The 129,746-nt window shown below is 31.3% G+C and overlaps 17 protein-coding genes and 3 long non-coding RNA genes across 22 annotated transcripts; 9 read left to right on the top strand and 11 right to left on the bottom strand.

The window, feature by feature from the left end:
• The first annotated feature begins 3,430 nt into the window (after positions 1-3,430).
• LOC128034142 (uncharacterized) lies at positions 3,431-3,673 on the top strand. Its single transcript, XR_008190250.1, has 2 exons — positions 3,431-3,489; positions 3,563-3,673. It is a non-coding gene; the product is annotated as an uncharacterized LOC128034142 (long non-coding RNA).
• A 13,428-nt stretch (positions 3,674-17,101) lies between these two features.
• LOC105776047 (uncharacterized) lies at positions 17,102-17,646 on the top strand. The gene is made up of 2 exons (XM_012598514.2): positions 17,102-17,516; positions 17,594-17,646. The coding sequence occupies exons 1-2, from the start codon at positions 17,102-17,104 to the stop codon at positions 17,644-17,646; spliced, it is 468 nt and encodes a 155-aa protein (XP_012453968.1).
• Positions 17,647-18,773: 1,127 nt separating this feature from the next.
• LOC105777995 (transcription factor DYT1) lies at positions 18,774-20,144 on the bottom strand. The gene is made up of 4 exons (XM_012601538.2): positions 19,926-20,144; positions 19,658-19,834; positions 19,410-19,586; positions 18,774-18,887 (listed from the first exon to the last, which is right to left on the bottom strand). Exons 1-4 carry the CDS (start codon positions 20,142-20,144, stop codon positions 18,774-18,776), a joined length of 687 nt encoding a protein of 228 aa, XP_012456992.1.
• A 1,390-nt stretch (positions 20,145-21,534) lies between these two features.
• LOC105777994 (pentatricopeptide repeat-containing protein At3g13150) lies at positions 21,535-23,056 on the top strand. The gene has a single exon (XM_012601537.2). It carries the CDS (start codon positions 21,616-21,618, stop codon positions 22,759-22,761), a length of 1,146 nt encoding a protein of 381 aa, XP_012456991.1. The 5' UTR covers positions 21,535-21,615; the 3' UTR covers positions 22,762-23,056.
• Positions 23,057-30,709: 7,653 nt separating this feature from the next.
• On the bottom strand, positions 30,710-34,198 carry LOC105777993 ((3S,6E)-nerolidol synthase 1). Its single transcript, XM_012601536.2, has 7 exons — positions 33,944-34,198; positions 33,597-33,864; positions 32,806-33,184; positions 32,253-32,471; positions 31,546-31,684; positions 31,203-31,451; positions 30,710-31,124 (listed from the first exon to the last, which is right to left on the bottom strand). Exons 1-7 carry the CDS (start codon positions 34,133-34,135, stop codon positions 30,810-30,812), a joined length of 1,761 nt encoding a protein of 586 aa, XP_012456990.2. The 5' UTR covers positions 34,136-34,198; the 3' UTR covers positions 30,710-30,809.
• Positions 34,199-42,327: 8,129 nt separating this feature from the next.
• Positions 42,328-45,836, top strand: LOC105775120 ((R)-limonene synthase 1, chloroplastic). Its single transcript, XM_052621993.1, has 9 exons — positions 42,328-42,498; positions 42,563-42,691; positions 43,890-44,046; positions 44,132-44,180; positions 44,258-44,476; positions 44,553-44,771; positions 44,854-44,992; positions 45,073-45,321; positions 45,394-45,836. Exons 1-9 carry the CDS (start codon positions 42,328-42,330, stop codon positions 45,685-45,687), a joined length of 1,626 nt encoding a protein of 541 aa, XP_052477953.1. The 3' UTR covers positions 45,688-45,836.
• LOC105776194 (uncharacterized) lies at positions 43,969-53,509 on the bottom strand. The gene is given in 9 exon segments (XM_052621992.1): positions 43,969-44,444; positions 44,545-48,542; positions 48,545-48,889; positions 49,056-49,271; positions 49,449-49,617; positions 49,935-50,035; positions 51,052-51,493; positions 51,587-52,525; positions 52,959-53,509. Coding segments are annotated over 8 exon segments (4,794 nt in total). The 5' UTR covers positions 52,971-53,509; the 3' UTR covers positions 43,969-44,444; positions 44,545-45,972.
• A 145-nt stretch (positions 53,510-53,654) lies between these two features.
• Positions 53,655-57,025, bottom strand: LOC105776192 (uncharacterized). Its single transcript, XM_052622128.1, has 6 exons — positions 56,584-57,025; positions 55,396-56,386; positions 55,125-55,318; positions 54,662-54,698; positions 54,428-54,486; positions 53,655-54,332 (listed from the first exon to the last, which is right to left on the bottom strand). The coding sequence occupies exons 1-6, from the start codon at positions 56,682-56,684 to the stop codon at positions 53,864-53,866; spliced, it is 1,851 nt and encodes a 616-aa protein (XP_052478088.1). The 5' UTR covers positions 56,685-57,025; the 3' UTR covers positions 53,655-53,863.
• Positions 57,026-67,243: 10,218 nt separating this feature from the next.
• Positions 67,244-72,038, top strand: LOC128034152 (uncharacterized). 2 transcript variants are annotated; one of them, XR_008190284.1, is made up of 2 exons: positions 67,244-67,700; positions 71,556-72,038. It is a non-coding gene; the product is annotated as an uncharacterized LOC128034152 (long non-coding RNA). The 2 variants fall into 2 exon arrangements; XR_008190283.1 differs by lacking the exon at positions 71,556-72,038 and adding an exon at positions 68,168-68,350.
• LOC105775103 (alpha-farnesene synthase) lies at positions 71,168-74,727 on the bottom strand. The gene is made up of 7 exons (XM_012597638.2): positions 74,541-74,727; positions 74,134-74,401; positions 73,706-74,060; positions 73,381-73,599; positions 72,269-72,413; positions 71,942-72,187; positions 71,168-71,862 (listed from the first exon to the last, which is right to left on the bottom strand). The coding sequence occupies exons 1-7, from the start codon at positions 74,703-74,705 to the stop codon at positions 71,542-71,544; spliced, it is 1,719 nt and encodes a 572-aa protein (XP_012453092.1). The 5' UTR covers positions 74,706-74,727; the 3' UTR covers positions 71,168-71,541.
• A 1,693-nt stretch (positions 74,728-76,420) lies between these two features.
• On the bottom strand, positions 76,421-78,114 carry LOC128033623 (uncharacterized). Its single transcript, XR_008189604.1, has 3 exons — positions 78,043-78,114; positions 77,487-77,573; positions 76,421-76,742 (listed from the first exon to the last, which is right to left on the bottom strand). It is a non-coding gene; the product is annotated as an uncharacterized LOC128033623 (long non-coding RNA).
• Positions 78,115-85,641: 7,527 nt separating this feature from the next.
• Positions 85,642-87,799, top strand: LOC105777946 (calcium/calmodulin-regulated receptor-like kinase 1). The gene is made up of 7 exons (XM_012601478.2): positions 85,642-85,964; positions 86,047-86,200; positions 86,306-86,432; positions 86,925-87,010; positions 87,081-87,152; positions 87,225-87,431; positions 87,521-87,799. The coding sequence occupies exons 1-7, from the start codon at positions 85,642-85,644 to the stop codon at positions 87,797-87,799; spliced, it is 1,248 nt and encodes a 415-aa protein (XP_012456932.1).
• Positions 87,800-87,848: 49 nt separating this feature from the next.
• On the bottom strand, positions 87,849-90,162 carry LOC105777947 (hypothetical protein). Its single transcript, XM_012601479.2, has 5 exons — positions 89,867-90,162; positions 89,595-89,786; positions 89,296-89,506; positions 88,200-88,423; positions 87,849-88,111 (listed from the first exon to the last, which is right to left on the bottom strand). The coding sequence occupies exons 1-5, from the start codon at positions 89,990-89,992 to the stop codon at positions 88,001-88,003; spliced, it is 864 nt and encodes a 287-aa protein (XP_012456933.1). The 5' UTR covers positions 89,993-90,162; the 3' UTR covers positions 87,849-88,000.
• Positions 90,163-91,832: 1,670 nt separating this feature from the next.
• LOC105775858 (protein DESIGUAL 2) lies at positions 91,833-93,368 on the top strand. Its single transcript, XM_012598364.2, has 3 exons — positions 91,833-91,961; positions 92,044-92,249; positions 93,034-93,368. The coding sequence occupies exons 1-3, from the start codon at positions 91,863-91,865 to the stop codon at positions 93,245-93,247; spliced, it is 519 nt and encodes a 172-aa protein (XP_012453818.1). The 5' UTR covers positions 91,833-91,862; the 3' UTR covers positions 93,248-93,368.
• Positions 93,369-95,210: 1,842 nt separating this feature from the next.
• LOC105775831 (protein DESIGUAL 2) lies at positions 95,211-96,685 on the top strand. Its single transcript, XM_012598342.2, has 3 exons — positions 95,211-95,410; positions 95,500-95,705; positions 96,371-96,685. The coding sequence occupies exons 1-3, from the start codon at positions 95,312-95,314 to the stop codon at positions 96,570-96,572; spliced, it is 507 nt and encodes a 168-aa protein (XP_012453796.1). The 5' UTR covers positions 95,211-95,311; the 3' UTR covers positions 96,573-96,685.
• Positions 96,686-97,633: 948 nt separating this feature from the next.
• On the bottom strand, positions 97,634-99,257 carry LOC105778097 (oxygen-evolving enhancer protein 3, chloroplastic). Its single transcript, XM_012601687.2, has 3 exons — positions 98,904-99,257; positions 97,973-98,268; positions 97,634-97,885 (listed from the first exon to the last, which is right to left on the bottom strand). The coding sequence occupies exons 1-3, from the start codon at positions 99,202-99,204 to the stop codon at positions 97,787-97,789; spliced, it is 696 nt and encodes a 231-aa protein (XP_012457141.1). The 5' UTR covers positions 99,205-99,257; the 3' UTR covers positions 97,634-97,786.
• A 1,050-nt stretch (positions 99,258-100,307) lies between these two features.
• LOC105776347 (kinesin-like protein KIN-14C) lies at positions 100,308-105,330 on the top strand. Its single transcript, XM_012598945.2, has 17 exons — positions 100,308-100,574; positions 100,675-100,917; positions 101,008-101,152; positions 101,224-101,333; positions 101,422-101,541; positions 101,646-101,849; positions 102,244-102,453; positions 102,532-102,606; positions 102,717-102,863; positions 102,952-103,090; positions 103,173-103,282; positions 103,581-103,742; positions 103,823-104,043; positions 104,343-104,424; positions 104,507-104,611; positions 104,694-104,798; positions 104,881-105,330. Exons 1-17 carry the CDS (start codon positions 100,530-100,532, stop codon positions 105,064-105,066), a joined length of 2,409 nt encoding a protein of 802 aa, XP_012454399.1. The 5' UTR covers positions 100,308-100,529; the 3' UTR covers positions 105,067-105,330.
• A 7-nt stretch (positions 105,331-105,337) lies between these two features.
• Positions 105,338-107,855, bottom strand: LOC105776353 (sulfite exporter TauE/SafE family protein 5). The gene is made up of 4 exons (XM_012598956.2): positions 107,007-107,855; positions 106,046-106,180; positions 105,836-105,958; positions 105,338-105,755 (listed from the first exon to the last, which is right to left on the bottom strand). Exons 1-4 carry the CDS (start codon positions 107,826-107,828, stop codon positions 105,447-105,449), a joined length of 1,389 nt encoding a protein of 462 aa, XP_012454410.1. The 5' UTR covers positions 107,829-107,855; the 3' UTR covers positions 105,338-105,446.
• An 8,285-nt stretch (positions 107,856-116,140) lies between these two features.
• Positions 116,141-118,978, bottom strand: LOC105776351 (cysteine-rich receptor-like protein kinase 10). Of its 2 annotated transcripts, XM_052622000.1 has the most exons (7): positions 118,189-118,349; positions 117,930-118,091; positions 117,701-117,822; positions 117,294-117,504; positions 116,979-117,216; positions 116,743-116,893; positions 116,141-116,663 (listed from the first exon to the last, which is right to left on the bottom strand). In XM_052622000.1, exons 1-7 carry the CDS (start codon positions 118,199-118,201, stop codon positions 116,331-116,333), a joined length of 1,230 nt encoding a protein of 409 aa, XP_052477960.1. In that variant the 5' UTR covers positions 118,202-118,349; the 3' UTR covers positions 116,141-116,330. The 2 variants fall into 2 exon arrangements, with proteins under 2 accessions (XP_052477960.1, XP_012454407.2); XM_012598953.2 differs by having other exon boundaries at positions 117,930-118,978.
• Positions 118,979-121,524: 2,546 nt separating this feature from the next.
• LOC105775118 (sulfite exporter TauE/SafE family protein 5) lies at positions 121,525-122,559 on the bottom strand. The gene has a single exon (XM_012597649.2). It carries the CDS (start codon positions 122,557-122,559, stop codon positions 121,525-121,527), a length of 1,035 nt encoding a protein of 344 aa, XP_012453103.1.
• Positions 122,560-129,746: the final 7,187 nt, after the last annotated feature.

The following is a 129,746-nucleotide window of genomic DNA, read 5'->3' as shown; positions in this document are numbered from 1 at the left end:
ACTTATATTATGATCCAATGCTACATATTACTTGTTAACTTTGGACAGTCAAAACAAAAAGAAAATGTAAAAAATAATCCAATCAAGCCATCGGCTTAATATAAATTTCATCATCAAGTATATTCTATGGACTGCGGCCTAATATTGACTTATAGTTGAGTATAAGTCCATTTTTAATTTTAGGCAAGTCAAAGGGTTACTAAAAATTAAGCCAATCAAGACATTATGGGAGGCTAAAATCGGATCAGTCTCGTATGATAATTAGCTTTAATCCACTATACTATCTACTATGTTCTACACTATTTTATTTATCATGTAAATGTCAATGGATTAATGTAATGTGTCTTGAAATTAAGTAAAAGGGGCGTTAATTCTAAATCAAAGTTTTGGTTTAACCACATCTTTTATCCCCCATTTTATTTGATTAGATAAATTTCTGGTAAAATATTATCATTAAATTCATATGTCCATCCTTCACATCCTCGTACACATGCAAATTGTTTGTCATGATTCAACTTTTAGAGTTTCAAGAACGGGCACCTGATTACAAATATATAGATAGTGTCTTTTTACATCAAAATCCCTATGGGCTACCACAAGTCTCCAATCCTTATCATCGTGTCAATAAATAAGATTGAAGTTTTAGAAATTTTACGATTTTAGATTAAAATATTATCATATATGAGTTTTCAATCCACGGATATATTCATAAATTATAATAAATTATTCTAATCGGAATGTATATATTGAAACTGTAATACGAATGGGAATGGGAAATGTAAGGAGGCGTTTGGTTCAGTGTATTACCTAATACAATACAGGTCGAATACGCGTGTATTACATGACGCCTCTAATCCGGCGTTTGGTTCGCTGTAATAGGCATTACGGGCATAAACCAATCCCGACCTAATCCCCTTTTTCACTGCTTTTGTAATCCCTTCCCAAATCCCTGTAATACCTATTACGTCCGCCTTCCGTCCCCTGCTCTCTGTTTTACCCTCCTCCCTACCCGACCCTCTCCTATTCGTCCTCAAAATTTCTCCTTCCATCTCCCACCGTTTTGTTTATTATTCGTCCTCATCGTTTCTTCATCTCTGTCTCCTCCCATTTCCTCCCAACCCTATCGCAACTCTCTCTGCTCTTCAATATTTTCACAAAATTGGAAATACGATAGTGAATCCATTGAAAAAAGAGTGAAGCGTTTTTGGTCATCACCTCTAATCCAATATCGGGTGAGTTTTATTTGGACCCAAATTAATCGCCAATTCTTTTGTTCGACAATCTTTTATCAAATATTTTTGCATGGTTATGAATCTTTAGTCTTGATGAGTTTCGTTGAAATTGCTATTTTATTTTATGAAATTGTTGTTGATTTCATTGGAATTATTGTATAATTGCACTTGTGGCTTTTTATTCTTCAAGAGTTTAATGCTGATTTCATGGTTATGAATCTTTTACTCTTCGTAGTTTTAGTTAACGAAAGTTTTCTAGGTTTAATATCCCTTGCTTTCGATGGTGATTTCATATAAATTATGTGCGATGTAATTTATAAATCCTGATTTTCAAAGAGCAACATCAAAAGTTTAAAGCATATACTTCTTTCAATAAATCATATTTCCATTTTCGTATGACAAATTTTGCATTCATGAGTTGAGTTTCTATTTTCCTCATTGCGACCAAAGATGGCACATTATTCCGTGCAATATTTTTATGTTTTGTTAAAGTTCCAGAATTCAGAATATGATTTAGAGAGTAGATATCTTGTTTATATTTGTCAAATTCACAAACACTCGCAAGCGATATGTGAAAACGGTGAAGTCCATGAAAATCAAAGAGAAGCTTTTGTTGTATTAGTGAAAATTCGTGTGGTTTTCTTTGTTGTTTAATTGTTTATGGTGCGTTGTTTTTTTTAATTTCTTGTATATCAGTTTAATATTATGGTTAATAGTTTCGGTTGTGGTAAGGTTGTAAAATAGTAATTAATTTACTCGTAAGTGATTATACATTTTAGTGTCACCTTTGTCATTTACTTGGTTTTGAACCGCTCTTTTGATTTTGTTCTTAAATTTTTGGAAGCTTACTTTGTTCGATGCTAAGCTTTGTCTTAACTATGAACCTCTAGAATCTAGATAATTGCATGCTATTGCTCATGCTATGAACTAGAAATTTTGGTCATGTTTGATGATTGCATATCTAAAGCAAATGATGTTTCTCCTACATTCTTCACCAAATCATTGGCTAAATTAGCTTATCAATTGTTGTTGTCTCCTTTTGAAATTAGGTTTGATGGACAAATTATGAGCATCAAATCACTTTTGAAGTTAGTTTGAATCTTTTGCTCGGTTGATGATACATATGCGCATTGTGTTGTTTGCTAATAGGGATGAATGTGGGGGAATTAGAGGCCCGTGGTTTGTTATGTATTAACTGAGTGCAACTTACTACATGTAGGATGTTAGGCACTGAATTTACTTAATATGGTTGGTTTTATGGTTGTGCCATGACTGCTTCCAGCATTCTTGAAAAACAAAAGAAAAATTATTATCTAGTCTTCTCATATTGTAATGAAAAGAGGACACTTCTGGTTCGGGCTTTTATTAGGAAGAAAAGGAGGTGAGAACTAATTACAAATAATGAGGGAAATGAGGAGGCGATTCAGTGTAGGTTATTGAACTTGGAATTGGGTTTAATGGTTTGTCGCTTTGGTTTCATACAGAACAAAGAAAATCCAGTGAATCCTTTGAAAGCTATGCAATTGGATTTAATAGTTTCATAGTTCCCTCTTTTTATGTTCTTAATTGCTGCTTTGCTTTTAAATTATACTGCTACAATTAAATTTGGAAGTTATTATTAGAAGCATGTTTCCGATCATCCAACTGTGACATGTAAGATGTTTCTCTTCATTCTCCTTGTTTTCTCTTTTGAACCACAACAGTTTTCCTTATGGACGCAAAAGCTCCTATCCTAACAGCCATTCCCTTTTTTAATGTTTAACAATGTTGCTTCTTTCTCTTTTAATTATCTCTTCGATACTGGCCAAGGAACATTATCTGTCTAGAAAGGATGGATGTCTGTGAATGGAGTTTATGTGTCTGTCCATGAGTTTCCGGGCCTGATGTATGCTGGCATGATGACTATTTGCTAGAGATGGTTGGACTTTTAATTAGGAATTTGGTTGAGGTGTGGGTGGGGTCATCAAGTACTCTGTAGTTGGCGCTGAATTTTGTGGTTTGTAATTGATGGATTGCTTGTTGACTACGTGTGTTTTACTCTTGGGATTTGGTGTTTATGTTTTTGAGGAATAGTGAGAGGTTTGATATGGCTCATGGATGATGATTGGTGTATGGTCGTTACGTGCTTTGATATACTATATTTAGCTATAGCATAAATATTTTCCCCAAAAAAAGGTTGATCCGAGCACTTTTCTCATTCTGGTAGCATTTTTCCAACACTTCCACATCGCAGTCGTCCCAGATTTGAGCATTACAGGTTAGTTTTCCATTGGTATTCATGGTTTTGTTTGTATGTTTTCCCTGATTCCATGTTTGTATTGATGTAGCAGGTTCTGTTGTTTCCCAAATAAATATGGTTTTGTTTGTATGTTTGTAATGCTCATTAAAGCTTTTGTTTGTATGGTTATGGTTATTGCTGCATGACCATTGTTCTTTTTGAATTTATCAGCCAAGTTATATGTTTTTACTATTAGGTAACATTTTTTTTAAAGAGCATTATGCCTACAAATAATGGGCTTCAAATCACAATTATTTGTACATGTAAATACAATACTGTTAATAATAAATTTGTACATGTAAATGAGATAAAAGTTATATATTTTTTATGAAATTATATTACCATTTAAAATGTTATTATCTAGTTTTAAAACTTCAATTTCATTATTAAACTAAATCTTTATTCTTCATTTTATTTATTTTGAAATTAGAAAACCTTAACTAAACTAATCATCAATAAAAAAATTTCAATGATCAAACTTTGAACATGCTTTAAGTAACTAATCAATATATTTATACGATATCATTTTAGGTCAATTAATTTGGGTGATTTTAATTAACTAATCAATATATTTAAATGTCCAAATTATAATGAGTTTAGTTATAATCTAACAAATACCAACCTTCAAATTTTACCTCAATTAATTTTACCTCAATTGTACATAATATATTAAATTTTAATATAAGTTTTGAAGAAATAAAATGCTCATGGATTATAATTAACCTTTTATGCACGCAATACATGTTATTTAAAACAAATGTTAATTGATTCAAACATTATTTTTCCCTATAATGGAAATAATGTTATCTTAATTATAAAAATGGATAAATGGACTGAAATTTATTATTGTCTAATTCTATCTTAGATTTTAAGTCAATTACATTATACATAAAATATTCCTCATTCATAATATGATTTCCTATAATACATAAATTATAATTGTGAAAGTGTAAGGAAGTTTTTAAAATTAACATATATATAATATGATAAATAAAATTATACAAATTTTACTTAAAAGTCAAATTTGGTCATTAAATTAATAAATTCTATAGAATTCGAAATTTTAATAATAATAATTTTTGATGAAAAATGCTAAACATGTATTTTAAACTTGATACTAGAAAGATAAGTAACAATTCTTGTAAAAATAAGTCCTCTTCAAAGTTATATATATTTTTACAAAATGAAATTATCATTTAAAATGTTATAAAAGTTATAAAACTTCAATTTCATTATTAAACCAAATCCTCATTCTTCATTTTATTTATTTTGAAATAAGAAAACCTTAATTAAACTAATCATCAGTAATTAAATATACTTTTCATTATTATTTGGGTGATTGATAAAGAAATGAAATTAAAGTTGCAACGATATCATTTAGTAGATAATTTTTTGCTTCGTGTGTTCTAAATTTGTGCTTTGTTTATTTTATTTGATAATGTGTAATTGCAACTTCAATTCTTTGATAGTGTGTTCTAATTTTAAAATGTTGCAGTAATGGCTCGTCTGCCTTTAATTGCACAAAGTGTGAGGCGTAAAAGAATTAGTATTGCTGTGACAATATGGTTGGAAATCTGTAGAATCGCGATTTGGTTCTTATTTAGAATGGGTGCCAGCCTTAGCCTACATAGACCAATGATTAGGTCCTATACCGTAGATTTTTATGCAAAACGGGATTATGTGAATAGGCTTGTATATGCTAGTGACGAGACTGTATTGAACAAGTTAGGATGAATAGAGTGCCTTTTAAAATTATGTGAGATGTTAGAATCGATAGGGGATTGAAGTCGACAAGGTTCATGCTTGTTGACGAGCAAGTAACAATGTTTTTACATATCATCTCCCATCACTGAAAAATCGAGTTATCAAGCATCACTTTAGAAGGTCCGGAAAAGCTGTTAGCGAGCATTTCATAGTGTTTTAAATCTTGTCATACGCTTGCAAGATGTGTTATTTAAAAAGGCGGAGCCAATTACAGCCGATTCTTCTGACACAAGGTGGAAATGGTTTAAGGTATAGGACTAAGTTTTATATATAGCTTCAACAACATTTACTTGATTTAGATTTAAATTAGTATTCTAACTCAAGGTTTTATATCATGTGATATAGAATTGCTTAGGTGCTCTTGATGGAACCCACATCAAGATTAGGGTTCCAACAGTTGATAAACCTAGATATCGGACGCGAAAAGGTGACATAGCAACAAATATGCTAGGTGTTTGTACACCGAGATGCAATTTGTTTATGTTCTTCTGGTTGGGAAGGTTCGATTCTTGATGGACGGGTTCTTGAGATGCCATTAGTAGAAGACATGGATTAAAAGTTCCTCATGGTAAAATGTATAGTTAGAGGACTTTGATTTATTCATTAAGATCAAACTTTGTGTCTGAATTAATCATTTTTAATATGAAACTTATTTTATAGGTTGTTATTATCTAGTTGATCTTGGATACACAAATTGTGAGGATTTCTTGCACCATTTAGAGGACAATGATATCATTTGAACGAGTGGCGTCGGGGTTATCACCAAGTTCTCCGCAAGAGTTTTTAATATGAAACATGCCTCAAGACGTAATGTCATTGAAAGATGCTTTGGCTTATTAAAACTTAGATGGGGAATACTTAGGAGTCCATCGTTCTATCCTGTAAGGGTGCACAATAGAATTATTATTGCATGTTGTTTGCTCCATAATTTTATTGAACCCATATGAGTAGTGATCCCATTGAAGCGGAGGTGGGAGAAGGATTACCTACAATTAATGTGGTGGATGACGATGAACCGAATATCACAAATATTCATCCATCGGATGCTTGGGCTACGTGGAGGATGGAACTAGCCAACCAAATGTTCGATGAATGGCAAGCATCTAGAAATTAGTTTGTGAAACTTTTGTGAAACTTTTGTATTGATTTTTGTATTGTACTAAACTACGAAATTATAATATAATTTCTTCTAATTCACATGTGTTATAATTTTAAATTTTTGTGCTATGGAACTTTTGATTCATGATATTCAACTTAATTACTTAGATTTTATAAAGTGTTGACCTTTTGAATCATGATATTAAAATAGTAATTAATATAATTTGTTTTTTTGTTCTTAAGATCATTATGTCGTGTTCCGAATCAAATGCTCAAGCTTCTCGAGGAAGCAAAAGAAAATGGGTTCGAGGAAGATGCGCATTAGTTTCAACATGGTGGACTGCACAATGTTGGAACATTTAATCTCGATACGGGTTCAAAGCGGTTATTTGAACGAGTTGGAAAGAATGCTACAAACGGTTTTACCAAATGCAATGTTGAAGGCGAAACCTAATATTGAATCAAGGATTAGGTTACTTAAAAGGAGTGGTCAATCGTCTCGACATGCTTAATGGCCAAAACAATAGCGGTTTTGGTTGGGACGAGCATAGGCGACTTCGTTGTTCTTTGAAGATGCGGATTGGGAGTCCTATTTAAAGGTAAGATTATTTCAAGTCTTTATTATATTATTTTTACCAAACTTACGACTAATATGATTTCCTCATTTTTAGAGTCACAAAAAGCCGCCTAATTCAGATTTCGTACTTTCCCTTACTATGACCACTTACTACCATATCGCAAGAGATCGAGCAACTGGGAGAGATGCTCAAACAGCTGCTGATGTTCTTGAAGAAATACATGCTGATGATGTACGTACTACAGATATGAATGAAGAGAGAAACACATTCTATGACTGCGAAGCTGACGTCTCTTTAGACGACATGGATGTTTCTGATACGGATCCGCGAGGAGATCGAGACCAAGGGGGTTCCTCATCTTCAAACAAGAGAAAGAAGAAATCTGATGCTCGTGATAATGTGTTTTCTTCATTTAATGAGGCTGCCACTTTGTTCGGGGAGAAAATCCAGGCCGTTGGCGATCAAATCAGTAGGAGTTTTGCCTCCGAGGTGGTAGTTCAGCAGAAGTCAGAACAACATATGGAAGAGAGAGCTTCAAATTTATATTCAGCCTTATGGTCAATTGAAGGTTTAACCGACGATCAGCGGTATGATGCATTGAGTAAAATTCCCGACCATCCAACTCAAATGATCGTTTTCTTTAGTTTACCTTCAGTTGCCCGATTGGAATGGGTTAGGAGATTTCTTTCTTACCATTAAATATCAATGTTCAAACTTTTTGATGTTGTAAAACTATATAACATATGGATTATAATGTACAATTTCATTTTCATCTAACATTTTCTTAATATAAGTTAATTATGTTTATGCATAATATAATTCTCAAGTTATATATTGATTTTAGTAAATTCATATAAGAACATTTTATTATTAAGAATTTTATGAAATTATATATCACTATATAATTATATTTAATATTAATTATTTTAAATTGTATAAATTCATATAAGAAAATTTTTATTATCAAGAATTTTATGAAATTATATATTATTATTAAATTATATGTAATAATTATTATTTTAAATTATACAAATTCATAAACTATAATCATATTAGTTATAATAATTTTAAATTTTATTAAATCATATATTTAATTAAATCATATTTAATATTAATTATTTCAAATTTTCTTTTATAGTATCATATATTATGATTTGAGTAAATTCATAGAAGAATATTATTTATTAAGAATTTTATTAAATTATATATTTTAATTATAATATATTTAATAATAATTATGTTAATTTATATTTTACAAGTATCATATATTATGATTTGAGTAAATTCATATAAGAATATTAATTTTTAAGAATTTTATTAAATTATATATTTTAATTATAATATATTTAATAATAATTATGTTTAAATATGATTAAATTATTTATTATTGATATTAATCTTATTAATATTTAAATAACAATAATAATTTACCAAAATAAATTTATGCTAATTATTAAGAATTTTATTAAATTATATATTTTAATTAAAATATATTTAATAATAATTATGTTTAAATATGATTAAATTATTTATTATTGATAATAATAATCTTATTAAAATTTAAATAAAAATAACAATAATCATTTACCAAAACAAATTTCTGCTAAGGGTATTCTAGTCATTTTAGTTTTTTCATTATGCTATTACACCTCTATTACACTCAACCAAACACAGGATTACTATTACGCCTCTATTCCATTACATTCAACCAAACAGTTGATTTGCTATTACACAGCTTTTCCATTACACCTCTAATCCAATACACCTCTAATCCAATACAACGAATCAAACGTGGTGTAATTATAACTTTGAGAGAGAAAAGAGAAAGAGTAATTAAAAAAGTATTAAAAAGAAAGTATTTCCATCAATTAACTTTTTATTATTGAATTATTAGAGGGATAAAGCCTTAACAGTAACGCGATTAGCACAATTCAAACTCAGATACACATAAAGCAATGAACGCCTTAATTATGAGGTTAACACACGAGTTATTCATCAACTAACTTGAGTCTTTTTTTGGTTATATGCTTAGCCTTCACAATAAAGAAAACATTAAAACAGGATTAAAATGACTAAAAAGACAAAAGGGAAAATGAGATCATGCTTATATAAGAGAAAATGAGGAAAGACAGGAGCAGAATAAAAAGTAAAAAAATAAAAACAAAAAGAAAAGAGTCAACGTAGGACCCACGCGGCACGAGCGCGTGCGAGGAGACAGGCGGGACCCGTGTTTGGCGCGTACCTGAGTCAAAGTACGAAGCTGAGAGGTTGCTACGGCCAATATCTTTGCCCCCCTTCTTCAAATTTAAGCCCTAAATGTCTTTGTCCTTCGTTTCATTCCTCCATTTTTAATGATTGAGCATAGTTAACTAAATTTTCATATAGAGTCTCATCTTATATAAATTAGATTTATTTAGTTTAGTTTTGAATATTGTTAATTTATCTTGATTTTGATTTTAACCCTAACGTTGTTAATTCTCTGAATCACCTCCTTTGCTAAACTTTTAGTTTCCATGTTATTGTATATATATATATATATATATATTTATCTATTATTGATGTAAACCATTCTATGCCATTTATGAGTCTGAAATTGATTGAATCAAAACCAATGAATAACATCAATGGAGCTATCATTTTCAATTTATATATATATTGGTAGTTATCTAATTATTAGAATTTTTGTCACTCAACTATAAAAAGTTACAAATTGATCATCCAATTATTCAATTTTTTCTCTTTTTGACCACCAGTCATTTAAAGGCTAATAGAAAGATGACATGACAACTTTTACAATTGGCATATATAATAACAACTTTAATCTTCAACATTCATAAACTATGTCAATTTAGTCTTATTTTCGTGTAAAAAACAGGATAAGATTAGGTAATTGTAAACATTGAGGGTTAAATTTTTAAAAATAAGACTAAATTAATATAATATGTAAACACTGTGACTAAATTCGTTATCATGCCAGTTTTAAAAGATGTCATGTTATCTTCCCATTAGTTGTTTAACATCTGGTGACCAAAAAAACACTCGAATAATTGAGTGATTATTTTATAACTTTTTATAATTAGGTGATTTAAAAAGAAACTTACTAATAATCAGGTGACTACCAGTATAGTTTACTCAAAATCAAATAACCTTCCAAATCTATAGCCATATGTGGTTAAGACACAGCATGCAGGTCACTTTCCATTTGATACAAAATTGGATATATACCATATAGTAGCTGTTTATACCCATCAATCCCTTGGATTTATCTCACTTGTCTTCTTCTCCTTGTGGGAACATTCTCTCTAGTTCTCACAAAGTGACCAGACCCATTCGCCCATATGGGACCCTATTGCTCTTGTCGTGTTTTATGACTTCTCTTACCAGTTAACCATATTCAAAACGTACCGATTGAGTTGTTGCAGCTTATTTGTTGACTTATATATATATATATATATATATATACACACAAAATTATATGTAATCTTGGATGATAATAGTTCATAAATGGTCAACTTTTTTCCCTTTTAAGACCATTAATTATATTTACAAATTACTCTTAACTAGGAATTAGTTTAATAATAAGAAAGACATTATAAATTCAAGTTTCGTAATGAAGAGGTTTGATATACCTATTTTGATTTGTTAGTTTGATAGTTTAATTAGTAATTCGATAGTATCAATATATATGTTGATAACTTTTAATTAAAATTAGGTTAAAATATGTCATCAAACTCTTTACTGTTTTTCAAATTTAGAATTCAATCTATATTTATTTTCAAGAAATTGGTCTCTTCACTTTTCGATTTTAAAATTTAAGTCTAATTGTTAACACCAATTTTCGTTAAATTCAATTAATAGTTAAACCTGAATTCGAAATTTGAAAAGTGGAGGAATTAAATTACTAGAAAGAGACTAAATTCTAAATTTATGAAAAGTACAAGAATTAATAACATATTTTAACTTTAAAATATATATTAATCAATAAGATATTCATGGAGGCTATATCTCTATTCTCAAAATGAACAACATAATGTACTTAAACGCGTTTAAATTCATGTTTTTAAAATTGATACGATAACAATGATTTGATATTTATTAATCGAATACATGTATGTATACGCAGAAATATACTATATATAGTGACGTAATAATGAGAGAATCATGAGGTGTAAAAGATGACAAGGAAGCAGGACGAATCAATACCTAGACACACATATATTCGAGAAAGAATTGTGGCCTTGGTAAAGTAACCCTAAGGGATGATCACGTTGGGCAACCAGAAGAGGGCACAAAACACGTGCCAAAGAGCCCACAAATAAAAGCAATTAAAAGGAGAGGTGAAGGCAAAAACACTATATATAAACAAAATGTGAACAACAACAACGAATAATAGAGAGATGAGGCCATGGGGTTGACCAACAAAACTTATAAAAAGGGTCCATATGTTTTTAGATTTCAACGTGTGGCGGTGTCGTTTTTTGGGTGTTTGGTCTAACCCCGAAGTCGGTGAAACAAGCACCATAGCAACAATGGCCACCCTTCGTTTCCTTATTGAACGATAATGCATTGTTAATGTCGATTAATCCTTGGGGTAATTTACAATAATATATAAAGATGATTGTGGGGTTAGTCACTTAACAAATTATTAAAAGCATGCCTGCTCGTGTTTTAACTAATAGTATTATAGTATTTAGTACATCTATATTGTGAATGAACAGATTGTATATGCATTATCAATAAGAAAGTTTCTATTTGTGAAAATGAGTTTCATGTTGAAACCAAATGTGATGTTAAAACAAAATGGGACTTTAGGGAAATAAAATTGGTGCTGAAATCTTTTTTGGGTTAATTATATTTGACATCCTAAATTATGTATTAAACGTTAAATTGGTCCCAAAACTTTGAAACGATTTAATTGAATTTTTAAACTAAAATGTCGTTTTATTACGTTCTTTTGTTAATTTTGACATTAAATGTCAGTTTGGATATGTCATGACTCGTTTTTAAACACGTATGAATTAATAAATATTTTACATATTAGATCCAAACAACCATTTAACGCCAAAGATGATAAATAGGTTGACAAAATGACCTAATTGTAATAATAATTTAATTTAAAGATTAAACTGAGACATATAAAATTTTAGGGACCGATTTAAAGTTTTTAATGCAATTAACCCTTTTCTATTATTTTATGTAGTGGATGTTGCACTACTTAAAATTTTATTTTTTTCTATTCAATTCCCATTCGGTGCAAATCAGCCCCAAGTTTCAGGAAACTCCTATGGAATAGATCATTGGTATAAGTTCAGAAATAGTTGAACCAAATGGTAAGATTAAATATTTAAATATATCAAGTGTGGCAATTGCATGTTCAATGAGAAAATTATTAAAAGATAAAAATAAGGAAATAAGGTCCCAATTTTCTTGTCTTGCCGTCCTATCTCAAAACTCTATCATTTAGGGGTCATTATTTAATGTCTAGGGTTCTTTGTTCAAATACTTGTGATTCACTAATTCTCACCTACTTCTCTCTCCATATATTTCTTTTTTAGCTTTATGTAAGACTATATAATCCTTCCCTTTAAAATTAGGTGCATGTTCCTTCCATGCCCGTCTCTCTCCAAAATATTGACTTCCCTATCATCAAATACAAATCTTTAGATTAAATTTTGAGAAAATTTTTAAATATTTAACTTTCAATATTTATATATTGTGTATTGCTTTTATTTGTAACATTAAGAGTTAATTTTAAAAGAATGAGAAATGATAAAAAATTATTATCTTGAATTTTTGGGTGTTTACATTTTTTATATTGTTTCAATCAAATTTAGTTGATAAATTTGTTATTTTTTAGCTTTAGGTGAAAGGGTCATAAAGAAAAGCTGCCACCGTTAGCGAACTGGTGACCAAAAAAGATAAAATTAAATAGTTAGATAATTATTTTGTAAATTTTTATAATTAGGTGACCAAAAAATTACTAATAACTGAGTGACTACTAATGCAATTTACCCATTTTATTGAAAATGCATTTTGTACTAAAAGGAAAAAATTCCTCCTAAATTCTAAAGCCACTTGAGTTTATTAATCATTGTTTTTTGTGCACTTGTTTGAATAATTTTAAAACCATTCTAATACTCATTTGGGGTCCCCAAATTATACCCCTCTTTGATCTTCTTTAAGATAGATTTTAAGGACATTAGGTGAAATAAAGGGTCATTTCTTGTCATCTTAGATGCTCACACCATAGTCCTTGAGATTGTAAGTGATATTCATTAGATTTTTTTTTGCAAGGTGTGTGGATTGGGTTTTTTTTTTCCATTGATATTTTAAGTTTCTTTTCTCAATTTTGGTATAATTGGTTGAATTTAATTTGAAATAACATCTTTAAAAATACCAATTCTTTTGAAACAAAAGGCATTTTTCTCATATGATAAACCATATATTTTCAGTTTTCCCATTATATCATAGACCCCACCATTTTATATATATATATATATATATATATATATATATTTGGTTTAGACACCCTTTTCCTTTTGGGTGGGGTGGGGGGAAGGGCTTAAATTTTGACATTCTCTAAATTTACGAAACTTGGTATGATAAGTCCCCACAACTTGACATAATCATTGCACTTTAGAGAAACAATTGGCAGGTGAGTCAATTTCAATCTAATTCATACAAGGACTTTCAAAAGCAATGGACTCTTATTGAAAATAATCCCTCTATATATTAATTTTACATAATTTTATCTCTCGATTTTTATAATGTTATTAGTAATTTCAAATTGATAGTATTGTTAATCAGGGATGTTAAAGTTATGAGCAAAATTTATTATTATTTAATTAAATAATTAGAATCATGTAAAAATTCATTCAATCATATTCAAATAAATTTACACGTCAATTGTATATTTAAAATTATTTTATTTCAATTCACGTTATTATTTTACGAAAGCAATTAATTATATTATCAATTAGGACGTACCCATTAATGTTGTTTAATATTGATTTGTGGTTGTAAAATGGAGTAGGGGAATGGGTTGGACCTATTTTTTTTTATTTTTTTCTTCTTCTCATGCTTTTCTTCAATGATCATAATTATTGGTAGATAAAAGAATTGCATCTCATATGAATTTACTTGGTCACATTTTGATTTTCTTACCCCTACTAAACATTGTAGTTTGTATAGCTAGTCAAAATTCTACTCTAGTATTAATAGACGTTGCTCAATCTTTGATTATGTGACATTAGTGACAACTAAGAAAAGGGAAACAAGATTAGACAGCAGTTTAATTTTAAGTTAACCAATACCTGACATAACTGCTTATCTTTTCATTGGTCAATATATAGCTTTCCTCCAAAAACAACATTCCAAAATGACCCACAAAGGAGAAGGTTAAACTGCTCCCTGTAAAATTTGGTATATCTCATCTATTGGACTTTATTGCAAGATTACAAAAGATTAGAGACCCCGATGTTTCTTTGGATGTATCACCAAAAGTCAAATAATATTGTATTAAGTCCATAGATTAAACCATAAAATAACTCACTTCAGTTAGCCTAAGCCAAATTTAAGATAAACAATCACTATCTTTCATGACACAATGATTTTTTTGGGGGTTAATTTCACTAGACATCTCCAAATTATGCTCAGATTTTAAAATATTCTAAGTGGATCCTCAAATTATCAATAATTTGATGTGGTGTATGTTTAAAATGCGTTGATCAAATTTTAAACACGTCTATACTTACTTGATGGATAATTTAGATATGATGTGTTCAAAGGAAAAAAACAACTCTGTTAAATGTTAACTATAGTATTTATGGTGATTATCCTCTAATTAAAATGAAATGCTAATATAATATAATGTATAAGATATGGTGAAATGATTAACATTGAAGACCGTATACATTGTTATCATTGACGTATCTAATTAGGCCTTTTCTTTGATTTGCTTCAACAGTGTATTTGTTATCATGTAAATAAACCTAATCTTGTTATAAAATAATACTACTAATATAATTTGTCAATGCAAATTGCAAATTTAATCCTCATTCTTTATATTAATTATATACATTGGGTTGCTCACTCTTGGATGTGAAAACTTAGGCAGCTGATGAGAGACTGATTGACTCTAATTGACTATTAAGTAGCAGCAAAGTGCTACAAATTGATATGCTCAACTTAAAACTTAAAAGTCAATTTAATCGGTCCACACACTGACAAAGTTTTGTAGTCCACTAAGAACGGGCTTTGGAACACAATTAGACCCTTTACATTCAAAAACAAAAACTTAATTCCAAATCATATATGAATATATAAAATTTTCATTTCATTCCATTTTTATAAATTATTAACACAATTATCATTACTTAACTGATTTATGCTTACATATTGTATCCATAATAAAAATTGATGTATTTATTTTTTAAACGTGTATAATTGAATCAAAATTAAAGTTTTATATATCCATTTGAATTACAAGCAAAGTTTCATGTATATGATTGCACCAAATCAAAGTTCATATATTAAATTGCACATAGTTTTGAGATTTATCCATTAAAAATGTGATGGTCATTAATTTCTATGATCAATAGTTATAGTGGTTAAATTTGTTATTAAAAGTTAAATGATATGAGTTCAAAAAATTCAAGTTCAAATTCATAGAAATATATTGCAGTACTACATAGATGAATTTGTGGATTAAATTATGATATCGAACATAAATGAATTTACTTCAACAAATGAGCTTATTGTTCAAAGTTTCAATTATAATTAAATTAATTGTACGTTAACTAAATTGACATTGTTATTATTACAACATATGAATTCAATTAATATGAGAGGTATTCGTGTAGTCTATGTGAGTTGGGATAGCATTTTGACATCTGAGGTTGATGATTTGGGCCTCAAGGATTTGCTCGTGTCTAAAGCAATTTAAGGTGAAAAATAAAATTGCTTAAAATGATAGAGGATGAGACAATGGACGACTTGTTCTTAGGGTGTGATTGGCTTGGATGAATACGACATTGATTAAAAAGAAAAAGAAAAAAATAGCAACAGTGACCCGATACTTTAATGGGCTATAAATTAGATGCCAGACCAAGGATTTGATACTCCACAATTCATCCCTTTTCTCGTTGTGGTTGCTAGCAATTCCAAAGGTCTTCATATATCGGGTAGTCTTACTTATTTCCTTGAATTAGATTGAGCAGTTTCGGATCGGGTTTAAGTTTAGATTTTAGATGAGATCAAAATTCGGTTTAAGCCTGAAAATTATTTTTGGAATTGGGTCTAGACTTAATTTGATTTATGAATACTTTTATCTCATAATAGTTGTGGAGATGTACATTTTAATAAAAGATGGTGAAGTCACTAAAAATAATTTGATCTATATTATTTAAACATAGACAAAGACTTTAATCATCATTCCAAATAAATTTTAATAACTAAAATAATCATTATAGGACAATTATCTCTTTGGGAGTAAGAAAATTATAATTAGAATTATTATGTACACTATATTAAAAATTGATTAAAAATATGCATTGTAACATCCAAACTTGGTTTATCAAATTTTTTCACTTAAGTGCCAGTGTACTTGGAAATGATTTTAATATATTTATAATTTTGAAATCAGAGAGTTTACCATCTCAAGTATGGCCTGAATTCTAATCGTGTTGTTAGAGCTTTGCATTTCTATTGTAATATATGAGCATTATATAAAATTTAACTATTTTCATCTTTATCTAACAACATTGAAACTCAATTAAGTTACCTCTATGTTCCTTTAATTAAGCATGATTTCTTTCCTTACAAATCATTTCGTTTACTGACGTGTCAACCAAATAATCCTATCTTGATTGGATAATTTAATTTTTACTGTAATTTTCACCATATTTTAAGGGAGTCAAGCTTACATGCATCGTCATCAGTGATTCACTCAAAACTAGTATTAGTAAATTGACGTAGTACTTTTGGATAGATCTTTTGAATACCATAATTATAGGCAAAACTAGTATACCAATCTTTATAATCATCCTCCAAATATATAGCTAAATTAGTTAACTCCAACCCAATATAATTACTCAGTTCTCCACCACCTCCATTATACAATTTCACTCACTACATTTTCCTAATCTCCAACAATGTCTCTGCACATCTTAACCCCCATTACTCTCTTTCTTCTCTTCCCTTTGATGGCCACTTCTTCCATACAGGATTTGCTACGGAGCCGAGGGTTGCCTGCCGGTATTTTCCCGGACAATGTTAAATCTTATAAGCTTAACCTTGATGGTCGATTGGAAGTCGAGTTGGAAAAGTCATGCATGGCTGAATTTGATGGGAGGGTGCATTTTGATCGTGTGGTGAGAGCTAACCTTAGTTATGGTGGGTTAGTGGGGCTTGAAGGATTATCCCAAGAAGAGCTATTTTTATGGTTGCCTGTAAAATGTATTATTGCTAATGATCCTTCACCTGGTGTTATGTTGTTTGATATCGGTGTTGCTCATAAACAACTCTCTATTTCTCTCTTTGAAGTCCCTCCTCCTTGCATGACTCAAGGTAACGTATAATTTTATGCTTCGTCAGTATTGTTTCGATAGTAATAATATTTTTTTATTTGTGGTTGTTCAATGCAGAAGATATGGAAGGGAAGGGTGATTGGAAGAAGGGATTTGAATTTCAGAAGTGAAGATAATTTTAATTGATTTTATTATTCAAAGGAGATTTTGTTTCATGGAATAGGATTTTTCTAGATGGGTATTTTTGTAAATAGGATTGTATAAATCAAATAAGGATAACAAAATCTCTATGAAAAAGATTTTTGGAAAGAAAGTTACAGCTTCCTAGTTTAGTGTTTTTTTATTTATTTATGAATTAAAGTATAGTTACAACCGATTAAATTAAGCCAACAAAAGGAGTGGACTTTTTGCAAACAACTGTAATCATTCTTTTATGTCCAAATTCATTTTCGCCAGTTTCTTTGTTTCTTTCTCTAGAAATATGTTCTGTTAATCTTCAATTCTTCACTCTGTCCAATAGTTGACGATACGTCTAACTAAAGCCAAACAAGACTCTTTCACATTGTTTTCCATGCAACAGATACCACGGAGTTCAACATCAAAAATAGGACATTTACCCAAGCATCTCTTGAAACCAAGAAGCCATTCCCCTCTCTCATCTTTGAGGACACCCCTGCAACAACGTCTTCACCGCTCCGTCGGTCTGTAGTCTTAATTACCCAATTACCACCCCGTTCAAAACTCATCTCTCCTGACTTGCCTCGCGACGGATTTGCCTTTACCATCGGATGTGCATTGCTTACCCCAGCAAAAAAGCATTTTTGATAATTTCTTGAGAGCTCCTAGATAACTATTCTTCCATATTTTCCAAATAGCTAGCCCATAGAAAGTCGTCCAATTGATCTCCCCAAAAATGTACTTTCTACCACTTTATAAATCGGAAGATAACCACTCTTGCAGATTACTAGAGAAGCAATGAGAGTATCTTTCTCTCTTAATTATCGTATTAATTTATTAGTTTCTAGTTTATTGATAAAATGTTCACTAAATCCGTTACGAATGAAATTTTTGAGATCTCAAATTTAAATATATATAATAAAATCGAATCATAAAATTATAATATCTTCCAACTCATAAGATTTGCTTATAATTTATTGATAAAATGTTCATTAAATCCTTTAAAAAAAATTCAAACCATAAAACTATAAGTCAATGAAGATTCTTCAAATCATATTAGTGCTGCTATGATTCAGTATATTTATTGGATATATAAAGCTATATAAAACTATTATATTCTTCAATTTGTGTTCCCTAATTCAATGGCAGATTGAGAACTTGTTTTCATGCTCCTCATCATCTCTGACAACAATTCCTCAATGTGTTCAACCATGAGAGTATCCCCATATTTTCCCTGCAAATTAATAACAATGGTAACATATTTTACTAATGAGAAGAAAAAATGGAAAAATGATTTTTCAAGTCTCTCAATTTTTATATTGAGTAAATTGGTTCTTTTAAAAAATTCGAAATAATTTAATTCTGGTCAATTTTGAAAATCAGAATCTTAGACCATTTACTCACAGCTTTAATATTTTCCATCAATTGGTACAATAACAAATTCAGTCTTCAAAATTTACACATCTTGTCTATATATATATATATATATATTGAAGCTAAAGGTGTTTTTTTTAATTTTTAAATATTTAAAATTTATAATTTTTAGATAATTTTTTAGGATCAGGATTAAATTGGTAAAATGACGTATAATTGACCAAAAACATCAAATTTGTGATCCTTTCAAAATTGAAAAGAATTAAATTACTCCGACTTTTTTAGAGGAGCCAATTTGCTTAATATTAAAATGAAGAGGACTAAAGATGTGTTTTTACCCAAGAAAAAAACTGCAATTATGTTGGTAAGGCTTTTAACTTACATGTACACAGGATGAAAAAAGCATTGCACCACTGAAAGTGGTGACATTGGTTTCACTAAGCTCAAACCCAAGATAATTCATGGCTTCTATCAATTGAGTAAAGCAACCCCTTTTCTTCTCAACTATAATCTTTATCAAAAACTTGTTCCCATCAATGTTGCTCACCTTAACTTCTTCCTGTAATAATAATAAAAGAATCATTTGCAAAATGAAGATGTGACCATGTGGATTCATATAAAAAAACAAACCTTTATCCCACATTTCTTCATATCATGTTGTGCAACAGCGATTTCGAGTTTCATCGGCATTACACTTTCTTCAGACGACCCTTCCATTTCGAGCAGTTGTTCACTGAGAACTTGTGATGTCTTTTGTAATTCTTGAATGTAAGTGATTGCATCATCGATTATCGTTGCTTTGTTCATCTAAAAAAGAAGGGAAAGAAACGAAATTATAAACAATGTGATTGATATTAAGATAATAATGTACATATAAGAATGTGTGTTGGGTAATTGCATTTGTAATGATTGGGACAAGTGAGCGCAGTGTAAGGAGCCTGTCACTAAGTTTCTGTCTCCTACGTCTCTCGGCTTGAAGGTTTTTGGATTTGAATTCCTTGCTGTTGTTGTTGTCGTCGTCGTCTTCGAGTTTTCTTCGGCCCATTCTTCCGCCGGTAAGTCTTTGGTGATCGGTTATGGCTAGTTCGTTTAGCTCGGTTAGGAATTCCATGTCCATGGAGTGTTTTTGGATATTTTGGAAGGTTGAAAACAATGGAGAGTAGCACCAGGAAAGGTATATAACTTGGAAGTATTATATTTATAGATAAGCATGGTTAGCACAAGGGTCACAAGGACAACGTTTGAGAGAGAGAATCTTGGCAGTTATGTTTCTTGTTGGAGGCAGGCACCAATGAAAAAAAATTTGAGCCTTCTAATCATTTATTTATCTCGGGTGTTGATGTAAATTTACCATTATATTAATTTATAATCCACATCTTTTAAATACGTTCCAACTCAAATTTTATTTATGAGCCATGCCCGTCTATATGGGACAAATGTGCAAATCCAAATGTATTGTATTAATATTTAAAAAAACAAAAAACCCTATTATTACAATTTCTTTTGTTCATTGTACCTCTTATTACATTCATGATAATTAATTAATTTTATTAGACAAATTTACCCATCAAACTAAAAAGCTCAATAACTGTAAAAATAGAAGGTTGGTGAGTGTTACTTTCATGTCTATAGGCAGTTAGCAGTTAGTATTGTTTGACTGTAAAAGTACAAAATGTGTGAGTCTTTTGGTTGGGCAGAGATATGAAATCCCTTCCACTTTCCAATTTGAAAGTATAAACTGTTATGGTCTAAGCTCAAAACCCTAAAGGACAAAGATGAGCAATGCCATGCCATGCCATGCTAAACTCAAGTCCGGACAGATATTGCTAAATTTATCATCGTTTTATAATTGGTATATTTTATTTTATGACGCGTAAACTTTTATCGATATTACATACTTACATCTCTATTTTACCCCAGGTCAAAAACAATATGGATTTACATTAGAAGTAAATTTCAAAACAATTAATTTCTCTTAATTTTGCTAAAAAACTAATTGAGTTGATGCTAAATCTTAATTTAGTAATTTAGGGTCTTAACATATTTTTATATTTTTATCCTTTTATGATATATACACACATAAAAGTAAAATAGTAATTTTATATCGTGGATAGAAAGAAGAAAAGCAATGAATTACTATAACTGTTTCATATCTATAGTCTAAAAAAAACTCCATCCTACATTGCCTCACCCCTTTGCTTTTATTAAATAAAAACAAAAACTCAAACCATATATTACAAGATCGATCTAGAACCATTGAGTGATTCAAGTTTTGTCACCCCTAAGCTTAATGTGTCATACATAAGTATAGTTGTCTTGTAATAATAAGAAATTGAGATTAAGAACAAATTTTTGAACCAATTGAAACTCGATTTAAAAAAAAAATTCGAGCTCGAACCACTCATCAAAAGGACTATTTTATTATGTTTTTGTATTTATATTTTTTATTTTTTATAAATAGTTAAACAAATTGGCTCAAATTAAAAAAATATAAATGTAAACCTAACTCAACGGCCCTAATGCGTTATCTAACCTTAAAGTTTGATAATCAACTCGTTAACCAAAATTCTTAACCTACGGAAAAAGAAATGAGCAAAGCAACAGAAGTCACTTCCATCCGCCGTCTGGCCGGCCTCTTTAACACTTCCCGCTCTTCAGCTACCAATCCGGCCGTCCCCACCGCCGCCGCTATAACCTCCTCCAAATCCATAGACGAGGTACCCAAGTTCCAAAATCTCGTCCACAGATTCAAGAAATCTTCTAAATCCAGCAAATTCCGCAACTATAATAGAACTGCTTACTTCAACACTGTTCTCCGCCTCGCGTCGGCAAAACAGTTCTCGTTGATTGATGACATCCTCCAACACCAAAAGAAGTACGAAGAGATCTCCCAGGAAGGCTTCGTAATCCGCCTCATGACGCTTTATGGGAAAGCTGGCATGTACGAACAAGCCCATAAACTGTTCGACGAAATGCCTGAATTGAAATGTCAACGTACGGTAAACTCATTTAATGCCCTTTTGGCAGCTTATCTTCATTCAAAGAAGTTCATTAACGCCGGGGAGTTGCTAGAACAGTTACCTGAAAAGTTAGGAATCGAACCGGATTTGATTTCTTATAACACAGTTATTAAAGCCTATTGCGAGATGGGTTCCATGGATTCAGCATTATCAATGGTTGATACATTGGAGAAGAAAGGATTAGAGCCTGATATTATAACGTTTAACACACTGCTTGATGGGTTTTTTTCAAGGGGTCGAATTGTTGATGGAGATGAAATTTGGGGATTGATGGAAAAGAAGAATGTTGTTCCTGATATTAGGACTTATAACTCGAAGTTAAGAGGATTGGTTCATGGCAATAAGGTATTGGAAGCTGTAGAGTTCTTTGAAGAAATGAAGAACAAAGGGATCGAACCCGATATTCATAGTTACAATGCTTTGATTACAGGGTATTGTGATGAAGGGAATTTAGAGCAAGTGAAGCATTGGTATGGTGAACTGAAGAAAAGTTATAAACCTGATAGGGCTACTTATTGTAAAGTTCTTTCATTCCTTAGGAAGAAGAATGAGTTTGAAATGGCAAGTGAGATTTGTAAGGAAGCTATGGATCGACGGTTGATTTCTGGGGTTACATGGATGGATAAATTGGTTTCAGAATCGAGGATCGAAGAAGCTATACAATTCGTGGAATCGGGCTTGTCGCGATCGGCTTTGAAGTTGAGGTTCCCTTGACCTTGAATGACACTATAAGAGGTAATTTACTTATCACCTCTTTGTTTACCTTCTTTTTGGTTCATGTTATCTTCTTGTTGGGTCAGATTCTAAATTGCTCTCGAATTTCATAACATTCTATTGATTCTTCAAAAAGAATTGGAGAGGATAAAATAATTTTCTTTTGAGTTTGCTGTGTATGGTTGCCTGGTGTTGTATGTATTGCTGTTGTACCCCATGCTTATGGTCATTTAAAATTGCTTCATTCGAAGTCAATTGAAAGAAAAGGTCAAAAGATTTCTTCAGTTTCTCTCAATGTGGTTCCTCTAAAAAGAAATTGGAACAATTTAATCCCGATCAATTTCAAAAGAGAGCAACTAAGAACAATTAATCACACCTTAATGAATTTCATGAATTGTATAGAAATTTGTTGGTATAATAATAAATTTAGTCCTCAAAATGTACACTTTCTATCAATTTGGTCCTGATTTAATAAAGTTAGCTCATAACATTTATGTAAACATGTAAATATTAAGGTTGAATTTGTTGAATTTTTAGAATCAAGACCAAATTAATAAAAGATGTATATATCAACGGATCAAAATTATGTAATATTGATAGAAGACACTAACATAGTGAGTAATTGTCTTTAATTACTCGATTTCAAAATTAATAGAAATTAAATTACCTTAATACATAAATTTGAAATTGAGATACAGGCTTTATAAAGAGAAATGCATACCAACTAAGCAACTTGAAAAATGTGCTTGGGAGCTTTAAACCAGTCCAATGGTAAATTTATCTACATGGGAAGTACATTACAATTTGATTATTGTGTTTCAAATATACTCTAGAAAATATCCGAACTAATATTTTAATATTTAAGTTGACAATTAAGTTAACGAAAGGACTTTATTAATACAATATTAATATTTTGAGAATTCAATCAGAATGTTTTGAAATTTATGATATGATTGTAATTTGGGACATTTGATGGTATTAGCCCTATGTTTGTTCTTTTATATGTGGTTTGGGCCTCATATTAGAGAACCTTCAATCTAGTAAGAGCTTAATATTGGATAGGTTTAACAAATAACTTTATGAATTTGTAACACAAATATATAATAATTATGTTGTTCAACATTCGAATGTTGAAGCTCTTATTTATTTTTCACAAATATTATTAAAAGTTTTGGCATGAAAATATGTTTTACAATTGAGATTATGGTGGCTTGAATTAAAATGTTTACTAGAAGTTATAAATAACTATTTGGGCGGTGGAGTCATTACTTTACTAATATAATACATGTATTGGAATTTTATAATAACATTTTTTATTCACTTTGTATGTTAAAAGTTAATGGTACACTACACTCGCCGTGTTGAATTATTAGTAACTTTACGTTTTGATTATTCAACTTCAAAAGCTTATAAAATGGTCGCTGAATTATTCGAAAGTTTATATTTAAGTAATTGGCTGTTAAGTTTTTTTTTTGGTTAAACTCTACTATTAGCCCTATATTTAGTAAAAATTTTGGATTTAACCCCTGTACTTTTATTTGGTCATTTTTAGTCCCTATACTTTCAAAATTTTAGAATTTCAATCCTCACAAAAACAATAATGGTTAAATCCATTAAGTAAAGTTCTTCTATTTCCAAAATCTAATGTGCCAAACATATTATCATATGTGTAATGTCATGTCAGCTTATTGTTTCCACATATTACTCACTAAAAACTCAATTAATGGATTATCAACTGCCATTTGTGTTAAGATTATAATTTCAAATTTTGAAAAGTATAGGGACTTAGAATGATGACTTAGAATGATGCACTTAGAGAAAATGGATTAAATCTAATAATTGAATTTAATCAAACAAGTTTAATTGCTATTGTTTGGGCGAGGACTAAAATTTCAAAATCTGAAAAGTACAAGAACTAAAATTTACCAATTCGAAAAATTCTAGGGACTAAAATTGATCAAATAAAGTATAGGGACTAAGTCCACAATTGTTGCAAAGTACATAGATTAATAGCAAAATTTAACCTTTTTTTAAAGTTCGGCTAGTGAACTTTAAGTAATGATTCAATAATTAGTACGATGGTTTAATACCCAACAAGAAGTAAAAGTACATATCTTAAATCCAAGTTGATTTGATGGACAATGTCAGATATTAGAGAAGAAAGCTGTTTGGATTTTGATTCACAAATTCGTGACGTTCTTAATTCATGAAAATATGGATTTGTAGAAGGAATGGGGAAGAAGAGCTTTTGATAGGTGCAGACGGTACGAATAGAGAATGTCATACTACAACTCGGTGACTTAAATGAAAACTTTTAAATAGTCTAATGACAATTTTGTAACTTTTTTAAAATTAAGTGATCAAAATATAAACTAACTAATAGTTTAAATTAATGTTGAAAAGAATAGAAAGGGATTATAGGTGAAAATAGGGTTTTGTATAAAAAAAGATTTTAAGTTTTATACGTCGTAGTACAATAATTGCAAGGAGCACATGTTCTTGCATTAAATAATGTTGGCTTTCATATACGCAGCAAGATTCCACCTGCACCATGGGGCCCCTTGATTTGGTTTTTTCCATAACAATAATTGAAAATCAAAACACATAAAATTAAAACGTACCACTGTGTCTCCTAACCCAACTCCTTTTCCTACCACAAATGAAATATGTTCTATTATGTGATTTCATTTCATTTTTAAAAAATCAATTTTCAACTGTAATTTTCAAAACAATTTAATTTCACAGATTTTTAAGTTTATAATATATTATTTTTTGTCATATATATTATATTATAATATATTAATTTATTTATATTTAGAATTTTAATAAAATAGTATAATATATATAGTTATTAAATATAGAATAATTATAATATATATATATAAAGGAATTTAAATGAATTTGAATTGAAAAAGTTTTGACAATATTTTTATTTAGATTGAACAGTTGTATATAATATTTGTATTATGGATAGGCTCGATCCAAGTTCTGCCGACAAGTTGTATTGAAAGAGAAAGGCTTTTTTTTATAGAAATGATCCTAAAAATTTGAATAATTATAAAAATGACTTATTTTTCTGATTAAATTCGAAAATAACCTAAAATCTACAGTAAAAATTGGTGGAGCCAATGAATTTGGTGCCACTAACATGTTACGTCAGCAAACGGGATAAAAAAATTATTTTTTTGGTAGAGCCATGTAGAATGACATCACCTATATAAATACTAGAGAAATACTGCTATTTCTGAAAAATTTACGGGCTTTAAAAAATAAATCTTTTTTTTGTGGAGCCAAATAATTTGGCGCTACTGGTTTCTAATTCGTGCCAGTGTACTTTTTTCTTTTTTTTTCTTATTTTAAAACCATAAATAAAATGTTTTCTTATTGGTGGTTTTTTCGTTTATTTAAATTTTAAAACTATAAAAAATATTTTATTTAAATTAAATATAAAAAATAATATTTTATTTGGTGGAGTCATTATCTTTGGCGTGACCAAATTGATATATAAAACCCTCAATGGCAGATCAATTTGAGTCGAAGTAATTTTATTTTTTTTGCTTATATTTTGTTAGAGGATAAATGGGAGAGAGATGAGGAGCATTTTTTTTTATATATTTGTGTTTTTATTTATTTAGTAAATTTTTTAATTTGAAGGTATGTTTTGTTTAACGATAATCCGATTGAGCTCTGACACCGGTAAATTTAATGGTTATTTTCGATTGCAAGTAATTTATTCAATAACGGGTTCAAATTGGTTGTATAAGTCTTTTCGTTGGCTGTGGTAGGTGTTGGAGAAAACATGTTAGTGAACAAAATATTTAAATATAAATAAACACATATTTATATATAATGTAAAATATAAATAGAATACTTTATATTTAATTTATCAAATACGTAAATCAATAAAAACCGTAACAAAAGTTGAAATCGAATATAAGAATAAAGATTTACAAAACGTTGAGACCTGTTTAACACAGTCTCTTTAAGATAAATTCGGTTGCTCCTACGGTACTTGGAGAAACATTAGTCGAATATCTCCCAGGATACAACAATACAATGATCAAAGCAGTAGCACCTCTGCACTGCAGTTATCAACGAACAAACGATACATTTTTCTATCATTGGAACGTTTGAAAAATACGGAGAGGAAAAGAGGAATTTTGAGAGCAACAGAAATTCGGTATGAGAGAGTTTGAGAGTGTGTCAAATTCTACAAAATTTATAACCTTTTATAGGAATTGAGAATGTTGGAATTTTGGAAATTAAATCAAATTGATTGGAATCAAATAAATAAGATAAATGTCATTATATAAACAGATTTTGTCTGTTGAGGAAAAAAATTTTGCAAGTCCGCTTTGAGCCAGACATTTCGCGTCGCCCACGTCGTGCGAGTGCACCCCACCCCGTCAAGTTTGAACTTGCACCCCCTACGTGCGAGGCAAGATTCCAAGGTTTGTCATTCAATCACTTTTTAAGAGGGTTCCCATATATAAACACATCTCACACTTGGTATTTAACCAATGCGAGATATAAGCCTTTACTTTTCCTCAACAAATATTTCCAAGTAGCTTACTTTGAGCATCAATTTCTCATTCATCACTCAACCATTTTAAGCATATGATATACCGTTATAAAGGTCTCATGGAGTAGAATATGAAACCATAATTTTTTGATTTAACTCTCCACCTTTACCTATTGAGAGTATGCCTCAAATCTCCCATAAAATGCAATTTTTCCAACAATAGGACGATAACTGGTTCAAATTGGTTAAGCAGCCAACGGGTAGATTATTTGGGATTCCCTGGGTCAACGGGATGTTTGAGGTTTCAAAAAATTCCAAATTGAACCGCACGGGTGAGATCATCAATATCTGCAGCACCCAAGCTACAAGATAATAACACCAAGAAAGTCGCTCATGTTGCACTACAAGATAATAGCATCGAGAATAGCTCACCAAAACAAAATATCATTTTTGAAATTTTTAGATTTAAAAAAAAAACACATTTAAAAAAACATACAGTACTCTGTTGGCGCCATTCTATATGGCTCCACCATATAAAATATATTTTTTTAAAATTTTAAATTAAAAAAAAAACACATTTAATCAGAAAAATAGGTTATTTTCATAATTAAAAAAATTTTAGAATATTTTTATATAGGAAAAAGTGCTTTGCTTTTCCGTAAAAGGGAAAACTAAGGTAAAAATATCGTTGAAAGGTGGCAATAATTAAGAATTTAAATGAGCTCAAGCTCTAAACTTTCATCAAACCACTTACTGACCGTTGGAAAGAATTGATTTAGTAACAATTTATTAAAGATGTGCTATAATTAAAATTGATAATGGCAGTAGAATGATTGCAAGTAATAAAAAGAAAATAGATTTTGTGTGAAAAATCTTTTTGGAAAAAATATGGGTAGAGAAAGAGAAAATTCATTAATGTTGAAAAACGAATGATACAAGAGGAGTTTTGATTACATCTATTTAAAAATTGAAAAATCATGTTCTAATCAAAATCAAATATTAGAAGTATGGTTCTATATGGTCCTCGACCTCTTGCCCCCACAGATCCCTTTATTTTACCGCTATATTTATTTCTTCAACAAGTGACAGGATTCGAATTACACAAACGTTAACAAGATGTTTCAAAACTGAGCAGTCTCCAACCCCGTTTAAAAATTGTTTGATGAATGATCCAAAATTGCAAATTCTTATTATTTGAGACGTTTATTTCACCATTAATCTTGCTTCCTTTCAAAGCCAAGACAGTAAAACCATGTTCCCACTAGAAATCTTGTTGAAAGAAAGATCAAGAACTTGTAAACTTGGCTGCAAACTCTTGAATTTTTTTCACTAGAAAACTCAGTTGGGGCAAGTTTCAATCATGTTTAAAGAAATGTCAGTGGCGTGCATTGATATGGTTTGATTAATTTGACTTTCTTTGTACGATACTATCTGTTATAACAATTAAGTTATACAAAATATTGTCATATTATCATTTATATCCTAGAGGATCTGTTAAGGAAATTTTTGCACTTATTTTGCTAATTGATCCGTCAACATACGATACCCATCTTCCGTGATGAGGTTTGCTAGTGCCTTGGTTTTGTTCAGAGATAAAGTCAAAAAATTACTTTAGAGGAATCAAAGATGAATCATAAATTATTGAAGAGTAAAAGTAATCTCATAAAAAAAATGAAAAGATTAAATGAAAAATCAACCATTTTTTTCGAGACAAGGCCCTTGCCTGATTTTGCTCTTTGGAGGAAAGGAAAACTAGAAAAAATGACAATCAAATTTTTGACGATACCAATTTGCATGAGCGTTCTCATACGGGTTGTAGGCAATCTCAAACTAGCAATCCTCAAAGGCTAGAATTGTAAATGTGTCAAGACTCGTAAGACCTTTTAGGTAGTCCTCCCTTAATCCTAGGGTTTTGACACTTATACAGTTCATGTTCCCACATGATCGACCTCCTTAAAGGTGTGGTGATGGAATAGAACCAAATTAGGTGAACAAAAAAGTGTTCAACACTCGTTCATAACGAGGCAGATCAAAGATGCTTCACTTGTCATGAATACATACGTTCATAGAGCCTAACCTTGACAAAGTGCTGCTCTTTAGCAAGCTTCATAGTGTAGTTTTATCCTTAGCAATTTTGACCGCTAATCTTTTCATTATTTGTTACATTTTGAGAATATTACTAGTGTTATGCGGGAATTTATAATTTATTTAATTAAATAATAATTAATTTCAAATTTTCTAATTTTATGTTGTAACAATATATTATTAATATATTATATTTTTTAATTATATATAAAAGGGTAATTATTTAGTACAGAGGTGATGATTTTATCATATGCCTTATTTATTTTAAATATCTTAAATACAACTTAAGAACACATGGTAAAAGCTGAAATCTACTTATGTAGTTAAAATATTTCACCGTCAATGTATCAAATAATTATCCTTATAAAATTAATTTAATATTAAATCAAGGTGTGAGTTAAATTTGGATAATCTAATTTAAATTCAAGATGTAAAAAATAATATTGAATTTGAATATTAAATGAAACTCTGAATAAACTCAAGTATTTAGAAAATTAAATTCCTAAAATTCGATGCAAGAAGAGAGACTAAATCCAAATTTATGGATTGGATTAAAGAGAATACTCCTTAAATTTATAAAACTCCTTTCTACAAATCGTTAGTTAAGAGAAATTAAAAATATGTAGACTAGGAAATTTGAATATCTTGAACAACATAAATCACATGAATAAATTAGCATTTGCTGTCAATTCGTCAAAAAGTGGTCCCTGTTCCTTGACTTGCAAAATTATTATTTTCTTTGCTTGTAAAAACCATTTGTTGCTTTCATGATGTTAATACTCCGTTACCTACCTAGTGTGTTGCAATTCAATGTGGGATTTTGTAAGGTCAAAACATGCCTACTGTTCTTCATTTTTTGAATAATTAAGAATTTAGTCCCTATGTTTGTATTTTTAAGAATTTAATTTATCTACTTTTTTAAATTTTAAAATTCATGTCCAATTGTTTTGTTAAATTCAATTTAATAACAACATCTCTTTTTAATTACATGGCTACTAAGTGAGTAGCTTTTTTACTTTAAAATGTCATAGCAACCAATTTAACCCAAAAAAAATTAACAGTGTTAACAGTTGGACCTAATTTTTAAAATCTGAAAAGTAGAGAGACAAAATTCTTAAAAATACAACTACAATGACTAAATTCCTATTTTTCGAAAAGTAGGCATATTTTAGCCTTTTTGCAAAGGTTTGATTGTATTTTATGATGAAATCAATTTAGGTTTCTGTTTTCATTTCAACTATGAAATGAACTGTGCGTAAAACTTAAAGAATAGTTAACAATTTATTAAGATACGAATTTCAAATCCTAAAAGTAACATTATTAGGAGGAACAATCACGATCTTCAAAAAGATTTTCATGTACCATAAAATAAATATAAAAGATAGTTTAATTATAAAAAAAAATCATAATTTTGAAACAAATGATTTTTTTTTTTGTTTGTTTACAATTTTGTCGGTAAAAGAGTTTTCATGGGTATACTTTGATAGAGAAGTGATTTCATGTACTTATCCAAGCTTGGAAGGCATTGATTTTCGTCGTAGCTATACATCAAAGGGACCATCCTTGCAATATTTAGAGAAGCCTCGCAGAAAGTCATGGAAAATGATTTTTGGAAAATGCATTGTTGGTTAAGCAATTTCCATTCATTGGCAATCATGTTGATAACATGTTTTCTAGCATTTTCAACTTCAATGCCTTGATTCTCTTTCATGTAGCAATCAATATAGGACCCATCATGTCCATCTTGATTCTCATCCTACAATTAATATAGAAGATAAGTATTAGTATTGTATTAATCATAATTTTTTATAAGTTTAACAGTTGATGTATGTACCTTGGCACTTCCCAAATCATCCCATAGACGAAGGATTGTAGCAGTGGATGAGATTATGGATGGATTGTTGTCAATAAGTTCCACATTTTGATCAGTCGAGCCAATGCCAAGGAGGAAGAAGATGTGAACCAAAACTATATGTACACCTGAGCTAATGATCCCATTCTCCAAATACTCATTAGCTTTTGGCAAATTCCCTGAACCGAACCATCGTGCTTCTACCAAAAATGCTCTAAACAAGGTGCTCCACTGTCCAATATATATAATATTAGCTGTGATTACGATGGACCGTAAAAGACATGAAAAAAAAAAAAAAAAAAGAGTTCTATTGGCATATACACACAGCTTTCCTTAAGGAGTTGATAGGGTTCCGACCATGTTCCTTGTACACCTTTTGGCTAATTTCATTAGTGATATCATCAAGAGCTTTGAAGCATATTTTCATGTAATAAGGTAGCTTATCACTTGCAGCATAATCCCACCTACATGCAATTAATTAAATCAATAATTTCATCAACTTGAAATCATGCATATATATTTTTTATTACACTTTAAAGTGTATATCATAAATAATATAATTTTATGTTATAGATACAATCATAGCGTAAATACAATAATTATTATAATATATAACGAAATAATAAACATAGTATTCACATATAGTGAAATTCAACTATGAAATTTCAAAATTCTTAAAGTTTTAAAGGTATTAAATAATGTGAGATGAGACCCAGTTTTAATAGTTAAGATAAATGAAGAAATTTGAAAATATCTAATTTGATAAGAGGAATATATGAAAACTAGAAAAGGAAGAAAAGAAAGGAGACCAAAAGACAATAATTTTCATAAAAAGATGATTGATATACATCAAACAAAAAAATTCAAAGGATTACCAAGAAAGGAAAAGGAAATAAGATGAAAAGGAAAATTCCAAAAGGTTGTGAAAATTAGATATATATATATATACATACATATTCCAATTTTAAATTAAGATGTTAATAATGTTGATATTAATTAGATGATATGTTAAATGTATGGTGCATCATTTACCTCTCCACAACTTGCACAAAAAGAGTGAGTTCATCAAGTGTCCCATAAACATCAAAAATATCATCTATTATGTAGATTAAGGAAATGGGCTTTGTGAGATCAATCCTTTGCTCTGATAAGGTTGGATCAGTGAGGCATGCCATGGACCAAATGTACCATTTCATTGGTTGATCCCTAGCAAACTCCAATTCCTTGGCTAAACCTAGCTGCTTCCACCAACTAAACAACATAAAAGAAAATTAGAGTTGGGTTTATTTTTGGATAATGTAAAACTAGCTTTTAGATTATGTCAAGTTACGGTTTTGGTTTTTCTGTTATGCTAAAATTTGGAATTTAGTTCTTATAATATAACATAATTTGATCCTCTATTTTTATCATGTCATTAATTAGTCTAAATGGTGACACCCTTTTTGTACTCATCGTGATAACATGACTGAAGGGGTGTTTCTAACTAATGATATCATAAAGTAGAGGGAAGAAGCGGAGTAAATCCTAAAGTTGAGCTAGTAGAGGGACCAAAACTGCAATTTGACCTAAAAAGTATAAACCTTACTTGGAAATGTGGGCAATTTCTTTCTGGTGTAAGGACTGAACTAGATTGAAATCCATTTTGGCTAGTTCTTGGAGGATATTTATCCATCCATTGGTGCCTTGGAAATCAGTGCCTAACAAGTTTCTTGCTGTGAATCTTGATAGGGTTTTATGAAAAGGTTGGTCCAATGTGTTCCTTATAGCCCTCTCAGAGAAAAGGTCCACTTTGGCCATTCGCCATTTTCTCAGGGACTGGGAACTAAATTCTCTTGCTTCATCAAGAATATCTTCTCCATCCATGCCTAGTTGTGATGCTTCATATAGTTCGATTAGTCCTTTGATGTCCCTGCAATGTTCATGTCTGAAACTGGCTTCCCTGTCTCTGAACCTGTCGAACACTCCTGCATGAACAAAACAATAGATTAATTTCACAAGAGGTCCTCATACTATGACTTTGATTCTAAATTGGTTTCTAAACTTTAAATTGTTTTAATTGAATCCTCCGTTAAATTAACTATTAATTTGAATATTAAATGTTAGCTCGAATCCCATGTGAACTAAGCATCCCCTATAGACAGTTTGGATATTCTAACATGTTAAAAGAAAATAAAAGAAGATAACACGTTAAATATAAACTGTTGATGTGATAGATACACACCACGTATTCGTTAAATTCAATCGAATAATTAATGTCCAAGCTGACGAAAAACATCTGATTGATGGAATATAAATATTTTTTGGATTCAATTATAACGTTTGAATTATTAACCAAAAAGGACAAAAACTTTAATCTAAGGATGGAAATTTTCACACCTGCAGGGACAAAGTAGCCTTCTTGTCTGAGCAACCGAAAACGAAGGGCAACCTCATGAAGGTCATAGTTATGAAATCCATTACCATTTGCAGATAACATAAACTGTCTTTGCAGAACCTGCTCAATCTCATGTTGGAAATGGTGATCGATTCCTAGCCGTTGGATAGCATCAATCATAGTCAAACCCTGTAAAGGGTCTTCACTAACTAGTTTAAATACTCGCTTGAACCCCTCCAATTTGCTTGCATATTCATCCAGAAACTCATCCTGTAAAGAATTTAAACAGTTGAAATACAAGGACCGTATTGAAAAAAGAAAGACCATTAAAAAGAAAACACAAACTCACTGTGATATTGGGATTCCCATATCTGTAATCAACGTGTTGTACAGGTGTAGAAACGAAACTGGGTTCTTTGTAAGCATTACATCTAGGGATCATGGACAATGATGAAGGAGGATTGCTGTTGATTCGTGAAGTTTTTTTAATGGCAATGGGGGAACTGGGGGATGTACAGAAAACTTTAGAAAATGAAGCCATTTGGGAAACTTGTTCTTGGATTTGGATCAAAGTGTTTTGTTGAATTTTATATACCAAAGAAAGAATGCTAAAAGGGTCTATATTTATAGGATTATTTGTTAAAATAGGAGAAATGCAAGGGACTTGAATTTTGAACACGTGTAAATTTCGGCCGAGGACCGTGCTGACGAAGGTAGGCGGAAACCTTAGACTTCTGAGTTATTATTAGTTTATAAAACTTATAATTAAAATAATAAGAGTCAAATTAATACAAATATATAAATATTAAGGGTTAAATTTAACATTATACCTTAATAAAATAAACAAAATCATACCTTTATTTTTTAAAAAAAATTATAATTCAATTTGCTAAGATAAACCAAAAATTTTTCAATAAAGAAAAACAATAAATCCATATTATAGGTTTTTTATATATATTTTTATGTCCAACTTTCTTTTACCTTTTTCTATAATTCTTTCTTAAAATTCTTAGTTAAAATATATCAAAATTGAATTTAGACTTTATATTTCGTTTCATGAAGTTTAGTCTCTTTAATTTTAGATTTTAAAATTCATGTTGAATTGCTAACATTAGTATTTGATAAATTCAAGTTAATTACAATATTACTTTTATTTTAAAATATCACAGCAACAAATTTAATAAAATTAATAATAACAACAATTAAATTTAAATTTTAAAATCTAAAAATAAACAAACTAAATTGCTAAAAATAAAAATATAAGGATTAAATTTTAATTTTTTTCGTACATTATTTTCTTTCTGCTTTTATTTGGTGGGGAATATTATAACTGTATCATGTGGCCCACACCTTAGGCTATTATTGTGAGTACAATAATTTGAGAGCCCAATGGGAAAACAAATCTACTCCTCACATTTCACCATAAAGCCTAAGATGTAACCTAATTTAAAATAATATAACGTCATCACCACTGTTTAACACATATAATGATGCACTTCAAGATAAGCACAGGCTCAAAAGCATATAGGCTTTTGGTGGATATGGAAACCCAAATGGCAGAGACTATTTGGGAAATAAAATCATGCATGTCAAATTTATTACAAGCACACGCTCAAACGCATATAGGATTTTTGGTGGATATAGAAATTTAATGGCATAGATTATTTGTGGAAATAATTATAAGTATGTAAGTATTAATTTTTAAAACTAGATTAATTTCTGTCTATCAGTTCATGTATTTTGTGAAAGTTATGGATTTAGTTTTTATATTTTTATTTAATAAATTTTATTCTCTATATTTTTAGAGTTGGTTTGAAATTTAAAATTTCAGTCTTGACCCAAACAATGATTTATCATATTCATACATAGATATATATATATTATACAAGGTTCTATCAGAAAAGGAAATAAATAGCAATGTTTACATTATGGTAGCTATTTAGTATGTCGGAAAATAGTTATTTTCCTAACAATTTAATTAATTGGAAAGTGATTTCAACATTTGGGATATCAAATTTTATTTACTTTCTTATGAACATAACAATGTGGTTCGATGATAAAATGTGGGAAAATTACTTTCTCATGTAAATTGGAAAGTTAAAAAATATTCAGATAAAATTAACCCTGTTTATATTGTTTTAGGATATTAGTCTAGTAATAAACGTAAAAAATTGACTTAGCACTTATATTTGTATGAAATACTTGTTATTTTTGTTGTTGAATACGGGTAAATTTGTTCCATTTACTCTGTGTAGAAATTGTAGGTTAGTCTGCCTATGGGTTATAGCTTTTAGCTAAAACCAAACATGAATTCAAGTGTGTGTGTTTTTTTTTTGTAAATTTATTCCAAAACAAGTTTTATATATCCATAATTTTATATATGCATTATTATGTTTAGAAATTATATGCAATACAAATTTAAAACAATTCTACTTTCAATTAAAATAATAATTTAAAATAATCAATTAAATTTTATTATTAAATATCTAATCCTAATATTTGTTACGACTAATTTTTATTATAAAAATTAAATACATGAATATTTTTATTTATTTGGGATAAATTCGTAAATTATAATTATATTTTTAGTAAAGTATTTAGTGAAGGAGGATTGCTGTTGATTCGTGAAGTTTTGTTAATGGCAATGGGGGAATTGGGTGATGTACAGAAAACTTTAGAAAATGAAGCCATTTGGGAAACTTGTTCTTGGATTTGGATCAAAGTGTTTTGTTGAATTTTATATACCAAAGAAAGAATGCTAAAAGGGTCTATATAGGATTATTTGTTAAAATAGGAGAAATGCAATGGACTTGAGTTTTGAACACGTGTAAATTTCGGCCGAGGACAGTGCTGACGAAGGTAGGCGGAATCCTTTGACATTATATATATTTTTATTAAATCAAATTTAATTAAAATAATGAGAGTCAAATTAATATATTAAGGATTAAATTTGACATTATACCGTAATAAAATAAACAAAATTGTACCTTTATTTTTAAAAATATTTATAATTCAACTTGCTAAGATAAACCAAAAATTTTAATAAAGAAAACAATAAATACATATTATAGGTTTCTTTAAATATATTTTTATGTCCATTTTATGGTTCATATTCAGATTTTGTTTTACCTTTTTCTTGAAATTCTTAGTTAAAATATGTCATAAGTTCTTCAACTTTTGAAAATTTGGAATTTAGACTTTATATTTTGTTTCATGAAATGTAGTCTCTTTAATTTTTAGATTTTAAAATTCATGTTCAATTGCTAACATTATTATTATTTGATAAATTCAAGTTAATTGTAATGTTATGGCTATAAAATAAGTTTTTTATTATTTCAAAATATCAAAGCAGCAAATTTAACAAAAACTAATAATGATAAAAGTTAAATTTAAATTTTAAAATCTAAAAAGTAGACCAACTAAATTGCTAAAAATAAAAATATATGGATTATATTTTAAATTTTTTTCCTAGATTCTTTTCTTTCTTGTTCCACGTTTTCATGATGTTTTGGTGGGGAATATCTATAACTGTACTGTAGGCTGTTATTGTAAGACGTAACCTAATATAACATCAATGGGTCCAACCGTCATCCCCACTTTTTAACACATATAATGATGCATTTCAAGATAAGCACAGGCTCAAAAGCATATAGGATTTTGGTGGATATGGAAATCTAAATGGCATGTCAAAAGGACACGCTCTAAAGCATAGAGGATTTAATGGCATAGATTATTTGTACGTAAATATTAATTTTTAAAACTAAACTAAGTTAATATAAAATCTATGAACTTAGATTCTTCCAATCGTCATCCCTACTTTTAAAAAAAAGTTAAAAAGGGAGAATTCTGCTCTAAGGTACAAACTTAATTATCAATTCAAAGATAAGCACAAATTCATTAAAAGCGCACACTCAAAACGCTTACAGGATTTTGGTGGATTCGTCGGGGAAGAAAACACCCCAAGTCCATAAATACTATTTCTTTTAAAAATAGGTTATTAGTATCGATATTGTTGCCAGTGCAGGAGAACATGGGGTCGAGTATGCTGAAACGTATTATTCTCCTATTTAAGAGTTTGGGGTTGGGGACGGACAATGATTAGTTTTAGACATTGTATCAAAAAAGAGTAGATATGATAAAAATCTATAATGATATTAATGTTAAAAGAACAAGGTTAAACCTTGTCTCTTAGTTCTTCTATTTCATGAAAGTTGTAAATTTAATCCTTATATTTTTATTTGATCAATTTTAGTTTATACACTTTTTGAATTTCGAAATTTTAGTCCTCACCCATAAAACAATAGTGTAATTTGTTTGTTTAAATTTAATTACTAGTCTTATACTATGCGTACAGTTGTAGATTTAGCCTATATTCTTCAATTTAATCATTCTAAATCCATATCTTTTTGAATTTTAAAATTTCAGTCTCAACGCAAATGACAGTCCTTAATCTATTAACTAAATTTTTAATAAGTATATGAAAATAACAAATTAACATGACCTTACATATATACGATTCCTGTATCAAATTTTAGAAATAACAACACTTAATAAATTTGATAATTAACGAGAATTGAAAGTATGTATAATAGACAACGAGAAACACTTGTTTGGATCAATTTTTGAAAAGGGAAAGGAAATGTCATTATCACCAACAGGTTTAAGGAAGCACCAACCAACGTTAATTACATGTTAAAGACACCGCATGGATAACGTTGATGTGTTTATGGGTTCAATTTCTTCCCTTATGAATTTAAATTTTAAACTTTTAGCAATAATTAAATTTGTTTAATTAATTTTTTTGTTGATTTTGTATGATCTGTAAAGTTGTAGATTTAGTTAATGTTCTCTAATTTAATTATTGTTAGTCTCTATACTTTTTTAAATTTTAAAATTCCAATCTTGAAGCAAACAATAGCCGTTAAACCCATTAACTGTGTGTGTTTTAGTAATATGTGAAAATAGAAAGTTAACATGACATTACACATATGACAATATGTTTATCTCCATGAAGTTAGGAAATTTTGGTTGGTAGCCAGGAAAATAATAAGTTGTCAAAAAGGGAACTTAAAAATTTATCCGAGGATTAAATTGTATTACAAAAACAACATGAGGATCTAAAATTGCAATAAACCCACTTTATTCAAGGGTGGCTTTTGCTTGGCCCTTGATTTGCCTCCTTTTTTATCACATAAGATTTTGAAAATTAATTTAATAGCTCACATTTGGTTATGACTAAAATTTCAAAATTCCAAAAGAACTAAAACTAAAAATGATTAAATTAAAATATAGAAATAAAAAACACAACTTACATCTAGTATAAAGATTAATAACAAAATTTAACCAAAACGTTAATATAATTCCTTCATTTGATATTGTAGTTGACGACTATACTAATATCTATGCTAAAAATTATCGCAGTGAATTTTTTTATATCATTCATGTCTATTTTATAGCCCATATTCGGGGTTCATGGTTGTCCCTCAACACTTATACTCAGCACTTATTAATCTTAGATTGAATTTAATGATAAGTCATTAGTGAGAATCATTTTATTTACAACCGTTAGATATTTTTCGTTTTGTAACCACTGATATTTTAGTGTCATCATTGCACAAACAACATGTGATGATATGTTGACCTGACCCTTTTAACTTTTATTCAATGATAATTCTTATTGCTTTGCGATCATTCTATCATTATTATTGATATTTATTATAACAACGAAAATAAAGAAAATTTGGGAATTTAATTGTGCTTGAAGGAAGGATAAACTTGGGTATTTATGGGAAAAATAAAAGATATATTAATTTTTAAAGAAAATATTTATAATATCGTTTTATTTAATCACTAACATTATCAATTTGTAAAATTTTAGTCACTGTATCATTGCTTGACGTTAATGGTGTAAATGCAGACATAATTTCCATGTCAACGTCACATAATTGAAAATGAAAGAAGAGAAAAAAAATGAAAAGAGAATAGAAAGGGAAAAAATGTTTTGAATTATGTGGATATTTAAAGGACCACGTTAGATTCCTGTAATACCACTAATATAAGACCACGTTAGTTAATGCAGTCCATGGCAAGAGTTTTGGAACATTCATGAAGCCCGACAAGATAATTAGCGAACTTGTTTTTAATATTAAAAACACGGCACTAGTTACGTAGTAAAACTATATTATCGGGAACAATTTTAGTATGTTTGATAAAAGTAGGTTAAGTTGTATTATTAGTCCCTGTATTATGTATAAATTGTGAATTTAGTTTTTATATTCAGTTTCTATATTTTTAGAATTTTGAAGTTTTAGTCTAACCAAAGGGCACGTATTAAAATCATTAAGTTAAGGGTTAAATCATTATTTGAGATTTGAACTTGAATATTTTTCTCACATTGGGGTCTAAATTTTTTTTTGTTCAAGTTAGTCTCTAAACTAAGCAACTATTTTCACATTGGGGCTTGAACTTTTTTTGTCCAAGTTAGTACCTAAAGTTGGCAGTTGTTCCCATATTAGGACATGCATTTGACGATTGTTCTTACGTTGGGGCTAGAACTCTAGGATTTTCAAGGACTAACTTGGACTAAAAAAAAGTTCAAGCCCTAATGTGAGAACAATTGCCAAATTCAGAGTCTAACTTAAACAAAAAAAAAAGGTTTAGGCCCCAATGTGGGAACAATTGCCAAGTTCAGGACCTAACTTGAATAAAAAAAGTTTAGACCCTAATGTGGGAACAATTTCCAAGTTTATGGCCTAACTTGAACAAAAAAAAGTTCGAGCTCCAATGTGAGAAATGTTGCTAAGTCAAACCCAAAAAGTGATTTAATCCTTAAGTTAAGTCCTATTATTTTCAAGATGTGATATGACAAACATATTATCGCATTTTTAATTCCATGTTACATTTCTATTTCCACATATTATTCATAAAAAAACTAGTTAATGTATTTAACGATTGTTTTGTATTAAGATTGAAATTTTGAAATTTGAAAAATATAGGAATAAAATGATCTAGTTGAAGAACATGGACTAATTCTATAACTTTACTAATAATGTTTGGTTATGACTAAAATTTAAAATGTACATGAACTAAATTTGATCAAATTAAAGTACATGTATTAAATCTATAATTTATGCAAAATATAGGGTCTAATAACAAAATTTGACCAGTAAAAGTATTTTAAGAAAATAAAAGATTTTATTTGATACATGAACTCTTATATGTATGTATGTATATTAATTACATTTCTAGTTGAGTAATAAATTTGTGTGCGTTTTTTTTAATGAATTACAAGAGGAGGGTACAGCCCTAACATAACACGTTTAGCGCAACTCGAACCTAGGTCACACTTAGAGCGGTGAATACACTGACCATCAAGCCAACACACAGGGTTCAAATTTGTCTGGGTTTTAAATTGATTAGTGTGAAGTTTAAGATTAATGCTTGTGCTTGTAAATTCATTCCCCTTTCTCAATTACCAATTCCAAGGACTAAATATTATATTAACCCATCAATATAACTTCTTCATATAAGTTTGTAATGAGGATCCAACCATGACTTTAAAAACTGAATCGGTCATCGAATTGATCGAACTACCGATTTCTGATCGATTGGTCTTGTTGTGGGTTTTTGTTGCTACTTGTTCCATGTATTGTTATATGAAACTATTTTTCTACTTGGGTCATTGACTTGGGCCTTGAATAGATTTCATTTGTGCTTAGCTCAGTTCACGTGAATGTGGCATATTTGACAAAATTAGAAGCATGGGTCCACTAGGGTATTAAGACTCTCAACCGAACTGCTTGATGTGCTTAAAAGTGAATAGGTAAGCATACAAGTGTTATTTTTTAGAGATAAATATCATATTTACTTAAGGGAGTTTTTCAAGGACTTATCAGCTGAGCTGAGTGTTTCATTTTCTTGGTTGTTTATTGATAAATTCTCTTGAGTGGAGTGGAGAGTTAGCATAGGTGTATGTTGATTATGGTATTGTTCTCTATTGGGACCGCATGAACTTAGCTTATAAGGGGTTATGGACCATTATAGGCTTTAGTTGATAGAGACAGATTGTTCTGGTTATTTGATTTGGTGATTGAATAAGAGTACATTCTGAGCAAGGCTCTACAAACGTAGAACTGTCATGTCTGAATCGCGTAAACAAAGATCAGTTGTGTTGCTTCTTTTCTATTTTTATTTTTCTTTCATTGCTTATTTTTGTTCTAACTATCATTACAACAAACATTAAGTAAAGTTGATTTCTCGTATCTATAGACTAATTATTTTTTAGGTTTGAATGTTGGTATGATTTCACTTAAAAAATTATTAAAAAATATAAAACTTTCAATTGACTTGTTATCCCGATTCAACTGATTTTAAATGATTCGCTCAAAAACTGATTCAATTCTTTTATCTAAACCGATATACAATTGATTCTCAATTTAATTAATCCCCGCGTATACTTTCCAACATCTAACGTGTTTCTCAAACTTTAAAAAAAAAAAAAACATAGAATTTCGTGAGACTTTTCTTGGAGTTAACTATCGAAAATCTAATTGCTCGGACCTCAAAAAATCACGATAAGCAAAGGAATTGATGCAAGTAGATTGTAATCTGTTTGCAGCACCGACTCTTAAATCCCTCTATATAGTATTTTTCAGCTAAAACTAAACTATCCATTAATAGGAAATTTTTTATAGTCAATGGCTTCATCCTTTCTTTCATTAACTCCATTTTTCTATGGTAAAAAACCCAAACATTGCACCATCAATCCCACCAAGATGTAGAGGGAGTGTCACATTTGTGGCCAGCACCAAAATATCTCATTCATGGACCAATAGGAGGTCAGGGAATTATCAACCTTGCCTTTGGAATGATGATGATCTGCAGTTGTTGAACAGCAATTATAAGGTATGATTATCATTATCAGTTCATCATAATTTTGTGTCATTGATACTAAACTATTGAATTTCAGGGAGATGAGTATACAAGACAAGTTGAAGAGCTGAAAGGAACAGTGAAGAAGATGATGATAGGTGACCAACCATTGGAACAGCTTGAGATGATTGACAACTTGCAGAGGCTTGGAGTAGCATATCTAGGGGTGAGCATTCGATCGAATCCAATCGAATTGAATCGAAAATTTTCGAGTTAATCGAGTTTTCGAATCTCGTTTTATCATCCTAACTTTATTTGAAGTTTTCTCGAATCGAGTCGAGTGAAATGGAATTCGAATCGAATCAAATATATTTGTTCGAGTTAAATTTTAAAAAATAATTTTGGGTCATTGTAACTATTGTCACCTATCGTAATAAAAATTGACCACCTTAATCAAATTTTTTATTAACTTTCATCACCTCATAATTTATTTATTAATTTTTATATCTTGGTTAGCTTCTTTGTTTGCTTAGTTGTTTCAATTATCTTGATTCTTGTCACTATGTATTTTGGAATTAAAAATATATTAAATGTAAAAATATGATTTTTTAATAAAAGTTATTTTAAAAATAAAATGTGAAATTGATACCAATATAAAATTTTAACATGAATATTTTATAGCATAATTAATAATTCAATTTTAATATAAATATTCAATATGACTAAACAATTCAATAATATAAATAATATAAAATGTGAAATTTCATTTAATAATATAAATAGTAGATATAAATAAAATTATTACTATTTATGCTTAGTGATTTTTTTTTGGATAATTTTGATTTTTTCTTTGAGAGTAAAGGGTGAGAAGTAAAAGTTTTGGAGGAAAATAAAAAGTTTTGAGGAATAAAAGTTTGAGGGAAAGTAAATAGGGGAGTAAAATTTTGGAGGGAAAATATTAAAAAAAATTGGAGGGGGCAGGGCTTGGGGTAGATGGGAGGTGGGATGGGAAGAGAATAAAAGTTTTAGGAGAAAAGTGGGAGGGAGTAAAAATTTTGGGGGAAAATAAAAAGTTTTGAGGGTTTTTGGGAGTAAAATTTTGAGAAAAAGTAAATGAGAGAGTAAAATTTTGGTGGGAAATGAATTTTGGGTAGATTGGGAGGTTGGGAGGGGAGAGGAGTAAAAGTTTTGAGGGGAAGTGGGAAGAAGTAAAAGTTTTGAGGGAAAAATAAAAAGGTTTGGGAGTTTAGGGTAAAAATGTAAAATATTATAGTTTGATATTCGAATTATTCGAGTTATTCGAATTCGAAAACTCAACTCGATTTGAACTCGAAATTCAAAAAAAAAATTCGAGTTGATTCAAATAACTCGATTCGTTTAACTCGAAATTCAAATTTTTTTTTATTTTTTCAAGTTGAATCGAGTTTTGCTCACACTTATCATATCATTTTGACGATGAGATTAATAACATTTTACTGAATGTGTATAAGAACAGCAACGATCAAATGAAAAAGGGTAATTTATATGCGACTGCTTTGGAATTTAGGCTCCTGAGACAACATGGATATCATTCTTCCTCAGGTACTAAATGTTTTATAATTCTTGTTTGGGGGGTGTTTGTAATAACTGGTTTTGCTCGTTTTCGACGGTTTTCGGGATAAGGCAGGCGAGGTCATGCTATCTTTGTGTAATGATGTCAAGGCAATGATGAGCTTGTATGAAGCTTCACACTATTGTTTTGAAGGAGAAAGCATAATGGAAGCAGCTTGGGAGTTTACATCTAAAAACTCAGATATGTGGAAGGTGATCATGTGGATCCTATTCTTACCATTCAAGTCAAGCATGCCATGGAGCTTCCATTACACTGGAGAATGCGGAGGCTTGAAGCAAGGTGGTACATCGATGTATATGAAAGACAAGCGGATTTGAACCCCATTGTATTACAGCTAGCAAAGTTGGACTTCAACATTTTACAAGCACTGCATCAAGAAGAACTCAAAGATCTGTCAAGGTATACCTATATATCGACATAAATGAAACATAAAATTATGTAATTGGTTTTCATGCCCTTCAATTTACCTGCAAAGGTGGTGGAAGAACACTGGTCTTGGGGAGATACTGAGGTTTGCCAGGAATAGATTGGTGGAATCCTTCTTATGGACAGTAGGGATAGATTTCGAGCCTCGGTTCGGAAGCTGCCGGAAAACTCTTACAAAGGCCATTGCTCTAATCACGGTGATAGATGATATTTATGACGTGTATGGTACACTGGATGAACTCGAGCTCTTTACCGATGCCGTTGAGAGGTTGGTGGGAAAAATGTTTAGGCAAGCAATCTCTAGGACATGCCTATAGTTAATCTTATTTCTACTTTCCTACATGTTGCAGGTGGGATATTAAGGCAATGAAACAACTTCCAGACTATATGAAGATATGCTTCCTTGCACTTTACAACACGGTTAACGAGATGGCTTACAACATTCTCAAGGAGCAAGGTCACGATATTGTGTCAAATCTTAAAAAGACGGTAACTTATCATCTCTGTGATTCAGATTTAAGACATTGTAACAAATTTTCATAACTCTGGTGCTCTTCTTATGGCCTCAGTGGGTTGATTTACTGAGATCCTACTTGTTGGAGGCAAGATGGTACCACAGTGGATATACACCAACTTTTGAAGAGTACATGAAAAATGCTTGGATATCGATAACAGGCCCTTTAGTAGCAATTAAAGCAAGTCTGTTTGTGACGAATCAGACAAACCAGAAGGAATTAGAATTCCTTGAAAGCTACCCTGACTTGTTATATTGGTCATCTGTGATTTTTCGACTTCAAGATGATTTAGGAACTTCATCGGTATGAAAGCTACAGCCGAACTGTAAGAACTTTGAATCCAATGAACTGATCGCATTTCAATTGTAATTTCAGGACGAGTTAAAGAGAGGTGATGTTGCGAAATCTATCCAATGTTACATGCATGAAAATGGAGTGTCTGAGGAAGTTGCCCATGAACACGTAAAGAATCTAATGAGAGAGGCATGGAAAAAGGTAAATACGCACCGAGTTGCAGTGTCACTGTTATCCCAGACTGCTATTGGGATCATACTGAACCTGGTGAGGACTGCACATTGTATTTATCAACATGGAGATGGACATGGATCTCACAACCACAAGACTAAAGATCATGCAATGTCGTTACTTTTCGATCACTTCCTGTTGTAGAAGATGAAACTACCCTTTTCTCAATGGGGATGTTACAGCGAAGATGAATATAGTGAGGGTTCTGAAAAGAACGCTAGAAAGCTTCAACATGTTTATTCTTTTGTAACAAATAATCTGCAAAATACAAATAAAGATACATTTTCCATCTATGATGAAAACTTAGCATACACGTGAGCTGATAATATATCATCTGAATTATTTGACTTTTATTTCACATAGTGACCTCGAATAGTATGTACCTCAATCCAGACACAGAAGTTTTTCCGAACCGAAAATGGAATGTTATCACGCGGACAAGGAATTCAGCTTTTTCTCCAGCATTTTCGCCCTCCGAAGTGCATCCAAAGCCTCAGCTTGTTTGCCTGATCTTTTTAAGTTTACAGCCTTTACCTTTTCCGCCTTAATCTGCTCTTCCAATTGGATTCACTCTTGGTTAACATTTTCACTTTTGGCAACATTGGGTTATACAAACTCTGTTCTTTTGGGGCCCTGAGCCATAGCACTAGAATCGTCCAATCCAATTGCTTTGAGGGCAGACAAAAGTTGAGGATCGAGAAGATCTTCAACAACTACATCATCTACTGGTTCTGCTCTATTGCTAGATGACTTGGTTGAAGCATGACCACCCAACTCTTCCAACCGAGCTTCAAGAGACTTAGCTAATTCAAACTCGGCTTCTGCTTCTTGCATTCGACCTTCTCTTCGCAGCTTCAAAGCCTGCCGCTTATGACTGAGGGATTCCTGTTGCAACTTGAAGTGAACATGACCAGAAAGTGGTTTCGGAGCGAAAGCTGGTGTACCTTGCTCAATTGCTGCACCAGAACAAACAGTGAATGCAGATGTTGACACATCATTAGAACCGAATTTTGGAGGAGTGTCATCTTCTGCCATACTCTTCTCCAACAGCTTTGCCTGTCGAAGTTCTTCCCGAGCTTCAGCCAGTTTTCCATCTCTCTTCAAAGCAAGTGCCTTTCTCTTGTGAGACAAAACTGCTCGCCTACGTGAATCTTGGCTGTTCTGAGACAAATATGACTTCTCTTCATTAAGCAGTCTAGTTTTTCCAGTGGAATCTTCATTCTTGGTTATAACATCTTGGCAAGCCAATTGAACATCGGGTCTACCACGAGAAAAGAAGTTGGATTCAAAGTGACCTGTCTCTTCCAATTTTGCAGGTATCTGTGAATTTGTCAGGTCATCAACAGTCGAAAGTTCCATTATGTTTGCAGACTGGTTTGATGGAGGGTTTAGCCCTACAGGATCCGATTTTTCTACCGACGGTTGGTTGTCTACAAATGGCTCTTTCTTTACTATCACTTCATTTTTTGAATTCCCTAGCCTCTTGTGGTTAGCAAATGATTCAAAGTTCTCAGATTTACTGTCCTTGGATGACTCAACCACAAGCTCAGATTTCGGAGCTTCCAATCCTGCCATTTTGGCTTCTAGTACCTTTTCCCTTTGCAACAATTCCTCGGCCTCTTCAACTTTCCCATTTCGTCGAAGGGCAAGAGCCTTTCTTTTCAAACCCAGAAGTTCTCTTTGGATTTCCCCTTTATTTCTTGGTGGTGAAACTCGAACTCCTGAAGAGGGTTGACTGCTCGATGGATGGCTAGAATGTAATGTCTCACTGGCAAGAGTTTTAGAGTACTCTTCCTGCATAGTTATAGGTTCAGCTTCTTCATCCTTCCAACCCAAATTCTTTAGCATTGAGAGTAGAGGTGGATCAGTCATATCATTCTCCGTAATATTCTCCGCATCTTCTTCTTCTGCAGCACCTTTATGGGCAGATATAGCGGCTTTTTCTTTTGGAAACCTTGATTCGACCACTTTCTTTGGTGCCTCCATCTCTGCCATCTCAGCCTCTAGTGCTTTTGCTGTTTCCAACACTTCCTCTGCCTCATCAGGATTTCCTTGGCGCCTCAGCAAAAGAGTTTTCCTTTTCAAGCCTAATATCTCCCGTTGTATTTCAGCTTTAGTTCTTCTCGATGCCTTAGTCAGGATTTTAGGAGGGGCATGAGCAGAAGAAGATTCAATAATTTTCTTAGAACCATTTTGTTCAGAATGTTTCAGGGAAGAGTTCGAAAGCTCGTCATCACTGTCATTCCAACCTAAGTTCCTTAGAATCGAAAGGCAAGTTGGATCATGCAAGTCTTGTTCCATAACATCTCCTTCAACAGGCAGAGTGTCTGATACATTAGGATGCTCGTGTTTCAAATCCTTCCCCTTACTAGTTACCTGTGCAGCCTTCATGTTGGAAGTATTCTCCATTTCTTCAAGCTGCTGCTCGAGAATCCTGCCCTTCTGCAATTCTTCATCTGATTCATCCAATCTTCCTTGCTGTCTCAAAGCAAGGGCTTTCTTCTTCAAACTTAGAAGCTCTTTCTGAATCGTCAATCTACTCTTTGATGCTGGTTTCAGATTCACACCCTTCATAGCCATTGCCTCTGCAACATTACCTGCACGCTTTTGACTAAGAGCCTCTCTCTTTAGCGAAATAATTTCATTTAGTAGTGCCTCCCTTTTAACAAGAGCAGACTGTGTTGTAACATCTTCGATAGGACTAGAATCCTCAGTCCAACCGAATGATTTCAGAGTAGCATCTATTTCCGGATTCTCCATATCCTGATCAGTTACTTCAAGATTACTATCAATACCAAGATCATCAGCAGTTTCCATAAGGTAATCAAAGTCAAGGCCTTGCGTATGTTCATACTGCATTAAAATTTCATCTTGTTTATCATTGTCCATACTACGGATTATTGCAGATACCTCATCATCGGAATCTTCAGCGCCAGCCAATAGTTCTTGTTCTTCAAGTTGCTTCTCTAAAATTTTGGCTCTCTTCAGTTCTTCTTTTGCTTCCCTTCACGCTTCAACATAAGAGCCTTTTTCTTAAAGGCAACAACCTCGGTCTTGTCAATGCCATGACCATTAATCTTCTCCGGAATTTCTCCAAGAAGAGAAGATAATTCACCATCCAAACTCAAATTTGTGTTCTTTTTATCATCATCACGTAAATCCATATCAGACCATCCCAATTCCCTGAGTTTAGCAGCCAGGTCATCCTTATCCCTACTGGCTGGATGACAAACCTTGTTTTTTCTGCCATATTCCTCTGGAACTTCTTTATTCAGGATCCCAGACATGTTGTCGGATGGAAAACTATTTTTACCATTCTTTCTTATATGCATCTCCAAAGACTCAGCTTCTTATATGCATCTCCAAAGACTCAGCCTGTCTCTCTAGCTCCTTCCCTCTCTTAAAGGCCCTCAAAGCTTCCTCGGATTTCCCCTCTCCTTTAAGAACTTTATACTTCCTTTTTTCATCCAATGCTTGCTGGCGCAATTTCTCTGGACTGGATAACGCCATACCATTCTGCATACACTGATCAACAGACGGACTTTTATGTATTTCTCCTCCCCCATCATGACCGACAACTTCTTGAACATTGGAACATGTAGCCCCTTGAACACTAGGAGTCGTGTCATTGTTTAAAGCTACTCCTGATGAGGATGATTCCTTTATGCCACCCCCTAAAATCTGGTTGAAAGCAACATCCTCATCGTTCACAGTTGGTTTCAAACGACCTGTGCAAAACAATTTAACCCTTTTGATATCAAAGATAAATCCTCATGAGCAAACAAACAAGCAAACCATGAGTACAAAAACAGTGATAACGGAGTGAGACAGTAGTATCAATGACTAAATGCACTACACAGTGAAAATGAGGGGACTTTATGTAATAACCAAAACAAAAATTATACCTCTCCCAGCTCTACTTTTGTATCCATGTCGGGACTCAAATCGAGCAGCCTCTTCTAGGTTTTTACAAGGTTCACAAACACGCACAGGTGAATCACCATGTCCACGTAAAACCATTCTGTGTTGAGTGCAACTATAGCAGAATATGCCCTCACATCTTCGGCAGTGGTGCTGATAATTCATAATAAAAAGACAATCAATAACAAGTAAAATCATCACAAAATAAATTATACATCTTGCTTTACTAAAGTAGGATACTAATGAAACTCAAAGTTGAAATTTAACTATAAGTTAACCAACTAAAGAAGCTCATATCCAATTATCCAATACAAACCCAGAAATTCTTGAAGTAAACTAAAATACTAAAATTGGAAACTGACCCACATAATTGGAAAATAAAAATCACAAATTTTGATATATGGGTATTGAATTAGAGAGAAAAAAAAAGACAAGAATAGTGAAATGATGAAGGGATTAAAGCTCGAAACCTTGCGATTGATGAAAGTGAACTGAGAAGAACATCCTTGGCAATGTGAAGCATCAATCACCCAATGAGTCCCTCTCAATCCTATCTTCTCCAACATCTCTGCTGTTTTATTTAGAATCTCAGCCTCTGATCATTGTTTTTCCCTTTGGGTCCTTTGTTTTCGATTTTATGGTTAGATCTCCTGCAGAGAGATGAAGCAATAATGTTGCAGTCCAAGGACTCTTCTATAGAAAAGAAGGTGCCTTGCTTCTTGAAGAATCGAGCCAAAAGCCAAAATTACTTGAAAGGGCATGATATTATAAAAGTAAAGATGGAGGGACCAAAATCTGAATTTGACCTATAATTTCATCATATCCAACATGGCATTCATTAATGTCACAGCACAGCATTCCACCATTTGGTAGACTGGATTGGTAAAAGTATTACAGTAGTCCCTGTACTATACCTCATATTGCAAATTAATCCTATACATTAGATAAAGTAGCAAAATAATCTCTCCTTTAAACACCAAATAAGAGAGTGGGGCCAAAATGAATAAAAATGTAAAGGTTAAGGACTAAAATTGTTATTATGCCTTATACATAAAACACCAAAATAAGCTTTTAACGGCACAATTTTAACAAAGGGACGATTTTGCTCCTTCATCTAACGTACAGGGACCAGCTCACTCATTTTTTTCAGTAAAAGGACCAAAATGTAATCTGAGATATAGTACAGGGACGGTTTGGTGGTAGGCCCGCCGAATTGGGGGAATGCATTCCTATTCCCCCAACCAAACATGTTGTCAGAGTTTTTTGGGATTGTATCAATTATATAATTCAATATCAGCAGTGCCTTTACAATAATGCTGGTCCAACTTCATTTATGGCTCACACAAGCCAAGGTTGAAATAAACAATTTCTCGCAGTGGCATATAATTTATACATCCTTCCATGTCTCTTATTCATAGTTAAATTAAATCATTAGTTCATTATGCAATTCTCATTCTCCATGAAACTCTGACAAGCTTAATGACCGGCTTGTTCATTCTTTACAAAAAATTTCTCACCAAAAAAATAACAATCTTTGCATTTACATTAATTGCCTTCATCTCTACAAACATGTAATGTTTCAAGAACATAGTTTTGGTAAGAACCTAGCATTATTACCAAGGCTTGATAATCTTGTTCTTGGAATATTTCCTATTTGAGTCTGCATTATCCCACAGTACTTTTCCAGTTCTGTTATTGTGCACTGCATCGCTTGCAGCTGTACATCAAGGTGCTCAGCTTTGTTGGGAAGGTTGATTCTTTTCGCATACACAAGGACTTGATCGGAACTCACCTTCTCGTCAATACTTTCCTCGGCAAAAACCGAACTACTAAAGGTGTCAACAAGGTGTGTTTTGTCCTCAAATAAGTTTTCAAGCTTGGATTGTTGGTTGATGAAAACTTGTATTGCTATTCTTGAAGGAAATTTCGGGTTTCTAGCTAAGTGTTTCAATGCATCTGTTGAGAGCTTTGCATAGTTAAGTGCACTGCAGATTTTCATTTTCTTTGCTTCGCATAGTCCACCATGAACCTGTTCAGTTATTCGAGTTTCTGGGTTAGCATTGATCCTAAGCATATGACCAAATTTTGTGCAGAACAGTTAATAAGTTAATAGCAATAGTACCTCAAGATAAATGTCTATGGCTTGAAAAAGCCTATCATGGGATTCTCTTGCATCATCAGGTAGCACCAAGACTAATGCTGCAAATTTTGAAGGGCTCAGGTGGCAATCTGCTGCCACTTCCACAAGGTATGAATCAACCAAGCTAGCGACTTTCCTCAACCGGGATGCAAGTACGAAACACCTTCCTTCAATGTAAAATGCTTTCACCAGCCTTAGAACAAGATTCACATCATACACATAACCTTTCCTGCGTGAGGATGGGACAAGTAGAAAATCTATAGTTGCTCTATCAAGTTGTGAACCAATAAGATTTTCCAAAATGGATTTGTGGTGTGAACTAATTTTCAAGCTTGAAACGACTCGAAGTATACCAAATAAGAGCTTGCAAGAAAAGGAGCTCCTATCAAGCAAAGAGAGCAGATTGATCATGACCTCCATGATTTTGCACTTCTCAGTTGGGGTCGCAGTAAGGAATCTTGATCTTTGATAACATAAAAGGAACTTACTAATCATAGCATGATCGATGTTCCGGCTTATCGACATTCTTATTACCTTGTCAATCAAATCAATTTTCAAAACCAGAAGATCCTCAAACCACCAAGATATTCTGGTGTTCTCTGAAGAACATGTGCAAGGGCTAGCAACAACAAGAGAGGCAAGCCTTGTTACAACACAGTCGAGGATCTTCTCGAGTATTAATGAAGAATCAGAAGCAGAAAGCAAATCTTGGCATTCTTTCAAAGCTACAAGGAGTTCGGACCAGGTCCAGAAGCTGATACAATCTAGAGACTTCTTGTTATAGCAAAACCTTGCTGCTACTAGCTCAAAACCCTCAGCTCCATCCTCAAAATCATGAAATAACACTTTCAGGTCCTTTGTCTCATCCATCAAATAACCAAACAATTTTTTGAAACTACCAGGGAAAGATGCAAGAGTTTTCTGCATGAACAAATAAATTGAAAATAAATTATATAGGACATGATACTATGATGTTTAGTTCATCACTTCACACCAAAAAGCCAAGTGGTTACCAACTCAACAAAATGAAATGAAAGTATATATATGAATCAAATACTAGTAATTAAACCCTATAGAGAAGGATGAAAGAATCTTTCATTCTTAGGCAATTATGGTGAGAAGTTGCTGTCAACAATAAGCTTTCAGAGTGGTCCTGTTAGGGACCAGTATCCTTGGTGAAAGGTATAGATTACAAAAACCAGTATGAATCAGAAAAAAAGGCATGAAAAGAGAGTATACATAATATCAACATTCAACACATTTGAGTACAAACTAGAGTAGTCAATATCATTGAATCCCTACAAGAAACAAGAAAAGATTGAAGGATTGAATGGTGAACAGTAACTCAATATACCTTGTCTACCATGAAAACCTTTTCAGTTTCACTATTGACATCCACTTTCAAGATCACAGCAGAGAGCAGTGTTGCATTGTTGAGATAAACAAAACTTAAAAATGAAAAAAACCCACTAGACTATAAAAGATGTTTTGTACCTTTATGGAGCTTAGAAAAAAAAAGAAAGAAAGGTGCTCTGTTCAAAAAGGGGGTGGTGCACTTTTGGGGGATTGAGCCAAACGAGGAGAATAAAGGACATGAAAAATGATGGAAAGACAAAAGGAAAAGAATAGTAGAAAAGCTGATAGTATGAAGAAGCTGAAGCTGGTATGGTGTTGGTTAGACAACGAACAATTGAGCATAATAGACAAAGTTTGTAAGTAGAGGCTAGAGGATTGGCTAGTGAGAAAGGAGGGTAAGGAATCAAAAGCAACAAGACATTTTTTTTCAGTACAAGCTTATTTTTGCAGATTTCGATGTAGCATTCAGCTAAAATCCTCCCACCAATCACGAACTCAATCGAAATATAAGAGGATTAGGAAGAAATCCACTCTACTTCCAACCACCTGTATATATATTGCAAATTTACACCCTCGAAAAACAGTATGAAAAAATTGGCATAATTGTTCTTCAAGAGTGTGATTATACATGCAGCAATTTCAGTTTGGTGGGGCAACTGAGTATTGAAAGAACACTAGCAAAATCTGGGAATCATTTGAGGCGAATAAAGATGACATAGCAATTGATTTGGTGTGCCAATTGTTCCGAAAATTTGTTTTAAATGAAAAAAACAAAGACAGATCAACTGTATGAAATGATGAGGTCATACAGCACAACTATAATCACTGACATCCTAAAACCAATTAGGGAATTACAGGTAACACAATCTGGTCACCGGTAAGAAGACAATAGCCTCCCAAATTTTAGTAACCATTTATCTGAGGCCTTGGAGTTGGGCCCATCAGCCGAGAAAAGGGCATTTGAGGACGGCCAGGAAGACTCCTTTGCCCAGCATATCGATCATCTGTTTTCTGATCTGAGAATGATTTGGAAAAGGCTTGAGCAAGCTCCAAAGCTGATGCTGCTTTTCCATAGCGCACACCAGCAGCTTCAGGAGAGACTGGTTTAGGCTGTTCCGCAGGCTTACGCCAGGTCTCAGGTGATGGCTGCCTCTCCTGCCGCTGCTGCCTCTCAATTTCCTTGTCATTCCGCCGGTTTTCATTAGGCCGGTTCCTCCTCTGCGTATCAACTCTTTCATTGTAAACACCATGGTTTCTCTCAGATTTTCTTCCAGCTCTCTGATCAACAGGAGGATTCCCAACTCTTTCACTGGGATGAGGAGCTGCTTGCTCTGCTACTTTTTCACTCCTCGGAACATTATGTTTGACGACCCTTCGCATAACCATAGCCAATAGGTGAATAACAAACCCAATAAGTTAACGAGGGCAAAATGTTCTAGAAAAGTATGAAATAAAAGAAATGACTACCTATCAGGATGTTGGTCCGGCTCATGGATGCTGTCATCAATCCCTCTCTCCTTCAGAACCTGAGAAGCAAAACACAATACTTTAGCTGTTATTATGAAAATCAAAGTACCAATAATAAGTATAGCTATAATAATAAATCAAATTATGTTGACATAAAAAAAAAAAAAGATTAATGATTAAAAACCAAAATCATTGAAACAATCCAACAAGCAGACAGGAGAGAGATTCACTCACCATTTCTCGTGGGCGAGCACCGCCGAACAACGCATTTCTGCATCAGTAACACTTACTAATAAATACTTATAAACCTTTCAACATTAAATAATCAATATATTCAACCTCCATTTGTAACCAGTTATGATGCACAAGATGCAACTATTATACAAATAATGGTAGATTAGTTGTGCATGGCAAAATGACCAATAGACGACAAACAAAATTTAAGAAAACCATTCACCTTCATTTTTTATTTAGTTGCTTCATAAGAAATTAAATGTGACTCGATGGTTCACAGTTCTCTAATGCATTACATTTGACAGTTCCATATCTCAACATTTCTGTTCCTCACCATCAATGATTTACTCTTACCAAAGATGATAATACAAGGCAAACTTAACATATTCAAATTTTCAAAAAGGCTCGCAATTATATAATAACAGGAATACACATCTATAAGATAGTCTAGACACATACTGACCTTTCTTTCTCAATGTTACCCTCCAACTGTTCAACAGGCTGTGATCGAGGCTTTAAATTCAGCTTAGGACGCTCCACCGCCTGGTTCCCATTCTCACTACCAGCTGAACCAGGTTTCACAATATTCACATATCCATATGAATCATTACCAATTCCACCATGAGTAAGAACAGATTCACTCAACTGCTGCTGCTCCTATTTCAAGAAAATTATCAGAATTAGGAGAGAACAAAACGAATGCACGCTTCAATACTATGGCATCACATGAATACCTGCTTAGCATCAACAAAAGGTGGTTCTAAATTATCCAATGGCTTGGTGCGAGGAAGTAACTTCAACTTGGGCCGCTCAGATGCTTCTGACGGTGATGGCTGCAACTTAGGACCACCAAATTTGCCATCTGATCGAGCTGACGGAATTCCATCACCATATACTACTGATCTGTTTTCTTTAACTTCCAAAAAGTTAGGACGAGGATTCCTCTCATAGTCTGGTGACACCTTTCTACCACAGTTAATTCCATGTTCAACATTCACACCCCTTTCAACTTGCCTTGCCGATATCACATCAGAATGTTCCCTCCCAGCCACAGCAATCACATCATAACCCTGGGAGTGCAAGCCGGTTTCTGTTTCTGAATGTTTACTAACATCGACATCTTTCTGATATTGAATAGACTGCTTTGACTGCCATCTACCTGAGGAAATCTTTTCCATAGCACTAGCATGAGCCAACTTCGAGACAGCACTTTGTTCAGACCATACAGATTGTACAGTCTCAGCAGCACTCGCTGTCGCCTCCTTCCTAGCTGCCCATGCATTAGGATACCACCCAGAAACAGCCTGCACACGGTTCCCCCCAGAACTCTGAGAACTTACACCAACAGCAGCAGCCTCGGACACTCGACTAGAGTACAGATTCCCCGAACCACCCATTGACGAAGACACCGAAGCAGACCCATATCGACCCGAAACCCTCCCTGCATAAGCAGACTCAGGCTTCAGCTCCATCTGACTAACAGGAACCCCTAAACTCTCATCGGCAATAGTTCTACGCGGGGCAGAAACCCCATCCAACGGCTTCCTTTCATCTTCATCAAAATAACGACCAATATGAACTGAACTAGTAAGAAATGGAGATTTATCATCAAAATGCCTAGTTGCAGGTGACGAATTGGGCCGGGCACGATGATCGGGTCGGCCTACCTGGTTTCCCCATGATGTTGCTCTATCATAACCTGAACGATCGGTAGGCCTAACAGTCCTGTATCCATAAAATACAATATCAATTTAAAAAAAACTAGGGTTTCACAACAGATCCAAGGGTTTTCAGATCTAACAAAAAAAACCGACTCAATTTTAACATTTCGTATCATACCCAGATAACTACACATCAAAAAGAGCAAGAAAGAAGAGAAAACTGAATCAGATTAAACGTAATTTAAAATCTTGAGAACTTACACGCCAGGGGCAGAAGGTAAAGGAAGATCGCTAGGGATAGAACCGCCATGAAAATCTTTTAAAGTCATGGTACTGCCACTGAAAGCTTTCTTCTTTGACATCTTCCCTTTGTTCTTTTCCCGCTCCAAAGCACAAAAATCTTTCACTTTCTCGATTTATGAACAAAGAATTTGTATTAACAAATAAAAAAGAGAAATCAAAAAGGGAAAAAAAAAAGAAAAAGAAAGAGGAACCCCCGATTTATTGAAACAGGGAAATAATAAGGAAAAAAACGATCGAAGAATGGAGAAGCTATAGAAGAAGAAGAAAGGGGGGGTTGCCTCTTACACACTATGGTTTGTTTGTGTACTATACAACACAACAAAAAGCTAATAATAATGTCTCGTTCTCTCTCTCGGTTTGTGTGTTCTTTGGTTGTACGCTTCTTCTTCTTCTTCGTTCATGGATCGATATGATCCCTTACTAGGCATCGAACCAGGGCTTGACTTGAGCAATTTCAATTACAAGTCAATAGCTTGTTGGGCTTTTTCTACTATAAAAATGGAATCTTTGAGGGTAAACCAAACCCTAAAATGTTTTGGGCCATATCTTTACTTTGGATGGGGTCTTGTAGACAATCCACAATTGGTCTTTTACACAATTTACTATTTTTTTTTGTCACTTATAAATTTAGTCCTTATAATATTCGCAGATGGTCTTTTACAGTATTTACTTATTTGGTTTATACTTCGATACATTGTGGGTATATAAATGGTAAAAATGTCATAGAAGTTCTTGTACTAGGAGTTGAATTGCATATTGCCCCTTTTACTTAAAAAATAAGTAAATTAGTTAAGTACGTTAGATCAAAGAACAAATTGGTCCTTCTGTTAAAAATTTCATCTATTTCTATTATTGGAAATTGATCATTGAATATCAATATGAGGTTCATGTGGCTCTCCACTTGTCACTGTTTGATTATTCTGTCAGTCATGCCAGTTTTTAACAATATAAATGGATGAGAATTTTAACAAAAAGAACCAATTTGCTTCTTCATCTAACATACATAAACTAATTTTCCCATTTTTTAATAGAATGGGCAAAATACAATCTGACTATTAAGGCCTCCGTGAGACTTTTACCTTTTAAATTTGTAATATACATTGACAACTCAACTTTTAAAATTAAGGGATAAAGCAACATTAGTTCTTAACTTTGGCAACTTTTGTCATCTTAGTTCTTGAACATTTTTTGTTCATATTAGTTCCTAATTTGGATTCTATCAAAATTTATATATATTAATTTTCAAGTGATGATGTCGCATAATCTTAAAATGTCATATCATCAAACTTTTATATTTGGGTAAATTATACCCATGATCACACTAAAATAGGGTTTGTCCTATTTGACCACTTTAAAAAGTATTTTCAATTTAGTCACTCTAACTAAAATAATTTTCGAATTAATCAATTAATCCATTAACGGAATGTTGACATGGCACATTAGTCCATTGATTAATTTACATGTAGTATTTTTTTTACTTTTGAATAAAACCAGGATTTCTTTATAATTAGTCCAAATTATTTTATTTTATTTTTGCTTATTTACAACATAAGGATTTTTAATCTCTTTATTTTTGTCTTCTATTCTCTCTTTTTCAATATCTTCATCACCGTCCAACACCTATCATCACCATTCAACATCTTCAAGCGTCCTATCACCTATCATCATCAAATTCAAGTACTAAAGTAAACATAAACATAATTATTTGTCAAGACTTTACAAAGTACATACAAAATATCTCAGTTCACTATATTTTCTAAGAGTCATTTACAGACTATTTAATATACAAAGATAAGTGCTAACTAACATTAACAGCTAACTGCCTACCGCTAACAACAAACTAACTACTTTAACTGTCTTTAGCTATACAACAGATACTCATAACATGCCTCGATCTTTATTAAGCTTTCCTTTCTCCTTGAGCTTTCCAAGCATTATTGACCACTCGAAGCTGAGTCCTAAATTTGTTGAACATCCCTTCAGACAACGGTTTTGTTAGAACATCTGTGATTTGATCTTGGCTAGATACATAATCTACTTGGAGCACCCCACTTGCAACTTTTTCCTTCACAAAGAATAAGTCCAACTCGACATGTTTGAACTTGGAATGCATGACTGGATTTTCAGCAACTGCAACAACAGTTGTACTATTTCACCGTACCAAGGCTTTAGTCTTTGGAGCAGAAAGTTCAGACAGTAGGGATTGAATCCAAACCATTTATGTAGTAACGTGTGCAAGACTTCTGTACTCTGCTTTTGCTATAGACCTGGATACCACTTGTTGCTTTCTCGAGCTCCAGGACACAGAATTACCTCTAAGAAAAATACAAAAACCAGAGGTAGACCTACGATCATCCGTATCAGATCCCTAGTTGGCATCAGAAAACCCCTCAGGTAAAAACCATAGTCCAACGTCTCTTAAAGATACCTCAGGATTCTCTTAACTGCTTTAAAATGGGAATCCAACGGCTTGTATATGAACTGACATACTTTACTTACTAAGAAGGCAATTTCTGACCTTATGATTACAACATATTGTAATGCCCCAACAATGCTCCTATAAAGGTGCTCATCTTCAACAGGGCTCCCCTCATTAGCTGACAACTTGCAGGTGGTAGTTATTGGTGTAGGGGTGCCCTTCGATTGATCCATGGAGGCTCTTTGAAGAAGCTTTAATATATACTTCTTCTGACTTAGAAAAACACCACCCTTATTGTAAGTGACCTCTATGCCAAGAAAATAATTCAGCTGGCCTAAGTCCTTAAAGGAAAATCGAGCATTCAGACTTTGTACAAAACGATTGATGGCTTGACTATTATTCCCAGTGACAATACATCATCCACATAGATAAGAACGTAGACCAACTTTGACCCCAAGTGATGAACAAATAGGAAATTGTCAGCCTTCGAGGCTTCAAATTTGGTAGCAAGCAAAACTCCTTTAGTTTGTGAAACTAGGCCCAAGGTGCTTGTTTAAGGCCATACAAAGCTTTTCGCAACCTATACACCAACTGCTGACCAGATACACCTTGTTGTTCGAATCCTTGTGGTTGCCCCATATAAATTTCTTTATGTAAATCACCGTTTAGAAATGCATTGTTAATGTCGACTTGCCTAAGAGCCCATCCAAAAGAAATAGCTAGTGTAAGGACCACTCGTATTGTTGTTGGCTTGACTACAAGACTGAAGGTTTCTTGAAAGTCAACACTTGCTTCTTGCAAATATCCTTTAACCATTAATCGTTATTTTTATCTTGCAACCGAACTATCAACATGCCTTTTTACTCTAAATATCCACTTACATCCAACCGTCCTACGTCCTTCAGGAAGAGAAACAATGTCCCAAGTATGATTAGAAAATAATGCATTGTATTCTGCCTGAGCTACTGCTGTCCAATCAGGGCTTTGAAATGCCTCTAAAATAGATGTAGGTTCATTCTAAGTCAGAAAGAAGGAGAAGATCTTAGGCTTGTAGATGCTACTCTTTGACCTAGTCTGCATAGGATGAAGGTTGACATTGATGGGTTCTCGCGAAGGAGTATCAGACTGATTAACCAAGGAAGGAACAGAAGCTATTGTTGAGGGATCTCCATGCTGACCTGAAGAAGAAGGTGAACGCAAGTCAAAGGAACTAGTGGGCGAATTAGCTTGAGGAGGATAGCTACTTGACCCTGAGGAAGGAGATACCATAGGAACACTATGGTCAGTAGGTAAAACCATAGGGAGATGAGATTTCTGATGGTCTGACCGAATAGAGGCCAAAGGTGACTGTGGAGAGATTCCATTTGCAAAAGGATACTTAGACTCATCAAACACTATATGTCTCGAAACAAAAATGCAACCATTTTTATCGAGACACTTGTATCCCTTTTGATTAGTGCCAATACCAAGAAAAACACATCTATTTGACCGAAACTGCATCTTGTGTTATTGAAATGGTCTCAAATAAGAAAAACAGGCACATCTAAATACTTTAAGCTGAGAGTAAGTGGCTTGCAAGTTGTAGAGTTTCCAATAAGGACTGCATTGTTGGAGTATGAGAGTGGGTAGTTTGTTGACTAAGTGAACTGTATGAGCAAAGGCATATGACCAGAACCTCAAAGGTATGGATGCTTGAGCTAAGAGAGTAAGGCCCATGTCAACAACATGCCTATGTTTTCTTTCAGCAACCCCATTTTGTTCTGAAGTGTGAGGATACGTGACCCTGTGTTGAATACTAAGTCGAGAGAGCTCACTCAAAAGGGCTCGATACTCCCCTCCCTACCTGCTTTGAAGCATCTTAATGGAACATCCAAATTGCACCTTGACCATTCGATGGAAATGAGTAAAACATTGGAGAACTTCAAATTTTGTCTTGAGAAAGTAAAGCCATGTATATCTACTCCGCATATCAACAAATGACACATAGTAGGAAAATCCATTTGATTTCACATGCGCTGGTCCCCAAACATGAGAAACAACAAGTTCAAAGGGTGATGAGTACATCATTTTTGAATGATTAAAAGGAAGCTTGTGTACTTTTCCTAGCTGACAAGAAGAATACATATGAGGTAAACTATTATGTTTGAAAGGGACATTATAGGTACATAGCACTTAACTCAATATGTTATTACAAGGGTGACCCAGCCTGGCATACCACAACATAGGTGAAAAAGTAAGTTGTGCACTATTGAGAAGAGTGGAGCTGAATTTCTTAGCACTAACGGGCTTTGTAGGAGCTTTGGAAGGGGCAGCATGAGAAACATCGAACCTGTAGAGGCCATTATGTATGTGGCCCACTAGTAGAGTTCTCTCTGTCTGTGGGTCCTTCACAAAACACAAAAATGGATGAAACTCAAAGTACACAGCATTATCCCTTGCAAATTACCCTACTGACAGCAAATTCTTACAGAAATTAGGAACATGGAGAACACTTCGGAGATGTAAGAGCCTAGAACTAGCCAATAAGGTAGAGGAACCTACACTACTTATAGAAACCAGTTCACCATTTCCCATAGAAACTTGAGTCGTACCTGTATAGGGAGAAGCAATTGTGAGATTGGACAGGTCAGGGGTGATATGATTCGTTGCCCCTGAGCCCGGGTACCATGTCTGATCGAGTGGAGTGGAGAGGGAACCTCAAGAAGTAGACTAACTTGAGATAGCGATACTAGAGGAGAACGTTCCACAACAGTGAGGCACAAAAGGATATGTAGAAGAAAAAGAAAAAAATCCCTTGACCATGAAGTTGATGACAATTAACTTACACCGAATGACCAGGTTCTACCCCAAAAAAATTCTCATCGAACCTATGATAGCAAGTCTGAACCATGTGACCCATCTTTTGACATAGTTGACACTGTGGTCTAGAACGTGACTAGCTCTGCCCACTGCTACGAGCTCGTCTACGAGACCAACCTCGGCCTTATCCCATTTGTCCTTGCTTAGATTTCTAAAAAAAATAAGTGGAGGCTGTAAACTAACCCTAGTTGTCTGTACTACCTTGTTGAGAGTGAGAAGCCAGATTGGCTTGCAAAGGAGCATCGGTTAGTGATACCATCTGTCGTGCTTCACAATCAAGAATCATTTCGATTAGCAAGTCAAGAGAGACAGGGGTTGTCGAGGCAAGAACACGAATAGATTCATATTCTATGGGAAGACCAGCTAGTATTGTAACACCCCTAACCCGTATCCTTCCCCAGAATAGGGTTATAGAGCATTACCGGAGTTTACAAATTAATTTTTAGACATTTCATTTCATCAAGCATTCATATTTATAACCAATCAAAATAAAAACATTTATGAGTTATCATTAACCAATTTAACTTATACAAGTCATTATAACCAGAATCAAATCATCCAAAATTACCAATAGAACCAATGGATAATGTGATATATCTCCAGCAAGCTTTCAACCCAATCGAGCTTCCGATAATCATTTCAAAACATATAATAATTATACCTATTACCAATAATAATTCAATTCCAATAATAAAACACACACATATATAATATTCATTACCAAATAGCATTCACTTCTATTAAAATTATACAAAATATAGTTCATACGAACTTACCAGGCTAAATTGCAGAAATAGCAAAATTCAGGGACATTTTAGAAAATTTCTATTTTTCTCGAATTTCCACCCAATCTTGATTTAAATTCATATTTCATTCAATTTACTAATTTAAATAATAAAACAATCCATTTCATGCAATTTGGTCACTTTTTGAAATTTTTACAAATTTACCCTTAAAGTTTCACATATGTTCAATTTAGTCCCTGAACCTAAAACAGGTAAATTGACCATTTTTAAAGAAAACTCATGCTAGTTGAATAATCATATATTTTCCTCCTCCTCCTCTCCATTCCACATCCTTAATGTATATAACATGCTTATATGTAACATTATCTATAATTTCACCATTTATTTATATATTCATTCAAAGCTGTCCACTTGCGTAATAATCACTAAATTATTCATATCTTGAGATACGGAACTCCAAATTAAGATCCGATAATTTTTCCAGAAACTAGACTCAAATATCTTCTTATCATAAAATTTTCAGAATTTTTAGTTTAGCCAATAAGTACAATTTATTCTTTAAAGTCATCCCTATTCTGCTGTCTGACAGTTTCGACCATTCTTCACTAAAAATTAATTATCTCATTGTAAGGGATTTGGATGATGTTCACGTTTGTTTCTATTAAAAATAGACTCATTAATGATTTTAATCATGTAAATTTTAACCTCTAATTATTTTTATGCAATTTTTTATGATTTTCCAAAGTCAGAATAGGGGAACCCGAATTCATTCTGACCTTGTCTCACAAAATTCATTATATCTCATGATTTACAATTCCATTACTTACATTGTTTCTTCTATGAGAAACTAGAGTCAATAAAATTTAATTTCATATTTTATCATCCTCTAATTCGATTTCCATGATTTATGGTGATTTTTCAAAATTAACCTACTGCTGCTGTCCAAAACTGTTTTAGTGTAAAATGTTGATTACTAAATTTATAACACCCTTATTCCTTCTCTATAGTATTTCCCATCACTTTCTCTTATTTTTCTTCACTTTTCTCTTATTTTTCTTCACTAACATATCAAGAACATAGAACCTTATATAATAAAATCCTACATTAACATCAATTTCATACTTTTCAATAATATCAAACTCAAAATATATTGAAATCTTGATGTTCTTACCTTGCTCTATTGATTTTAATCTTTAGCTTGATTTTCTCTCTCATCCAGCCTTTATTTCTTGAATCTAGCTTGATATTCTAGCTCCCCATAGTTTCCTTATCAATTTTCTCTCTTGGTGGTTATGGAAATTTCTTTGAATTCTAAGTGAAAATGGTGGATTTTTGGTAAAAAAGACCAAATTGTAAAAAAAAGAAAACTTTCTTTCTTTCTTCTTCTTCTCACGTTGGTGCATGGGAAAGATGATGAATTCTCTTCATCTTTCCTCCCTTTTATATTAATCATTTAATAATAAAATAATACTAAAAATTAATAAAATATTAATTAAATAACATTTATCTAATTAATTAATTAAAAATATCACCAACATCATCATTACCTTCTAGAATTCTCTCTCTCTAATTGACCATTTTGCCCTTCCTAATCTTTTAAAATTCCATCCTTGAGTCATCATTTAATTTGGTAAAATTACAATTTAGTCCCTCAAAATTCTTCACCTTTTTCAATTTGGTCCTAATCCATCCATTTTACTTAGTTTCTAGATCATTCCACTCTTAAAATATTTACACTATTGGTCCTTTAACTCTTTCATATTTATACTTTAACCCTCAAATTTTGAGTATTTACTCTTGGGCAACAAAACTTTTCTCACTTTTGCGATTTAATCCTTTCTTGAACTAATATGTCATAATATAGTTCCCAATATTGACATAGCTCCAAAATTTCCCTTTTTTTCACTTTATTTCCTTATTTATTATATCAAAGATAATATCTTACTGTAAAAATTTTTGGGGTATTACAAGTATGATACTAACTTGTTCTTGTTCAATAAATAGACTGTCTGCTACAGTTAAACCATCACTCAGCTGTTTAACCTTGAACAGATACTCTTTAACAGTGAGGCTACCTTTCTTGATCGAGTAGAGAGAATGACGCATATTAGAGATCTTGATGTTTGACTTTTTCCCAAATCGTCTTTCAGTTGCAATCCAGATTTTCAAGACTGGTCTTGGCCATTGTGAGATGAACCAAGACATCATCTGTAACCGTAGATAACAACCAAGAAGCCAAAAATTTATCCCACCTCTTGTGAACAAAAATTGCGGGATTATCAACGAGTTGACCCTCATTCCCAGAAATGAAGGGTGAGGGAATGGAAACAGTACCTAGAAAAAATCTCTCAAGATCATATCCTTCAAGAATCAACAGAACTTGATGTTTCCATAACAGGAAATTATGTTCCCCGAGTTTGATAGTATCATGCTTAGAAAAATACTGAACAGTATGCAAAGAAGAATTACCAGAACCATGTGAGTGAACTGCTTCACCATTATTAGAGGAATGCCTAGGAGTATCACCTGTTGGAATAGCTTCTATAGCCATGCCCCCCCAAAAAAATTACACCAAGAACCTAGCTCTTGATACCATGTCAAGACTTTATAAAGTACATACAAAATATCTCAGTTCACTATATTTTCTAAGAGTCATTTGCAGACTATTTAATATACAAAGATAACTGCTAACTAATGTTAACAGCTAACTGCGTACCGCTAACAACAAACTAACTACTTTAACTGACTTCAGCTATGAAATGACCCAAAAATTCATAGTCATCGAAAAAGAGTAGTATCGGGCATCCGTCTTAGAAAATTGAATCTGTAGATAATTATCAGAAATATTTATGAATCTAGTGGTGTGTCTAATTATGTTTTAATTAAGTAAATTTATCCTACTTTAGAGTAATTAGTAAGAAGAGACTAAAGTGAATAAAGGTTAAAAGTTTAATTGTAGATTAGGAGGAAGAAATAGGGACCAAATAGGTAAATAAGCCAATGACTTAAGATTAGGCGGCAATACATGGAAAAATCTTAGATTTTCTTGATTTATATAATAAAATATTATTTAATTAAAATATTATAAATTATATTAAATTAATTCAAAATAACTATATTATAAGATTTTATATGATAAATAAGTTATGATTTTGACAAATGAATGGTGATAAAATAATACATGTGTAATTAAAATATATATATTTGTAGTTTCTGATTTAATTTACTTATTAATTAAGCATAAGACATTTATTATTTATAATTAATTATTATTAAATTAAAAGATATTTAATAATTGAATAATTAGTATAAGATTTTTGGTTAATAATAAATTATGATTTTGCCAAGTGTATGGTAAAAATAAAATACAAGTGTATTACTTTTATTTATTTACTTGAAAATTAAGTAAAAGATAATTAGTAATTAAATAATTATATTATGAGATTTTTATTTGATAAACAAATTAAATAGTGACAATTGTATGGTATTGATGGTGTAAAATGTGAATATATGATTAAACATTTAATAGATATTTAGAATTAAATATATTATATTATTATAACATAAAGTAAATAAAATAAAATGAAATAAAAGAAAGAAAGAAACAGAATAGGCAAGGACGAAACAAAGAAGAAATAGGGAGAAAGAAAGAAAGAAAAGAAAAGAGAAAGAAAGGAAAACTAGGATTTAAAGTTTTAAAGCTTTAAAGGTAAGTCAATCAAGTCCTTTTCTTTTAATTTTGATGTTTTAGAAGTCTTAGAACAAAGTTTTGTTGAATTTAAGCTAAAATTTTGTAAGTTCTTAGATTTTTGGATATGATTCATGTTGAACAAAAAATGAATTAGAGATTTAAATGATAGAATTTCTAGTTAGAATTGATAAAATGATTAAATTGTGAAGTAAGCTATAAGTTTTATGTTGTAGGGACTATTCAAATTAGTGAAATATGCTGAGAATTTGGTAGTTAAATTTGAGTTTAGATAAAATTTGAATAGAAATAGAGTGTGAATTAAATTAGAAAAGTAGATAAATCTAGTTAGAATTAAATTGGAATTAAAGTATAAAATTTGAAAGAAATTTTATTTTTATTGTATTGTGCTATAATTAATTATTTAATTATTTAATATTTATAGCTAATAAAGAATTCGAGGTATCCGCACAAAAAGGGAAGAAGAAGGTCGTTGAGGAGTAACTGCGAAATTCGAGTTTGTATTACTATAATTCAAATTATTTATTATTTTAAAGTTAAATTTAAATTATATGTATGGTAAGTAAATAATAAGGTAAGTGAAATATAAGGTAAGTATTATTATTAAATTGAAAGAAATTCAATTGAATAATGGATATATGTGTGGAATTGAAATGAATATTGACTTGAAAATAGAAAAGTAAATTTGAATTGAATTGTGATTGAAAGTAAAAAAGTGAAATTGAATTGAAATGTGAATTTGAAAAGTATTTGTTGGTATTGAATTGTGTTTTGATTAGTGAATGGAAAAGTATAATTGATATTGAAAATGAATTCTTGAAAATTGGATTGTGAAATTGAAATACCCTATTAACTAGTTCGATTGAGTCGGATATAATTTGTAACAGCCCGATTTTGGGCCTAGTCGGAACAGTGGTTTCGGGACCACAAATCTGACAAGGAAAAAATTTATTTTTCTTATATTTTTATGGTCTACGATTTCACGGAATTATTTTGTAAAAATTTTGTTCGAAAATTTCGACGTTTGGGCACTCAATTTAGTCAAAAGGACTAAATTGTAAAAAGTGCAAAAGTTGAGTTCTACAAGTTAGAGGTGTCTAATTATTATGAAATTTTAAATTGGAGGTCCTTAAATGGTAATTAGACCATTGGTTATTTATGGACAAAAATAGACATGGTTAGTAAGTAAGCTATTTAAGGGCATTTTGGTAAAATGCCTTAATTAATGAATAAAGACAAAATAACATGAAATAAATTATCATCTTCTTCAATTCTTTTCTTCATGGCCGTATGTAGCAAGGGAACACCATGGCTAGGGTTTGTTCATCTTCCAAGCTTCATGGTAAGTCCGTTCTAGCCCGCTTTTCTTGTTCTTTGTATTTTCGCATCCCGATAACTTGCTTAAGCTATCTCTACCATTATTTCGAGCTAGAATTTATGTCTGAAAAATTACCCATAGATGAAAAGTGTGAATTTTGATGTTTCATGATAGAATATGAAGCTTAGAATTATGTTAAGCAACTTTTGCTAAGCGATTTTGAGTGAAAACGAGTAAAACGACATAATCGATAAAAATACTAAATGTTCATAAGTAAGTGTTAGAGTTGGAATTTGATGTTTCTATAGAAGGGGAAAATGTTCAACATGTCATAATACATAAGAATAAGGGATGAAGTTTAATTTACGAGCTTTGGGGCAAAAGTGTAAATATGTAAAAGTTTAGGGGCAAAATTATAATTTTACCAAAGTTTGAGTCAAGGACTGTTTTGATAAATGTGAGTACTAAATAAGTCAAATGTGTTATTATAGATCAAGAAAGAAGTGGAATCGACCTTGACCGGAGAAAAGGAAAGATTAAAGACTAAATTGCTAAATTTTTATATTATTGCATCAAAGTAAGTTACGTGTAAATAATAGTTATATTTTTATAAATTGTGAATTATATTTGATATGTGAATTAATATTGAATGTGGAAGGAAAATTGTTCATGAATTATTCAAGTGATAAAGTGTTTAAAATAAAGTGTTAAGTGTAAATTCCGGTTGAACTTAGGAATAGAAGTGGATACAAGTGACATGTCACTAGAGATCGATGTTACAGATGTTACAGTTGAGTCCCGGTCTTTGGGTGATCTAGCATGTGTTGCGGACACCGACACTTGTGTGAGCAGGCCGTGGACATTTCAGTGTTATTGATCGGTGGTAGCTTCACTACGATCGCTGGTAGCCGGCTACATATCGGTGGTAGCTTTGCTACGTATCGGTGGTAGCTTGCCACGTATCGGTGGTAGCCGGCTACATATCGATTGTGGCACTTATGTGCTAATTCTCTACGTATCTATGTATATTCCGAGTGTTCAACGGAAATTGACTAAGTGTAATTGAATAATGAATATAGGTGTGGAACCGAATTGAATATCGACTTAGAAATGGAAAAGTGAATTTTGAATTGAATTGTGATTGAAAGTGAAAAAGTGAAATTATGAAAGAGTACATTTAGCAACAAAACAGTTTAGACAGCAACAGTTGTGTGACTTTGAAAATCACCAAAATGGTGGAAATTTAATTAGAGGCTGAATAATATATGAAATTGAAGCTTAATGAGTCTATTTTCACATAAAAGAAATAGAAAAGCAAAAGAGTTATATATTTTGAGATATTTGAAGTTTAATTAGACAGAGTCAGAATGAGTTTGGAATCCCTATTTTAACTTTGGAAAATTGTAAAAATTGTACAAAAATAATTATGGGATAAAGTTTATATTTTAGAATTATCAGTGAATCTATTTTTATGAGAAACAAACGGAAACTATATCCGAATTCTGTAAAGTGAGATAATTAATTTTAGTGAAGAGAGGTCAGAACTGTCAAACAGTGAAATAGGGAAACTTTAAAGAATAAACTGTACTATTTGGCTAAACCAAAATTATGAAAATTTTATGGTAAGAATATATGTGAATCTAGTTTCGGATAAAATTTACGGATCTTAATTTGGAGTTCTGTAGCTCGGGTAAAAATAATTTAGTGACTATGACTCGAATAGACAGCTTTGAATATACATGTTAGTGAATAGAGAAATTATAGTTAATGTTGTTTAAATGTGATATACACATAAAGGATGTGGAATGGAGAGGAGGAGGAGGACAATAAAATGTAGGAAATAATTGTGTATAATGGTCATATGCCCGATTATAATCGGTAAATGTTAAATTGAATGGTAAATACGTATTGGTACCGAAGGAACTATTGCGGTTTTGAAAAGCAATTGACCAAATGTATAAGAAATTTAGTTTTGATATATATATATGATAATAATGATATATGGATGATTATATCATTGAGTTGCATTGATTAATTCGGTTTATGTCATGGAAATGTCAAGAACATTTGTCTTTGATATGTGATGATCATGGTTTAAGCTCATATGGGAAAATAAAGTTTCATAGTATGAGAGTGTGGTATTGAAATATATATATTGGATTGAGAAATTAATTTGAATTGTGAACACGAAATATTGTGAATTGAATAAAATGGAAATGGAGCTTTGAATTACATAAGTAAGTATCGGGTCTCGTAGGCCCTATTTGTTATGAATATAATATTTTGAGGATATGTTATAAAGAATTATAAAAGCATGTTAAAAATTTGAAGAGTTTAAATTTGAATGAAATTTTGTAACTCAGTTTAATACGTTTACATGTGTAAGTGTTCTAGTAATGCCTCATACCCTATTCCGGAGTTGAATACGGGTAAGGGGTGTTACATAATTAGCATGCCATAGGATTTGGAAGAGTACGGGATTTATCGGCTTTGCCCATCAGGCACTTTACGTGTCGTATCTCAGGCACTTTATGTGTCGTATCAGGCACCTCGTGTGTCGTATCAGACACCTCGTGTGTCGTTTCAGGCACTTATGTGTCGTATACTGATGAGGTACTGTGTACCATTTTAGGCACAATGTGCCGTACTGGTGTGTTTGGGTTGGAATCTGTGTATTCGTGAAAGTCCAAATTGTTAATAGGGTGAATAATTTAAATGAGAAAATCAAATGAATTTGATCGATTGAAGTATTGAATATGAGAAAATTTAAAATTGTGGATTGAAATTGAGATTGAAAACAAAAGGCATGAACTTAATGTTCAAGTAGTGATTGAAATTGTTACATGTGATATGTGATTGAAATTGAAGAATAACTATAAATTTTATTGTTATTGTTAATTGATGAAAGTTTAAGAATTAATTGATAATTAAGAAGATGGATAGTTACATGCTTGGTAATTCTATTTCTTTATTGCTATTATAATTTGAATTATGGTAATACTACTGAGTATAAAATACTCAGAGTACGGTTGTTTCCGTGCACTGGTTAAAAAGGAGTCAGAGTCTCGGTTCAGCATCCAAGACAATCCCGACTCCAGCATAAAGATTTTTGTGATGTTTTCTCTCTTTAAGTGAAAGTGGCATGTACATAGGGATTTATAATGGTTATTTTAATATGTTATATAATTTGTTGTAAAGAAAGATATTTGGTGTTTTGACGATTAAATTAGTAAAATGGTAGAAATTGTTTATGGCATTGGTATTGAATTGGAATGGCTTGAATAGTTGATGAACTAATTAAAATGTTAGAGTTTTTATTAATTAAAGTAGTAAATCAATTTATTAAGCAAGATTTAGTAGTGTTTTAAAGTATAAAATCATTGATTGAAATATTGTTATTGGTTGGTTGTTGGTTTTAAGTTTGCAGGGGGTTTTATGTAAAAATAAGCAGAAATACTGTCAAAATTTAAAAAAAAAAACAAAAAAAAAATGAAGCCAACTAGCATAAATTTATATGAATTTATGATTCTTTTATATATGTTTGTTTGTTATTTGTTTAAGAATTATTTGTAGATTGTCCGAAATGTCCGGTAATACCTCGTAACCCTGTTTCAGCGACAGTTTGGGGTTAGGGGGTGTTACAAGCTACACAACATATACTCATAACATTTATCAAGTTAGGGACCAGATCTTTTTTCTGTCACAATCACTCCTTGTTTTATTTGGAATTTGTACATAAAAACTATTACAAATAACAATGTTCGAATTTCCACCCAAGTGTGTAGCACGAGGAATCTTCACAAAGTTCAATTTTGTACTTTCGAGTAGCCTTCACTTTTATTCTTTCCCTTATTTTCCTCATGTTTTAATCCTTTGCAGTCTTATCCAAATTGATTGGCTCAATTAAAAGAGAAATGATATGGTTTCGAGTCTCTCGGTCTTGAATGCCGAACCCATCACCAAACTGATACAGACATTGCACCATACGTGCAACGTTAGTAGTAACCTTAACAAAAGAACATGGGAGCAAATTATGTGATTGATTATTCAAACATTGCCCATTTATTTTCTTCCATGTATTGTTGATCATGTTCTTGATATGTTCTTCAGCTTCTTTCTCTGAAACATTCATTTCTCGCGCGTAACAATGGATTGATGATGGTGCATCCCCTCTCTCTTTCTCCGCCTGTTACAATTCATTCAATAATTGTTGTATCGCTATAAAAATTCATGATTGAATTAGTGTCATGAGAGAAAAAAATTACCATTGAAGTTCCTAAATCGTTGTGAAGTCGTGTTATGATGCTGATGTTGTAAGCAAGATCTTCATCTTTTCCCAATAGATTGATAATTTTTTCATCAGTACTCCCCACTGAGAGCATTGTGTGAATGGAAATCACAATGGCTCCTGATGAAATTAATGCATTGCTTAAATATTCTTCAAGGGAAGGACTATATCCTTTATTATACCATTTTGCTTCTACAAATAGTGCTTTACAAAATCCTGCCCACTGCAAAATAAAATCTAATGTAAGATACAAAACTTGAATTGATTAAACAATAAAGGGTATTCATTTATGTAAACATAGTACCGCTTTCCTCAGATGAAGTAGTGCTTGGACTTGCCAACCATTGAGTTCTTGTATGTCATAAGCAATTTCATTGGTAATATCGTATAGAGCTTGAAAGCATGTTTTCATGCACTCGGGTAGATCCTGAGTTTTGCTTGAATCCCACCTGAACTTAAGATGGTTTTCTCAACAGATGCTTTACAAACATGAAATAAATATTGTTTAAGGGTTGATTCCTTTAGGAGAAGTTTTCAAAGTGTTGTTTGACAGGTAGACGGTCAAACCCCCAACAACTTTAAGGTATTATCCCTATGTCAAGGTTTTGTTTCTCTCTTTTGTCAAGAGCCGTGTACAGTTCACGAAAAAAGAGCACCTCAATTGGTGAAGATATAGAAATATGACTAGCAAGACTCAGGTGAAAGGTGGCACTATAGTGCGTAATATAGTTATGTAAGTTAATATGCTTTAGGTTGGTGGTTTGAGTCCCCTGCACATAGGTAACTTCCATAATTATTATTGCACGAGTAAAAGTATCATGGAGGCTATTGTACTAGGAGTTAGATTGTATTTTGTCCCTCCTACTAAAAAATGGACAAATTAGTCCCTTTAACTTAGATTAAAGAGCAAACTGGTCTTTTCTATTAAAAATTCCATCCATATTTTTCTGTTAAAAACTAACTTTGTTGACAAAATAACTAGATAGTTATCCGTGGCATGCCACACGTATATTATTCTAACAAATGACTAATTTTTAACAATAGAATAGATAGAATTTTTAACAGAAGGATCAGTTTACTCTTTGATCTAATGTAAAAACACTAATTTGCTCATTTTTTAGTAGAAGGGGTAAAATGCAATCAAACTTCAAGTATAAAGGCCTCCATGATACTTTTACTTTATTACGCGCTATATTGACACTTCTCCCTTAAGTTTTGCTAGTTATATCTTCACCAATCAAGGCATTTTCCCTCTATAAACCCTTCAAGGCTCTCACCAAAGAAAGTAGGCAAAACCTCAACTTGAGGACAATACCTTAACGTTGTTGGGGGTTCAGCCAACTGCCAAACGGACGATAAATAGTTTGAAGACTTTTCTTAAAAGAGTTAGCCCATCAACAAATATATATATATTACCTGTCAACAGCCTCGGTGAATTGCTCTAGCTCTTCAATGGAACCATAAACATCATAAACATCATCTATGATTAATATCATGGTGGTAATCTTAGTGAGACATTTTCTGAAACAACTGTATTGAGGCTCGTAAGTAAGTCCAACTGAGCATAAGAAACTTTCAGCCAATCGATCCCTTGTAAAGTTTAAACCCTCCATTATCCTTAGGTTCCTCCACCACCTGAATACATACATACATACATACATACATACATATATAAGTTCCATTTGCATGTGTCATGAGATTGAAAGATGAAAACAATACAGTGCTTGTCATCGTTCATCACCTGGAAATTTCCCTTAGATCTTTCTGAAGTATGGCTTGGACTGTGTTAAAGTTAAGTTTAGCCAATTCAAGAAAACCTTTGTCTATGTTTTTATTGTATGTTTCATACATGGTGATGCGCCATTTAACATCAAACCACTGTACTCTCCAATGCATTGGAAGTTCCAAAGCATGAGCAACTTCCTTAGCTAAGTTCAAATCCAGTGTAGGATAAACATTCCTAAGAGCTTCCATTGAAAAAGCTTTAGCTTCATCCAAAATGGTTTCTCCTTCAAAAGCTAGATACGAAGCTTCAAAGAGTTCAAGCAATCCCTTGATGTCACTGCATTTGGTTATTGAGACTGCATTGAATACATCTGCGTAGTTCATGAGAGTTAGATATACTGTAAAAAGATAGTTTAATCTAGAGATAATGATTAGATTTCATGCCTTGGGAAACGTCGTAGCCATGCAGCCTAAGGAGCTTGAAGCGTAAAGCAGTCATATAGAGTTCTTCTTCTTCACCATTTTTGTTGTTTTTCATGGAAGATACTACAGTTTGTAAAGCTTTATGCGTTTCCTCTGCAAAAAGGTCCCCAAGGCCTAGTTTTCTGATAATGTCAATCAGCTCCAATTTGGCTAATTGGTCCTTTGCTTCCACAAACATGTCCTTCACATTCTCTTTCAAATTCTCAACCCTTAACGTGTATTCCACACCCTGCAAATGTATTTGGCGGTTAATTTAGTTGAAGGGAGGAAAGTGCTTTGAAAAAGACCCAACAATTAATACAAAGTGTTTACTGTAAAAAAACAATATATATAGAGAGAGAGAATGATTGGAGTGAAATGAAGCTCACATTATATATGGTTGGAAGGGATTGTAAGAAATCATATTGCCAAATGTTAGCCTTATAATTTGCAGATCGTCTTTGTTGGATCTCATCAAAGGCTGCTGATTTCAAGTGGCAACTTACAACTTGCTGCTTGTCATCTACTACCTGCACTTGCCTACTACACTCCATTGGGGGGGGGGGGGGGGCGCAATGGGAATATGATTTGTGTGAGCTAGAATAAAAAAGCTAATGGATTTTATAGGCTAATGAATGTTGTAACTTACCCACGTATATGGACCACACATCCTGAATTTATAGGCTAATGAATGTTGTAACTTACCCATGTATATGGACTACACCTCCTCCAAAATACATGGTTTGAATCATTTTCAATGAATATCCCTTGATTTCGTAATCTAAATGACTACTCCTTGATAACCTCTTTAATATATTGTTTTTCACGTGAAGGGGTCCGTACTTTTATCCATCAACCCTTGCATATAATATCTTTCTTACAAAAACGTGGAAAATACAATTTAAAATTCATATAAAACAAATTCTTGTGAAAGAAAAGACATGTAAAATAGAATAAAAATTAGTGTATTAAGAATTTGTATGTGATATCTTTGTGTATAATTCAATTAGGGTTCATACTATTATGTTTAACGAGGTCGTGGATTATATAGTTTTGTTTTCTCAATTTGATAATCAAGTTGACTTTTATATTTGTAATTTTTTGTTCACTTTGATACTTGTACTTGACAATTAAGTATATTTTAGTCTTGGACTTAAAAATTATAAAATTTTAATGATATGACACTATGAGATTGTGTTAAATTTCATTGTTTTAATAATCAGATAAGTAGTTGAACAGGCCAAACCATCAGTTTCTGATTTAACTAGTTCGATTGGTTCAATCTTCGGACTAATAATAATTAATTAAAATTTCATAAAATTCTAAAAATAAAAAAATTTACTAAACTTGTTCAACTGTCGCTTTTTGTCTCGGTTTTCAATTTTTACCAACTTCAAGCAGTTTTCAAGTTAATTGATTCAACCCTTTGTTCATACTATTATATCAATCAATTTTTGGTCTATCCAATCTGGTCCTGTTCTAGTAACATTGGTCACATCATCAAATCTAGACAGAATCCAAGTTAATAGTTTAAAGACCAAATTAAACTAAAAAAATACAAATACTAAAATAAACCTAATTGCTAAATTTAGATGTCAAATTCAAAATTCAAATCACTATTGTATTGAAAAGAAAATATGTAACACCCCTTACTCGAGACCGTTGCCGGAGTCAAGCACGAGGCATTACTTAGCTTATCTTACTAATTCGGAGCTTAAAAATTTACTTTGAAAATTAATTTCACTATTTACAGCAAACTTATCCAATCGCGCAGCAGTTACTAAATTGATTATAACTTGAGCTACGGGAGTCGAAATTTAATTCCGTAAATTTTCCCTAAAACTAGACTCATATATCTTCCTACCATAAAATTTTTAGAATTTTTTTCTTAGTCAATTAGTACAGTTTATTAGTTAAAATCTCCCCTATTTCGCCAATCGACTATCCTGACCTTTTGTCACTAAAAATAAATTTTCTCACTGTAGGATTTTCATATGAAGTTCTTACTTGTTTCTACAGAAAATAGACTCAATAAGAAATCTAGACATATAAACTATAACTCATAACCATTTTTATACAATTTTTAATGATTTTCTAAACTCAGAACAGGGGACTCCAAAAACAGTTCTGACCCTGTCTCACTAAAATTCATATATCTCAAAATATAAAATTACTTTTGTTAAACGGTTATTTTTCCATGAAAATAGACTCAACAAGATTTAATTACATATATCATTCACCCTCTAATTCATTTTATACTATCCTAGGTGATTTTTCAAAGTCACGTCACTGCTGCTGCCTGAATTCTGTTTCTTAGCAAAATTTTACCCTTTCATGATTTTCATACATAATTTATCACCTAGACTTTTATAACAACAAACATCTTCATACTTGACCATTTAAACAACCATTCATCATCAAATACTTACACATCATTCTATAGCAAAATCATAATTACAAACATACAAAATAACTAAATCCCTATACATGCCATAACTCAAACATGTTTCATCATAAAATACCGAGTAGTTGTTCTTGATAGTGTGGACGATCTCCGACTTTTTTAGGATCCTTGAAGTAGCCTTGCAATACTATAAGAGAAAGAGAAATAAAAGACGTAAGCATAAAGCTTAGTAAGTTTACTAGCAAATAAATAGCAATATTTAACTCAAATAATTAAACTCAAATGTCTATATCTCTAGTTTACTCTTTAGTTAATCTCATACTAGCTCTCTTGCTTGTTTACTTAATATACTTGTGGTCATAACTTACTCTTCTCTTGCTGCATCGTTGAATATAAATTGTTAATATAATAAATTCTTAACTCTTATAACTCACCTGAGTTGGCCATTTCTTATCTTTAACTGAACTTTCATGTACCTGATTCGTTTACTAGCCCGTTGAACCACATTAGAATAATAAGGATACTCGGGTATCTTTTGATCATAACATGCCAAAGCCATGTCCTAGACATGGTCTTACATGGGATGTTCTCATATCGGTGCCCATGCCATGTCCCAGACATGGTCTTACGGGGGACCTCTCATCTCGGTGCCAACGCCATGTCCCAGACATGGTCTTACATGGGACCTCTCATCTCGGTGCCAATGCCGTGTCCCAGACATGGTCTTACATGGGACCTATTTACCCAAATGTCATGACATTCGTATCCAGTACCATCCTTATGTATCAACGTGACTTTTTAATTTTAATTCTTTATCATTTCATGCTTGGATCAACATTAAATAAATTCATAAAATAAATGCATAATTGCTGGAAAATAACAATATTAATAATAATTATTGAAATATTGTATTTATTTACCGTAAACTTACCTCGGTACCAAATATAGCCCAATTCACCAACTTAGTCCTCAACTTTATTCTTTCCTTTGTCTAACCTCGAATTTCCTTCTTCTTGATCTAAAATAGAAAATTTAACTTATTTAATACTCACATTCATCAAAACAGCCCTCGACTCTAACTTTTTCAAAACTATTATTTTTCCCCTAAACTTTTGCATAATTACATTTTTGCCCCAAGACCCAGAAATTAAACTTCATCTCATATTCTTATGTTTTATGACATGCTGAACATTTTTCTCTTCTATGCCAACATCAAATTCTCACTCTAACATGTACTTATGAACATTAGATATTTTTATCGATTATGTCTACTTACTCGTGTTCGCTTAAAATCGCTTAGCAAAAATTGTTTAACATAATTTATAGCTTCATATTCTATCATAAAGCATCAAAATAAACACTTTTCACATATGGGTATTTTTCCAAATAAAAACCCTAGGTTAAATTATTGCTAAAATAAGTTAAATTAAGCTATCGGGATCTCAAAAACGTAAAGAACATTAAAAACGGGGCTTAGGATCACTTACTATGGAGCTTGGAAGCTTGAAAACCCTAACTATGGCTTCCCCCCTTGCTGATTTCATCCTAATGAAGAAGATGATGATTTTTGCCATCTTTTTCCTTTTTAATTCTTTTTATTACTAGATTACCAAATTGCCCCTAACTTAAAAAATTTTCTATTTCACTTATCTCATGTCCATTTTTGTCTACCAAGTTACCAATGGTCTAATTACCATATAAGGACCTCCAATTTAAAATTTCATTATAATTGGACACTTCTAACATGTAGAACTCAACTTTTGCACTTTTTACAATTTAGTCCTTTTGACTAAATTGAGTGCCCAAACGTCGAAATTTTCGAACGAAATTTTCACGAAATTATTTTGTGAAATTATAGACCATAAAAATATAAGAAAAATAAATTTTTCTTCATCGGATTTGTGGTCCCAAAACCACTGTTCCGATAACCTTGAATTTAGGCCATTACAAAATATAATGTCCACAACACTTAATGAACTTGTATGTTGTTTGTATAAAAATCATCAAAATAAAAACAAAAAACATGGTTGGTTAAAAATTTTGAAAATGAATTTTATAAAATAAAAATAAAAATATGTGAAAATTGGTAAAAGAAAACATGTTCTCATTATTTTCAATAAAAATGTTTTACAAAAATGAAAAAAAGTTGAAAACTATTATAAAATAAATAGACAGAGAGTAAAGAATGAGATAGAATGGGAGAACAAAGAGAGAGCGTATTTTATTGATCAATCGAATATTTACAAATTCTCCAAAGCCTCTATTTATAGGCATAAAAGTATAAATAAAGTAAAAGATCTACTTCTAATGACTATTAGAATTTAAAATACATCAAGACGTATCCTAATGTTGATGGACATTCACTTAATAAGATATTCATAACAAAAACAAATAAATTTTTAAAATTTATCCCATTTGAATCCTTTTAGAAGTAGTTTATTTTATTTTTATAACCTTTAAACTTTTTTATTTAATTGCATTTTATTTTACTATTGTAATACATTTTTAATAAATTATACTTTAATTTGATTATTTACTTATTTTTTTCTTTTCATTTTGAAAAATACATACCAAATTGTTTTCACTATTTTCATTATTGAAAACAAACACACGGTTGTATCTTCAGACCGTGTAACTAATTGATGCCATGTGGACCTAAGATTATTGAACAGAGCACACAGTTGTGTGCAGGGGTGAAGCCAAAAACTTTTTTTAGGAGGCGAAATTAAATTGTAATTATTTACGATAGTAAAAGTACAATTTCACAATTTTAATAATCTAGATCTTTATAATTTTTAAATGATTAAATAAATTTTTTATCATTTTTAAGGGTAACCTGAATCCGTCGCCGGAATAGGTTACAGAGTATTACCGGAGTTTACAAATTAAATACGGTCATTTCTCAACTTTTCAAAATTTTTTTCTTAGAAGTAAGGGACACATGCCCATGTCTCTGCACGTGTGAATGGAAATAGACCATTATTAAACAAAATACCTATACATGCCACTATATCCAAAATCCAAACATTCGAACATACCTATATAACCAACGGATAGTGTGATATATCTCCAACAAGTTTCCAACCCAATCGAGCTTCCGATAATCTGTAGGATAAATAAAAACAAATACGTAAGTAATGAATGCTTAGTAAAATTTTAAATAACTCTAATACTTCATAATTTCTTTTGTCAAATACAATATAATCAATAAACACACTTCCTTCAGATCGATATCAATAATAATCTATAATTCTTTCAATTCAAACACATAAGTCTCTTACCATTTCTTACTGAATCAAAGAGCGGCTTATGGATATGAGTATATCGTTCTTTTTGTGCCATAGTCCAACTATGGTCTTATCTGACAATTCATCCTTTGCCACAGAACAATTGTGCTCAATCCCGTGTTCAATCTAAACTGAATATTAAATTCGATAATATATTTCCAATAACAATTCAATTTGGCTTTCATTAGTTAATATCATATACTATCACATTGAGCCATTATTTATCTCATGAATATTTAGTTCATGTTTTCATTTCACATTTTCATATTCAATTCACATTTTCAAATTATATTCCACAATCACGTTTCTTTCAATAGCTCAACTGTTTCATTTTGTTCCATTTAACTTTTCATTTAATTACCCCTATTAACAGACTCAGGCTTTGGCGAATACGTGGATTCCAACCAAACACACCAGTATGGCACATTGTACCTTAACGGTACACAGTACCTAAACAGTAAGCAATAACGGTAGCAGTAATAGTAATGTGATGTGAATAAAGATAAAGATTCAACGGATAAAGTGCGAATCTGTATAAAGATGCAAGAATAGTATTCGACATACAAAGTGTCAAATTGGTAACAGTAACGATAACAGTATTCGACACACAAAGTGCCGAATCTATAATAATACGGTAACAGTATTCGATACACAAAGTGTCGAATCGGTAACAATAACAGTAGTCGGCACATAAGTGCCTGATCAGTAAGCCGAAAAAAACCCGTACTCTCCCATATCATATGGCATGCCAACTATATCCGACTAACCCGACTAGTTAATAGGGTATTTAATTCACTTTTCAGTACAATTTCTATCTTAGTTCAGTATCAATTATAATTCCTTATTTCAATCAGTTTCACAATATTGCAGTAATTCATTACTTCACTAATTTCACAGTTTAATGTAGTATACATAACAATATTCAGTAACTTCACAATTCAACTCAGTACTCAAAACAATATTTAATATTCCATAATTCATTCAAGATCGGTCTCAATTTCAATACCCAATCATAAATTTATCATTTCAATAAACACTTACCTTAAAATACTCACCACACATAATTAGTAAATTAAACACATAATAATGATAAAGTTTGAATTATAGTGATACAAACACATATTTCTTATTCAATTCAGTTCTCTAAATTCAGTTCAATACTAACACATATACATATATATTATTCATCACCAAATAACATTCACTTTAGTCAAAATTGTATAGAATATAGTTCATACGAACTTACAGATTAATTTGCGTAAATACCAAGATACGAGGGCATTTTGGAAATTTTTATTTCCCTCAATTTTCTGCCCGATCTTAATCTAAATTAATATTTCATTCAATTTATTAAATTAAATAATAAAACAATTCATTTCATGCAATTTGGTCATTTTTATATTTTTACAAAATTACCCTAAAATTTACTTTTATTCAATTTAGTCCCTGAACCTATAACATGTACATTAGCTATTTTAAAATAAACTCATATTAGCTGAATATTCACATATAATTTTCCTCCTCCTCCTCTCCATTCCACATCCTTAATGTGTAAACACATTTAAACAACATTATCCATACTATCACTATTTTCCTGTATGTAAATTCAAGCTGTCTGTTTGAGTTAGAGTCACAAATATATTTATATCTCGAGCTACAGAGCTCCAAATTGAGATATGTTAATTTTGCCTCAAAATAGACTCACATATCTTATTACCATAAAATTTTCAGAATTTTTGGTTTAGCCAATAAGTACAGTTTATTCTTTAAAGTTCCCCTATTTCACTGTTTGACAGTTCCGACCTATCTTCACTAAAAATTAATTATCTCATTGTACAGAATTCGAATGATGTCCTCATTTATTTATATTGAAAATAGACTCATTAAGGATTTTAAACATATAAATTATAACCTATAATTATTTTTGTAAACTTTTTAATGATTTTTCCAAGTCAAAATAGGGAATTCTGAAATCATTCGACCCTATCTCACCCAAATTCAAATATCTCATAATATAAAATTTTTGTATACACTGTTTCTTTTATGTGAAAATAAACTCATTCAGATTTAATTTCATATATTATTCAGCTTCTAATTAATTTTCACCATTTTGATGATTTTCAAATTCACATAACTTTTGTTGTCTAAACTGTTTTGTTGTTGAATGTACTCTTTCATATTCACTTTTTCTCACTTTTCTTTTTATTGATCAAGGTCAATTTCCCTTCTTTCTTGATTTATAACAACATGTTTAACTTATCTAACACTCACATTATTCAATTTAGTTCAAAAATCACTCTTTGGAAAAATTACATTTTTGCCCCTAAACTTTTCATTAATTCCTATTTTGTCCCTAGGCTCGAAAAATGAAATTCATGCAATTCAATCCCCTTTTCAAGCCTAAACGAAATTCATATATATCTATAAAAGTCCATAGATTTCACAAAAAATCAAAATTTTCCTTTGAATTTCACAAGTTTACCATTTAGTCCCTAAATCTCAATTTCACCCAAAATCACTTTGTGAAAGTTGTTTATTTACTAACAACCTTTCATTTTCTACCATAAATTTTCAATTTTCAGCATGTTCATCCGTGACACAATTTCCATACCTTGATAACTTTTCAAATAAATCCTCAAAATAGAGAGAATATGTTATCTCGATCTCAAAAATATAAAAATTATTAAAAACGGGACATGATTACTTACCAATTTATGCCAAGAAAGTCTCTTTTCTCTCTCCTAGGGTTTCCATGTAAAATTTGGGGAAGAAGATGATAGAAAAGGATGATATGTTCATGTAATTAATTATCATCTTTTAATTTCCCCAAATTCCAATTTAGTCCTTCTCTTTTTCTCAAATTTCATGGATGATTCATCCATAAAAATCTACCATCTTTTGATTGATAGCCTATTTACCATATAAGAACCTCTGGTTTTGAATTTCATAGCTATTTAACCCTTCTAGCTTCTAGAATTCAATTTCTACATTTTATACAAATAGGTCATTTCATTAATTAATCACTAAATCGATAAAATTTTCATATCAGTATTTTCATGCAACCTTCCTATCATAATGCAACTCATGTCAAAATTTTAAAATAATTTTTTTCTCATCGGATTTGTGGTCCCGAAACTACTGTATCGACTAAACCCAAAATCGGGCTATTACAGGCAACATGTATTAATTTAAAATTTTAAAAATCTTAAAGGGCATATATAAAAAATTTTCTATTTTAGGAGGTGCTGGGTTCTCCCCTGACCGTGTGTATTATTTGATACCTTGAAATGCAAGATTTTCAACAATGGTTTACTTAAGTCCCAAGCTTACCAAAAATCATGTATACAACTACTCAAAACACAACAAAAAAATGCTAAATCATGTCAAATTATACCAATTCTCTATCAACCTATATGCCTGACCAATATGCCCTCATTGGCACCACAATTTAAACATAAACAACAGTCTTTCTAGCCAAAGTATTTTTATTTTCATTTACCAAAATATTTTTAAATTTTCAAAAATAGAAAATAAAACTGTTTTTGAAAATGAAAATAGAGAATGTTGTCTAAATCACATGCACCCTTAATTTCTAAAACTTTGCATTCTAATATATTAAAATAAGAGAACAATTATTGTCTAACTAAATATCAAATTAGCATCATTTTACATTTATATATTACATACACAAACTATTATATTAATAAAAAATGAAAATATATGTATTTATTCATTTTTTAAAGGTGTACTATTGAATTAAAATTAAAGTTTCATATATATATATATATATATATATATATATGAACCACTATTTAAAATTGATGTGTATATTTATGCAAAATCAAAACTTATATATCAAATTACACATTAAAATAAAATTCATATATAAATTTGATATATTAATATTTTATGCAGCCAAAAAATTCCAAAACACATACATCTACTTTCAAACGTAATTTATATCATAGTCACTTGAGTGTAGAGGTGAGCAAAACTCGATTCGATTTAAAAGTATCAAAAAGTTTTCAAATTTTGAATTAATCAAATGAGTTATTCGGTATTTTCAAGTCGAACTTGAATAAGTAGTTTGGTTTTTTGAGTTTGAGTCGAGTTTAATTTTACAATTTGAATAACTCAAAAAATTCGAATAACTCAAATAATATATTGATGCAAATACCCATTTGGTCCTTGTCAATTTAAAAAATGAATAAATTGGTCCCTTTCAACAAAAAAATACAAAAAAAATTAAAATAATTTTTAAATATATATGCTCTAACATGGAACTAGTTATATTGTAAATTTATTTTTAATTTAATTCAAATGATTTCACTTCGACTTAAATTGCATTTTCTCAACTCAATTCAAAAAAAATTCAAATCAAGTTAGAATGATAAAATATAACTCGTCAACTTGATTAACTCTATTTCATTCGATTCGGTCAAACACTTGCCCCTACTTAATACTATCGAGTAAAATTAGCACGTAAGTTATGTTCAATGAACTTTGTATCTAACAAGCACACATATGTTTTCCTAAGTACCTCACCAATTTAAACTTATAAAATCAGTTACACATATCCCATGCGCGAAAGCTTAACTTATGGTGGTTTTTAGTGTGTATATATATATATCTCTAGTTCTCTATACAACACTCATCAATAACTTCCTTAAAAACATGGCTTCAACACAATGACAATACAATATCAAATCTATGAATCCTCATAATTTGTTTTTCTTCCTTACAGAACTCTTATACTAACTTAAACATCAAACAGTATCTCGAAGCCGAAACTCCAACACCCACAACTCACATTCGCTCTATAAATTCTACTAGCTTTTCAGGCACAGTTTACCGGCCAAAAGAAATGCTATCCAAACTAGGAAGAAAAAAACAATAACAATAAAAGTACTATAAAACCCCTACGGTAGGAATTACACTTCATTTTGCCTTATCTACTCAAAAAATAGGTAAATTAGTTCTTGTACGTTAGATTAAAAAATTAAATTGATCATTTTGTTAAAAATTGTCTATTTCTACTGCTAAAAACTGGTCTCTATATGTTAGTGTAACGTATGTGTGACATGCTACATTCGTTGTTTAATAAAAAGGTACAGAAACTAATTTGTCTATTTTTAAATAAAAGTAACATAACAATTTACTCTATTATAGGGATATTTATGGTACTTTTACCAACAAAGACATATCCATAATAAATTTTTCAATTTTCACTACCATAATAATAGTAAATAACTTCTTGTTTATTACCTTTTTCCCTCGATAACTAATCATCACTTAATAGGTAATGTAGGCAAAAGTTTCATCTATTTCCGTATTTTCACCACCCTAATCATCTAAATAAGGAAACGAATTACGCCAGTATATTTGATTGCCTTCCATTGCCTTTAATCCATTTTTTCCCAGATATCATCAAACACCAAAATAGGCATAAAATCTCCATATTGAAGGCAAACATACTAATCCATTAAAGCAATCGTCTGGATTGACAAGTACTTAATTACGTGTCACACCCTTAATTTTAATTAATGATTATCCAGCTTTATTACTATATAAAAAAAAATCTTTACGTTATTTAATTAATACCAATGCACATGCACTTGGGCTATATATGGATGGTTATAATTTTCCCGGACAGGTCCGGTCTAATCCGCACATGCTTGTAGGTATCAAACAAAAACTGAAAAAAGAAAACATAACTTTACATGTTTTTCTTCTTCTTTTTCTTTTTTCTTATTAAATAATAGATTTAAGTGAAAATTTTAACAGGTTTTATTTTAAGAAATGAGAACTTGCGAGTTGGGATTAGTTTTTGGCACCACCATTGGAGTAGGAGTTGGTATTATTTTGGCCATGGCTATTGCATGGTACATTATGTACCGAAAGAAACGTTTCGATCGATCTCATGATACGGAAAAGGTTGGTCCAAGGGCTGACAATCACCCCATCCGTATTCATGGATCAGATTCCAGCACAGTATTGTCGGATTCTAACCATAGTCGAGATTCCCCTAGGACATCTGAATGGAGTAACATGCCCCAATGGTTAGAAGGGCTTCGGAGGAAGAGTGTGGCATCCGCATGCGGCATACCAAAATACTCTTACAAGTATGAAAGGGTTTTTGCATTTCAGACTTTCTTTTCGTTTATTTTCTTTCTCAACGTTATTTCAGGACGAAATGTTTTGCAGAGAGCTACAAAAAGCCACATGGAATTTTACGACGAATATAGGTGAAGGGGCATTTGGTCCTGTTTATAAAGCTCAAATAACAACTGGTCAGACAGTTGCTGTTAAAGTGCTTGCTACTGATTCCAAGCAAGGTGCAATGGAATTCCTTACTGAGGTAACTAAAATCTGGTTTCCATTTCCATGTCCTATGAATCAATGATTTGGTTTTATTGGAAATCAAGTGAAAGCTTGTACACATCAATATTTTGTTGCTTTGTAGGTTCTGTTGCTTGGAAGATTACACCATAGGAACCTCGTGAACTTGATGGGGTATTGTGCTGAAAGAGGACTGCATATGCTTGTTTATGTTTATATGAGCAATGGAAGCCTTGCCTCCCATTTATACAGTAAGAATAATCAAAGCTGATAAGGGCACGAATAGCATTGCACTCTACCTTTCTATTAAGAGATATATAAATTAATATTTATACTTTAAATTAAATCAAACATATTTTTCTGTTAAGAATTCATTCATCTATTTTTATTATTAAAAACTAATATCTATATGCCAACATGAAATACACATAGCACGCTATATGTAATTATTTAATTATTTTATCAACCACATCTGTTTTTAACAGTAAAAATTGATTAAATTTAACAAAATGATCAATTTGCTTTTTAATCTTACGTACAATATATTAACTTGCTCATTCTTTTGAATAAAGAAAACATAGCATAATCTATCAGTTAGTACAAAAGTATCCATGATACTTTTACCATTGAAACTCCATTCATGTAACGTCATCTATCATAAAAATGCATGCATACTTTGTCCAAGAAACAAATTTAATAGTACTTGTCATGATGCAAAATGCATTATCACGTTTGAATTGCAGATGAAAAACTTGAGCCTTTGACCTGGAATCTGAGGGTACAGATAGCTCTAGATGTGGCAAGGGGTTTGGAATATCTTCATTATGGGGTAAGTTAATCTGGTTTAGGGTTTACGGTTTAAATACATAGTTTGCTCACTCAGCCAGTTTTCATAACAGGCTGTTCCACCAGTAGTGCACCGGGACATCAAATCGTCGAATATTTTGTTGGATCACTTCATGAAAGCTAGAGTAAGTTTTCAGTTCTCTGATAGATACTTCATTTCTCCTATGAATGAGGCTTAATAAGGCCATACTGTGCAGGTAGCTGACTTTGGGATTTCAAGGCAGGAGAAGAGTGCTTTGCATTCTTCATCTGATATTAAAGGAACTTTCGGTTACGTAGACCCAGAATACATATCTACATCAATTTTTACTAAGAAAAGTGATGTTTACAGTTTCGGGGTTCTCCTATTTGAACTAATGAGTGGCAAGAATGCACAGAAGAATCTCATGGAATACGTAGAGTTTGTAAGTTCAAGACGTGCTTAGCTTATGATTACTTGATATTATACGTATAGATTATGAACATTTAATTGAAAGGCTTTGACATTGAATAGGTGGCTCTTGGTGTAGAGGACAATGAAGGGTGGGAAGAGATTGCAGACCCTAGACTTGAAGGAAAATTTGATGTTCAACAACTAAATTTTATGGGTGGTCTTGCTTATAATTGTGTAAATCCTGTTTCAAGAAAAAGGCCCTCAATGAGGAAGATTGTGTTGGCACTGTCCGAGATTCTTAAGCCGAGGAACTCGGAAACCTACCGGGTTATAACAGAAGAAACTACTTTTGAACTGGACTTACAAGGGACTTTTGATTCTTCCTTAACTGAAAGATGAAAAGATATAGGCAAAATCAGTAGAATCCAACACGAAAACAAAAAATCAGTCATTGTAAAGAGCTTCAACTTTATTGCAATAATAGTCGATAATGTTTTCATCTCGATTAAACTTCACACTCTCAGCACAAACATAAGGCATACCAATGCTTACTTGATAAACTACAGCAGGGAAGTTGTATCTCTATAAGTCTTTACCAGTTCAGAACAGAAAATACGACGAACCAAGGACCGAGTTGTGATTTTTTCCAAGGTTGCATCCTCTGAGACACTCTAAATCCATTACCTGAGAGTGATCCACAAAGAGGTTCACCTGAAAGTAACAAGTCATGAATGTCAGTTATATATAATCAGAAACATCAGAATTTGGTATGGGTTAACTTAATGAATAATCATTATACCTTTGGTCCATATTGCCTGACAAACCACTCGGAGGCTCTAGCATTTGAAGCGTCGAACATTGTCTTCTCAAGACCTAGACGACCAATAACCTTTGCAATTACATCCGCCCGTACTGAATCAGCATGTTTGCATAGATCATCTGCATCGATCATAATCATGTCTGCACCAGCTTCTAAGCATCTCTCAGCCCTCCTGATCAATAGGTCAACATCTTCAACAAGTTCTGTAAATATATTCGGGTTATAGTAAATGCAACAATGATAGTTGGTTTTTGAAAACAGCTCAGAGACCACATTGGTTCAACCAAACCATATTTCAATGGTTCCACTCATTCTAACCAGTACAAAAACTGAACATTATTGCTATGAACATCCATATACATGAAAATAAAGGGTCTAAAAGATGGCAATCACTGAAAAAAGTATGATTGGCTATATGGTTCAATTCCCTTGAAACTTAATTCAATAAAAGCAAAACAAATGCAAATCCCTCGTCAAAATTTGGAAAAAAAATCATAAAAACCAATAGTAACGGTAAAAGTACCATGGAGGCCCCTGTACTAAGAGTTAAATTGCATTTTGTCCCCTTTACTCAAAATATAGGCAAATTAATCTTTGTACATTATATCAAAGAACAAACTAATCCTTTCTATTAAAATTTAATCCATTTCTATTATTATAAACTAGTGTTGCTGACAGAATAACTAAATAATAATTACAAGTAATGTGCCACGTGTGCCTCATTTTAACCTATAAGGACCAATTTTTAACGGTAAAAATAGATGATAAAATTATTAATAAAAGGACCAATTTGCTCTTTGATCTAATATACAGGGACTAATTAGTCCAATTTTTTTAGTAGAGAGAACAAAATGTAATTTGACTTTTAGTACAAGAGCCTCTATGGTACTTTTACCTAATAGTAACTCATTCAATGAAATATAGTTCACCAACAAGAATTTAAGTGCAGTGATAAGGCACATTATCCGGGCAATCACGACTCCCAAAAGATTAGTCTCCATGAACCCAAAACGGACATGAGAATACCTTGCTTACACACACACAGAGGAAAAAAAAACAGGAATGAGATCCATACCAGTAGATCTTGGAGGAGGAGGAACATAAGCTCCAAATGCTCTATCACCACCAATAGGAATATCAGACTTATTAAACTTGACATCAAACTGAGGCTTAGCTTTTAAGCCACCACCTTTAATCAATCTCACATATCTCAAAAGTGTATCTTCAGGAACTTCAAGTGATGTCACATTCAACTCAATTGTATCAAACCCCATTTGCTTACACTCCTTCAAGAACATTAAATCACAACATTATCAAAAAAAGGAAAATACTTTAACCATAAAAAAGCTTCAATCTCGGTATAACTCAACTTACTTCAACATAATCTTTAAAAGCCGAAGGACCTTTACGAATCAAATGTTCAGCCCAATCACCAGTACTAACATAAACATTATGTTGATGAGCCATATCAATCACTTGTTTCAAAAACGATTTAGGCATTAAACTATGAGAACCCCCGGAAAACTTCAACCCATCAACAAATTGACCCATTGATTCAAATATATCCTGGTAAAAAAAGAAACCTTTTTTATTCAGCTCAATCATAAATTTCCGAAATTTAAAAACAACCCATTGAAATTCAATACCTGAAGAGCGTTCTGGGTCAAGAGAGTATGATTGGGTCCTCGCATTTCAGTGACCCCAAACCGGCGAGGCTTTTCGGGTCGATCCTCGTCTTCCTCGAAATTTTTCCATCTGTAATAAAGCGACATTTTTTGTTCACTCTGTTTTTACGTTTTTTTTCTGGAAAACAGAGAATTTCCCAGGATTTTATTTTTATCTCCCAACATATAAGCATGGCGATAATGACAACAATCTGTATCTGAAGTTTTGAGTTGGTTCTAGAGACATGTTTTTTTCCATGATCCAGACTCATCGAACACTTGTACTTTCCGAAATATTTTTGTCCTACGTGTAATATATATTTTCCCTCGAAAATGTCCTGTTAGAGAGAAAATTCTACGTTGTATTAGTTGATTTGGGCCTTTATCTTGTTTGTTTACAAAGAAAATTCAAATGGGCTTTTAAGTAAAAATAAACCCTACTAAAAAAACTAGCTCTAAAGCATTTTGAGAAGATTTCCATATGTTTGTTTTATGAGAATTTTTCTTCTTTATTTTTTTTCTTTTGGCAATGACTTTATGAGAAATTTGACATGGTTAAAAAAGTAACTTAAATTATAGTTTTATATTAAATTTTAAATTTTAATTATATACTTGAATTTGAAATCACGATAAAAAATGTATAATGATTCACAGAACAATTGTACGAAATAGTGCTCGTAAGATTTCATAATAAAAGAGAGCCTGTCTTGGCTTCTTGTTTTGGGTTTTTCTTACCCTTATGACTTAATTACGAGCTTTAAAAGTTGAGTCATAATGGGCTTCTTTGCATGTGTATTTAAATATGATATATTGATGTATATTACTTTCTCGAGGTTTTTGAGTTTGCATGGTTCCTTATCCATGTGCTAAAAAGATAGAGACTAACATTTACTTTCTAAGCAACGTATTCACGTACAACCTAGTAAGATTTTCTTACAACATCCTTAAACATTATAAACCATTTAACGTTAGATCCTTTCGCCAAGAAAACACGTGGCAAGCTCAAAAGATATTGTTAGCTTTGCATTGACTTCTTAAGCATAATCACCTATCCCACTTCAAATAGGACCTACCACCTGGGCTTAAAGGAGAATGTTGTCCTAATACGAACACACTCTCAAAACAATAATGAATCTATTTAGGCTTAACTACCTCATATTAATAGAATCCCACGATACGTGACTGTGATGATTCATTATGCATTTGACGGGATTGAATGTTTATCTAAATATATTATGCCAGTGGATAAGGGACCTCTACTATAAATACTTTAAAAAACTATGAAGAGGGGATAGACATTATAGCACCTTATAATGACTTTGAGTATATTTGTTTTTCTCAATCAGTTAGTCATCTTATCTTTGTTCCGACTCTTAACTTTTATAGGTGAATCGACTTCCATTATATCACCTTAATTTCCTTCTTATATTCCTCCTTTATTATATCTTATATCAACAATTAATAATATTAAGAATTCAAAATAAGAGAATTTAAATCCCGAATTTTAGAGAATTTGACCCAAAAAAAAAAGAAAAGTAAAAGGCATTGCCCTCTGAAAGTTTGATTCCAGGCTTCCAGCTAAGGTTTATGATGTATGTATCATTTCCTTCACAAAGTTACACTGTTACCATCTTTTCCTTTGATTCCAAAATACAAACACATCTCATGGGTCGATCAATGTTTTTTCTATCATTCTTGTGAAAAAAAATTCTACTTTTCTTGTCATCCATGGAAGGAATATATGAATTTCAAAGAAAAAGCAAGTTCAAAAAAGAAAGAATAAAATATGTATGAGCAAAAAAAAGAAGCTTTTTAATCCAAAAACAAGCAGCTTAATCACTTTCGTATTTGTTACTAATCTCCATACCTGTTCCCTACTTTATTCTTATTCTCCTCTTCATTAATACACCATATATAGCGCTTTATATAATGGGTGCCATTCACTGACAGATATCTGCAATTTTATTACGGTAAAAACATGGCAAAAAACTATGGTTTTTTGATTTGTTTATTGATTATGGCTTTGGATATTACTGCTGGAGTACTTGGCATTGAAGCTGAAATAGCTGAAAACAAGGTACGTTTGTAAAGAGAATGGTAATTATTGATTCATTTTTTTCATGGTGTTTATGGTTTTTTTCTTTTTGGGGTTAAAACAGGTGAAGCATTTGAGGATGTGGATTTTTGAATGCAGAGACCCAAGTTTACAAGCTTACAAGCTAGGACTTGCAGCATCTGTACTACTTGGTCTTGCTCATGTTACTGGGAACTTACTTGGTGGTTGTGTGTGCATTTGGACAAAGAGAGATTTAGACGAAGCATCTGCTAACAAACAATTAGCTGTGGCTTCCCTTATTTTCTCATGGTATGCATGTCTTGAATTAGTGCTCAAAAATGGGGTGAGGTTGAGTTGAACTTAAGTTAGATGTATAGTTTGAATATCTTATATAGTTAGTCAACTTTAAATATAAATTTTAATTATTTTTTTCAAATTCGTTTACATCTATAAATAATTAATTTAACTCCATTTTGATTTTTTTATTATGAAAATGTTTTTTAACATTTTGTAATTTGTTTTATTAAACTTATATCGAGTTATTCGGTGATTGAACTTTAAATCCGCTAGTAACAAAGACTTAAAATCAATGCAAATCTTTTTGTTACAACTTTGAATATAAACAAATTAACATCTTTTAGCACTTATATTATAGTATTATATATTTATTTTGTATAGTATGAACTCAAGGGTGAATACAAAGGGTAATGGTCTTGGTCTAAAAATAAATGAAAAAATTGATTTTATTATCCTTTGAAAAATTATAAATTAGCATAATAATTCTAAAAAATTATAAATTTAATTTTGATCCCTTAAAATATTTTTCTTAACTTTGTCCAATATAAACTTCGTAAGTAAAATAAGAAAACATATTATAGAATTGAAAATGGACTAAATTGGCGGACTCAAATCTTAACTTTTGAAATCAAAATTCAACTCATATTTTAAACAAACTTAATTTTTTCTTATCCGAATTCATTTTGAAAAAAAATTCAAACTTAAATGAATAACTAACTTCTTGATACCCAAATTTGCAATTTACAAAAGTTTGCCAGATTTTTTCTTAAAAAACTTTTTTGATGATGAAAAACAGGATAATATTAGCAGTGGGATTCACAATGCTGATCATAGGGACACTGTACAACTCAAAGTCGAGGAAAACATGTGGCATAACCCACCATCGGCTCTTTTCCATTGGAGGGATTCTATGTTTCATTCATGGACTTTTCACCGTTGCTTACTATGTATCAGCCACCGCAGCTGGCCGAGAAGATAAAGCAAATGGGTCTCGAGCCACCACTGCTTAATTTGCCTTTTTCCCTACTTTCTTCATGCTTTGTAACAAAAGCCTACAATCCACATTTTTTATTTTATTCTTTATTTTGTATTGATGTTTTGGATATAACCACCATGTTAATGGTTGTTTTACTTTTTGTGTTATAGGAATTGAAATCTTTTTGAATGAGGTTAATAGTCATCATGGTTAAATTTTATTATTAGTTGTTGTAATTCATGTACTTTATTATGTTATATAAGACCTAAAAGAATTATAAGATATATTTAATAGATATATAAAAGGGCAAAGCAACCTCTAGAGGATAGGCAACATGCAAGCAAAGGACACTAACATCGCGAATGCCAGGCGAGAACAAAGCTGACATGCTCAACATGAGACAATGAGAGCAAACGAACATAGCAGGTGGATGAGTCAATCTCGAGGCAAGGACCTCTGAAACCTCTTTTAAGATAAGCTCACAATTCATATTCTTCGACCTTAATCCTTTCCTCCTTATTAATCACTAATTTAACCATCAGAAAGAGATTGGAATGCGAATTCCGACGCTTCACAATCCAGATCCAACCCAAATCTATACTTATTCGAGCTTGCATTAACATACTCTAATTTGGTCAATTTTAATATCTTTATTTTTAAAATTTTGAAATTTCAATCATAATCCAAATCTTAGATTCGTTAGGTCAAATTTTGCTAGTAATATTATACTATGTGTAAGTTGTGAATTTAACCCTTATTCTCTTATTTGATTATTTTTAATTACTATATTTTACGATTTTGAAATTTCAATCTTGACTCAAATTGTAACCATTAAATCCATTTCTAGAATAATGTAATTTTTTAAGTATTATGTGAAAATAATAATCTAAACATGACATTATATATGTGATAATATCATACCCAAATTATTCATATAGTAAGTACACACAAAATAGTTAATAATTTTGTTTAGGTATCAATTGATACATATCGTTTCAATCACAAATCAGTACTAAATAATTTTACGTTCAATGTGTAATATATAATTTTTGGAAAGAATTTTCTTGTTAGAGAAAGAAATTTTACGTTGTATTAGTCGATGGGCCTTTTTGTTAAGAAAGAAAATTCAAATGGGCTTCTAAGTAAAAGTCAACCTATGCAAAAAATTATCCCAGAAGCAATTTCAAATAATTCCCATGCATATTCCTTGATTATTCTATGCGTAAGGCATGTTTGCGTTATGAGAATTTTCACCTGGTGAAATATGATGAAGGATACATAAGATTTAGAACTTTAACCTTTGGCAATAATGTTAAGATTTTATTGAAATTTAAAATTGTTAAAAAGTAAGTTAAACAATGATTCCTGTCTTCCTATTATATTGAAATTTGAAATTTAATCATCTGCTTGAATTTGACATGACTTGATCATCTTATTTTTGGAATGTTATTAGTAATAAGGTTAAAGTGATTACGTACATTTTTTTTTCAAGACATGATTAAGCATTCAGTTTACATGTAAACTTTTCTATTGGATTAAGTAATCCAAACTAACTAATAATATTATAAAAGTAAAAAAATTAAAGTATAAAAATTAAATCCCACATTAAATTTAGCGTACTAAAGGGACCGAATCTAGAATTTGACCTAAAAAATGTATATGGCATTGCCTTCTGAATGTTTGATTCGATTCCAGGCTTTCAACCAAGGTTTATGATGAATGTCATTTGCTTCACAAAGTTGCATTGGTACCATCTTTTCTTTACATTCCAAAACACAATCCAAGGATAAAAGAATTGATTGATCAATGTGTTTTTTTCTATAAAAAAAAATCTACTTTTCTTGTCATCCATGGAAGGAATATGAATTTCAAAAAGAAAAAGCAATGTGCCAAAATTAAAAAATTGTATGAGCTAAAAAGGAGGTTTTTAATCCAAAAACAAGCAGCCCAACAGCCAAATCACTTTCGTATATGTTACTAATCTGCATGCATGTTCCCTACTTTATTCTTATTTTCCTCTTCATTAATACTCCATATTGCCTTTATAAAAGGTTCCATTCACTGACAGATATCTGCAAATATTTATTACAGTAAAAAAATGGCAAGAAACGCTTGTATTCTGATTTGTTTATTGATCATAGCTTTGGATATTACTGCTGGGATACTTGGCATTGAGGCTGAAAAAGCTGAAAACAAGGTATGTTTTAGAATGTAAAGAGAATTATAATCATTGATCCTTTGATTTTTTTTTTCATGGTGTATGTGTTTTTTTAATTTATTAAACAGGCTAAGCATTTGGGGGCGGGGCTTGTTGAGTGTAGAAACACCAGTTCTCAAGCTTACAAGCTAGGTTTTGCAGCATTGCTACTTCTTAGCCTTGCTCATGTTATTGGGACCTTACTTGGTGGGTTTGTCTGCCTTTGGAGAAAGGGAAATCCAAACAAAGCATCCGTTATCAAATATTTAGCGGTGGCTTTCCTCATTATCTCATGGTATGTCTTCTAATTAATATACCAGTGTGAGGAGCGAACCCAACAATTCATTAAATACCTCAAACTAAAAGGGATTAAAACGGATTTTTATCCGGGGTGACCAAAGCTATTGCCTGTCCCTTCTAGCTATGTCTCTGTTGGTGTCCATAGGTGGTAGGGGGTGTGCATATATGATTTCAATATTATGTATACCATTAGTAGGTGGTCCGAAAAAAGTGAATTGGACTAAAGTCTGTAATCATCTAATCTGAATTTCGTTTGATCCAGTTTGGAAAGTTTGAGGTGCAATTTACTTGTTAAATAAATAAAATAAAGAGGCAAAATTGGGGATTTATAAGGAAAAGTTTCTAGGGCTAAAATGATATGTTTTATAAAGTTGAAAAAAAATCATTACATTTATTTTAAATAAATCTAACTTTTTATCCAAACCGATTTTACAAGCCTAACTTTTTTAAAAAAAATTTCTCCAAATATATCGACAAACATTCAAAATTGAACGAAAAATTCATTCATTGGATAAGTCTATGTCCCTAAATGTGATGAATATTTTAGGCAAAAAACAAAAAGTTATTATTACACTGAAATAAATATTAGAATTATAAATAAATTTTAATTTAATGCGTAATTTAATGTATAAATTTTGATTTAATGTATTTAATCTACAGGACCATATTAGTGGTGGGATTGATAATGCTGATTATAGGGACATTGTCAAACTCAAAGTCAGGATATTCATGCGGCATATCCCACCATCGGATGTTTACCATTGGAGGGATTCTGTGTTTCATCCATGGAGTTTTCACGATTGCTTACTATTTATCAGCCACCGCAGTAGGCCGAGAAGGGCCTCGAACCACCACTTCCTAATTTGCCTTTTCCCTACTTTCTCCGTGCTTTGTAACAAATGCCAACAACTCACATTCTTTATTTGTATCGATATTTTGGATGTAATTCTGGTTTTTATTTTTGTGTTCAGGAAATATTTGAAATTCATTGTGATGGTTAGAGTGTTTATAGGTCGAATTATTCTTCTGGACAGTATAGGAAAAATATTTAAGTCCAAAAAATAAACTTTAACAAATAAATTAGACATATTTAAAATATAAACAATAGTCGAGCTCAAACATTCAAGACCAAATCTTAACTTAGCCCATTTTCTATGTTTATAATATATTATATTAAGTTTTATATATATATATTATATACTTTATAACATAGAAAAACTAAATTTATAATAATATATAATACTATAATATAAATACTAAAAAATGTTAAAACGTCTATATATAAAATTTTAATAAATAAAAATTATTAAATATTAAATTTAAAATTATATAAATATTTTTTTAATTAAGAAATAATATGGGATGGCTTAAAATGGGCCCATGTTAACCATTTACAAATATAGACAGACATGAAAAAAACGTTAGACCTATATTTCAAGTTTGAGCAGGGTTTCAGCCGCATAAAGTGTGTCAATATTATGTTTAAGCCAGACTTAGCCCACGAGCACCTCTAATGATGGTAAAGTGCTTGCACAAACTAACAAGTTTCAATTTTATCAAAATTTGCTATTAGTTCATGGATTATATGTAAGTTATGGATCTGTTCAATTTTAAACCCTTCACTATTTCAAAATTTACAATTTCAATCATGACCCAAATGGTAACTCTTAAATTTGTTAGGTCAAATTCTATTATTAATATTGTACTAAGCATAAGTTATGGATTTTGCCTTATTCTCTAATTTGATCATTTTTAATTACTATACTTTTCAAATTTTGAGATTTCAATTTCGACTCTAATATTATCAATGAAACTAGCAAACTAACAAGATATTATATATGTGATAATATGTTTGCTAAATGAACTTTGGTTGAGTTGAAATTTCAAAATTAAAGAAAAATACTAAAAATTAAAATAATCAAATTAAAATACAAAAATTAAATTTCACCTTATTAATATCACAATTTGAAATTTCAATTTCGACCATAGATAAAGATTCTTTTTGGATAGCATAAAAATTAAAGCTTCTCTACAAACGATCAACAATGCTTACATCAAAATACAACAATTAATCCCTTAGCCAAGCTTGGTAATAACTTCATTCAAAGCTGATGCAGTCTCAGCATAGTACTTTTCTGCTTCAGGGGTGCTCTTGATCTTGGCTGCATGGTCAAGCTACACGGAAAAAAAATTCATATCAGTATGGTAAGTTATAATGTTTCGTTAAATAATATAAATTAATCTGTAAACTTCAAAACTTACTCCATCAATGGTATTGAAGAGCTTTTTAGTGAGTTCATCGAGAGATTTCTTTTCATCTTTGGGCCTGGAAGAAATAACAGTTTTAAGGTCAAAGCGGAGGTACTCAGCCTTGAGACGAAGGTCATTCATGACATAGGGCCATGCTTTTTTGTCGATCAAGGTCTTGACACCAAGGATGTCTTTGGCTGATTCCTTTGCCCTCTGAGCCGCTTGTGCCGGAGTCAATGGTTGGAGGAAAAACCGATCTTTGTACGGCAGATCAAGGTCTCTTGGCTCATCGGAATTCAAAGTTCCGGCTGCCAACAACATGGTTTGGCTATCAAATTATTGAACCGTATCACATGCTGATGATTGGGTAATTGTACCAAATGTCTTTTTCAGGTAAAAGTACATGGAGTACTCTGTATTAGTCGGATTGTATTTTGTTTTTTCTACTTAAAAAATGAGTAAATTAGTCTCTCTACGCTCAATCAAAGAGTAAACTAGTTCTTTTGTTAAAAATTTAATCCATTTTGTGTTAAAAATTGGTCTTTATACATGTAGCACGTTAAGTATCCTATTTGATTATTCTATTATTCACGCTAGTTTTTAATAGTATAAATCAATAAAAATTTTAACAAAAAGACGAATTTACTCTTGAATCTAATATATATAGTTTAATTTGTCAACTTTTTAGTAAAAATTGCAAAATGTTATTTAACTCTTAGTATAAGAGTTTCCATAATATAATTGCTCTTATTCACTACAACCCATATTTTAAATCCATTTCAAATTTCATAACATTTTAATTATATCTTCAAAGTATTATGAAGGTATCAATCATGTCCTGATTAGCCACTTTAAGCTAATAGCATTAGCTTAGGAGTTAAATACTAGCTGTAATCGAAGCAAGTAAAGTGATGATTTGAATGGGTAATTGAAGAAGACTTACGCAATCCACCGGAGGGCGGTGGAGGCGGGCCAACCTTGATGCTTCGTGCATCAGCAAGCACAGCTTGAACAAAGGAGCCAGTAGCCAAACCAGCAGCAACAAGACCCAGCACAGCTCTGCGTCCAGTTTCAGGCTCGGCAGGGACCTGTTGAGCTCTAACGGTAAAACCAGGTCTAGCCACAGCCAACCTGTTGGTGCTAGCAACGTTCAACCGAGTTTGGCCGCTGAGTTGGAGACTACCTTCCAACGCAGCTTGTGAAGAGCCACGTAAACCAGTCATCGATGCCATTGCTTGTGCCATTGCAACCCAAATGTCTTTCAACAATGAGGTAAGTATCGAAATGTGGGATTATATTTTTTTTTAATGTTTGGTCCAATGATTTTGTTCGTTGTTTATGTGATGTAGATTGGTTTGGGGCACACACATACCTTATCTGCCATTTTCGGATAAGTTGGATATGGCTTTAAACCAATTGTTATGAGCCATGTGGTGGACGATGATTTTGGGCATTGGACATGTTGGATTGGGTTTCGTATGACCTGGTTTATGTTTCGACACGTGGACTTTACAAAGATTTCGACTATCGACTTCAATGAATGTTCACTAATGTTGTGAACCATTCTTCCTTGAATAAGCTTTGATAAGATCATCTCTCACTAATGTAGAGCAATGATAGTTTTTTGGTAGATAAAACGAATTGATAAAATTTTGTATTTTAATTTACAAAAATTTATATTTCAATCATGATTATCTAGCTTTTTTTGAATTATCGAATATCTTAAACATCGAAAATTAGTAGTGAGACAGGTTCATAATATAACCAACAGTGAGTCACCGAGCCTCTTTCACATTACGTTACTTTGCTTGCTTGTGAGACTTCCCGCTTTGAATTGATTTAAGTGAAGGTTGCTTCCCAGCATTAGGATTTTTGACCTCTCGGGCCTTGAATTGTTAAGGACTTTTGACTCTTAACTAAACTTTTCAGAAATTAAATTGATGGTCGAGTTGATTAAGTCATTAGTTCAACTAGTCTAAACAGTTTATCTGATTTAATTAAATAATTTATTAAAAAATTAAAAAAATATCAATCAATTCATTTAACTGTTGGTTTAAACTGATTCAACAAACCAATTCAATAGATTCATAGATTAATTGATCCAACCCTTTATACCGGATTGAGTCTGGTTCCAAAAATAGTGTTAGCTTCAAAATTGACATAAGTTTTCTTTTCTTCTAAAGGAATAATTGAAGTCCAATCAACATGGATCATTCACTAAACACGTAGATGGAGCGGGTTAAGATCAATAGATCCGACCCAATCGGGCCCAAAGAAACTTAGTTACCGTTATGTACTATTTGTCTATTTCTTATTACATAGAAAAGACCGCCAGATCTAATTTCAAATCAATTCAAAAATCAAGCCCCTAAGGCTCCCCCCCAATTTCACAGCGGCTATCTTTCCCCCTTTTTTTCAAACACTAACGTTCCAATTGGTTCCCCCAATTTCAAAATTCTCCAGGAAAATCAAATCGATCTTCAATTTCAATCTATCAACGGCTCAGATTCTAATATTTCTCTCTGATTCCTTCACCGATAGTAGCAACAGCTTTCACTGAGTTTCAACTATGGCTTCCCGTATTCAGAACCGACCTCCTCGCAGTCCTTCATCTGTAAATGAAATTTCTATTTTTTTTCGTTTTTTGATTCCTTTCTTTAAATGTTTCCATTTGTTTGTTTTAATCATTAGCTACCTTTTTTTTATTAATTTAGAGGAAGGAGCTTGGAGATGAAAATCCATTAGATAAACGGAGAAGGCTTGGAGCAATGGGGAGAGGAGCGGGATCCACAGGAACCGCGCGAACACGGCAGCCGTTTGCCGTTGTTAACAACCGTCAAGATGTTAATACCGCTGCCGTTGCAAATGCCGAGGAATGTTCTAATCATGAATTCACTAAAGAAGAAGTGGAAGCGATATTGAATGAGAAGCCGAAAGCGAAAAAGTTCGATCTCAAGGTGAAATCAATGTTGTAATTTGTTAGCTTTTGTTGTTTATTTGTTGTTATCATTGTTTATATTGGTTGGTGATTATTTGGTTTACTGTAGGCTAAATATGAACACGCGGCTGAGCATAATAAAAAGCTTAAGCTTTGTGTGAAATGGTTTCAACAATGTGATGAGAATCATGTAATTGATGCTGAGAAGCTTAAGAGTTCATTGGAATCTGCTGAGAAAAGATGCATTGATACAGGTACTTGTACTGCTTCCCTGGGTTATTTAGAATTACTGCTTGATTTAGTTAATTAACTTTTGATTCCGCAGAGTTGGAGAAGAAAAACAAAGAGGAAGAATTGAATACTATTATTTCAGAATTAAGGGACAATAATGCATCTCTAGAGGAGAAGCTGTCCAAGGAAGTGTCTGAAAAGCTCGTAAGATTTTAATCTTTATAATCTGTCTTGGTATTTGTTTTTCTTTAATTTTATTTATACGTTTGTATGTTTTTTTTTTTTAAACTAGGATGCTATTGACCGCCATACAAGTGAAAATGAAGCTAGGGTTGCTGCTGAAAAGTCCGTTGCTTCACTGACTGAAGAGCTTGAAAGAGCTCAGCAGGATATAGCAGCTGCTAATGAAAGGGTAATAAATAAATCTCTTTGCTTTTTTTCCTTTTTCTTTTGAAAATTGATGCTATTATTATAATCTTGTTTGCTTTTCAGGCTGAATTTGGTTGAATTTTGCAGGCTGCTTCGCTTGATAATACACACAAGCGATTACAAGAGTATATCCTGAGTCTTCAACAGTACAATTCCAAATTGATCACTGACCTTGAAACAGTTCGTGAGTCACTCAAACGAGTAGAAAAGGAGAAACTGACAATAGTGGAGAATCTTAGCACTTTGAGGGGCCACTGTAGCTCATTGCAAGAACAATTGACCTTGTCAAGAGTAAGTTTTTATATCAGCCTTTTTTTATTTTTTTTCTTTGTTAGCTTTTTAGGTTATTTCTTTTGCTTTTCCTCTTTCCATATTCCATTTCAAGTGATTCATGGATTTTGAAGGACTCCGTTTGGTGTTGTTGGGCTTTTATCGTTCAATCTTATAGTTGAGACAGATTTTCATGATGACTAATTCTGAACTGACATAAAAATTCTATAAGGGTCTTTCATGCAACTTTTCTGTTTTTCTTCTCAAGCAATGCAACCTAAATTTATTTGAGAGGTGGTTTACCATAAACATGTGTGCAGTGATCACGCCTGTTTGCATTCTTTAGCACTGAGGTTTACGTATACGAGACAACAAATATCATGTTCAATATATTTTGGGATCATACTATTCTTAGGTTTCACAAGATGATGCTGTTAATCAAAAGGAAACTTTAGCAAATGAAGTCAAATGCTTACGTGGGGAACTACAACAAGTCAGGGATGATCGTGACCGACAAGTGTCACAAGTGCAGGCACTATCTGCTGAAGTTACGAAATACAAAGAAAGTACTGGAAAATCGTTAGCAGAGTTAGATAACTTAACAACGAAATCGAAGTCCTTGGAGGTTGGTTGATTTTGTTTATCATCATAAGTAATAAAATGCTTCTTGGCAAGCTTTACTCATGCTAGGTGACTTTTGCAGGACACATGCTCTTCTCAGAGAGAGCAAATAAGAATACTGGAGCTTCAGCTTGCTGCTGCAAATGAGAAACTAAAGGTACAATTGCTCGAAATTAGACAGGAATGCTTGTGTTTTATCTTGTTTTGCAAAAATATCATGAATGTAGTTCTTGATGTCGTAGCTTGTTCTTTTCTTCCTATCTTTAGATGACCGATTTATCAGCCTCAGAAACAAGGATGGAATATTTAGAACAAAAAAGAATCTTGAAAGAACTACAAGATCGGTTGGCAGATATGGAACATAAATTGATTGATGGAGAGAACTTGAGGAAAAAGTTACATAATACTATTCTGGTACTACTGATTTATCACCTTGTTTGCTACTTTAATTGCAGAAATGAATATAGTTTTGGAAATGAAGCTAAATGATCTTTAATTGCAGGAACTAAAAGGAAACATTCGAGTTTTTTGTCGGGTACGTCCTTTATTACCGGATGATGGTGCTGCAACAGAAGATGCAATCGTCTCTTACCCTACATCAACAGAATCTCTTGGCCGTGGCGTTGACTTGATACAAAGTGGTATGAACATAGATGCTCGTTCTATGTTATTCAATTTCTGTTTAATATCGAAGGCCTTGACCATTTTTCTTCTCTTTGGCAGGACAAAAGTATCCTTTCACATTTGACAAGGTTTTCAATCATGAGGCTTCACAGCAAGATGTTTTTGTGGAGATATCTCAGTTAGTACAGAGTGCCCTTGATGGATACAAGGTAATTTTTCTATTCATTTGTTTTTGCAAACTTGAGCAAAAATTTTACTAATCTAGAAATGTTGTTCATATGGTGGGTAAGAATTGTTTTGTTTCAAAATCGAGGAATGTTATGTTTGGTGACTTCTTTTGCACATGGCATTTCTTTTTGAAGCTGAATTCTACAATGGCTGTGGTGTTAGCTAAGTAATAAAATCCTTAGTACTAGTCTGCGATTACTATATGATCTGCATTATTTGCCCTTTGCTACAAAGGAAATTTGGATTCATAGATTGCTGGTGGTTTATTTTGTTTGGCAGGTTTGTATATTTGCTTATGGACAGACAGGTTCAGGCAAGACTTACACCATGATGGGAAGGCCAGAAGCCTCAGAACAGAAAGGGTTGATACCGCGTTCTTTGGAGCAGATATTCCAAAGTAGTCAGGCGCTGCGAGAACAAGGATGGAAATACAAAATGCAGGTAATTTACTTTGATCTTGATTTCCACTTATTATATTGGTTAATCATGGTTTTAACCACACCCTTCCTAATATCTTTTAGGCTTCAATGTTGGAAATATACAATGAAACCATCCGCGATCTGTTATCAAATAATCGATCATCAGGCTCAGATCCAACACGTCCTGAAAATTCAGTTTCCGGAAAGCAATACACAATTAAACATGATGCAAACGGTAATACATATGTCAGTGACTTGACCATCGTTGATGTTAGCAGCATATCAGAGATTTCCTCACTTTTACGGCAGGCTGCTCAAAGCAGGTAAAATTGCTTAGAGTTTTGCATTAAGCATACCTTTGAATATGTTTCAACAATGTTATATTGGAGTTAAACTGTGCCAGAAATTGTTTCAACAATTCAGACAAATGATTTAACCTTATTAACTATCAAATGTTTATGAATGATATAGTTCTCTGGTGTGGGTGCCAATATAACAAAACTAAAAGCAAGAACAAAAAGTTGTCTCTGATAGTATGCAATTCCTCATGAGTTTTGGTCTCAATGACCATGCAATAGAACAGTTTTTATGTTTAAGGGGATCATACTTTTCTGCTTTGCAGGTCTGTGGGAAGGACGCAAATGAATGAGCAATCATCAAGAAGTCACATGGTCTTCACATTAAGGATATCGGGAATAAATGAGGTAAATATCCTTTCTTTGAGTATACTGGTAAGCAGCCGTCCTTTCTCTGTGATACTGACATTTCTTTTCTTTGTTCTTATAGAGCACTGAGCAACAAGTACAGGGAGTATTGAACCTTATTGATCTTGCTGGAAGTGAGCGACTGTCAAGAAGTGGTGCTACTGGAGATAGGTTGAAGGAGACTCAGGTGTGTAAAATACCTCAGGATTTGTCTGTTCCATAAATTGTTCTTTCAAGTGCATTATGTTAACCTCTTTCCATGAAATCAGGCAATTAACAAAAGCTTGTCGTGTTTGAGTGATGTCATTTTCGCCTTGGCGAAGAAGGAGGATCATGTGCCGTTTAGGAATTCCAAGCTGACATATCTTCTCCAGGTAATGTGCTCTTGCAGAGCTGTTTCATGTAGTAGAATGATTTCGTTTTCATTGAATCACCGGATTTCCTTTGAAATTACAGCCTTGTCTTGGTGGAGACTCGAAAACTCTTATGTTTGTAAACGTGTCACCTGATCCTTCATCCGTGGGAGAATCACTTTGCTCCCTCCGCTTTGCTGCTAGAGTGAATGCCTGTGAAATTGGAGTTCCCCGTCGTCAAATGACCTTGCGGGCCACTGATTCTCGATTGAGCTGTGGAGGAAGTTAATGATTTATCACATTCTTTAATAACATTAAGTAACTATCATGATTTGTAATGATATGCCTTTGGTTTGTATCATCATTTGTAGAGGTTCTGCTTTAACCTCCTTACTGCTAATCTGTATTCCTAGATTTCAAATGTGTTCCTGATTGGTCGATTTCGTGGACCGGAACAGAACTCCGATTTTATTGGCTTGTCATTATTGTATGATAAAAAAAATTCATCATTTGATGAATACAGAAACAAAGGATGATTGAAATTTCATGTAAATGGGAAATGAAGTTCAAAATAACTTATATTGATGTGGGACAATGCAGTTTCTTTACATACAAGGACTCTTTCATTTCAAAGCGTAAATATAAATATACAAGCTCATAAAATTGAATTCAACAAGGCATTTTGAATCCCATATAACTCCCTGATATATAATCTTGCCAAACATCGAGAACTCCGAAGCTAGTCATCAATACGGCACTCAAGGCCATCACTATACCGATTGAGAACACGATCAGCGATGCTCTCCCGAACTCTTTTATGGCTTTCTGCACCACCACTAATCCGAGAACCGATGCTACGAAACAAATGAACGAGAATACAAGGGCAGCACCGGTTTGCTCCATCCCGAACAATAAGTACTGGAATGCAGACATTGTGGATGAAAAGAAAACCATGAGGGAACAAGTAGCTGCTGTTACCTGCATCAAATGACAAAAGTCATACATACATATGTATGTACGTAGATCGTTCAATAAGGAGGAAGCGATGGTATTTTTACCTCAGGGGTTACCCCAACTTGAAGAAGAAGTGGGCTTATAAGCATACCCCCACCAATTCCAAAAACTCCACCCAAAGCTCCAGCCATTAAAGCCATTAATGGGAAAATAAGCTTGTTAACCCCCTTCACATGTAAAAGAGAAACAAAAGGTTTTCAATAATTTTTCCTCTATTTATATGGTATTTTTGTACAAATAATTTGGAAAAGCACCTGTTTATTTGGACCAAGGCATGCAATGGGCTGTTTGCTAAAAAGGATCCAAGAAGTAAAACCTATGGCAAGTGGAACTTGAAACAATGAGAGAGTCCAATACCCTACCCCACATGGCTTCATTGGCATAATACCCTGCATCATGTTTCTCAAAATGGTCATAAAATAATTGAAACATGCCATGGAATGACACATGGATTCAAGATCATCATCCCTAAAAGTATCATGAAGGTCCTGTATCAGAGTCAAATTTCATTTTGCCTTTTTTATTTAAAAAATGAGTAAATTAATATCTGTACATTAAATCAAAAACTAAATAAAATAATCAGACAGTTACACGTGGTGTGCAACATGTATCTCATACTAACGTATATGAGCCAGTTTTTAACAATAAAAATGGATGAAATTTTTAAAAAGACTAATTTTTTCTTTGGTATAACATGCAAGAATTAATTTCTAATATGAAACCTAAACCCTATTAAAAACAAACTTGTCTTTGGTGCAATATTTGACATTAACATTAACACTAACACAATCTCATAGCTAGTGTCTGTCACAATCTAAGAGTTGGACCATTGATCATAAATCCTCATTTTCACTGGCTTTGAGTAAGGTCCACAGTAAGGTAGCTTTCACTTCACTCTCCATTTTCTTCAATTGTGGGTTTGGTGAAAAGAAAGAGACATCACCGGTAGTTAAACCATGCTTATTATCCATTTTCATTGCTTTCAACTTGTTTAAAATCGTATCCTCAATATTCATTTCGTAGTATAATCCGAAAATCCTTTCGGGTTTAAATTCGAATGCTTCCCTTAAAAAAAACAATATTACAACCCGAAATTAAGTAGATAGAACACATTTGACAACATTTATCATGACAAATAATTGTAATAATGAAAAATGAAACAAGTAAAGCATGCAAAAAGTTGAAAAGAAAGATGAAAATGAAGACAAGGGGTACCTGCCCATAGCTATTGCCACGAATAAGATAGATGATAAAGAAGGAAAACCAGACCATAACTAACACCATAAGTTTCTTCCATGGAAACCCTGAATTTTCTTTCCCTTCTACACCCATCAATGGTTCTCTTAAGTTCTCGATCTCTCCATTTTTAGTCACCCCATTTCCCACTTTTTCACACCCATTTCTACTTTCATTATGTTTAGCTGTTTCTGTTTTCCAATACCCAACACCATTACTACAAGTCTTAAAAGTAGACCAAACAAGGAAAACAGCAAACAAGATAGTGATTAACCATTCAGGGAAGACATGGTTACAAACAACCCCAACACTTACACCTAATAACATACAAGGCTCTGACAAAATTGCTATGTCATAATCAACCAAACCCTTTTTCATACGTCCTGATTTGTCAGTTTTGGTACGCAAATTGTACATAACATTTGCAATTGACCCACCGGTGACCATAAAAGCTGAGAAAGATGAAGCAATTTTAAGGTCTAAACCAGCAATGATTGTGAGAATGGGAATAAACAAACCTCCACCACCAATACCACCGGCACTTGATATAGAGGAAGCTATGAAACAACATATTGCTGCTACTATTGTAGGGGTTGACAGTTTGAGTTGGTGGCCTTGGAATTTGACAAGGCGAGTTTTCCATTGGAGAGTTTTGTTGATGAAGGTGTGGATTGTGAGATCATTGAAAATGGGTTGTTGGCGGTGGTGGTGGGCGTGGTATTGGGTGGTGGGGGTGATGAAGAAGAAGAAGAAAATGGGAAGGGCAAGAGAAACATATCTAAGCAGATTCTGAATATTCATTTTGGGGGTCTCGTGAAGAGAAATTTGTCTTATAAAAAAGACCTTCACGAAATTGTTCTTATATACCACGTTGCAGGTTTTAGTGTCACTATCCGACATTAGTATATTTTTCCTTTATTATGCATTCCAACCAAAAAAAACTATGTTAAATTACAGATAAATTTTTATTTTGGTTATTAATTAAAAAAAAAAGTTACAACTTAGTTATTAGATTATTTAAAAATTTTCATTTAAGTTATCGAACTATTTAAAAGTTTTTATTTAGGTTATTGGCTGTTAACATTTTTTTTAAAAAATTTGCCAGCTAGTTCCAAACGATAATTCGATGATTAGTATGGTAGATCAATACCAATCGACAAGTAGAAAAGCATACATTAGATCCAAGTTGATTTAATAGTCAGTGTTGGAGATTAGAGAAAAAAATTGTTTGAATTTTGATTCGCAGATTTGGACGTTCAAAGTTGTGTCATGAAAAAAATTGAGTTGTAGAAGAAAAAAGGAAAAAGAGCTTTTGATTGGTGCAGACATTGTGAACTGAAAAAACCATATAACTTGTTTTTAAGTTTTTAATAACTCAATGACTTAAATGATAATTTTCGAATAGTTTAGTGATCAAATTGTAACTTTTTTTAATTAAGTAATCAAACAAAAAATTACCAATAATTTAGTGACTATAATGGTATAGTTTATCTAAAAATTATAATGATTGAAATATTTTTACAAATAAAAACTTTAATCATTTAAAAAAATAGTTTTAGGTTAAAATATGCCATGGTTTCTTGTACTCTTCATTAATTTGGAATTTAGTCCATCTATTTTTATTTTTAATAATTTAGTCTCTCTACTTTTCGTATTCAAAATTTAAGTCTAACTATTATCACTGTTAAAATTATTTTGTTAAATTTAGGTTCAGATAACATCATTTTTTAGTTATATTGTGATGTAGTGAGTATTTATTTTATTTCAAAATATCACACCAATAAATATAACAATATTAACAACTGGACTTGAATTTTAAAAATTTAAAAGTAAAGGGACTAAATTCTTAAAAATAAATGTACAACGACTAAATTCCAAATATGTGAAGAGTACAATGACTTACGACATATTTTAAAATTTTTATTAAATAACAAATGATTGTGTTACATATAGATTATTGAGTGAGATTATAGATATAGTCTATCCACTATGTTTAAATTTAGGATTTAGTATCTATATATAATTTAATTACTTTGACATAATTTAATATCTACTTTTATAATACCATTTATTAGTCTAAATAGTTGTCGCCTTAATTATTTTAATTAAAATAATTAAAGATGTTAACTATTTAAATTAATTGTAAAAATAAATGGTTAAATTATATAAAAATTAAAATAAAAACTTTACCATTATCTTATAAAGATGTACTATTTTAATACATCTAACTATCCATATATTTGAATCCAAAATTAACAATGTTATAAAACAAAGCCCCACTTTGGATCAAAGAGATTGTGTCTAAAATGATGCACCCATTGTACAAGTAAATATTAAAAGAATTATTATTAATAATACATGAAAAATTATTGAATATGATTAAACATATGGGTGATTAAAATATTTATAATCATTTTAAAATGTTCAATCATCATATCTTACTCATGAAGTAAAGATTAGATCTTTCATCTTAATGTGTATTATGTGATATTTCTTAATTGTTTTTTTGTGTGTTAATGGTGAAAATAAAATTAAATATAAGAAGGATGAAGTTAGAATTTTTTTTGAGAAATCGAATTGAATAATATATTTTTACGATAGTAAAAATGTAATTTCACCATTTTAATGCCTTATATTTTTTTTTATAATTTTTAAAGGATTAAATCAATTTTTTATCATTTTTGAAAAGTCAAAGTGTAATTTTACCATTACTAATTTAAAATTTTATAAATTATAAATGGACCTAAATGATAATTTTTCTATTTTAGGGGGTGGTGCCCTGCCAACCCCCTAGCTCCGTTCCTAAACACAAGTGATTAAAAGTGACTTATTGAATGTTTAAAATCTAAACGATAAAAGTACCATAAAAGGCCATTGTACTAAAAATTAGATTACTTTTTTCTCCCTTTACTAAAAAATGTGCAAATTAGTCTCTGTACGTTAGATAAAAGAGCAAATTGGTCCTTTCTGTTAAAAGTTTCATCTATTTCTACTATTAAATACTAGTGTGATTGACAGAATAACCAATAGTTACACGTGGTGTGTGGCACATCATGTGTACACCATGCTAACAATATGGACTACTTTTTAATAGAAAAATGGACGAAGTTTTTATGAGAAAGACTGGTTTACTTTTTGATCTAAGGTTCAAAAACTAATTTATTCACTTTTGAGTAAATGGGACAAAATGCAATCTAACCTCTAATATAAATAACTCCACAATACTTTTACCAAATTTAAACAAAATGTAATCTAACCCCTAATATGTATAACAAAGCTTTAGTTGAAATGATACAATGAGATTCCTTCAAAATTATAAGTTTTATTCAAATTTATTTTAGTTTAAATATAGATATTTTTCAATTTTCAATTTGATTATATACTTGTAGTTATTTAGGCATATTGTACTTAAAACTTTTTACAATAATTATACTTCACTGTTTTTAATTTAATCCTTAATTTTTTGAATCCACATTAATTTTAAAATTTGACATATCGTTTCGATTTAGTCTTGAATACGGGGTTACAAAAATTTAAAATAATAACTAGCATCAAATGATGTAATAGAAAAGAGAATACGAGATTTGAAGGTATATTCTCAAGGGTAAAGTATTTGGGAGGTTAATGTATTATAGGGATTAAATCAAATTTGTCCGTCTATTATTAAATAGATTAATTTAGTCTTTATACTATTAAAAAATCAAATATGTTTAAGTTATAATAGAGTTAACATTTATTATATAAAAAGGTCTTGAAAATTATTTTTCAATCGCAGTTCAATTCAAACAAAAGATTTTATTTCTAGAATTATAAAAACTTTACAAATATTGACTCAATTAATTAATAAATTGTATTTTAATTTTAATAATACAAAAATAAATTAATTCATTTAATAGTAGAAAGAGTAAGATTATATGGATTTTATCTCATGAAAAAAATCACAAAACAATAAAATGATTTAACTCTTATCTATGTGGTGTTAATTCATTATTAAATGTTTGAAATTGGGTGTTGAAAAGAAATGAAAAGGCTATGGGGTTGGTTTAAATGGGGATACACATTTTTACACCGTATTTTTTAATAAATTGGTTATTTTATTAACAAATTCATTTATTTTACTGTTAAAAATTAGTTTTATATCTCAACATAAGGTATACGTGGTAGTGTTAAGTTATTCGTTAGTATCAACAATTTTAATAAAAAGAATTAATTTACTTTTGATATAATATATAATGATTAATTTAATTATTTTTAAATAAATGAAACAAAATATAAATTAATTTCTAGTTCAACGACCTCCATAATATTTTTACCGAGTTAATGTAAGGGTAATTTCTCCAATCTAGAGTTAAAGATATGTTATCCTCTTCATAAAAAAATAAAAAGATATAACCCATCAATTTAAATTGTTTGTAAAACTTCAACTTTGAATATTTAAAATTTAAAATCAAAAGAAATTATAACTTTTTTCAAAAATATAAAATATTCCAAAAATTCAAAACACATTTATAAATATAAAAATAAAAAGATCATTTAAATTTAGGAAAAATCTTAAAAGTTATAAATCATTTGGGTCATTCATCATTAGTTTTATTTTTGGTTGTATTTAAAAATAAATTAATTTTGTTTAATTTTTACTTTGACACTTAAGTTTAATTTTAATGTTCAATTTGGTACTTAGAGCAAATAACCTATAAACATTTGACACATATATTCTAACAAAAAGGAAGGTTCTTGCATCAAGTCAAACTTAGACACTTAGCGAAATAAAAAAAATTCAAGTATTAAATTGAAAGAATTTAAGTATCAAAGTGAATATCGAAACTAAACTCGAATATTAAATTGAGACAAAATCTTAAATACAAATTCATTAAAATAATTATATTTTTATAAGTATCTTTAAATTGCGTGGCAGTTGTCGGGAAAAGGAATAAAAGACAAAAGTGATGTTGAAAAAGTGTTTTGAGTTAAATAATAACATATAAACTATTATAGCTTTTTGGATTAGCTCAATCCCATTTTTTCCATCATGTTCATTATTAATAAATAAAAAGTACACCACTTTACATATTAAATAATATTTAATTATCTCTTACTTTAACCAGTTGTGGGTTTGATCCTCGCCCTATGAATGAAATAGTTTTAAAATTTATGGTCAGCATCTATTCTTTAATGAATTTATAGAATGCAGAGGATTAGTTATTGGGCTTGTTCTAATAAATACATTGAGAAATAATATATATTTAATTATTTAATTGCTTTATTCCAAAAACAATGTAATTGATTCAAACAAAAATGGGTTGGTGGATTAATCTGATTTTGTATACATGATCGTACCGTGTCCTGAAAAGGGAACTTCGAAGCAGGTTACACTGTGAAGAAGGGAAAACCACAGGAAGCTTCCCTTACAGATTATAAGTGTGAACACATGTCTAATTCACTGTAATGGCAGAAAACTTGAACATACTTTAAAATGAAACTAAAAAAAAAAAGAACAAAAAACCAGATGCAGTGACAACCAGACAGGCTTTTGGTCTGTTGCTGTTTCAATTAATAAAGGATATACACAAAGTTGAAATAATGACTAAATAGAAAAAAGAGAATACCAGAGTTTGAAGGTATAACAATATCAAACCATCACATGATTTTTTTCTTATGAAAATAAAATGAAAAATACAACTCTTAGTGATATGATATCTTTGTCTTAGATTGATTCATTATCATTCAATGTTTGAATTTGGGTCTTGAAAAGAAATCAACGCACGAAATTTGAAGAAAAAGCTTATGGGGATGGACATGTTTTACGCACATATATATATATATATATATATAAGTTAAAATGTGTTGTTAGTCCAGTATTTTGACAAATTTTGATATTTAATCAGTTAAAATTCAATCTTCTTATTTTTCAATTTAAAATCTTAGTTCAGTCATTATCCTCTTTGGTACTTGAACTTGACACTTTTTTTTTAAATTGGTACTTAATTTTTTGTCCAATTTGGTACATGAACTTATTAAATGTTATACAAATTACTTCAATATACTAACAATATTAATTTTTATGAGGTACCAAAATAATCAATGTACAATTGATATGTGGCAAATGACATGGTATATCTTTTTGCATTTTAAATGCTCAATTACTTTTAGTTCAATTTATTTATTTCATTTTATTAATTTAAAATAATGATTTTATTTTATTTTGGGTTTTAGAACTCTTGTTTTCTTATTAAATATTAAGTCGTTAAGTATAGGTCAATGCATAACTTGTTAACATGAATTTTTCTAATACCGATTTAAATTATTGTAGCATAACATGAATTTTTTAACTGAGGTTTTTGGGGTAACTTGTATAGTTGTATATCATTTAACAAGTTTAGGTACCAAATAGGAAAAAAGTGCCAAGTTCATTACCAAACTAGACCCAAAAAGTTTAGATACCATATTAAGAAAACATGTCAAATTTATGTACCAAATATTATATTAAACCAAAAATTTAATATGCATAAATATTAAAAGATAAATTTATTTTAACATTTTACTAATGAAAGAAAAATGATCTAAAATTAGTAACATTAAACGCAAAGCAAATATTATTTTTATCAAAATTAAAAAACTTATTTAAATACAAATATGAGTAGATTCTAATAGAATTTAAAATCTACATTTTAAATTAAGCTGAATTTTAACAATAATTACGTATTTAGGTGGTTAGAAGAAATGAGATTGAGTTTGAATCTTAAAATTATTTATCGGAATACCATCCATGTTTCCGACAAAATTGTTCTCAAACAGCAAAAACAATTAAGATTATATAAAAAGAAAACAAATACGACGCATAGAATCATTTTTATCTCGACTTCTATGGTGTCTAGTCGATTAATATTTGGGTAGGGTTAGAGGATAGGGCCAGATAAGATGGCTAATGCTTATCTGATGATTGCTCTTCATTATTTATAAGCTGTTTCCAGAAAAGTGGGCGGACAGCTGTTTTTGTTCTTAGTTTATATCAGAAGGCAAGAACATTAGAACATAAAACATGTCCTAGGAATACTGTTGGTAGTTACAATTTCAGGTTCATGATGAATTGATTCATGTAGCTTTAATTTTCGGGGGGGAAAAATGTAAACTTTATTTTACTAATAAACCTTGGAAATTCATGATTTAAAAACTAAAAACGATTTAATAGTTGTTGATAAAAAATGTGATGAGGTGATTAAAGATAGTTTATTCGGCGAAGTGATTGAGTTAAGAGAGGAAAGATTGTGAGAAACTTCAATGAAATTTGACTAAAAAAGAGAGGTAGAAGAAAGAATCCCCCAACCCCGAGGAGTGTGAAGGGGAACATTTATGTGCCACATGTCCTCCTTTAATTGATGGATTTATCATTCAAAGTGACTGTCTTGTTAAATTAGTTATGTGACTTGACGTGATAGGTTGTAAGGCATGTTAGTAGTGAGTGACAATTGTCAATTTAGAGAGTGGTTGAGCTTAGCGTGGACTTAATTTTAAGTAAAGTGTACGGAATATCTTTATTAGTGATATGTATAACAAGTAAAAGAAAAAAGTGAAGTTAATTTTATAGTTTAGATTTTAACTGCCTTCCAATTTTAAAACATTAGTAGCATATGATTGGATTTTCTTGTCAAAATTAATCATAAAATTGAGCTTAAATGCTATTTTAGATTTGTCTTTACATATGAAGGAATAAAGTGTCTAATTATAGGCTTTTTTTTATAAAATTAACTCAAAATTTTAATTAATTATATAAATGATCCATTTTTTAATTAAACATGTAAATGACCTAAAATTTACAGTGAAAGTTGGTGGAGCCAAAGAGTTTGACACCACCAACATGCCACGTCAGCAACTAAGATAAAAAAATTAAAATTTTGGTGGAACCATGTAGAATGACGTCACCTATATAACTACCAGAGAAATATTGTAATTTCTAAAAAATTGAGGGACTTTAAAAAAATTCCCTTTTTTGGTGGAGCCACCCATTGCCTAAGTGTTGCCCGCCCCTTTTTCCTTTTAAAATTTTAAATATATTAAGAAAATTTTTTTTTTATCTTTACCTATTAAAAAATATTTTAAAATTTTAAAATTGGTATTATACTTAAATTTTTTAATATGTTTAAAATTTTAATATATTTTAATATATTAAGTATATTAAAATTTAAAATTGGTTATACTCAACATTTTCTTTACATATTTAAAATTTTAATATATTTAAATTTTTAAGTTTGTTAAAAATATACTAAATATATTAAAATTTTAACATACATTTTAAAAAGTATATTGAATATATTAAAATTTTAAAATTGGTTATACTTAACATTTTTTAATATATTTAATTTTTTAAAATATATTAAATATATTAAAATTGGATATATTTAACAATTTTAATATATTTAATTTTTTAAGTTTTTAAAATTTTAAATATATTAAGAAAACCTTTTTGTCTTTAACTATTAAAATATATATTATGTATTTTAAAATTTTAAAATTTTAAAATTAATTATACTTGAACATTTTTAATATATTTAAAATTTTAGAAAACTTAAAAAAATCACATTGAAAAGGCCAATGGCTCCACCAGAAAATAGAAATTTTTTCTAAAGTCCTCATTTTTTTAGAAATTATAATATTTTCCTGATATTTATACAGGTGATGCCATTCTACATGGCTCCACCAAAAAATTAATTTTTTTATCCAGATTGCTGATGTGGCATGTTAGTGGCGTCAAACTCTTTGGCTCCACTAACTTTCACTGTAGATTTTAGGTCATTTACATGTTTAATAAAAAATATGGGTAATTTATGTAATTAATTAAATTTTTTGAGTTAATTTTATAAAAGAGCCCTAATTATATACAAGTGAGCCTCCCATCATCATTGGAGTAAATTGAGTACGTCTTTCGACGGGCTGCTATGATCATGGAATCCAATAGAAGTGTCTAACCCCATTTTAATCAATGTTAAAATTTGATGAATTTATTTTTAATAAATTTTATATTATATCTGAAGTGATATTTAATATTCAAGTTAATGATTAGATTAAATAAATGATAATAACACTAAAATGATTTGAAGGTTAATGACAATTTAAAATCCGAGTAATAGTTTAGCACCTCTTATGGATTAATCCAAAAAACCAGAATAAGACGGAATATCAAGGTTTTTGGAAGTAAATAACTACAACAATAATTCATAAACAGGCGGAACAAAAGCTTAATCAACATTGGCAGATAGCTATCTACCTTCAGGTTGAAGACCATGATGATGCATCTAATAACTCACATTACCGAGGGTATAATTCCGTGATAGATGCCTCATTGTTAGACGATGGCATTGATCGACTAGTAGATTGATCAGATTCAAGACCCTTGTCTGGCATCCTCCCATCTGTTCTACTCTGAAGCACAAATGCTGGTTGTTTAGGCACTTGTAGTGTGGCAGAGTAACTGTGGAGCAAGAGAACAACGGTGGCCATTGTTGGCCGGTCAGCTGGATCTTCTTGAACGCATAATAACCCGAGCTGGATGCATCTAATGACTTCATTTCTCGAGTAATTATCTCTTAGAACAGGGTCCAACAATTCCAGGGATCTCCCATCCTTCCATAGCTTCCATGCCTGCATTGGTTCATCAAAGGTTCTATAAGTTCTTAATAAAGGATATTTGAACAAACTAGGCCAAAAGCATTTTACTCACATAGCTAATGAGGTCCTGAGCTCCTTCTGTTTCGTAGAAATCACTGTTCCTTTGGCCACTTACGATTTCTAGAACTAAAACCCCGAAACTGTATGCATCTGATTTAACCGAAAATTGTCCCTGCATTGCATATTCCGGAGACATATAGCCACTGTTGAACCGGTAACAATGTCAGTGTAATGGAGGTGTTAGGCCATCCAATAGTTGAATTGCTTATGAACAAAGGTAAAACTTACTAGGTGCCAACAACTTTTCTTGTTGTTCCTTGAGTTTGATCAACCCCGAAAATCCTTGCCATGCCGAAATCCGAAATCTTGGGGTTCATGTCTCCATCTAATAATATATTGCTGGCCTTGAGATCACGGTGGATGATTCTAAGCCGGGAATCCTCGTGAAGATAAAGAATTCCACGTGCAATCCCTTCGATTATCTTGTGTCGTCTCAACCAATCCAATTGTCCTTGTTTTGCAGGATCTAAACAAAACAAGCAATTGTGTTAACAAATCAATTCAAATTCTCTAGAGGATCATTGCAAAGTATGAGAAAAATACCAAAAACAAAATAGTCAAGGCTCTTGTTGGGAGCATATTCATAAACTAGTATCCTTTCTTCTCTTTCCAAGCAAAAGCCCAATAGTCTGACTAGAGATCTGTGTTGAAGCTTGGCTACCAATACGACCTCGTTTTTAAATTCCTCATCACCTTGTCCTGAACCTCTTGATAATTTCTTAACAGCTATTTCTTGTTGGTTAGAAAGGATACCCTGAGCATATACAAATTAATAACCGATCATTAAATGCATATTTAGATCAATTACTTGGTTTTTCGGGTCAGGTTACTATGGATTTGCATCCTTCCCTTTACTTTTTATGATCAAATTGTGTTGGGTCGCGTTTAGAATCTGGTTTATGAAATCGAGTTTTCTGGTTCGGGTCAGAATCAAGAGGAAGTAACAATACCTTATAAACCTCACCAAAACCGCCTTCGCCTAGCTTGTTAGCATCTGAAAACTTGTCTGTTGCAGCTTCAATTGTGGAATAATCATACTGCAAGGAGTCTATGGTGGTTATGTCATACCCTACTGCACAGCCCAACCAAATAGCAAAGACTGTCAATTTCTTTTTGTGAAAGACAAGGAAATAAATATGGTATCGCTCAAAGGAACACAAATTTAACCATGTCCATTACCATTAGTGTCGTACTTCTTCTTTGCTCTTCTCTTTAACAGCCAACACATCAGTAATAAAAGCAAAATGGAAACAGTAATTGGAACAACAATGGCAACAATTATTGGCCATGATCTTCGGCCATTCCCTCCTGGAGCTGGAGGAGAAGGTGGAGATGCAACGCCTGTTTGATTATAGAACAGGTAAGTTTCATATCTAACGTTACAGCTAGGATTCAACACTCTTGCGCCTAGCCATCCAGTTGGAAGAGTTGATATTACCATTCGCAGACATCTATTGCAATCCATGCTTATCAAGTCCGGAGTACACTGACCAAGGGTATACAGTGCTTCAAAAGTTGATGAAAAATTAACATCTTCCTCTCTAGTCGCAAATTTTTTAGCACCTTCTGGTGTGTTTGCTGCTTGGTTTGCTGTATCGTTCATCATAGCTAAGACTTGCTGGTTGAAAAGGTCTTGGTTATCGGTCACATTCTGACTGCTACGCAATATAAATGTATGTCCTCCTGCCACAACGGAAAAGATATTTCCATTCGAGTACCGTAGGAGGCACTCGTCGTACCAAACCACCGCCATTGTTTCGTTGGGACAACGTTGAGAAATATCGGTGGTGGCAAAGGTGACACACGCTTGGCAGACGCTGGTAGAAAGATCCCCACGGCAAAGGAAAAGACCGTATACCATGTCAGGGCTCCTACCTGCGGTTGTGTTGTAGAAACCATCACCACGGGTGCTATTAGACGACAGCGATGATAAGACGGTATTGCGGTTGGCTTGGTAAGTGCTGTTTACGGTGAAAGTGGTGGTGTTTGGACAATCGTGGTACAGATAAGTAGGCTGCTGAGCTTCAATTGCAGGGCTAAGCAAGGAAAGTACTATTACTAACAGCAACAGGTTTATGGAAACTGTGGAGATTTGCATAATTTTTATTCTAATTAAAGTAATCTCCTTTCTTTATCTTGGATCATAAGACAAGAGAGATCAACCATAGAAATCTGGGTTCTTGTCTTGAAATTATGATATGGGTGATTTTTCTTCCATTGCAAAAGCTTCTTTGATCCTTACTATGAAAATTTTGAGTCAAGTTCATTAATTTTTTTGGTAAATTCTGCTATTAGTCCTTGTACTTTGTGAAAATTATGAATTTAATTTTTTTACTTTAATTTGATCATTTTAGTCTTGAACTGTTAACTATTTCCAAAATTTGAGGAGTCAAACATATTGTGTAATACCATAACATTTTATTATTTCCATATATTACTCACTAAAAATAAAGTTATATTTGGGTTAAGATTGAAATTTCAAAGTTTAAAAGTATAAAATTTAGAATGATACAATTGAAGAATATACACCAAATCTACAATTGTACACATAATATAAGATTAATAATTGCATTTAACAAAACATATTTAACTACTATTATTTGGGTTAGGAATAAAAGATAGTTTAATATATTTAAAATTTCAAAAACTTAAATTTTTTAAATATATTAAAATTTTAAATATGTTAAAGAAAATGTTGAGTATAACCAATTTTAATTTTTAATATACTTAATATATTAAAATATATTAAAATTTTAAACATATTAAAATATTTTAAATATAACCAATTTAAAAATTTTAATATATTTTTAATAGGTAAAAAAAAGAGAAAAATTTCTTAATATATTTAAAATTTTAAAAGGAAAAAGGGAGGGCAACACTTAGTAATTGGGTGGCGCGAATTTATTTGGCTCCACTGAGAAAGGGAAAATTTTTAAAGTTCCTATATTTTTTAGAAATTATTTTATTTTCTTGATATTTATACAAATAACGTCATTTTACATGGCTCTACTAAAAAATTGATTTTTTTATCTTAGTTGCTGACATGGCATGTTGGTAGCACCAAACTCTTTGGCTCCATCAACTTTTACTATAGATTTTAAGTCATTTACGTGTTTAATTAAAAAAATAGGTCATTTATATAATTAATTAAATTTTTGAAGTTAATTTTATAAAAAAGCCTCGAGAAAGTGGTGGTGTTAGGACAGTCGTGATAGAGAAAAGTAGGGTGCCATTACTAACAGCAACAGGTTAATGGAAACCGTGGAGAGATGCATAATTTTTGTTTTAATTAAAGTTTTGTCCTTTCTTTTATAGGGACTAAATCCAAAATTTTTGCAAAGCAAAGGGACTCATAGTAAATATAATATTTCTTTTATATTAGTCTACAAGAAAGAAGAGTTGGTACACAATGAATGAATGGGATGGAAAGTGACTGATAAAATAATCAATGTGACAGTTGGCTACATGGCTGCTCCGGGATGGTGAAGGCACTGCATTTTGCATTTTGACTTTGATTTTCCAACAACATGACATGTATATAAAGACTACCTGAAATCTAATCTGGTTAGATAAATTTGAATATCATCTGTTCGATTCAATATTAAAATCATTTAGATTTTTCTAGGCAAGAAATTATAGATTCAAATTCAATAATTTTAAGTTAGTTGTTGGAATGAATTTGGGTTTAAATGGTTTTGAGTTGAATTAGATTTGATTTATATTTTTTTAAGTTTAAATTATTTATTTTAATAATCAAGTTTGATTAGGTGTGTCATATCTCATGCGGTAAAGTAAAAAAAGAAAAGAAAAAAACCCTAAACAATAAGCTACCAATAAATCATGAAGTCATCAACAACACCCTCCATTTTGGAATGACTATCCGGACAAATATGAGTCATCCACCATCCATGCCCCAAGCTTTCATTAGAAATGTGATATTGTTGGTCATCAAATACCATGTGGGTTCAATTGCTCTATATTATCAAGTCAGAATAAATGGCAGGATCTGCCCAATCATAGCATCTTCATCCCAACGAAGACATCCACCCCATGTGTTCCACAATAATGGTTTAATGGCACTTGTACTACGAAATCAATTTGATGAAAATTCTTATCCTTTTATAGTAGTGCTAGTCAATTTGTTAATTGTTACTGTAATATGAAATTAGTTAAATTAATTAAAACCTTCTAAAATTTAGAAATTTATTTTATGTTTCCAAATTAAAATCTAATCAAATAACTTATTTTTAATAATTGTTTATGAAACTTAAATTTCTTTTAATTATATGATCTTGAATCTCTCATGCTAAGCTAAAAGCAATGAAAAATCTTTAAAATTAATTAATTTATTAAATATGAGTTAAGGGTTCTTTTGCTTTTAATTTATCTCGGAAGATTCAAGATTATATAATCGAAGAAATTCAAGTTTCATAAATAATTATTAAATATAGCTTATTTGAGTTCATTTAATAAAGGATAATTTAAAAACATAAAGTGAAAATTTAAAATTTAGGAGGAGATTAAATTAATTAATTTCAATATTATAGTAATAAATAGGTTGACATTATCAATGAATAAATTTATTTTAATAATTTTTTGATTTTGATGTTTTAAAAAATTCAACGAGAATTTTCAAAAATGAGATAAACATGTATAATATGACAATTTTTTAAAGCATTATTTTAGTTTCTAATGCTTTTTTCAGTTTATTTATTAATTTTTCTATCTGGACAAGTACTCAAAAAAAGTGATTTTTTCGGTGATTAAAGCGATTTCAAAGTTGGGTGATCAAAATGAAAATGTAAACATGATGTTGACATGTACAGTTAATCATCGTTAATGATTCAATGGTTAGGTGATTAAAATGAAAGTGTTTTAAAAATTGAATGTCAAAATTACAAAAAAAAAAAAATAGTGGCCAAAATGAAGCATTCCAAAAATTTAGTGACTGACTGAGTAGTTTCTTCCATGGAAACCCTGATATTTCGTTCCCTTCTACACCCATCAATGGTTCTCTTAAGTTCTCACTCTCTCCATTTTTAGTCACCCCATTTCCCACTTTTTCACACCCATTTCTACTTTCATTATGTTTAGCTGTTTCTGTTTTCCAATACCCAACACCATTACTACAAGTCTTAAAAGTAGACCAAACAAGGAAAACAGCAAACAAGATAGTGATTAACCATTCAGGGAAGACATGGTTACAAACAGCCCCAACACTTACACCTAATAACATACAAGGCTCTGACAAAAGTGCTATGTCATAATCAACCAAACCCTTTTTCATACGTCCTGATTTGTCAGTTTTGGTACGCAAATTGTACATAATATTTGCAATTGACCCACCGGTGACCATAAAAGCTGAGAAAGATGAAGCAACTTTAAGGTCTAAACCAGCAACGATTGTGAGAATGGGAATAAACAAACCTCCACCACCAATGCCACCGGCACTTGATATAGAGGAAGCTATGAAACAACATATTGCTGCTAGTATTGTAGGGGTTGATAGTTTGAGTTGGCGGCCTTGGAATTTGACAAGGCGAGTTTTCCATTGGAGAGTTTTGTTGATGAAGGTGTGGATTGTGAGATCATTGAAAATGGGTTGTTGGTGATGTTGGTGGGCGTGGTATTGGGTGGTGGGGGTGATGAAGAAGAAGATGAAAATGGGAAGGGCAAGAGAAACATATCTAAGCAGATTCTGAATATTCATTTTGGGGGTCTCGTGAAGAGAAATTTGTCTTGAAGAAAAAACCCTTACGAAATTGTTCTTATATACCACGTTGCAGGTTTTAGTGTCACTATCCGACATTAGTATATTTTTCCTTTATTATGCATTCCAACCAAAAAAAAAACTACACTATTAGTAGTTAAATTACGGATAAATTTTTATTTTAGTTATTTAATTAAAAAATTTTATAATTTAATTACTAGATTATTTGAAAATTTTCATTTAAGCCATCGAACTATTTAAAAGTTTTTATTTAAGTTATTGGCTATTAACTTTTTTTTTCAAAGTTGTACCAGTGAGTTCCAAACGACAATTCAATGATTAGTACGGTAGATCAGTACCAATCGGCAAGTAGAAAAGTATACCTTAGATCCAAGTTGATCTAACAGTCAGTGTCGGAGATTAGAGGAAAAAATTGTTAGAATTTCGGTTCACAAATTTGGACGTTCAAAGTTGTTTCATGAAAAAAATTGAGTTGTAAAAGAACAAAGGAAATAGAGCTTTTGATTGGCGTAGACATTGAGAATAGAAAAAACCATATAACTTGTTTTTAAGTTTTTAATAACTCAATGACTTAAATGAAGATTTTCGAATAGTTTAGTGATCAAATTATAACTTTTTAATTAAGTGACCAAAACAAAAACTTATCAATAATTTAGTAACTAACGGTATAGTTTATCTAAAAATTATAATGATTGAAATCTTTTTACAAATAAAAATTTTAATCATTTAAAAAAATAGTTTTAGGTTAAAATATGCTTCATTAATTTGAAATTTAGTCCATGTACTCTTATTTTTAAGAATTTAGTCTCTCTACTTTTCGTATTCAAAATTTAAGTGCAATTGTTAACACTGTTAAAATTATTTTGTTAAATTTAGGTTCAGTATAACATCATTTTTTAGTTATATTTTGACGTAGTGAGTATTTATTTTATTTCAAAATGTCACACCAATAAATATAACAATATTAACAACTGGACTGGATTTTGAAATCTTAAAAGTAGAGGGACTAAATTCTTAAAAATAAATGTACAATGACTAAATTCCAAATATGTGAAGAGTACAATGACTTACGACATATTTTAAATTTTTTATTAAATAACAAATGATTGTGTTACATATAGATTATTAAGTGAGACTATAGATATAGTCTACCCACTATGTTTAAATTTAGGATTTAGTATCTATATATAATTTAATATCTACTTTTATAATATCATTTATTAGTCTAAATAGTTGACGCTCTTAATTATTTCAATTAAAATAATTAAAGATGTTAACTATTTAAATTAACTAACACGATTGTAAAAATAAATGGTTAAATTATATAAAATTAAATATAAAAATTAAATGAGAGAAATTAAAATAAAAACTCTACCATTATCTTATAAAGATGTACCATTTTAATACATCTAACTATCCATATATTTTAATCCAAAATTAACCATGTTAAAAACAAAGCCCCACTTTGGATCAAGGAGATTGTGTCTAAAATGATGCACCCATTGTACAAGTAAATATTAAAAGAATTATTATTAATAATACACGAAAAATTATTGAATATGATTAAACATATGGGTGATTAAAATATTTATAATCATTTTTAAAATGTTCAATCATCATATCTTACTCATGAAGTAAAGATTAGATCTTTCATCTTAATGTGTATTTGTGATATTTTTAAAGATTAGAATTTTTTTTTGAGAAATTGGAATTAAATTATATATTTTTATGATAGTAAAATTGTAATTTCACAGTTTTAATGGCCTACATTTTTTTTTATAATTTTTAAAGGATTAAATCAAATTTTTATCATTTTTAGAAAGTTAAAGTATAATTTTACCATTATTAATTTAAAATTTTATAAATTATAAATGGACCTAAATAAAAAATTTTCTATTTTAGGGGGTGGTGCGCTGCCAACCCCCTAGCTCCATTCCTAAACACAGTGATTAAAAGTGACTTATTGAATGTTTAAAAATCTAAACAATAAAAGTACCATAAAGGTCCCTTGTAGTAAAAATTAGATTAATCTTTGCTCCCTTTACTAAAAAATGTGCAAATTAGTCCCTGTATGTTAGATGAAAGAGTAAATTGGTCATTTCTATTAAAAGTTTCATCCATTTCTACTACTAGAAACTAGTGTGATTGACAGAATAACCAAATAGTTACACGTGATGTGCGGCACATCAAGTGCACATCATGCTAACAATATGGACTACTTTTTAATAGAAAAAATGGATGAAGTTTTTGACAGAAGGACCGAATCTAAGGTACAAAAACTAATTTATTCACTCTTGAGTAAATGGGACAAAATGCAATCTAACCCTTAATATAAAGAACTCCACAATACTTTTACCAAATTTACACAAAATGTAATCTAACCCCTAATATGTATAACAAAGCTTTAGTTGAAATGATAAAACGAGATTCTGGAAATTTTAAGGTTCCAAAATTATTTTGAGTTTAAGTCTCAGTTTTATTCAAATTTATTTTAGTTTAAATATAGATATATTTCAATTTTCAATTTGATTATATACTTCGCATTGATTTAATTAAGTTGTAGTTATTTAGGCATATTGTACTTAAAATTTTTTGCAATAATTATACAAATAGGCATTTTTTAATTTGATCCTTAATTTTTTGAATCCACATTAATTTTAAAATTGGACATTTTTTTCAATTTAGTCTTGAAGACGGGGTTACACAAATTTAAAAATAATAACTAACATCAAATGATGTAATAGAAAAAGGGAATACGAGGTTTGAAGGTATATTCTCAAGGGTAAAGTATTTGGAAGGTTAATGTATTATAGGGATTAAATTAAATTAGTCCGTCTATTATTAAATAGATTAGTTTAGTCTTTATACTATTAAAAAATTAAATAAGTTTCAGTTATAATAGAGTTAGCATTTATTATATAAAAATGTCTTGAAAATAATTTTTTCAATTGCAGTTCAATTCCAAATAAAAGATTTTATTTATAGAATCATAAAACTTTAAAAATATTAATTTTATTAAACAATAAATTGTATTTTTAAACCGTAAATGTTAAATTTATTTCAATTTAATTTAATTTAATTTTAATAATACAAAAATAAATCAGTTCATTTAATAGTAGAAAGAGTAAGATTATATGGATTTTATCTCATGAAAAAAATCATAAAACAATAAAATGATTTAACTCTTATCTATTTGGTGTCAATTCATTATTCAATGTTTGAAATTGGGTGTTGAAAAGAAATGAACGGACGAAATTTAAAACAAAAAACAAATTAGGATATGTTTATTAAATTAAAAATAAATTCGTTATTTTATTAAAAATTCATCCATTTTAACGGTTAGAAATTGGTTTTATATCTCAACATGAGGTATATGTGGTAACTGTTAAGTTATTAGTTAGTATCAACAATTTTACAATGAAATTTTTAACATAAAAACTTAATTTACTTTTTGATCTAATATATAAGGATTAATTTAACTATTTTTAAATAAATAAAATAAAATGTAAGTTAATTTCTAATACAAGGACCTCCATAATATTTTTACCGAGTTAATGTAAGGAAATTACTCCAATCTACGGTTAAAGATATAACAACTGAATATAATTACTTATTAAAAATTGCATTCGATTTGAATATGTAACAACTGAAACAATGAGATCCGAAACTTTATTATCTCAATTTATTTGAATGTTTATTATGATCTAAGCTTGGATATATTTTAATTTTCAATTCTTAATTATAGTTTTTAGATATGTATTATTTGTATTTTTACCTGTAAACTTTTTAAGAAACAAGGTATAAGACAACAGTTAGTCCCTAAAATTAACAACTTTTTCTAACTTGGTCCCTGAATTTTTTATGCACACTAATCCTAAAACTTGGTAGGTTTTATATATATATGTCTTGAATTTGAATTTTGTTAAGGTTTGATGACATGTCACTTCATCTCCTAAAAATTAAAATATTAATAAAATCTAAACATATAAAAATATTAAAAATTATAAAATATCATTTAAAAATTTCAGGTGATAGATCACATAATATGAAAGTATTATGTCATTACAGCCTAACAAAATTTAAGTTTAAGAACCAACTTTAGACAAGCTATCAAAATTTAAAACTAATATGAATGGAAAAGAATTAGGAATAAATTAAGAATAAAATATTGCTTTATTCCAAAAAAACAATGTATTTGAGTGAAACAAAAATGGGGTGGTTGATTAATCTGATTTTGTATATATTATCGTACTGTGTCCTGAAAAGGGTAACTTCGAAGCAGGTTACACTGTGAAGAAGGGAAAACCACAGGAAGTTTCCCTTACAAATTACAAGTGTGAACACATGTCTAATTCACCGTAATGGCAGAAAACTTCAACATACTTTAAAATGAAACTAAAAAAAAAGAACAAAAAAACCAGTTGCGGTGACAACCAGATACAGGCTTTTGGTCTGTTGTTGTTTCAATTAATAAAGGATGTATATCCCTTTCTCCCACTAAGGTTCACACAAAGTTGAAATAATGAATGATTTAATAGAAAAAAGAATATAGTAAGGGTGGGTTTGGATAGGCGATTGGGTGCGATGTGGTGTATTTAGCTTACTTTTTGTCTCACGCTAAAGTATCGTTACAATATCTAATCTCACCGCCACCGTTTTTTTTACACTAACCGTAAATAAACACACCGCCCCTCCAAACCCACCCTAAATTTGAAGGTATAACAATATCAAACCATCACATGATTTTTAATTATGAAAATAAAATAAAAAATACAACTCTTAATGATATGATATCTATGTCTTAGATTGATTCATTATCATTAAATGTTTGAAATTAGGTCTTGAAAAGAAACGAAATTTGAAGAAAAAGCTTATGGGGGATGGACATGTTTTACACGCACATATATATAGGTTAAAATGTGTTAGTGCAGTATTTTGACAAAATTTGATATTTAATCATTATATTTTAATGTTAAAATTTAATTTTCTTATTTTATAATTTAAAATCTTAGTTTAGTCATTATTGTCTTTGGTAGCTTGTGTTAAAACTTGACACTTTTTTTAATTTGATACTTAATTTTTTGTCCAATTTGGTACTGAACTTATTAAATGTTATACAAACTACTCCAATAAACTAACAATGTCAATTTTTATGAGGTACCAAAATAATCAATGTACAATTGATATGTAGCAAATGACATGGTATATCTTTTTTGCGTTTTAAATGTTCAATTACTTTTAGTTCAATTTATTTATTTCATTTTATTAATTTAAAATAATGAATTTATTTTATTTTGGGTTTTAGAAATCTTGTTTTCTTATTAAGTATTAAGTCGTTAAGTATAGCTCAACGCATAACTTGTTAACATGAATTTCTTCTAATATCGACGATATTTTTGTACCATAACATGAATTTTTAACACAGTTTTTGGGGTAACTTGTATAGTTGTATATCATTTAACAAGTTTAGGTGCCAAGTTCGATTACCAAACTAGACCCAAAAAAGCTTAGGTACCAAATTGGGTAAAAAAAGTTTAAATACCAAATTAAAAAACATGTCAATTTTAGGTACCAAATATTATATTAAACCAAAATTTAATATACATAAATATTAAAAGATAAATTTATTTTTAAACGTTTTACTAATAAAAGAAAAAATGATCTAAAATTAGTAACATTAAACGCAAAGCAAATGTTATTTCTATTAAAATTTAAAAAATAAACTTATTTAAATACAAATATGAGTAGATTTGAATAGAATTTAAAATCTATCTTTTAAATTAAGCTGAATTTCAACAATAATTACGTATTTAGGTGGTTGGAAGAAATGACAATGAATATATTGTTTAGATATTTAGATTGAGTTTAAATCCTAAAATTATTGAAAAGTATTTATCTAAATACTATTTATGTTTCGAACAAAATCATTCTCAAACAATAAAAACAATCAAAATTATATAAAAAGAACACAAATACGACCCGACTCCACCTGGTTGATAATTCTCTAGTGGTTGGAAACATAGAATCATTTTTATCTCCACTTTTATGGCTGCCTTTTAAATAGTCGGCAGTAGTATAGCGAATGTCTAGTCGATTAATTATTGGGTAGCATTTTCCCTACATTTGAAATTCGTTGATGAGGTTAGAGGATAGGGCGAGATAAGATGGCTAATGCTTATATGATGACTGCTCTTCATTATTTATAAGCGTTTTCCAAAAAAGTAGGCGGACAGCTGTTTTTGTTCATAGTTTATATCAGAAGGCAAGAACATTAGAACAATTTCAGGTTCATGATGAATTGATTCATGTAGCCTTTTTCACTAGCTTTAATTTTCCCCCGGGAGGGGGGGATGTAAACTTTATTTTACTAATAAACCTTGGAAATTCATGATTTAGAAACTAAAAATGATTTGATAGTTGTTGATAAAAAATGCGATGAGGTGATCAAAGATAGTTTATTCGGTGAGTCGAGAGTCGTAATTGATTGAGTTGAGAGAGGAAAGATTGTGAGAAACTTCAATGAAACTTGGCTAGAAAAGAGAGGTAGAAGAAAGAATCCCTCACTCCGAGGAGTGTGAAGGGGAACATTTATATGCCACATGTCCTCATTTAATTGATGGATTTATCATTCAAAGTGAATGTCTTGTTAAATTGGTTATGTGACTTGACGTAATAGGTTATAAGACATGTTAGTAGTGAGTGACAATTATCATATTAAAACATTAGTAGTATATGAGTTGGATTTTCTTGTCAAAATTAATCATAAAATTGCTATTTTAGATTTGTCTCGTAGAGTACCATGTGTGTAATTTTTTTATATATGATGGAATAAAGTGTCTAATTATAGGCTTTTTTATAAAATTAATCCAAAAAAATTAATTAATTATAAAAATTACCTATTTTCTAATTAACACTTAAATAACCTAAAACCTATGGTGAAAGTTGGTGGAACCAAAGAGGTTGATGCCACCAACATGCCACATCAGCAACTAGGATAAAAAAAATCAAATTTTTAGTGGAATCATATAAAATGTCACCTGTATAAATACTAGGGAAATATTGTAAGTTCTAAAAAATAGAAACTTTAAAAAAAAATTTCCTTTTTTGGTGGAGCCAAATAAATTGGCGTCACCCATTTCTTAAGTGTTGCCCGCCCCTTTTTCCTTTTAAAATTTTAAATATATTAAGAATTTTTTTTTGTCTTTACCTATTAAAAAATATATTAAAATTTTAAAATTGGTTATACTTAAAATTTTTTAATATGT

Source organism: Gossypium raimondii, chromosome 10 (genome assembly GCF_025698545.1).
Source record: "Gossypium raimondii isolate GPD5lz chromosome 10, ASM2569854v1, whole genome shotgun sequence".
NCBI lineage: Eukaryota > Viridiplantae > Streptophyta > Magnoliopsida > Malvales > Malvaceae > Gossypium > Gossypium raimondii.
The sequence above is the reverse complement of the archived record's forward strand: the minus strand, read 5'-3'. Positions and strand labels throughout refer to the sequence as shown.

What these genes read in the sequence shown, in the direction of transcription:
- LOC105776047 (XM_012598514.2), top strand. Translation starts at nt 17,102, where the DNA reads ATGTCTCTGCACATCTTAACCCCCATTACTCTCTTTCTTCTCTTCCCT. An exon ending in TCCTCCTTGCATGACTCAAG is followed by an intron (nt 17,517 to 17,593) that starts GTAACGTATAAT and finishes TGTTCAATGCAG; the next exon opens with AAGATATGGAAGGGAAGGGT.
- LOC105777995 (XM_012601538.2), bottom strand. Translation starts at nt 20,144, where the DNA reads ATGGACATGGAATTCCTAACCGAGCTAAACGAACTAGCCATAACCGAT. An exon ending in TGAAGAAATGTGGGATAAAG is followed by an intron (nt 19,587 to 19,657) that starts GTTTGTTTTTTT and finishes TTATTATTACAG; the next exon opens with GAAGAAGTTAAGGTGAGCAA. An exon ending in TTTTTTCATCCTGTGTACAT is followed by an intron (nt 18,888 to 19,409) that starts GTAAGTTAAAAG and finishes ATTAATTTGCAG; the next exon opens with GGAAAATATGGGGATACTCT.
- LOC105777994 (XM_012601537.2), top strand. Translation starts at nt 21,616, where the DNA reads ATGAGCAAAGCAACAGAAGTCACTTCCATCCGCCGTCTGGCCGGCCTC.
- LOC105777993 (XM_012601536.2), bottom strand. Translation starts at nt 34,135, where the DNA reads ATGGCTTCATTTTCTAAAGTTTTCTGTACATCCCCCAGTTCCCCCATT. An exon ending in TTTGTGCAAGTTGTGGAGAG is followed by an intron (nt 31,685 to 32,252) that starts GTAAATGATGCA and finishes AATTGCATGTAG; the next exon opens with GTGGGATTATGCTGCAAGTG. An exon ending in TCAACTCCTTAAGGAAAGCT is followed by an intron (nt 31,452 to 31,545) that starts GTGTGTATATGC and finishes TATATTGGACAG; the next exon opens with TGGAGCACCTTGTTTAGAGC.
- LOC105775120 (XM_052621993.1), top strand. Translation starts at nt 42,328, where the DNA reads ATGGTAAAAAACCCAAACATTGCACCATCAATCCCACCAAGATGTAGA. An exon ending in TGTTGAACAGCAATTATAAG is followed by an intron (nt 42,499 to 42,562) that starts GTATGATTATCA and finishes ATTGAATTTCAG; the next exon opens with GGAGATGAGTATACAAGACA. An exon ending in GTCAAGGCAATGATGAGCTT is followed by an intron (nt 44,181 to 44,257) that starts GTATGAAGCTTC and finishes CTAAAAACTCAG; the next exon opens with ATATGTGGAAGGTGATCATG.
- LOC105776192 (XM_052622128.1), bottom strand. Translation starts at nt 56,684, where the DNA reads ATGTCAAAGAAGAAAGCTTTCAGTGGCAGTACCATGACTTTAAAAGAT. An exon ending in GTGCTCGCCCACGAGAAATG is followed by an intron (nt 54,487 to 54,661) that starts GTGAGTGAATCT and finishes TTTGCTTCTCAG; the next exon opens with GTTCTGAAGGAGAGAGGGAT. An exon ending in CCGGACCAACATCCTGATAG is followed by an intron (nt 54,333 to 54,427) that starts GTAGTCATTTCT and finishes GGTTATGCGAAG; the next exon opens with GGTCGTCAAACATAATGTTC.
- LOC105775103 (XM_012597638.2), bottom strand. Translation starts at nt 74,705, where the DNA reads ATGGAGTGTAGTAGGCAAGTGCAGGTAGTAGATGACAAGCAGCAAGTT. An exon ending in GATCTAAGGGAAATTTCCAG is followed by an intron (nt 73,600 to 73,705) that starts GTGATGAACGAT and finishes GTATGTATTCAG; the next exon opens with GTGGTGGAGGAACCTAAGGA. An exon ending in ACGATTTAGGAACTTCAATG is followed by an intron (nt 71,863 to 71,941) that starts GTAATTTTTTTC and finishes GAATTGTAACAG; the next exon opens with GCGGAGAAAGAGAGAGGGGA.
- LOC105777946 (XM_012601478.2), top strand. Translation starts at nt 85,642, where the DNA reads ATGAGAACTTGCGAGTTGGGATTAGTTTTTGGCACCACCATTGGAGTA. An exon ending in CAATGGAATTCCTTACTGAG is followed by an intron (nt 86,201 to 86,305) that starts GTAACTAAAATC and finishes GTTGCTTTGTAG; the next exon opens with GTTCTGTTGCTTGGAAGATT. An exon ending in TCATGGAATACGTAGAGTTT is followed by an intron (nt 87,432 to 87,520) that starts GTAAGTTCAAGA and finishes GACATTGAATAG; the next exon opens with GTGGCTCTTGGTGTAGAGGA.
- LOC105777947 (XM_012601479.2), bottom strand. Translation starts at nt 89,992, where the DNA reads ATGTCGCTTTATTACAGATGGAAAAATTTCGAGGAAGACGAGGATCGA. An exon ending in CTTTTAAAGATTATGTTGAA is followed by an intron (nt 89,507 to 89,594) that starts GTAAGTTGAGTT and finishes ATGTTCTTGAAG; the next exon opens with GAGTGTAAGCAAATGGGGTT. An exon ending in TCCTCCTCCAAGATCTACTG is followed by an intron (nt 88,424 to 89,295) that starts GTATGGATCTCA and finishes ATATATTTACAG; the next exon opens with AACTTGTTGAAGATGTTGAC.
- LOC105775858 (XM_012598364.2), top strand. Translation starts at nt 91,863, where the DNA reads ATGGCAAAAAACTATGGTTTTTTGATTTGTTTATTGATTATGGCTTTG. An exon ending in CTGAAATAGCTGAAAACAAG is followed by an intron (nt 91,962 to 92,043) that starts GTACGTTTGTAA and finishes GGGTTAAAACAG; the next exon opens with GTGAAGCATTTGAGGATGTG. An exon ending in GCTTCCCTTATTTTCTCATG is followed by an intron (nt 92,250 to 93,033) that starts GTATGCATGTCT and finishes GATGAAAAACAG; the next exon opens with GATAATATTAGCAGTGGGAT.
- LOC105775831 (XM_012598342.2), top strand. Translation starts at nt 95,312, where the DNA reads ATGGCAAGAAACGCTTGTATTCTGATTTGTTTATTGATCATAGCTTTG. An exon ending in CTGAAAAAGCTGAAAACAAG is followed by an intron (nt 95,411 to 95,499) that starts GTATGTTTTAGA and finishes TTTATTAAACAG; the next exon opens with GCTAAGCATTTGGGGGCGGG. An exon ending in GCTTTCCTCATTATCTCATG is followed by an intron (nt 95,706 to 96,370) that starts GTATGTCTTCTA and finishes TTTAATCTACAG; the next exon opens with GACCATATTAGTGGTGGGAT.
- LOC105778097 (XM_012601687.2), bottom strand. Translation starts at nt 99,204, where the DNA reads ATGGCACAAGCAATGGCATCGATGACTGGTTTACGTGGCTCTTCACAA. An exon ending in ACCGCCCTCCGGTGGATTGC is followed by an intron (nt 98,269 to 98,903) that starts GTAAGTCTTCTT and finishes TGTTGTTGGCAG; the next exon opens with CCGGAACTTTGAATTCCGAT. An exon ending in TCTTCAATACCATTGATGGA is followed by an intron (nt 97,886 to 97,972) that starts GTAAGTTTTGAA and finishes TTTTCCGTGTAG; the next exon opens with CTTGACCATGCAGCCAAGAT.
- LOC105776347 (XM_012598945.2), top strand. Translation starts at nt 100,530, where the DNA reads ATGGCTTCCCGTATTCAGAACCGACCTCCTCGCAGTCCTTCATCT. An exon ending in TAGCAGCTGCTAATGAAAGG is followed by an intron (nt 101,542 to 101,645) that starts GTAATAAATAAA and finishes TGAATTTTGCAG; the next exon opens with GCTGCTTCGCTTGATAATAC. An exon ending in CGAAATCGAAGTCCTTGGAG is followed by an intron (nt 102,454 to 102,531) that starts GTTGGTTGATTT and finishes TGACTTTTGCAG; the next exon opens with GACACATGCTCTTCTCAGAG.
- LOC105776353 (XM_012598956.2), bottom strand. Translation starts at nt 107,828, where the DNA reads ATGAATATTCAGAATCTGCTTAGATATGTTTCTCTTGCCCTTCCCATT. An exon ending in GTGGCAATAGCTATGGGCAG is followed by an intron (nt 106,181 to 107,006) that starts GTACCCCTTGTC and finishes AACATGATGCAG; the next exon opens with GGTATTATGCCAATGAAGCC. An exon ending in GCCTTGGTCCAAATAAACAG is followed by an intron (nt 105,959 to 106,045) that starts GTGCTTTTCCAA and finishes TTACATGTGAAG; the next exon opens with GGGGTTAACAAGCTTATTTT.
- LOC105776351 (XM_012598953.2), bottom strand. Translation starts at nt 118,848, where the DNA reads ATGCAAATCTCCACAGTTTCCATAAACCTGTTGCTGTTAGTAATAGTA. An exon ending in GAAGAAGTACGACACTAATG is followed by an intron (nt 117,823 to 117,929) that starts GTAATGGACATG and finishes TGGGCTGTGCAG; the next exon opens with TAGGGTATGACATAACCACC. An exon ending in AGAAAAGTTGTTGGCACCTA is followed by an intron (nt 116,894 to 116,978) that starts GTAAGTTTTACC and finishes CCGGTTCAACAG; the next exon opens with TGGCTATATGTCTCCGGAAT.
- LOC105775118 (XM_012597649.2), bottom strand. Translation starts at nt 122,559, where the DNA reads ATGTCGGATAGTGACACTAAAACCTGCAACGTGGTATATAAGAACAAT.